Genomic DNA, 121,896 nt, shown 5'->3' on the forward strand with positions numbered 1-121,896 from the left:
AGTGGTAAATGGAAGAGGCAGGACAACAAATCCCACAACGTATGGTCGAGGCATCAGGCAAAGTGATGCAAGCAACGGGAGTCCTTGGACAAAGCGCAGCAAAAGAGGTGGGTGCATGGGAATGCTCCCACACAGCTCAGAGCTGTAGGAGTTTGTAGGTCAAGGGCAAGGAAAGCGGTGCTGTGGCCAGTTAGATATGCAACAGAAGCTGGGTACGGGTTTCATCGCTGGCATAAATGGGAAATTACACAACAGGGGTTATGCTTCCAAACTGTATCTTAAAAATAAATAAATAAATAAATACATAGTATCTACAAGATTTGTTAAAATCCTGCAAATACCCAAGAACTGTGCCTGAGCAGTTGCTGTTAGCATAACCCTTCTACCAGGTGCTGCCTTGCTAAATAATGTTTGCCTGCAGCAGGCTTCACACCCCCCTCACAGCTGCATTTCCCTCCTCCAGAGGAGAAAAGCATTAAGAAAAAAAATCAAACAGCCCTATTCAGTGTAAGAAATTATTGCCCGCAATTAGTTATCACAGGGAAGAAAGGCATTGCCCCTCCAACCCCTGCTCTGCAAGAGCTGTAGGGTCACAATGTTATTTCCCATCCCCACTGAAGCAAAACAGCGGTCACAGCTTTAAGGGGCCAGATAAATAGGTCCGTTTCTACTCGGCCCCAGCTGCCGCCTGTTGCGGCAATAGCCGAGGGCAGCGGAGCCGGGGGAGCGGAGCCCGGGGAGGAGCGGGAGCCAGGGGCGGAGCGCGAACGGCGCTGGCTCGCCTAGCGCTTTTGTCTGCCGGAGGAGAGGATGCGAGCGGGACCGGGACCTGGCCTAGCAGCGGGGGTGCTCGGGGAACCCGCTGCAGGTGCAAGGCTGGGTCCTGTCACCCAAATCCGCTATGGATTTTTTTTGGGGCGGTGGAGTGGGGGAAGGACTCTCTGGCTCTGTGCCAGCGCGGGGCAAGCACCCTTCGCTGGGGTCCGGCAAGGTGGGAGAAATGGGGGGACGGGTAGCAATGGGGAGGGGGGTGATGCTGGGGGGAAGAAGGGAAGGTGTGGAAGGGAAGGGTGGGGACTGAAGGAAACAAGAGGATGCTGGGGGAGGTGAAAGGGGGGCCTTGGGGCTGGAGGAAACAGGAGGATGCTGGGGGAGGTGAAAGGGGGGCCTTGAGGCTGGAGGAAACAGGAGGATGCTGGGGGAGGTGAAAGGGGGGCTGGGGGCTGGAGAGCACAGGAGGATGCTGGGGGATGAAGATGGTGCGGGGGGATGGGGACGGTGCCAGAGGGATGCTGAGGGGATACAGGAAGGATGCTGGGGGGCTTCGGGAGAGGCTGGGGGGTGCAGGTGGAGCTTCGCGAAGGGCTGTGGGTAAGGGGGGCATCAGGAGGATGGTGGGGGAGGATGCAGGTAGGAGGATAATAGGGGCAGGGGTGGCCCGGGGATGCCGCGCGGTCCCGGGGGATGGTGGGGAGAGCCGTGAGGGGAGGCAGCCAGGACCCCGCTCCCCCCGTCCCCGCTCACCTGCCGGGCTCCTGCCCGCGGCGGGACATTGCGGCGGGAGGCGGGAGGCGGGAGCCGCGAGCCGCGCGGTGGGGCCCGGCAGGGAAGCACCGCCCCTGGACGGGGGCGGGCCCGGCCGCCGACACCGCCCCCCCCCGCGCCGAGGTCTTCCCTTCCCCCCGCCCGGGCGCGGAGAGCGGGTGCTGCCGGGCTCGTCTGTGTGGTGCCGCAAGCACGGGTGCGCTGCTTCTGTATGTGTGCCATACCCATGGCTGTATACATCTGGCACGTACACACACGTGTGCAGCATAGGCACTCTGGGTATGCATGTGCTGTATAGGTGTGTCTGTAAACACACTATGTATGTGTACTAGGTACATTACTAATGTACTAGACATATGCTATATAGATACGTAGCTGTGTATGCACATACACGTATTGTGTGTCAATACGCACACCTGTCAATATAGACACAGATATATATTGTATACCTATACCTTCATAAATATATATACAGAACATATTATATAGAGAATAAAATAGAAGTTATTGTGAACATGTGCTGCGTATTTAGTGGCCATGTGTATATGACATCACATACAGTAAAATACCCCACCTCAGCACACACAGTGTGTTTGGCCCCGCCCTCACACCGAGCTGCTGGCCCAGGCGCCAGAGGTGGTCCATGCCGCCGGGAGATGGCAGGTCGTGCCCCAGCTTGGGCACACAGGCTGGCACAGCCACCAGGTCCCTGGCTGGTGCTGTCGGGGAACCCAGGCAACAAACACAGGGCAGGAAGGCGCTGCCTTTGACGGCAGCTGTGCCGCTCCCATTTCCCATGTTAACCCTGCCAGCAGGCCGGGCATGAGGAGTGCCAGTGCCCAGGGCAGCCTTGGCAGCACCTGCCGTCCTCTGCTGGCGGAAAACACCGTCGGCAGCTCCACACGCTGCTGGGAAGTTCAGGGAGAGAAAATGCCAGTTGGTGTATCAGGATCTGCCTCTGAGATGCAGAGTTTCATGTAAAAACCAAAAACAAAAGAGAGACAAAACCCAACCCAAACTGCAGCAGCACGTAAGTAATTTTTTATTTCTTTTAAGAAAGGGAATATAAGCTTCTCCACCAGAAGCATTTTGATAGTGGAATGCTCCTGGAGCATCACAGGTGCTGCATTGTTTTAAAGCTATTTCTCTTATGCCACAAGCTCATCCAGTCCCAGCTGTATCTCAGCACCATCCTTGTGCAAAACCCAAAGCAGGTCCTGGGCACAGGTGGGGTACTGGTGCACCCCTTTTGTGTCTGCCCAGGGCACGCACCAGAAAAAAAGATAAGCTCTATAAACACACATAAGTGTATATGTAAACAGTCTCCAAATGCTGCTCCAGATGCCTTTGAAGGGCGCAGTTCCCACCTCCTGGGTGTACACGAGCTAGATGTGGCAGTAGGACACCCGTGGCACTGCCCCTCTCCTCCAAGCACCCAGCCACAGTCCCCACCTGCCACCGCATCCTACCAGCCCCATGCTGCCAAACAACTCTGGAACATCCATATCCCCAGAAAAAAATGTCTGCAGAACTTGCAGGAACAAGCTATGATGCAAAGGGCTGCAAAGGGCACTCGTAAAACAGTGATTGAGACCCAATCAAATAACAAAGCCTTAATGTTGTTGGAAAAGCGACATAAAAGGTCAGTTTAGGCAGAGATGCAAAGGAGAGAGAAGTCGCTGAAGGAAATCCCCTTGCAAGCAACACCTTACTGCTGGACCAGGCACTGGCAAAACTAGCCTGGAACAAACTAAAGGAGGCGGAAAAAGTTTGCAAAACAATAGCAGGAGTTTGAAAGTGAAAATAAGTGCCCACAATAGGACACAATGTAGAGTAAATAAGAATTAAAAAAAAAAAAAAAGACAAGATGGAAGAGAAATGAGAAATGGAAGATGGCACTGGGATGCAGAGGGTTTGGGCTGGTGATTTTGTCTGTCCTGGCCCCATCCACCCAGTGCTTGCTAAGGGTGCCTGTCCTGAACCATTATTTTCCTGACTTTTCCCAGACATTCTCAGAATTAAATTTAAAAATGTATTCTTGTAATCAACATCCCGATAACTGTGCCAACACAAATTATTTGTAAACTACCCCATGACAGGCTCAGCCCAGCATGCATTGTTTGTAGAGTCGCACAGCAGCTGCATTGCCTGGTCCAAAACACTCAAATTAAGTCTTTTCCTTCAAGGGCCTGATTTACCACCAGCAAATTCCAGCCCAGCTTTGCATCAGCAACCCTTTACCGGTTCAAACTGGAGTCATGCAGTGGTGGTGGTGAAGTGAGGTTTGAATTCAACTTCCCAAAGCATAAATTGTCTTTCTTTCAAGGACAGGGATAGTCATCACTGATAGTGATTTCTGGGTAGCATGAATGGTATTTGATAATCTTGTTCTTCCCACAGAAGGAGAAAGTGGATCTCTTTATCTCACCTCAGACAAGTCCTCACAGGCAGCACCATGGGGTTTTCCTGGCTCACCTCTCCAAGAGGAAGCACATGATTTCCCAGTCACTGATGTCTGCTGAGGGAACCCTTTTCAAGACTCCACAGTGTTCAGGTTGCAGATTCTGAGATGCTTTCAGATTTTTCTGAGGGTGCCAGACACTTTTAACCTCAAAATCAAGCTCTGTTTGAGCTATTCAGGTGAGTACCACGAACACAGCCACCCAGAGCCAATCAGAGCATTCTGACCCTCTTACAACCCCTTCTTGATTGCAGATATATTCCCCAAACCCTCTGTCTGTCCCAGCAATCAGGTGGGGAATGAGCAATGCCACTTCCACTGGAGACTACCCAATTTTATAAATGGGGATAAGTCACATAAACACAGTAAATGTGCAGAATACATGGCATGTAGAAGTTTGTCTGAGGGGTGAGATGAGGCGAAGGGCCACTTCTTTTTTCTCTCTTGGCATATTTGAGCAGGGTTTTCAGAAGTGTGTTTTTCAGCATTGAAGTTGAGAATGACAATTTTTATTATTGTATTATAATAATTATTATGAAAGGTCATTATAAATTATATTCTTGTTATTGTTGTTATTATTTAGACCACTCTACACGTTTACTTTTTGGGTACTACTTGCACAACTACTGTATTTCCCAAAGTACTTACAGAAGACAAGAAGGAAGTATAAAGAAAACTGATGTAAATGCTCCTGAGTTGTCCACTTCGTGGTCCCAGGTATTTTTCTGCCCAAGCCAGCCATGACACACTGAGTCACAAGGCTGCAGGATTTTCAGTGCTTGAGTTTATTCTCACCTCCTCAGTGGTCCCATAATTTTTAAGAAAAGCTTAATCAGCAACCTTGCTTTTTTCGGCTCGCCATGCACCGTCCCAGTACAACAGTACATGCATTCCAGTCATGTATAGGATCATTAAAATGTGTGCAAAGCAAGAGAATTTGTTTGCATGTATTCAGAGAACATCTATTCACATATTCATACATGAATTTGTGAGAGTACCCTGTGCCAAAATCAAATGTGGGCTATGATTGTTAGCTGAGGACAAGACGTTCTACTGCATGGTTAAATCCCCTTTGTCAGGAAAATTAGATCTTTTCATTCAAATGACAATGGAGTCACATACTTCGCATGCAATTCCTTTGCAATTAGCTTAAGCGTGGAATTAGCCATGTTCAAATTACAAGGGCAGCATCTGGTCAGTCTTCCAAAGCCTGGAACTTTTCCTCATTCCTACATGTCCCCTGTGCCCCTACTAACGTGCTTGCCTTGGAACCTCGTCACCAGCTTCGCCTAAGCACTGGCCAGGTCATTATTCATTGTTATGAAATTAGATTTTTGCTCTCCAGCTCTTGCTCCATATTCAAGTTAAACATGCTATTCCTGCAGCTGTGGGACCATTATTTATTGATAGCAGAAGAATTATGTCCTGCCCCTAAAAGGCAGGAATCAATTTTAATACTGTAAGTTCCCAATAGCTACATCTTCCTCCTCAGTACTGTCATGTATCACAGCAAGACATCTTGATTCAAGGTGAAACCATCCCCTAAATATTTTTCAATAGCTTTCTGCTGGTATATTTACTTATCTGGTACCTATGGCTGCATTTCTGCAGGCAATAGGGTCATGGGTTGTTGTATGGCTTCAGCGTTTGGCAAGTGGTCAGGGGTGAGAAGGGAAATGGAGCCCACCAATACTGGAACCAGGGCTGGTGGTCCCAGGCGATGGGCAGGAGGCCTCAGACCTGACACTGAAAAAATGCTGTGGTGCTGTTGTTCCCTATGGCAGCTCTGCTGGCCCAGTGCAGCTGGAGCCCATGCCCCGGACAGAATCCTGTGCCTGCATCCCTCTGAGAGAGAGTAAATAACATGAATTGTGCTTCAGGATCCCCATCCTATCATACCCAGACTCTTACACCAGCTCCTTTCCATTGCAGAACAGGCTGACCAGCCACAGTGTTTACTGCAGAGATGAGGAAAACAGCACCAGGGAAAGGGGGAGATGATGAAGGGGAGGAGGAAGAGGGAGCTCCAGCCTTGTTAAGCCATTGAGATAAGAGGATTAATTAGCATATATGCTTTGCTTGGCAGGTTTGAGTTGGGGGATGCGTGCCCCCGGTTCCCAAACCCCTTTATGCTGCCTCAGCATTGTTTTTGGCTGCCGCTGAACAGAACTGCACCAGCACCAGCATACATCCGTCTGCAGATGGCAACAGCTCCCCGGCCCCAGCAGCAAGAGCAACAGCTCCTTGGGGAGGAAAAGGGCTCATTTCCTTTAATAAATAAATAAATAAATACATGAACAGATAGATAAATGCTTCATTGCGGGGATAAGAGCGTCATGGAGGAGGCAGCACTCAGTTAATGGTAGGAAAGGGCTCACTGGAAAGCTCCTGAGCTCCTACTTCATTGCTCAGGCAGTTCCCAACACATTATCTTGTAAAGCAGAAATATGATATTTGTAGATACAGTTTTGATTCAATTTCCAGCACTTATTTTTTCTGTTACAGAACTTCTCTGGCCACATCCCATACCCTGTGCATCAGACATACAGACACAGCCCCATGTATGCCCTAGCATGTGACAAATCAATCTCACACTTGCTTTTTTGATAGCTGAAGCTTCAGAAAGCTTTATTGATATTTTAATTTTAAATATTTAAGTTAAAAAGCACAATTCCTGGTGACATGACTCTCAAAGTGCTGTGGTGCTATGTCACTCCAGCACTACTGTTAACGTGGGCTTGGGTCTCTGCTCCATCTTCCAGTGAAGCAGATGCTGACGGGCACTTCCCATTTGGAAATAAACCCAGTTGCTTTAAGAGACTTTTTTTGCTATTTTTGTTATTTGGGATTTGATTTTTGCTGAAATAAAAGGCTGTTCTTTGCAGTGACAGCATGCAAGGAGGCATGCAAGGAGAAAGGAGGACTTTGAGCCAGGAAAGGAGAGGAAGGAAACCAGAGGAACTTGCTGGATGCAGCATAAAGGACAGACAAAACCTCTGGCTGAGGCTTGAGGGAGACGGGAAGCATGGTTGAAAGGAAGGTCAGCTGAGCACAGGAGGGAAATGAGAAAGAAAGGAGGAGAAATGAAGTTTTAGCCTCAGACACACATCAGCCTGTTCAGTAAAATCTATATAAAGGGGCACCAAAATATTTGAGAAGGTGGTGGCCAGAAAGTAGGTGTTTCTCCTCTAAATGACACCCAGGGACCTCCATGAGAGGTAACACATCACAGCCACAGCAAATATTCCTGGATTTTGGCTAAAAGAAATACAACCATCATCACCGGGGATGGATCCCAACGCCTCCATCTGCATCCTGCTTTATTTCTGATTTCATAATTGCATACAGGCCTTTGTATAATATACAGGCATTGGCTGGTTTTCATTTCCACTAACTTCTCTGCAGACAGGCTTTTGTCTGGAAGCTGTAAATGAAAACATCACACATATATAACCACTTGTGACACTGTGTCATCACTTGGAGGAGTAATTACAAACAGCCATCTTCTTGTAGCTGAAAAAGCCAGAAATATGTTGCTGGAGTTCCTACTACACAGAAATTGGTGAACACCTGTGTCTCATAATTATGACACCTGTATTTACTGGATATTCATTGTATTTACTCCATTCTTCTCCACGTCATGTCCTCATCCAGGATCCCCAAGAGATGACGAAAACTGCAGGATGCCTCATGCCTTCATTTGCACTGATGCACTTGCTGAGATGCCATGTATGGCACAGGGAGGGATGGGGATGCTCTGAGCTCAGACTCACACATTTTTAATCTCTTTTTTTTATCATATTTAACTTGTAAACAGCCCCACACTGATAGACAGGCACTGCACAAGAACTGTGCACTCTGAGCTTTCCATCTTCATTGAAAAAAACGTATGTGGGGGTGGTGCATGAAAATCTCCATATCCCAAATGATACTCCAGTGCTCCTGAGTCCTCTCTTCTCCTCTACCACTAAATTACCATGCAGCTTAATTTGTTAAAATGATATAATTTCCATTTAGTTGTCAGAAACACTTTAAATTGCTGCTCTTTCAGAATGTTGCCCAGTGTGGTCAGAATTAAGAGCTTTCCATGTGCCATCATCTGAGCAGGTGACAATTCAGGTCTCAGTGCTGCAAAACTGTTGTCATGGGAGGAATCCATAATGAATGGCTTTGCTAAGTGAGGACCAGACCTACAAAACAGGGCCAGAAAAACCTCTTCCTCCACACCAAAATAATTTGAGTTATTCCAGCCTGTGCTGTTGCCATCAAACACATTTTATGCTAAACTCTATTTCCCACTGAAAATCTTGTTTCTTATGTCAGTTTGTGTCCATTTATGAAAAAGTAGGTGTGTGGTGCTGTCTGGGGATAAGGTGATGTGGGAGCATGCTCGCTGCCTGTTCCCAGGGCCAGTTTTCCATCCCAAACCCTTGGCAGGAAAACCTGGGATACAAATAATTTACCTGTGTGTATTTAAACCAAAACCCAAACCAGAAACAGAACAGGAAGCCCTTGGGAATTCCCTGAGCAGGTCCCACACTAACAGGGCTTCAGCTGGCCAGCTGCTGGGCACAACAATAGTTTGAGCTGCCTTGGAAATCATATACAATAAAAGAACAGTTTGGGTTGGAAGGGACCTTAAAGCTCATCCAGTTCCACACCCCCCACCTCCACCACAGGCAGGGACACCTTCCACTAGACCAGGTTGCTCAAAACCCAGTCCAACCTGGCCTTGAACACTGTCAGGGATGGGGATGTTTTCGCAGATGGGAACTGGGATTATCAATGCCATTCAGCAAGTCCAAACGATGAGGCAGCCATTAGCATCACAAAGCAAGACAGCACTGAAAGGTGTTAGGAATTTAGCAATGTTACCAGTTAGATAGCATATCAACAGGAGAGACTCCAAAATAATGGCTCCAAAAAGGCTCTAAATGTGTTAATTATACAACAAATAGATGGGGGAAGGACAATGCCTGTAATACACTAAAATATGTGTTTCCATTTAAAACACTGGCTTTAGTGGTGTCAAGCTTTGCAGAAGGCATTGTGGCACCTATGACAACGGCAATCTATTTCCTATGCCAGCAGATTTAGACATTTGGCTCAGCAGGACCAGGGGGTAACTGCCAGCAGATGGGGATATAGTAAATTCACAGAGTTGTTCTGCATGGCGCTATGGGGGTATCAGAAAAGGCAGTGATGCAGCCTTCCAGTGGAGGACAAGTTGCAGCAAGATCCAGAGCAGTGGTGCCAGGCTGATGATGGCAGGGATGGGACATGCCCTCTTCCAGGTGGTCCTTCGTGCACAGGGACATCTTTCTGACCTGTCTGGTAGATGGGAGGACTCCACTGACCACAGAGGGTATGACTAATAGATCCTATCACACAAAGACTGACAAGGTGCACCTAGACCCACAGCTCCAGGCAGTAGAGGAGAGGTTGACACTAGAGATGGTAAAAACCACCCAAGACTTTTATCCATAACAACCCAACTGCTTTTGAGTCTAATATACTTGTGTTGATTTATTATTATGGAAGCAATGAAAGAAGAAAAAGAAATTTAACTCAGTCCTCAGAGAATTGTCGAGCAATGTAAGCTCTTTCCTATCAGTTAGCCCTGGTGTCTCTTCGCAGAGGCGCTAGTACCCACAGCCCTGGGCTCCACCAGGAGTCACTTCAGTTGTTTTTACTTCTTTTGTTTGTTTGTTTGATTTCTGTGGAACACGGGGGCCCAAGGCCATCTAGCACCCCCAGTCCTGCTCTGCAGCCCCTGCTCCGTCCATGCCTGGGCTTAGCATCCCACACGCTGTTCCCTTCCTGTGCTCTTCACAGCAGTAACCTCAGTACACAGTGTGGAGGGGTTTTCTTCTCTCAACAGCAAAACCATGATACATTTTTCACATTTTCTGTCCTGACTTTCAGAAGTTCAACATCAGCTCACCCAAATGCAACCTGGCTCATAAACCCAGGCTGCACAGAAAGCCAGGGCTGGCTCCACAGTGGGGAGGAAGCAGCAATCTGATATTTTGGCTTGACAGGACCCACACACATTCCCAGATCTGAATATTTGCTCTTTTACATCCAGACCCACCAGTATGTGGGCTGCCGAAAAGGGACCCACTGAAGCCCAGCTGCACGGTGACTAGCAGGACCCCCCAGGCCTGAGAAGTGGATGCAGGGAGGATTACCGGAGCCTTTCCTGTTTGTTGTGCCACCTCCAAGGCCAACAGACTTATTTACAGCATGTAAACACTGCAGTTAAAAATAGCAGGATCAAACCTCCCCCATTTCTTCATTCTTCCCCCGTGGCTGCTACACCCACACTGCTCCCCTCATCCTCAGCATCCTCATACCTCCCTCTTATGCTTTTCCTAAGAGATGCTCACAGGGCTGTGTTGCTTCATGTGGGCAGCACTGGCAGGATGCTACCCTGATGAGCACACAGCCCCTCATTTGCCCCACTGCTATCGCACACCCATCCCTGGCAAACCAGCTGTCAGCTTTTGTTCTTTTTATTTAATTTTTAACAGCCTACTGATCTGCTGGATCGGGCAATGCCCTGACCGGCCGTGTTTGGGGTGGCTGTTTGAATTACCATCAGCAAAAGCCCTCTGGATGCAACACATCACCTGTGCACAGGGCCTCTGAGGAGTCTGGGCAACTGCTGACAAAACTGGGGAGGTAAGCGTTTAATTTAGTAAAAGCACAGCATCTTCAGACAGAGGGGAAGACAGAAGCGAAGGGCAGAGGGTCTTCAGCAGGTCAGTGCTCCCTCCCCACCCCCTGGGGCATTGCCTCAATCTTAGTGACCCCTACATCCTCCATGGCGGTGGATTACATAAAAACTGGGGCTGGCTAAAATTCCAGTGTGGGATGGCAGAAAAGCAGCTAGGATGCAGCCAGGGTGACCCTGCTCAGGATGCGGGAGCTGATGGAGGCGAGGAAGATCCCTGTGCATCCCTGGGTTGTGGGGTGAGCGCCCCTGGCTGCACCCCAGTTGCAAGCAGACAGACATTATTTCACCTCCTGATGCTCAGGGTGAGCTTGGGATGCGCAAAGGCAGCCGGCAAGGGCCTGGCCAACTGGGAACCGCTCTTTCGTGCACTTTCTGACTCATGCGATTCGTGTGGGTGGCAGAAAAACGCTCCGAGAGAAAAAGGAATGGGAAAGAATCCATTGCTATATTTAACCACAAATAATAGGAAGAGGCTGAGCTTTTGGGCTAAGTTGTAAATATCAGTGAGATGAAATCATCTCAGAAATTCATGACTGGATCATGGCAGCCTCCTGAGGAACGGCATGACTAACGTGGAGCGCAGCTCGGAAAAATGTTGCCCCCTGTAAAAAAAAGATTTAAGAAATAGTTTTCTGGTTATTCCAGACCACTGCAGTGATCCTTCCTACTGTGACAAATTGTCCTTTATTGCCTTTTGGTTGTTACTGCTTTTTAATACATTGCAGCATTTATGTGTTCAGCTGCTCATACATCCAGCCGCAGCACTCTGGCAGCCACCGGCCGGTCTCCCAGGAGCCTTACTGCCATCAGGGGGCTTGAAATTAAATGTGTGCTTAAGGATGATGCTGGATCAAGGTTAAAATCCTGGAATCGTTTTTAGAAAGTAATATAATTCTATTCAGAAGGAAAACTGGATCAAATCATCCTCATTACGTGAGCATTATAGGAAGAGATGCTCATTATTTGTAGCACTAAAAGCCTCAGCCAAAACTCACTGCATGAATGGGAGCCTTTCCACAGAGTCAAAGGTTTCAAGTTCTAATTAGAAGGAATTATTGCAAGGGCGAAAGTAGTACAATTCAGTCTTTCTTACGTTTATTTTTAGTAGAAGGAATAAAATAGGATATGTTAACTATGACAGGCTGGGAAACCTGACAAGATACTTGATACCAATATCATTGTCCTGCAATATTTCCACCTTTTGTTTAATTGGAAAAATATGTTTCATTTTGGGAGAACAACCAAACTTGTTAAAAGAAGAACTGACCTAGCCTGGGAAGGCATCAGAGTCATGCAGGAGTGTTTCAGCCTCTCTCACTCACTTTCTCTGTTTCTCAATAGTCTAACAGCAAATATTTGCTGGCAGTAGAGATTTCTGAGCTGTGAGGTAATGCTTTTATATATATATATATATATATGTATATATACACACACACAGACATGCAGAGTCATCTTCTTGGTTTTTAAGTCTTATTGCAGCTGCAGATGTGCTTGAAAAATGTGAAGCCAAAGACCTCAGTTGTGTGTGTTTAACTCAAGCAATGTAGAACTTGCCCTGAGCAGTGCTCTGAGATTGCTGCCAATGAGCCTTTGTAAGGGCTTCTTTAGCAGTTGCTACAGAAATGGTAAGTACATGCTCTTGGTTTCAGCAGACTGCTGTGAAGACATCCCCAGGGATGGTGTGACAGCCGCTGGTGACCCACCTACAGCATCACCACCCAGCACCCTGAAGCACCACCCTCACGATTTAGGGACCAGGGTGAGGAATACTTTGCAGAAGGGCTGCAACAGAGACCAAAACGCAACATGAAGCCTTTGCACATCCTCTAACACAGCAGCAATCTGCTCCATAATTCCTATAAAAGCCTCAACTATTGCAAGGTTGGAGTCTACTAGATATTATAATGTTATTGAAGCTGCAGGGGCTGAGCTTGTTTCTATCTACAGTCCAGATTGCCATCCAAAACCATGCTTCCCTCCATCAATCCATGGGATTATTCCTGCTACCAGATGCTGCTCACCACATGTAAGGCTTTCAGAGTCTTGCCTAGAAAGACAAGCCTCACTTTGTTATGTTTTTTCCACTTAGTTTTCCCATATTTGGCAGAAAACATATAAGAGAAAAGGAAATGCAGATGGGCAGCATCATTATACAAAAAGCATTTCAAGTAGCAGGCTCCTGTGAAGGCAAGTTCAGAGTTACAGAACTGCTAATGGTCACAGGGACTACAAAATAATTCTTTTGCCAGGTCAGCTCCTTGGCACCATTTGAAAGTTCTGAAAGTCAAATATTTCATGATCTTCTGCCCCAATAGGATCAATGTATTTCTGCAGGATCAATAATCGTGCATTCCCTGCAAAACTGGAGAAAATCAACTTCTACAGCTCCTTACCAGAAGCAAGCCGGTGGCTCCACAGTTTACCCAAGACTCCAGGCAGCCACCAAGCTTAAAACTAAAAATCTTAAAAGTAAAAAGAGCAGGTTTTGGGAATGGAACAGGCACAATGGATGCAGTCATTAATGATGATTTATTCATGGTCAGTGACTCCCAGTGCTGCCTTGATGCTCTGTTGTGCCTGGGGGACAGAATAAAGCTCCTCACAGGCCTGGGAATGATCAGAACCAGACCAAGCTGCCATTAAGATCCACACCAGTATCCAGAGGAGGAGGAGGAAGCATGAAATAGGACAACATTTTGGATGGGCAAGATTGTCCTGCCTTCACCTGTGTTTGGGCTGGGTGCAAGGGGAGAAATGCTTCTCCTTTACACATATTCTGCTTTAGCATTTACAAATAAATAAATGAAATATTTGTATATATACTTATATAGAACATACATGTAAAATAAAAGGAAATTCATGCATTTTTCACAACCAAACTTATGCCATCCTTTCTTTCTGGGAAACTAATAGCTGTGACAATGTGTCCTGGCTTTTCAGTTCTCCAACTTTGGGTAGTTACCCAGAAAACTTGTTTCTCTGCTTCCCCCATTGCCCATGGGGTTTTCCCCCCCACCATCACCCTTCCAGCTGCAGACAAGTACTTGAAGCTGCACCTGGCTTTGGCACAGGAACACGATGGGGATTGGAAAACCATGATGCAGAGAGGGGTGGAGGGGAGCATGGAGGTGCTGTGCCACAGTGCCTAGGCCTGGTTTGTAGGTCTCACTCGCAAGCACCGTAACCAGTGTCTTACTTGGGGTTTTCAATACCTAAATAGGCCACAGCTGCAAACAGATAAGTGATAATAGCACACTGTGGATGTGCAATTAAAGAAAAATTATATGTTATAGCAACCTTACCATTTTCAAGACTTCTGACAAACATCTGTGCCATCTCACCTGTAACTTCATTTCTTTTTTGCCAGTGAGAAAGGTCATGACAATTTGGAAAGCATCTTGAACTCCCTACGAGTGATGTTCCTGCTAATAGAAAAAATGCTTTCTGTTACTATTGCACTCCCATCCCTGTCAAAAACACTTTCAGGACGACACACCAGCCTGGCATTCAGAGTCACCTGGAAAAAAGGCAGCTCCATTTGGATCTAACCAGAAGAAACTTCTTAGAGCACATGGGGACTCCTTTGGCACACAGGGCCACTTGCCACACTTCAGTAGCTGATGGCATTGTTTGCCAGAATCTTTCAGAGGTATGGATCAGTATAAAGGTTCAAACTGTTGAACTGGAGTTCTAATACGAATACAATTTATAAATATAAATGTAATTAACTGGTTGTATGCTTGTTTATGACAATTACAAGGTGAATTATGAGGTTCCAGAGCTCCAGAGTCTCCCAGCTGCCTTGATGTGTCAAGCCTGAGCATAGCTCTGAAACACTTGTTTGTGGTAGCAGGCAGAGAGCTGCCTTTGCAACAGACTGCACCGGGGGGGACCCCAGCTCATCACCACACCACCAGCACTGCCCAGCCCACAGCCTCTTCCCTCAGAGGTGGAAAATCATCACATCTGGCCCCACACTCAGCACATCTCACAGGAGCATCTGCTGCCTCCATCCTTGTCTCAAGTGAGTCAGTAAACTCCTCAAGCTCCCCAGCTGGACCATCACCTGCAGGTGGATGCTTACTACCCTGTGTCAAATTCCTGCTCATGGAGGAGCAGAGGCGAGGTTACCCCACAGGTGCTGAGCAGGGGGGCTGCTACGTCCCAGTGTTCACTGCGCCAGTGCGGCTGCTGCTTCCCCAGCAAGGCCAGCTCAGTGGTTCAGCTCCCTGACTGGTGCCAGGGCTCCTGGTGATCCCAGAGTGGCTGCAGCCTTCCTTCATTCTCTCTCACCATTTACCATCCCAGGGAGCTAACAAGCAATCCTACACACCATGCTGACCCACAGCAGAGTGGCCACACTTCCAAAAATCCCCTTTCCTTCATCTCCAATTAGCAGCTGCAGCTGCCTATGGCTTCATTACTCTGAGGTGACACCAGTCACAGAAAAAATTAACCCTGCCTGCCCACTATCCTCACACAGCTGGGCAGAGGACGCTGTCTGTATGTTTCCAAAAGCTGAACCAGCAGTTGACACAGCTCCACTGATGCACCACCCCAATTCTCCCTAACCCAATTCCTTCTTCTTCCTATTGCAGCACCCTTTTCCCTCTGGCCCCAGTTCTCCTCATCTGATGGGGCACAGAAGCGATCCTCAGCCATGTCTGCAGGCTGAGCAACAAAGCCTGGCGCATGCTGGAGTGCCAGCCAAAATGTTCAATTTAATGAGCAATCAACAGGCTTTAATATTTCATAGTGCTCCAATTGCAGAGTTACAGCTTATCAGAAATGTTTAAATGCTGTGCTTTCCTGATGGATAGGTAGGTTTTGCCAAGCACTCTGCTATTTATTCACTATCTTACTTGCCTTTAAAACAATCTCATCAGTTGTTATCAAGAGCCTGGAGTGAATGTGGGCCCAGGCATGGCAGGGAGCTGCTGCTGGAGCTGGTGTTCAGCATCCCCCGTCCTGCTGCCTGCAGGTCAGGATGCATCCCAGAGGCAAAGGGCCAAGGTCCCTACAAGCAGCCCCTTATGTGGGGGAGCAGAGCTGGCACTGCCCTGGCAGGTTGGTCCTAAAGGACCTGGGGCTGGAGCTGTGCTCCTCTGGCATCATCCTCTTGCCTTGGCACTGTGCCTAAAGCTCACCTTTCCCGTGATTCCCAGCTCCCAGGTTCAGGGACAAATGCCCATAAAGTGAGGAAGCATATGCAGAATAAACCTCTAAAGATACAGAAAGAAACTGTGGTTTCTCATTGTTTGCCAGAAGCCCAGCACCATTACCCCCTCCTTCCTTTCAGATTATTTTTATGCAAACTCTGCTCAATGCTGTATCACTTCCGAGAATGTTTTCTTCCCATCTTTGGTCCTGAGCATTGCAAAATCCATAATAAGTACGATAGGCATGAATTACCAAATGTAGGGATAACAGTAGGAGTATTGCTTACAAATACCATCAACAAAATCATTGCAGCTCAAGTAAACAGGACAAAGGAAACAAACACATTACACATGCCAGTCATGTAGGTGGGTTAGCTGATGTGTATCAGATTTGGCATGATCATCTTAGAGGAAACCAAGCAGTAAAGTACTAGTCACTTTTTGCCATGTTCTGTATTAGGAAATTTTTCCATGAAGTAGAGCAGACCTCCCTCTTCTCTCCTGGTTGCCTGAGGAGTTTTGCAATTGAGCTGAGAGTAATCAGCAAACAACACAGCCAAGGGGCTGCAGTTACAGGAGCTGGACGAAGTGATGGCTTGGGTCCTCAGAAGTGTGGACAATGGTCACCACTGGGTGAAACGGGGACCCACTTACCTTGCCAACAGGTGAACAGCTGTGAAACCTTAATGGTAGGAATAAAAACCAACAGAAAGGAAGAGGGAGGAGCTCACTCTTATCTGTGCCTTCTTTACAGAGGCACTAGAGAAACAGCCTGTCGCTGCCTGCTCTGACACTGCAGTTGTCCATTTTAAGTGGCATGTATCTTGCAGGTCCCTTCCTACGAGTCACTAAGGGCTCAGGTACCACTTATCTTCATGTCCCTGGATGCTGCTTACTCCTGCATCCTCAGGTGTAATTCAGCCCCATGTCCTTTGGTACCACTCATCCCTGTGTCCTCATGTACTGCTCATCCCTGCACCCATGGGTTTATCCCACATCCCCGGGTATTGCTCATCCTCATGTCCTCAAGCACAGATTATCCCTAGCCAGGGATCCTGCTGCCAATCGGGGTAGGTAAGTTTTGGCTCAGTGGTAAGTTTTGGGGCACATTTAGCTCGAAGCTCGGGTGGCAGGGACGCCCCGTTGGTGACCCCTCTGGTAGGTGTGGGGCTGCCGAGTCCCACGCCTCCGCGGCGCAGGGACCGAGCCTGGCCCTGTGCCCCGTTCCGCACCGCTGCCGCCGCATTAGTCTATGAACCGCCGCCAAATAGCCCCATCAATTTTTCATCAGGGCTAAAACCCGGCCCTGCGCGGATAAAACGCGGCTCCCGCCGGGCGGGACGCGGGGTGTCAGCCCGCACCCGCGGAGAGCGCCGCTGGCTCCGCGGAAGGTGCGCGCCGCGACCGGACACGGGTTGCGGGGGGCACGGAGGATGACGGGCGGGAGGGGGCCGGTGCCGTGCGGGCGGAATGGCTGCGGCGGGGCCAGGTCAGGGCTGGCGGCGGGGCACGCATGGCTTCCGCAGGCGCGGTGGCTGGCGCGGAGGCTGGCGGCGCTGCTCGTCCTCCTGGCACTAGTGGCCGCCGGTTGCGTTCTCCGCCGCCGCGCCTGCCCCGCGCCCCGCCGCCGCCCCGCACCCGCCCGCAGCAGCCCCTCGCTCGGCCCCGGGCCCTGCCCCGCCGCCCCTCCGGACGCGCTGCCGGACGCGGGGGCTCCCGCCGCCGCGCCGGGGCCGGAGCTGGAGCTGCCGCCGCTGCCCCACTACGAGAAGGTGAAGCACCTGCCCAGCTACGAGGAGGCGCAGCGCTGCCCCCGCCATCCCCTCGGGGCCGGGGATGGGGCCGGGGGCGGCTGCGGCTGAGGCCCCTGCCCGCTGCGGACCCGCGGACGGGACGCTGAGCAGAGAGACACAGAGGTCCCCGCGGGACGGAAAGCTGGCACCACTGGGGGACAGTCAGCGGTTGGTCGCCAGGGGAGATGTGGGTCCAGACACGGCTGTCTCCGGGAGGGACGCATTGGCGTTCCACGGAGGGACACTGTGGACTCCCGGGGAGACGAAATGTTGTCCACCACAGTACGGTCCACGGCAGGATGGCGTGCGGAACACCGGGCTTTGCAGAAGGACATACAGGGGTTCCAGGGCGACAGCCTGCAGGATGCCAAGGCCCACGGAGGGATGGGGGAAACGGATACTCTTGTGGCCAGTGAGACAGCCTGCAAAACCCCAGGGCTCCCCCGAGGGACACACCACAGTCCTGGAGAGAACTGCAGCCGTGGGAGCAGCTCCCGCCCCACCTCCCTGGGAGTGTAGGCTGGGCAGCATGGTGGCCAGAAATCACTGCTTCTGGTCAAAAAGAAGGATAAATCATTAAGTCATCCAGGAGGAAGCTGAACTGGGGACACTGCCTCCAATACAAGGACATCACCTCCACAATGACATCACCTCTGACACAATGACATGTTCTTCATGAGGTGATGGAAACAGTTGCAGTTCATTAGGAACTGAGCAGCCCATCCCCCCTCGCCAGGAACGTGCTGTGGGCATGTGTGTGACTGGAATGCTGGGTTTGCTCACCTGTGGAAGCAGCAGGAGACCATGCATGGGCAGCGGGGTCTGCATGGACACAACTGCATGACATCAGTTTGACAGAGCAATCCCTGCACCCATAGGTGCAAGCATGGGGAAAAGCAAGACTGGGCTTTCCCCTTTGGCATCACTTGGTGGTTGTACGTAGTCTTGCCTTTGTCAGCAAGGCAAATGAAGGAGGGCAACCTCCAAAGCTTGCTAATAAAATATTAGCACCTCCTGATGCTGTGCTCTTTATTTCACTGAGGTGACCTGGGATCACTGCTGCTGTAAGGGAAATGACTGGCCCAACCTAGCACATGGCACACCAGGCCTCGGTGCTGACTGCTGCCAGGTCTCCTGCCCCAAACCCTTCAAGAAACCTGATACCTCACTCCATAAAACAGCTGCCTTACTATGTGGGTTCCAGCTAAAGAGCTCCCAACAAGAGCGAGATACCCCTGCTCCCCTTGCAGGCAAGACTGGTGAATCATTTAGGTGCAAGAGATGCATTTCTCATCCTGCAGAACTGGGGCTTTATATATATGTCAGACACAGATATGGCTGTAGCTATTGATGTTTGCATCTGAATTTTGAAATATTTATTGGTACGGCTTCTAAACATTTCTACAACACAGACAAAATTGCTAAGACAGAAAGATGTTCCCAGATGCTGCATAAAATCTTTGTATCTGGTTGAAGTGGCAACCCTGTTTTTACTGGAAGATGAGTCCTTTTTTATATAGTGCAGGCAATTGAGGCAGCCAAAGGTGGAGGAAGAGGAGGAGGAGGGTCTGAGACAGTTGTAACTCGGAGAATCCAGACCTGATCCTGCCACACTTCCCAATCTGAAGCTTCTTGGGTTATGCTGACATGGGAGCAGTGCTGCATGCAACAAGGGAACCAATATTAGGACCTTCATAAAAATCAGCATTTGATGGGAAGGCTGTTTTTCAATGAAATATGCCACATAATGGGGAAATTCTTTATTTTAAATAGCAACATAGAAATGAAGGACTCACTGCTGTATAGTTCTACTTTAATATTGCATTATTACTATTTTGTCCTCCTTGGGCAGAGTTGTCCTCCCTCTTTTCCCCAGAGAGGAGTTTGTGGAGGGACCAGGGAGAAGGAAAATTTCATTTACACATGGAAAGGACAAGGAAGACTCTCCATGGTTCACTTCTGATCAACTCTTAAGCAGTCTGACTTTGAAAAAGTGTGTTTTCTGTGGGACATTCACTGCCAGAATACACTTTGGGCAGCTGCAGCAGAAAAAGCAACTTTCAGGACTGAAATACGATTTTGAGTAGATAAATCAATAGTTTTTCCTCAATCTCCTTTTTCTATGCCAAAATATTTGGGTCTAGGAGAACATTCTGAGAAAGAAAGACTATGCTGAAAATATGGCCCAGTTTGGTGCTATGCCCTTACTGGGGGATGGCTAACACAGTTTCTAAGAAGTCCAGTTGTCAATGAAAAATATCTTAAATAGAAATCAAAGCATTATCATCTTTGGCCCACGGCACATTGGTCCCTGTGGTCATGTCCAAGCAAGGGGATACCAAAGACTGAGCAAGACTCACCCCTGTACTAAATTACTCAAGGTCAAGTCTGAAGCAATTCCATGGAGAGGTTTGAGCAGTCTGTGCTCATGTCTATCTGCAGACAGTAGTCCTGTCAAGTGCTGGGTGCTTTTTACTGGAAAACTTTAGCAAGACAAATAATAAGCACCAGCAAAGTCATCTTGATCCTTACCAATACCACTGTTGAATTAGCTGGGAGCATCTAACTTAGTCCTTAGTTATCCATTGATTACTGCTTCATGCACAATTACCCTGAGCTTCACCTGAGCTCTCCCTTCCAGACTGGAAACAGTTTGTGCTCAAAGACCTCATAAAATACCTTTCTTTCTTCCTAGCTTGAAATTAGCACTTGGGGTGAAACTGAGGATCTTTCACAGCACATGGAGATGTACATACGAGACCTCTTTTCCCTTTTTTGAAGGCATATCTCAAGGTTTGATTTGAAGACTTGAAGGTTTAATCTCAAAGAAAACCTGAATGCTTATTTAGTATAGAGATTAGATTATTTTCAAAATGCAGGATTCCAACTACCATAGTTATTTCTTTCCATAAAGAAAAAAGTTCTTGCAGACCCTTCACAAAAGACAGAGAAGTAATTAAACATTATATTTTTTGTTCATCCATTTAATCTAATTGTTCCAGGCATCTTGCCTAGCTCTGTGCAGAGAATGAACATATCCCCCTCTTTCCCTGGAGATATCAGACCATCACATTTTCATATGTAGCACTCAGTTCTCAGTAGAAACCTTCACAGCAAGGTAAAGGTACTTGAATTAAAACTATCAGTTTGCATTTCAGTATTTGAAATTTTATAGCTTGGGGCAAATGTTGACTGAATTGGATCAATAAAATATACTTTGGAAATATAGATTTTTACATACAATCAATTTGCAAAAACTTTTCTTCTCCCCAGCTTACCCCCATACCATACAGTGTGAAGTATCAGTGCAGAGGATGCATTAGTACATCAGATTTTAGAGAAAGGCAAAGAGCTGATCCTAGGAGAAGACAGTAGCCAGACACTCAGGATAACTCCTGGGCAGATAATTGTCACGCTCTCTTTATATTAACAAAGGGCTCAGTGCACAACCATCTGCATATGCCACTGATTGCATAAAACCACAAGTGATGTTATAGCTGTCGCAATTCCAATTATATATATATTCAGACGGGCAAGTAGAACACAAATGTATTTACAGAGTCATGAAATAGCTGATACTGGAGCCGCTGAATTAATGTGGCATGGGATATATCTGACGTTACAAAAATAAAGAAATGGAAGTCTCAAGATTTCCATATTTAATATCAATCCCGAAATATAAAAATAAATTGCTTTTTCCCAATTGTCCCTCTATCTCTAGGTGATATAATCAAGAATGACATTTATTTTAGAAAGCTTCTAGCTTTTCCATTATTGGTTATTTATTACTATGACTATTCTGAAGTGAATAAGGCAACTGAAAACAATACAACTTTATCAAGCCAAGTTGGCTTCCTAGGACACCATGCCGTAATGCAAACGAAATTTGTCCCTTTTTAGAGCAGCAGCAAACAGCTAAGTCCTGCTTGGGCTCTTTTGTGCTCACCAAGCAGAACTTTGTATCTTCTTCTATAGTAATATTCATCATTCATATACCCTTAACTTTCAGCTTTTTAAGCAAACTAGTAGAAACGTGTTTCCATGGGTGCTCTTGCAGGTTTTGGTGGGCTCTTTTGTAACCACATGCAGTCACCTGCAGGGTTGGTACCTTACAGGAAATACCAAAATCCAGCATGCTACAAGCTTCCAATCAGGGGGAAAAAGAGAAGGATACCAGGAGAGAAAGGTTTACTCTCCTATGCACAGGACTCTGTGAGTCCAGCTGGATGACGCACAATCCATGAAGGGCAGCACATGCACATGCCTTTGCCAACACTTGGCCACAGTCATCAGGGATTTAACAGCCTGCAGTGCCTATTTTCTCAATTTTTTCCTTCCATGGTTGTTATAACTCTTTCCGAAGTATTTTTGACCTCGCTTTTGTTTCTAGATATATCAACCCTATGTATAATAAACTCCATAAGCTTCTTTTCAATTGATTGTATCAATATTAATTCACAAAGTAAAAAAGAACTTATGCTCTCTGGTGGTTACTAAATAGTTGGCCTTGGGTTTTTTATTGTAAATTCTTACTTCCATGGATGTGCAAGATAAAAACACAGTTGGCAGATCTAATCCCCATAGTCATCAATATAAATCAGCCAATAATTGAAATGGGGTAAAATTATGCCGTGTATCTATTTTGCACTGACACAGAACTTTCTATGTTCTATTTTGAACAGAAATGAATATGCAGATTGGTTAATTTGTATGGAAAACCACTGATTAACATCTGGAATGAAAGTAGGATGAGTCATGAGAGCTTTGGAAAAAATTATGAACAATGGAGTTCTTCCCTGACATTGCAGATGTGTCAAGCCCCCAAAAACATAATTCCTGGAAGAGCAACAATTTGCAATGGTTTATATGTTGGAGGCTTGCATGCTCCAATCACTTAATGAAAGCTCAGAGAGAAATCTCCTAGTTTATTTTAATTTTTAAGAAGCAGTGTCATCACTGTGTGAGTGCTTTTTTTCATGGATCCATCATTAGGCAGACTACACCCATTTCCAAGTATTTTTCCACACCTCAACATTTTATTTAAGGTTTAAAGTCAGAAGGCTGTAGCAGATGTGAGCTCCTTGCAAATGGGCATTAGCTCTTCAATACCACTTCAGCTGAGCCCAGCAGGTAGCACAGATTATCATACAATCCTAAAGTGGTTTGGGTTGGAAGGGACCTTAAAGATCATCTAGCACCAACACCCCTGCCATGGGCAATGACACCTTCCACTACACCAGCTTGCTCAAAGCTGTGCCCAATCTGGCCTTGCACACTGCCAAAGATGGGGCAGCTACAGCTGCTCTGGGCAACCTGTGCCAGTGCCTCATCACCCTCACTGAAAAGAATTTCTTCCTGATGTCTAATGTAAATCTCCCCTCTGTCAGTTTAAAGCCATTCCCCCTTGTCCTATTCCTACATGCCCATGCAAAAAGTCCCTCTCCAAGGAAAGTAATGTAAACCCACTATGTTTGGTTTGTGCCCCTCGACTGAAATGATAAATTCCTTTACAGTTTAGATTTCAAGAAAAAATAACTGGGGGATTTTCATCATTTATAAAACAGACGGCATCATTTTGGCAAGACATTAATCTCAAATTTTGCCAGAATGATGCCCTTCCTCCAGCTACAAGCTTTTAAAGCTTACAGGATTAATCAAGCAGCTTAACCATGACACAAGCAACTCACAGATATGCCATTAAAGATTCTCCCAAATGAGAAGATTCTTCTGGGCTGTACCAAAAGCAGCATGACCAGCAGGTTGAGGGAGGTGATTCTTCCCCTCTACTCCACTGTCATGAGACCCCCCTGTAGTGCTGCATCCAACTGTGGGGCCCCCAACACAAGAAGGAAGTGAATCTGAAGTGAGTCCAGAGGAGGCCAAGAAGATGATCCAAGCGCTGGAGCACCTCTTCTATGGAGACAGGCTGAGAGAGCTAGGGTTATTCAGCCTGGGCAAGGAGAAGGCTCCAGGGACACCTTAAAGAAGCATCCTGGTGCCTGAAGAGGCAGACAAGAAACCTGCCCATGGCAGGGGTGTTGGTGCTAGATGATCTTTAAGGTCCCTTCCAACCCAAACCATTCTATCATGATGATGATGAGTGTGGTATCTTTCCAGGTGCTGGGCTCAGCTGAAGAGGTGGTTTGGTCCTGTTGCCAGCTTGCACAGGTGTGCAGGATGACTACAGGATGACTTCATCTATCGATAAGGGAATAACAGCACTGGGCATCTTAATCAAGTGCCATGACATTTATTAACGTTTATTGGTTTGGGGTTTGAAAACCTTTAGAGTTATGACTCGTCAGCCTTTCCACTGTCTGACTGCATTATGTGCATTAACTTCTTAGAATCCAAAACCAAACTTTGCAACATTGCTAAATACATTACACTCCCACCTGCAGATGGAATAAGTGAGGCAGTGAAAGCCCACAGCAAAGCTGTAATCAAAGCCTGGCACTTGTAACTTCCAGACCCCTTAACTGCTGTCACCTCTTGTCTACCTCAAAGATGCTTCTATGACACAACTTCTGTCCTCTTCTACAAATGGGATATACCCAGCGTTATCTTACACATAGAATCTTTTAGAGATGAACAATTACTTTCCTGAAGTAGAAAATGGTTCTACATATACTGCAAAATAAAGTTTTCATGTCAGGTAATTCAAAACTTCAGTTTTCCAAAGGATAAAATCCCACAGACAAATGAAGACCTCAAAGCCTTACTGCCTTCAATACTAAAACACAAAAAATATTTTTCCTTCTTCCTCTGAACTATCAAAAATATGCAAACTATAAGAAAACTAAGCTAGAGGTAAAAATGAAGAATGTTTCTTTAACCAATTGCATTACCTGGAATAGTTGCAAACCACAGTTAAAAGCATGGTGTAAAGCAAGATTAAAGCTGCAGTTTCAATTTTATTTTATTTTTAAATTTTTCCCCACAAATCCAAGAGGATGTTTCTAGAACAGTCTTTCCACTGTTCTTCATTGCAGTCACCACTAGCAACCATCAGTAACTTCTTACAAGTGTATGGTGGCTGCTAGACTTCATAAATATAGGACTGTCCATAGGGAACAGAAACAACCTCTGCCCATAACCCAGCAGATGAGGGACAATGCATGAAGACTGGGAAGTAAAAATGGGCTTTCTCCAATGCAAGGAAGGGTATGGCTTACCCTAACAGATTATTTAGGTTTGTCCCCCATTACATGGCTAGAATTTAGGGGTGGTGGTGGAATCTGTGTATTTTTACATCATTTCCCAGCCCATATGCAAGGAGAGATAAATGCAATGTTTGCAGAGTTAAAGACAGAAATGCTACCTAATACACACAACATTTTTTTCCCAGTATATTGCTTTCCTAATCAATTGATGGCTTTTAAACACTCAACTTTTACCTCACCTAAAGATACATTTTTCACATTTCCATTTAAATCTCCCTTCTTAAAATCAGGTCAAACTGTGGTCAAGGTCAAATGAAGCACATGAACTACAACACCCATCCTGCTGTGGTAAATTTGAATATATTTGAATAAATGATCCATCACAACAGCATCTAAACCAATTACATTTCAATCATTAATCCATTCTTAAATTAGTTTACGATGCTTTGAATGAAACAGTCAATAATTAAATAGTGCACTATCTATTTTTAAAATAGGTATACTTAAATCATTGAAGAATCCATATTCTTGCACTGGACAATAATGAAAGCAGCAATTGAGCAGCCATTTTATTTACAGCTCTGGAAGGTTTTAAATCAGGGTTTGCAAAAAGAGGCAATATGATATAAGCAGAAGTAGGGTAAAAGTAGTTTTGTCTTACTTTGTGCTTGCTAATACGCCAACCTTACCTGAATACATCAAAGATGGCCCACTAAACAGGTACACAGGCTTTTTGCAGCTTGTTATAAATGTATCCTTCAGGTATTTTTACTTAAATAGATGACATTGAACAAACTATTGAAAACGCCTAAAAACAGGCACAGACAAATGCAATGCAGAACTTTAAAACCCCCAGAGAAACCAGCACAAAATTACCTTGGACTGGACAGATGGTACTTTTCTTGGAATGGCAAGTGCAGTATGTGAAAATGCTGCAACAATTGCAAGTAAGCCACATATGAATATTATCTTCTGAGAATATTCTAAAATTCAGATTTCATAACAAAGGTTGGAACTGAACCAAGTTACCTGCTTATTAGAACCTGATGAAAGAAAGAATAACCAGTACTTGTTTTGCTTTCTATTTAACACACAGATGCTCAGCACGGCACGTAGTTCAGGACTGGACATACGTGGAAATAAAATAGATCTGATCAGTGATAAATACTGTAAGGTCTTTTTTGTGTTTTGGCTTAGGAACTAAACAATCTTTCCCACCACCTACAAATACAGCACCTTTCAACACCACTAAGATATGGAGAACCTGATGTATCACTTTCTGTGAATGACACTAACATAAGCCCGAAGAGCAGTCAGTGTGGCAAGTGTGGCATTCATTCCTGTTTTATCTCAGTCTATGCAATGGTTAGATGTCGCATCAGGCATTTTTAAGAAGCTGAGTGAATTTGCTGCCTTTGCTGTACTTCCAACTGGTTCAAGAGTAAAAGATCAAGACTGAGCTGAAACCCTGACTTTATACTACCACTAGACTAGTCTTCAAAAACTGCTTTTGTTGCATGATGTTGCATCTGAGCCAGGCATCATAAATTTAACATTAGACGCTTGCCATTAGTGATATTTTGAACTCAATTCTGGAACTAGCAAATGCCTTCTGCAAATCAATGGAAGGTGAAGGTGTATACACCAGAATACTGTAGAGCTTCAGATGAGCTATGTCAAAAATGTTGTTTTATTTAGCAGTCAAATAAATCAATGCAGATCACCTAATGCATCATGTATAAGATACATTTTTTAAAAAACCCTTGTTTTTATTAAGAATTTTGTGAACTATGAAAAAAAGTGTCATATAACAATTCACAAGCCAGAAAAAAATTTACAGATATACAGATATTTAACATTTGGATGGCAACATTTGAAAAGATACAATGTCAATTATGAAAAACCTGCTCACATATTTGTAATGCAAAGGGCTTCTGCAAAGAGCATCTAACATATGCAGCCACTTTCACATTTAAATAAAAAATATATCTTGATGAAATAACACAAATGTAAAAACAGTTTTTTTAAATCAAGTGCTTTGGGCAGAAAAAAATAAATAGAAAGCTCTTCTTTATTTGAAATTAATATGATATATGAACCTTAAGGAAGCTCCCAATAACATTGCCAATTATATGTGCTGGACACTACAAAACCAACCAACAATGCTGTTTGTTACTTCAGACAACATTCAAAGTACATTCCATAGTATTTTAAACAATTTATCTCAGAAAATACTGTTTATTGATAGCTTGCTAGTCACAAACCTTAGTTGCTGAAGTAATAAAAATCTTCTATTAAAGAACTTGCTTGTACATACATACTAGCAGAAATATGTAGTACCCCAACTGTGAGTAAAATATTCTTTTGTACTTTATAGGTGCAAGTTGTTTTAATTTTCGACACTTACAGCCTGCTGAATTTGTTTTGGGGGCAATTTCAACAAGTCTTTTCAGAGGTCCCTGAGGTTGCAGAAATAACCAAACTACTCAACTAGGTGTTTAGAAAGGAAAATAGGTATTTAAATTAGAGCCAACCAAGGTTAAATAATTTTAGTGACAATTAAATTTAAAAGCCAGTAAAAGAAAGACAGTCAATTTCCCTTTTATCTCATACATGTATTGTGGACTACAGCATAGCTACTCACTAGAGCTAGGGCATTAGAACATAATACACCCAGCTTATATTGAGACTGTAGTAAGTAACTAATTCTGCCTGCCTTCCAACAGTTAACAATTGATTCTCACTCCTGTTCCGCAGGAAATGTTTGCTGTGGCTTTTTAATGTTTGGAAAAATATGCCAGTACAATATATTTGAGAAGCACTTATGAAGGTGACCAAAAGGACAGTTATTGCTGTACAGTTACACTAGCTCTCACTGCAGGACTGGCTGCTGCTCGTTCTCTTTCTTTAGCAATTTCCATTTCTATTTTGGCTTTGATTTTATTCCAATCAACTTCCAGCTGTAAGAAAAGCAAGTATGCAGAGGTCAACTAACATATATAGAGGTCAAACAGATATATTAACAGGACAATTGTAAGTTAGAATGACAAAGTGATCATACGAATCATATAGTTCTTCCCATGTAAGTGACAACCTATACCAATGGATATTAATGTATGAATGCACAGCTGAGTTCTAACAAACTGAGCTTTCCACCTTAAAATAAAACAAGTTTGACATACTTTAACAAATACTAATACATCTTCTTGTGTCTGGCAAAAAAACCTCCATTAAAATTCAAAAATAACTTCAATCAACTTGCATCTAATTTAAATATGACATCCGTGTCCTGTTACTGAGAATATAGCCCTTTATCAATACTACATGTGGCGGTGTCTTTTGACTGCACCTGAAGTCCACCAAGTAAACTGATAGCATATTACATTAGTTATCTGATATAATAGAAATCAGATTTCTGCTTTAAATTTGTCTTATACATCAATAAATGTTTTAGCTGTATCTTGACATTTCTCCAGCTGCAGCAAATTGTAATCTTCTGGCTGTATTATATTTCAGTGAAACTTTAGACAATCGATATAATACAATATCTGTAGTACAGTGGGGTACAACAGAAGCTCTTCTTTCCAAAAATGCTTGACAAGAATGGATCATAGTGCATTTGATGACTACAAAATATACCCAAAAACTGGGCAACAATGTAGTTGCAAAATTCAGTTTCATTGCTGGAGACTTAAGACTTTCAAAGACGGGATGGGAAAAGAATTTCACCTGCTGCACAGGGAATTTTCAGAGTAGTTGTCACACTGCTAACTAAGTAATGAAATAAAAGGGAAGATTCTCTATGAGGAAAGATGTAACTGCAATCCCCACATTCTCATGTGAAAAGGTCAATTCAGGATGCATTTACTAGGTCCAGATGCTTTGGATCTGATGACTGAAATCTTTATGGCACTCTAAAAATTAATGTGTTTGCTTTAACAGAAGTCACACAGATGCTGAACATACCACATATAGGGCTAATCTTGCCATCCAGCCCCAAGAGCTACTTGCCAGTGAAGCCAACAACCCCTGCCAGTGATGTCTAGCCAATGCCAAGATATGGATTCTCAGTATATAAATTACACTCATAATACTTCATATATAAAGATGTGAGATATAACAATGAAGCACATTGTTTAGATTCTGTATCTGATTGCAGGTCAGTGCTTTCAGCTACAGTATAGAAATGAGGTTAAAACTCCTTACTTGAGCCTCAAATAACTTTAAGTGGTGCAAGGAAATCTGAGACCTCTCTTTTTCCCTGAGAAGGAACAGCAGCACCAAATCTTTTCTCTTCAATGCCCTTCACATTTCCTACTGCCTTTGCTATACCAGTCTGACAGGCTGCATTAAGAATTTAGTTACCACTGTAGCCAAGAGCCTTAAAATCCACCTCATTAAACAGGTCACCTCCTAGTTTCAGATCCAGACAACAAGACCTCCTAGAACATAGATCCAGGAGCATTCTGCAGTTCAAGACCAAGTTTCAAGACTGAGTGTGAGATGAAACAAGCTCCACTGCTCACAATTTGTCACTGACAAGGTGTTATTGCTATGGAGACCTTCCAGAAACTACAGCTTTCTTGAAGATTTCAAGATAAGACAGTATTATCTACAAAGTCTCTTTCAGAAGCATCAGTGGATTAACATTATTTTTTCTCAATATTGGATTTAAACTATGTAGAAGACATACTTCCATCATAGCAGTCGAAACTGGTGCATAGTAAGAGTGCTTGCAATCTGTTTTGCAATTTTCCTGTTTTTTCTAGGTAAAGCACTGCAGAATGGTTCATTACAGGGCTAGATATTGCACAGACTTTTATTCTTGTTTAGGAAATGAAACATCCTTGGACTTGCTAAAATCTAATGACTTACATTAGACATTAAGCTTTATTGAAAGTGTAATAGGCACTGTCCAATTAAATGATCTCAGCTAACAGCTCTGATGTATTTCTTCATTCATCAGCTGGATGCAAAGATCTGAGACAGTCAAAGTACACATCTCTCTTCATTAGCTTCACCCTAAGAACACTTAGCAACAGAGCAAGGGGAAGAGCAGGAAGGATGTAAGGGCTGCCCAATGGAATTGCTGTCTAAGGTGCACATGTGGATGCCTCTCATAAAGGAAATGTGCAGATGTACTTGAGCGGAATCTAAGCTACTTCTATCATATGAAGTGTTAAGATCTGTCCTCAGTATTTAAGATCTGTGAAAAGCTAGTAAATGAAAATGACCTATTGATCATAGAATCATAGAATAGTTAGGGTTGGAAAGGACCTTAAGATCATCCAGTTCCAACTCCCCTGCCATGGGCAGGTACACCTCACACTGTATCACCCAAGGATTCATCTAACCTGGCCTTGAACACTGCCAGGGATGGAGCATTCACTACCTCCCTGGGCAACCCATTCCGGTGCCTTGCCACCCTTACAGTAAAAAACTTCCTCCTTATTTCCAATCTAAACCTCCCCTGTTTAAGTTTTAACCCGTTACTCCTTGTCCTGTCACTACAGTCCCTAATGAAGAGTCCTCCCCATCATCCCTATAGGCCCCCTTCAGATACTGGAAGGCTGTTATGAGGTCTCCACGCAGCCTTCTCTTCTCCAGGCTGAACAGCCCCAACTTTCTCAGCCTGTCTTCATATGGGAGGTGCTCCAGTCCCCTGATCATCCTCATGGCCCTCCTCTGGACTTGTTCTAACAGTTCCATGTCCTTTTTATGTTGAGGACACCAGAACTGCACACAATACTCCAAGTGAGATCTCACAAGAGCAGAGTAGAGGGGCAGGATCACCTCCTTTGACCTGCTGGTCACGCTTCTTTTGATGCAGCCCAGGATACGGTTGGCTTTCTGGGCTGCAAGTGCACACTGAAGCCAGCTCATGTTTATTTTCTCATCGACCATTGGAGATGGTTTCCAGAGGTTGAAATTGTATATTTAGCTTTTTATCATACTTGGCAGAACAATTCATAGTTCACTCTTAATATATATATATATGGATATCTTCAAAGTTTGTCATTGCTACTATCCATAAAAATACATTAAAATGCTGAATACGTTTTAGACGTACACATTCAACCTGTCTGTCTACCTCCCTGTTCACAGGAAACAACTATGCAACTATTTATGTAATTCTTGCCGTATACTAAATATATACATGCCATATTTGTGCCTTCAAATAAAATACATGCACAACTAATGCTAGCCAAGTAGCCACACATCAAGCTATGGACTTGTACTCAGATGTAAATCTTAAGATTTGTGCCCACATTTGAATGAAGAAAAAAAAAAATATCAGAGCTATTTCCCCCACTGGCCCACCCCCGCTACAAAGAACAGACTGACCTCAAGCTGTGACAATAATTCTGAGGAATACTTACACCTTCTGCATATTGCAAAAATCTTTTGTTTGTTTCTTTTCTACCAAAGTCCTCCAGAAACTTTTGTCGATAAGCCAGGACTGTGTCAACATGTGTCTTGTGCTTTACTGCTAGTTCTAGGGCCCTGGAATAAAACAGAAATGGGCTTGTCAGGCTATATAAATGCTCTGGCAAAACTACCATCACCATGGTTTTGCAAACCAATACGCTGAAAAGCATTTGAGCTGCAGGCAAAGATTCCTAATCTATAGTGTCAAGTAGTTTTACATTAGTATCAGTCACAGGAGGTTAATAAAAGTAGCCAGTGAAGGAGACCATCTATGATACATACAATGAAAAATAGCTAGCAACTATTTCTGTTGACAACCTCATCATATCATTAGAATTTGACAATAGGAGTCTTTTTAGTTCAAGAAAATAAACCGGAATGGTTAGAGTTCAGCACTCTCAATATAAAGGGGCAAAAGTAAGAATTTTTAATAACTTCATTACAGTCAGGAATTGCTTCTGAATAGTCATAGTACATATCTATGGTGTGTGCTACACAGCATTTACAAATATTCAGTAAGCAGTACAGAGTAGTTATTGGACTAGTATAATTGATCATTCTCCCATCTGCTTTGTTATCAGTGGCATAAGGAATACTAGGTGTGAGGCATTCCTGCCCATGACAGGGGGGTTGGAACCAGATGATCTCATGGTCCTTTCCAACTCAAACCATTCTGTGATTCATTCTATGATTCTGTGATTGATGTATACAGTTTTTAGATTATGCATATTAGGCAACATAATAAAAAACCAGTTATACAGGAGAAAAAAACCCACAAATTTTTGTCCACAAAGATAAAAAGATAGCAGAGAAATTAGTAGTAAATGGCCTCAGAAGATTCTGTTAGAAAATGTGGGGTTTTGTTTAAAGGAGAAATTCCTACTTTGCTTTTTCAGGCCTAATTCATACTTCATCCACCTACACAGTGCTGGGAGTCTGAATAGCCACATATCTATTTTTAGCAACAAGACATTTCAAAATAGCCTTAATTCTCTGAGGGTCACATACAGTTTGAGGTATCACTAAAGACTTTTCTGTGTTAACAATAATAAAAAAGCAAAATGTTATTTAAAAATACTTCCAAGTATGCTTTGGACTTTAATCACAGAATACTCATATCTTCTAAATATGACAGAAAGTTACTTCATTGGTTATTATCAGCATATGATTTAATTAAATCTTTTTACAGCTCTGGGCAATTACAGATAAAAAATTAGTCAGCTAAGCATCTGCAATAAAGCCAGTGTCTTGAATAACTTACAGTTACCTCAGTAAGACTGCTTATAAACATACTATGTTTGAAGAAATACTACCTATCCCAATTGTAAAGATTAATGTTGACTTGAATAGCTTGATAAATAAGGCCTGTCTGAAGAAGCAGGGTTTCAGCTTCTTGGCTGTTTCCACTGAAGAGCAGCATATGAGCCATCCTGGATTCTTTTGATGGCAGATCTTTGATGGAATTGATATACTGAACTTTGTCAATCTGTTAATAAGAGGTACAATAATGTAATAAAGGAAAATAATTATTAAAAGTAGATTTACAACAATTTAACTGGAAATAAATAAGTCAATTTTCTTACCTCACCAATTGATGCATAGGCGATTTCTGCTGTAGCCATCTCTTTGTTGGCAAATGCCATAGCTGCTAAACATGTCCACATAGTTTGATCCTGGAATTTTAACAGAAATGCAACTCCTAAAACTTAAAATATTTATTTCTGTGCTAAAAATAACTTCTCACAGGGAAGTATATGAGTCCTGAAAATAATATATATATGTTTTATGTTATATAAAATATTATAACATACATAAAATTTTAACATACATAACATAAACATACATAAAATTTATAACATACAGAAATATATATATTTTGCATTATATAATATTTTATTATATTTTAATGTTCATGTATAACAATACGACATTTCTCAGTGTGACATTTTCGGCATTTTTTGGTCTAAGCCTCTGATTAGAAACTCACTATTTAGTTACTTCTCAGAACTCCTTCGTTACAAAAGCATTGATGTTGTGAGCAGCTGAGATTGACAGTGTGGCTAAATGAATCCCTAGCTTTTAGCACCTCAGCCAGTAATGAACTCTTGTATAGTATCACTTTATCACATCATCAGTTTCTATCACTACTTGTAGAACTATGCTGGAAACCAAAACACTGGTTGTAGTTAGAAAAATTATTTTAACCTCGCTAACCATGGATGCTGATAATAACTTATCATAAACATACTACAAATGAAAGAGAAAAGAAAATAATTACTTAATGGTAGAACAATTAACCTGATGAGGCTGTAAGAGCTTCAAAAGTTCTGTCTCCTTTGCTATTTTCAGTACATTTTATATTTAGAATTAAGAATTACAAAAAATCAGTAGTAATAATAATATCACAACCTTGTTATGGTCAATAACAAATTTGAAAATAAACACTTTGCAATGTGAATTGGTTTTTAGAGGCAGCATAGGATTACTATTGATTTAAATCAGAATACACAGCTATATTGAGTATGGTCTAAAAACATACTCCCATGCCCTGTCTCATAATCACTTTTGCATGAAACGAAACTGGTAAGACCCACTGAAGCTAATGACATACAGTAATTTAGCCCAATGCTGTGGTTTCACTATCACTGCCTCTGCCTGTGCTCCTTCTCTGGCTATGTATTCCTACTCTTTACCATGATTCAGGGTAAGATAAATCTTCCTGCTGGTAGCCTATAATTAGGGATAACTAATGTTGTACAGAGATGCTCATAAATAGCATCTCTCATTTATGATGCTCATAAAACCACTATGTTTCTCTTCCCACTTCCATATTATTTAGAAAATAAGGTAGTAAAATGCTGAAAGTTCAGCCTGACAAATTTTCTAGAAATTTTTCACTAGCAAGTCTTGCTATTCTCTCTTTCCTCAGATGGTCTGTTTTCTTGTTACTTTTTGGAAATACTTTGAACTGTATATTGCCACCTGATACAGATATTTTATTTTTAAAGATGATGCATTTAGATAACTCAAAAAACTTAACATAATGCTGTAGCTGAAATTTGAAATCCCAGTACCCACTGCCCAATACTGGAATAAAAACCTATTTTGAGTATCACTCAAAATAAGTCATTATACAACCCAAGTTATTGGGATCTGTATTGATTTAATAATGCAAATACAAAAATACATGACATACACATTTAAGGTTATGATAATCACATGAAAGTGCTAAGCTCTTTTCTAGAAGTAAAAAGGGGAAAGGAAGCAGGGTTGTGGGGGGATTTTTTTTGCCTGTTTAAAAGACTGCCAGACTCACCTCATCTGTTGCTGTTGCCTAGATACATACAAAAGCAAGCAAAAGAAAACAAAACAAAACCAAGTGAAATAAAAATATGAAAAAATACAAGGTAACTGTGGAGATGCAGATAATTTTTAATCAGTTATATTAAAGCCTAGTCCTGAAAATCTAAGCTTATTACTAACTTCTCTGTGTACCTGTGTTCAATCCATCTGACTCTGTTGTGAATTAAAATAAGAACTTTTATTATGTATAGCAAAAATTGCAAAATTGTTTATATTACGTAAATATGTAAAAGATGATTTTTCATCACCAATCCCCAAATAATCAGCAACAGAGCACAAGAATGGAGATGAGATGTAACATCTGATATGCAATTATCATTATTAAATACTGGAAAACAAATATTACAGCGAAATTACATCTGAACATTCCAAAGAATTAGAATTACCTCCGCAAAGCGACACAGTCTAACAGCATCTTCCCATTTAGAACTGCTAACATATTCATGAAGAATTGCAGGATAAGGTGAAATATTAAGGTGTGTAAGTGAACCATCTGATCTTCTAATTGTTACTAGATTTCCTATAAAATGTACAATCTGCGGATTTTTGCTAAATTCACTGGGTAGAGAAAGAAAGGTAAGTTAATATTCACTTCTTTCTTACTGAAAATACTATTAAGAATTTAAAGAAATCTTTCTTTCAAAATAACAATATGATTATACTTCATTTTCAGAGTATATAAGAATCTAACTACCTAGTTATTTAACAGTTCAATCCAACAGGCAGTTATAACATTCTCTAAAAATAAAATTATAATTAATCACATTCAATGGCTGTAAGGCAAACTGGGTATACATGAAAAAATTTTCATATACATTTTTCAGTAAAAAATATTTGGTCTCTCATCACTCTTAAGAGGATATAATTAATTCAAGGTAGTCTTCATGAAGGATTTCACAATGCATACAGGCTGAAGTAAACACGTAAAGTAAACATGCTGAACTGGAAATAGTATCATCTGTGACCCAGTATCTCAATACTTTTAATTTCCAACAGATACTTTAAACAGATCTTTTCTATTTTTTATACAAACTACTAAAGCAATATTTCATGAGACATGATTATTTTTGCTTTTGCATCAAGATGTTATTGTACTCTTAAACTGTGCCTCATCTTTTCAACTCCAAACTTTATGATATTCCCTATAAAACACTTTTCCCTCATTTGCTAATCAAAAGTAGTAATATAAAAAGAATTTTAAAAGTTGCACATACTACTATTACTTTGATCACAAAGGATATATTACCTTGCCTCATTTTCATACAGAGTTTTTGGCAAAAGATCTTTATCTACATAGACTGTGTTGGGGTAGTACCAGACTGTAAAACGGGTATCTTGAATCCCACAAAGAATGTTGGATGTGTCATTCCAAGCCAAAGTTTGAACCATCGTACCTTAAAGATAACAGAATAATATGTATTTCCACACAAAAATTCAAAACAAAGGGACACTTCTTGTATAGTAGTAAAAGTATAATCATTGATTGGTTTCAGTTCCTTTTATAAGGACAGTTTTTCACCACCTAGTTTGTAAGGTAACCTCTTACAAACCTTCAGCCAAATTCACTTTCTGAAAGTTCTTTTCATAATAAAGTTTTTTGCACTTAATTGTAAGACTTGAAATAAAAAGTAACTCAATGGTCAGACTGCACCTTCGCACATACTGGATCACACACCTGTTTACGGCATTTCATCTTTTTATTAAAAATATTATGAATTTCAGAGTTCTGCATTTGCAAGAAAAATGACTGAATGATTCTGTATTGAATAATTGTGAGGAATACATCCTTCTCCCATATCCTTTCAGCTGCTTGCTCTGGAATGCAACAACCAGTACTTTACACATAACTGATATAAAAATTATCAGGATTTAGATAAAATGTACTAAAGTGGTTTCTATCGCTATCTTATGAAAGCCACAGGACTATTTCTAATGTTTCTTTAAGTCAAATGTCATTATTAAAATCAGAATTTTGTCTCCTTTACTAAATAAAAATCTATTTTTCTGACAGCTTGTACTTAAACATTATTTTGAATTTTTCTTACCTATTTTGACAATCTTCTGTTCTTTTCCAAACCGTTTAACTGAAGTAATGTAAAGATCTCTGTTCTTATCAATAAAAGCTATTTTCCTTTCACTTGTAAGTCCTTTCTGGTCTAAAGCTATCTCTACAATTTCTGTCTGAAAAGGAAAAAGAAAATATCTGAGTTTTAGTTGGAATATTTGTATCACAGCAAGCATGTGACATACAAAGAAATTAATGCTTTACTAAAAACCAAGGCACAAAACTCTTGAAAAACTGGACCATGAAGACACTGTGTCTTCTCTGCTTGTATAAGGCATTCTGTAAATTGAATTTCATGTAGATTAAACCAAAACTGCAACAGAGTTAGCAGTTTAGGAATTTACTACAGAACTACAGAAATACAGGTGGCATTCTCAAAGCAAAAGCTGCCTAAAAGATGCTTCCTCTCTTACAAAAACGCTGACTAATTTTGTTTTTTTTTGTATAGCAGGGGAGTGAAGAAAAGTAAAATGCAGTTCAGGCAATAATTTTTATTTTAAGTAAAATCTGTAAAAGCTCGGACTGAAGAAGAGACGTCCCTGATGTTCTTTTCTTCAGTATTGACAACAGGTCAGCACTGATAAAAGTTGGAGTACATGCAAAGGCAATTCAGTTGATCAGTTTTAGTGCATAACAAAACAATTTACCTGTAGTTTCAAACTCTTATGTGCACAGGAAACACGCCAGTAACTGAACACAACTTATAGTATGTCCCTTTGTACATCAATGCTGCATGAAGAATCTGATTTTTGTTATAAGAGTCAGTTAGAGTTGTCAAGTTCCTTCCTATTCAGACTGTAAACCTTTAATAGCTTATTAGACCCATTACTGGGGAAACCCACTATTGATTCTTAATTTCAAAATATAATTAAAAAGACACAATGTATCCTTCATCTTACCTTATGGGTTAGAGGCTTTCCATCACCCAATGGCTTTCCAGATAAAGCTTCAAATATGTAGATAACTGAAGAAAAAAAAACAACTATGGTTGATTAGTTAAAAGCAATAGTTCTTAATAGATTTTTTCAAGCAGTTCTTTTCCTTTATAGAGCACCATTTACCGCAAGTGTGTGCTAGATTTACCAGTGACTTTCATACTCTGGTGAAAAAAGAATCTTTAGGGAAAATGTAACCACCATAGTCTGCTGAGCTTGGGGACAGTCTCATTTTGCAATCAGACTGATCTGAGAAAATCCTCAAATATTAATTTCAGAGCATAGATAGCCACTGAAATACAACATTATGGGCTGAAAGAATTGAGAAAACTAAGGTTTTACTTCCTGTCACAGCTCAAATGGTTATTTACAGAAATGACACTAAGTTCTATCTGATGCAAGTCTTTACTCTGCATTCTGAATAAATTAATGTTACCAAGGCTGACAGATTTACTCAAGCTTAACTCACACCTTTGATAAGCATGTAAGTTTAGGAAGCAATACCATTGACTGATACATTTTCCTACAGGAATTAGAATCAAATATATAGAAAGATGTCCTTTGAACTACTGAGAAAAACATTCTTTAGAAGAATTCTGTATTTTGTTAATAATTGCAATATTTTTTTTTTTAATTCAGTGACCCCTAGGCATATTTTCTTCCAGGGCAGTTTAGGATTTCTGCTTGTCATTAATACATTTATAACTGGCTTCCTCAAAAAGTATCTGCTTTACCTAGGTATACTTGAATTTTATTATTTTGATTTTACATTTGTTTCACTCTTTCCCTGTCCCACCCTCAGAAAAAAAATCTTCTCAACACCCCCAAAACCATCATCATCTGTATTTCTGGGATATCCAGTGAAGACTCAAATTTGCAACTTGTCTAAAAATAGTTTCTGTTTCAGTCTATATGTATACATACACACTCGTGTGATGCACACACATCCATACAACATACTATATATATAGTCTGTGAATAATACACACACAAATTCAGACAGATGTAGGTATCTAAGCCTAGAGAAAACAGTAACATTATGAGGACCATCAGCTGTAACTTAAAGCACATGATTCCACATTAGTTCCTAGAAAACACTGATGCGACAGAAACATTTCAGCTGTTCAATAATGCTTCTCACCTGTAGTTTCAACACATTACCTGTAAGTATACAATATAGGATGAATATACACCATCATTCCAAAGGATGGCAATGTTAACATGTTAATGCTGCTGTGCGTCTTTCACCAGGATGCAGGATGTTTGTTTGAGGTCAAAAAAACCCCAAAGAAACCAACAAAACCCAACAAACCTGTAAAAGCAGGTGTTCAGAAAGCACTGGTTGAGTTTGCAGAGGAAGAAAAGAAAGGGTTTTGCACAGGTGTTGGTCTTGGCAGCAGGCTAAATATACGAAAGAAAACTAGTTGTTCCTGAGAAGTGTTATTTTTCTCACTTTCATGCATGGTTCCCTGCATGAAATTTATTTTGATCTAATTATACAAGACAATTTTGCTGCTACTATACTAGCTGTACAAAGTAAGATTAAAAGTATTTTAAAGAAAACCACTGTACCTAATTGACAAGTAAAATTTTTCATTAATCTACAATGTTTATTAAGGTATTTCAGAAAATAAGTTCGGTGTTAGGTTTTGTTTTGGGTTTTGTTTTGGTGTGGTCCCACCCCTCCCCCAAATCTGGAAAAACTCCACATCACTTTACAATCATTTAGAACCTAAATATATCTCTTTTTAAAATGTATAAATTAAAGATATAAACAAAGGGCATTCTCTTCAGAGAAAGAGAACAACTACTGCATGTCTTCAAACACATGTTCTGCCATCATGGAATAACCACTCGCAGGGTCACCAGACCTCTTTTGAGAACAGGCTCACCTCCCTCTTCAGCTTCATTAGAGACTGAAGGGCTGTAAGCACGGAGGTACCAGTTTTGGGGCTTTTTTAATAAAAGAGGAAGAATATACAGGTAACAACACACAAAGTGTGTGAAGCACAGCAAGTCTTACATCTCCCTGTTTCAACAGTAAATTAGCCTGTAGAGAGCTCCACGCCACAATGCATAAACTGCTTACTGTATCAAACTGAGCTATTATAGATACTTCTATAATGCAGCCAAATGTTGGCCTTTTTAGCCATCAGCGCTCTTGTAGTAAGTGTGGGTAAAACCCTTCCCAAATCTTCGTTCGCGAAGTCATGCCATGATGATGCAGCACATTATGCCCTCAAAATAGGGCAAAGGAAAAAAATGCTTCTGCTGGAGTGAGTTGAAAAGAATAAACAGGCATAGATAAGCCACGGTTTCCTTTGCCAAGAATCTTTTTTCCCGTGTGCTGGCATATTATAAGGTATTTTATCACCATTAGTGGGGCTCACATCTAAAAAAACCCAAAACCCCACCCCTACTCTTTGGCCTGATGGAAGTTGCCATCAACAGGATCATTTGGAGAGCTCATCTGGGAAACATAGCCAGAAATCCTGCCTCTCTAAATCACAGGCTTGGTGAAGATTAGCCTGCATATAAAACCAGCTGATGTGATTTTTTTTAGAACACTCACAGGAATGGTTGGAAGATAGAGATGCTTTTCAGTCTGTTCAGGAAAATGGGCAGGAGAAAGGGGCAAGCGAGTGAGTTTATCATCACAATCTTAAATATGCATGCACATAGACAGCAGTTAACGTGGATTAATTTTCTCTATAAACTTAATTTATTTAAAATACTATTGTTTTTATTCTGACTGCCTAAAGGTGTCTATATAACAATAAAACAAAGTCTCTGTATTATGTGTATTAAGTAATATACATACACACACTTGTGTAATATAGACACAGAGTAAAACAAGATCAGAAATACAATACAATTTATCACTTAACCTTCTTTTGTAAACTATTGCGCTTTTTTGCTCAGTAATATACACTGAAATATGTTTTTGCTGATTAAAATCCATTCTAGTTATTACACAGCTTTTATGTCTTGGTGCTTGAGAATATTATTTTTCTGAAGTAATTTTCTTTAATAAAATACACATTACAGTTACATTACTATTTCTAAACAATGATTTTAAAAATACATACTGCCTTTAAAAATTATTAAGAATAAAAGTAAGTATCCACACACAGAAGATAAGGATATACAAGAAAAAAAATTAAAGTTGTATGGAATAGCAAAAATGCTTTGTAATATGGAAGTGAGAAAAAACCCACCTTATTTTTCACTTGCCTGGGGAGGAATATTTTAACGGATTGTCAGAAAGGTTTTATTCATTCACCAAGTAGTTTACCTTGCAGGTTAAATGCTGAGAAAACAACTATGTAATCAGTGCTAAAGGACTAGCTCCCTGCCAGGGATCTTCTTTTGTACTTCACACTCAAAGGTTTTTCTCTATAGCAAAAAGTAGATAAATATGGCAGGTCTTTGCTGCAAAACAAAGTATTCTAAAATTCTGAATGTTTAAAATCCAATCATTAAGTCTAGGATAGCAGTTATAGATAGACAGTAGATTGAGTTAGTGTCAGTTGGAACCACAGGCAGGAAGTTTTCACTGTTTCACTCTGCAATAACAGCACCTCCTGCAAACAGTTGTTCCCACCAGTATCCCCTTACTGGCCGTATCGTAGGAGAAATGTAGCTATAGATAGCACTGCTGCCATGCACTGTCATATCTGTACAGCCTATAAATGGCACAGTTACGGAGTCAAAAGTCATAGTGGTTTTCGAGCAACGGAAGCATCTGTCTCTTCCAGACACTTAAAATTTAAATCGTTGCACTAGCAAACCTACACATTTGCCTCAAGGCATAGAGAAAAGGGAAAAAGCTGACTGACAAAAAGATATTCCTGTACCACTTATTAATGCCAAAACTTACCTGAAGCTCATTTGGCCATGTTGTGTTTTAGAATTACAGGCTTCTGATGCCAAAACACAAAATTCAAGAACAAAAATATTCAAGAACACAGCACTGAGACAGAACATTGCAGACTCCTAACCATGGTCATATCAGCTGCATATATAATTTCCGTGCTGTAAAAATACAGCCCCCCAAAAAGCTAAAGAACATCTGAAAACTAAAATTAATCACAATTACTGTATTGGAAGTTTCTAAGAGCAGGAGTCAAGCAGAAAAACTTGAAGTACTTCTTTTGAAAATCACATCAGAGAGCGAAAACCTTCTTTTCAAGAACTTACTGCAAACATTTCACTGTTCTTTGATGCATTACACACAACTGGAAATTCACAGACATATCAATCTTCCTCTTTTAAGTTTTTTAATCACTGTTAAGCAAGACTCATAATTTTAATTCATTTTTATAACTACTATCTTTAATTTATATCACAGATAAATTGTTTATGCTCCATGCTTTTTTTCCAGCATTACTATGCTAAGTAAAGTTACATGCGAAGATGCTGAAAATCTCATACTGAATTATTAGCAAACATGAAACTATCAGAACAGAGAACTTACCCTTTTCATCAGCTTTGTCTTTTACTGCTAGAGTGTCATTACTCAGAGATACTGTCTGGGCATTTAAAATGTCTGTTCTCATTCCTGGATATTTTGGAGAGGAAATTAATCTTCCTTCATATGAATATAAATAAAGTCCTCCACCATCTACAAGGAGAAAATGCCTACAAATAAAATCCCACCAAAAAAGTAAATCAGAGGAGCATGATGACAGTTTCAACAAGCAGAAGGCAACTGTCTAATATCCTGCAACTACTTTGAGTTAAAACACAACTTCTAAGCCTTACATTTCAAACCTGATATACTAAAAGCTTTTTATGGAAGATTTCTGTTTTAATGTGAACACGGTCTTTCTCCATGAGAAATACTTACTATCTGGAATCACTGTGATTTTATCTGTTACAGGTATTATATAATTTAAATCTTCTAACTCCTGATGACAAAGCATAAAGCTGCAGACAGTACTCCCCATACATCACCCCATGAGACAACACCCTGTATATATATGTGAGAAACAACTTTAATGGTTACAGCTAACTTTGAAATAGTATTACCTATATTATTTTCTTTAGTATGTCTACATTATAATGTAAAGCAAATAGAAGACACTTTTAACGAACCACTGTCTGTACATGTAACTGTTGAGGTTGACTGATTTCACCAAAACCACGGCTTCAATTCTGTGGATCACCTGCACTGCTGAAGAATATGTGCCAGTTTTTCACAATTTACTTTTAACTGGCAGTGTAAAATTCCAAATCTAGAAACTGATCTTCAAAATCCTGTCCACTTGTTTACCTTTCTCCACTGCAATATTTCTGCAGGCTAGGACATAAGTGCTTGACTCAAAAATGCAGTGGGCATTGTGCTGCAATTTGCTGAAATAGTTGTCCAACAGTATTTGTCCATGAGAATTGATACTATAACAAAAACTCCAGATTTTTTACTTCTGCTCCTATTCTTAGTGCTTTGAAAGACTTTCTACAAAAGCACACCTAAAGATCTCTTTGACAAATGCCTTCCAGGAATTACAGATTAAAGTTTTCTTAAACTGAGAAAAAATAGTAATTTCTTGCAAATATAAAAACAAGTAAGAAAAAATATTTTTTCTTTTTATCTGGCATACTTGTCATGTTTTTAATGAAAACTGAAGACAAAAGATAATTTATATAAAATATGTTCCAGCTAAAAATGTAGTACAGAACATAACCCCCCCCGATGTTAGCACAATGTCAGAAAATATACTTTCTTCTGTAAATGAGAATATAAACATACATAACATATGGAAGATTCATTACCAACATCACAGACCTATGGCAAATATACCAGCTCAGCCTTCACATGCTACTTAAAAACACTGTATACTTTTCATCTATTTCTAGTATTTCAATATGTGCTTATGTTATAGAGCAAAGTTTGAGGAAACACACGTGCACAATAGAGAGCATTACAATAATTCGGCTACCTTTCTGCTTGTAGAATCAAACTAACTGTTCTTTCCTTCAGGTCAAAGATCAGTGGTGTATTCCAGTTCTTTACACTGAAAAAATAAACTCATCATTCATTAAGACATATTATTGAAAAAACAACGTCGAATTTGCTAAGTAAAACATACACATTTTAATCATCTAACATTCCTAAAAAGGGAGGTCTTCAAAAGGAATATAACATTTGGGAAGCCAAGTAACGCTGACAGCTATGCAGTATGATCCAGTAACACTTCCGCTTTCATGTTTGCATCCCTTCACACTACCAGCAGCTAACCTAGAAGTCTTAGTAAGCCACAAAATCATACTTACAAATGTGGTTTTTAAATATTTCTGAATTGTGGTTCAACTCTTTTACAGTCATCTGGAGGTAAGGAAAAAGCCCCTCTCCTCTGCGCCCTATTACAGGCTGTGTTATTGTTTAGCATGAGTCATGACACTGAAGAGGTAAATGCCTTTAGGAGTAAAGTTTAAATATCAGCATATGAAACAGTATCATGTTCTTAAAACATGATGCAGGACTGAATCCTTCCTTTTCTGTCCCAAAATAATTGCATGCCAGAAGCAATATTGAAAAAAAGGAGTCCCTAGATGGAGGCACAGATACATCCAGCCGCTATTCCTGCTGCCTCTACATGAAAAGAAATGCTGCCAGATTTTTGAAGCCAAATGAACAGGCAGTGATAGCACCAGCAAGAAGCTGAAAGGATGACTGCATGAGTGCAACTATATTCTAATACAACACAGTTTGATGTAGACAATGCTAGGTTCCATAGAATATCTCAATGAGTAAAAATTAAAAAGTTTACTACTGTACTCTAAATAATGTTTCTGCTACTCCTTACAACTGTTAAACTTAAGACAGCTTCATGAATTTATTTTACTTACGAAAACACGTAACACTGAAGAGAAGTTGAAACAACCAAATGCCCATAGTTCAAAGAGGCCTTAATAACTCTGTCACGAAATTCCAATAGATCTACTGCATCATTAATGACATTGTGCACCTAATAAAAAGAAAATTGTGGCTGAATAAAATGACAATAACTGAAATGAAAACTAACTAGTGAAATGCCATTTTCTGTCTTATTAAAAGTACATGCTGGTACTACTATGCCATTAGCAGAACATATCTATGTAGGAACAGCCACTTTCACAGCAGTGGTGAAAACTCAATGGTCCTATAAACTGAATAAACAATGAAGAGCTAGATGGAGTTCCTTAAAAGAAAGCAGTAATTAACATGTATTTGGAATACATAAGGTATAAGCAGAATACGACATATGCGGTTGAGAAAACCATCTGAGGATCAGGGAAGTGTGAAAAATCCCATTTTAAGACTCAGTGTTCAGTTGCTGACTATCTAAATATCTGAAATATAATTTCAGTGATCCCATCAAAACAATTCAGCAAGATCCAAGATTTGGATAGATACATTGTCTAGATGTTGAGTAACTCTAGCACATATTTTAATGGTACCGCAGCACTCTTAAGTATGGGAAATTTAGGAGATGGCCTTAGTGAACAGGCTGTGCCTTTGGCATTACTGTGAAAACTTACTCAATGTTTCAAGAAAGTCACAGTCTGCCTGTAATTGACAAAGTTTTTTTGAGCTCAAAGATTTTAGGCAGCTGAACTCTAAGGAGATACGGTATGACAGGGAGGTTCGTTGGTTGTTTATTTGGGGTTTATTTTGTTGGGTTTGTGGTTGGAGTTTTTTTAAGATGTCACCATTCTGAAGGTGTTAGCTTCTTTTCCATTTTCTCCATTATGCAACCAACTGCAAAACAAGGACTGAACTCAGTTATTATGAAAACCTAGAAACTCTTTCCAAAGACATATTAATTGCTATGTCCGCTGCAGCAGTATGTCCATAACTAACTTAGCTATTATAGTACATACAGAAATGCATAATGAACAATTTTGTAGGCAGTATTTTCCTACATTATTTTTATTTATAAACACTTATTATAAAATAATAAAATAAAAAATTAGTCCTGAATAAGGGTCAGCTATACTTCCTCAATTGTTTGCATATTCAGACACCCTGGAGATTATTCACAGAGCCCATCTCTTGCAAGTCGATGTCTGGGAATGAAAGAAGAAATATGAATTTATACCTGCTAATTTGTCTTCTGTGTTCCCAGACACTGACTCATGTTAACCCACCCACTGGACCAAATTGCAATACAGCATTTCTGTTGTTACAACTTTTTCCAGTTACATATTCAAGATTAAAAGAATTGAGACCCAAAAGAACATTTAATGGCCTAATTAGGAATTTAAGAACTTGACTAGGGTATTTAAAATATTGGCCAAGTATCCAATACCAAATGTGTAATCTGGAAAATTTGTAAGAATGGAAATCTTATATTATCCCCGTGTTCAGAGAGTGAATGTTGTGAGTCAGTGTCTGGGAACACAGAGGGTGAATTAGAAGGTAAAAATTCATATTTTTGTATTAATTCCCAGATATTTGGTAACCTAAATGTGGATTCAGGCCAAGATTTTTCAAAAGAAGAATCCTAAACTTAAGCTCCAGAAACCACATGTAGGGGATTGTTTCATTTCCAGCAGTGCTGAGACCTGGCAGCTCCCACTAAGGTCAATGCCTATTGCTCAGTACTCAGCTGGAAGCACCATGCAGGTACCTGATGTATATTATATGATACATGACAAATTTCTGTAGTTTTGAAGGATCTGATTCTAGGCTGTAATACAGTATGTGGTGCAGAAAAGCACATTACAACTCTTTACAGTTACAGTCAGCAACCAAATTTATCTGGAAATGCCTTAAGATAGCAACACTCATAGCAACATAGCTCATTAGCAACAGGTATACTCTAAACCTTACGAAAGTATTAGCTACCACAAAATGCATCAATGCCTCAAACAGCTCATGAATTCAGATTAAGTAAAGTAAGCTACTCTGTATTATCCACACCTAATTATCCAGCTTCATCTTTGCTGACAGTTACTGTAATACTATTTAATATGATGCTTTGTGTTTGGCCAATGTATTTGTATTGTTTTCAGCATAAACATCTTCATTACACTTGAAATGTTCTCTCTTGTAAGTGGCCTCTCGCAACTAATTTCACATGCTCTTCAAATAAGCTTTGTGTTTTTACTAGAGGATAAAGTACTTCTGAGTTATGTAACCCTGGTCCATCTGGTGGTATGGTTTGGTTTACATGGATCTGAACTTCTGTACAACTGATAATTAATTATACCATTTGCTAAATCTGGCCATTATATGATCTTACATGCTTTCAGTCATATAAACATAGGGAAAAAAAAAGCATAATGTTATGTCAAGGATTAAAAATAGCAATTTTGTATTAAAAAAAACTTTAGAAAGCAAATAATGAGAATGCACAGCTCTGAACTGTAAAGATTACCTCCATGGTTCTCCTCTTAATTAAAGTTATTTCAAAGTTCTTCCACTCCCAGCGCTGCTCCACAACATGGGCAAAAATGACATGTCCATTACCACATGCGCCGGCTAGTTGAGTGCCATCAATAGACCAAGCAATATTATATATGCTGCCAGTGTTTGGTTTCTCTAAAGTGTAAGACCACTTGCAGAAAAAGAGAAAAGAAATGTTAATGCTTTTAGTACTTTCTGGAAATGATTCATTGTAATAAATAGATTTGCAGGTTTACTTTTTTTTAAGAAATGTCAATGAACTAACTTTTTACTATTGCTTGACAAAAGAAACATCTTAAGCCAGACTGTTAACAAACAGAGATACAAAAAGGAAAGCCATCAGGTATGGCAGAAATTAAAAATGTCACAATGCCTAAAGTACATTAACTAGAAGTTATCGAGTCACAATCACAGAATCACAGAATCCCGAGGGTTAGGAGGGACCTCGAAAGATCATCTAGTCCAACCCGCCTGCAAGAGCAGGGTAACCTAGAGTACATCACACAGGAACTTGTCCAGACGGGCCTTGAATATCTCCAATGTAGGAGACTCCACAACCCCCCTGGGCAATCTGTTCCAGTGCTCTGTCACTCTCACAGTAAAGAAGTTCTTCCTGATGTTAACGTGGAACCTCCTATGCTCCAGTTTACACCCATTGCCCCTTGTCCTGTCACTGGATATCACTGAAAAAACCTAGCTCCATCATCCTGACACCCACCCTTTACATATTTGTAAACATTGATGAGGTCACCCCTCAGTCTCCTCCAAGCTAAAGAGACCCAGCTCCCTCAGCCTCTCCTCAGAAGGGAGGTGTTCCACTCCCTTCATTATCTTTGTGGCTCTGTGCTGGACTCTTTCAAGCAATTGCCTGTCCTTCTTGAACTGAGAGGCCCAGAACTGGATGCAATATTCCAGATGCGGCCTCACCAAGGCAGAGCAGAGGGGGAGGAGAACCTCTCTTGCCCTACTAACCACACCCTTTCTAATGCACCCTAGGATGCCATTTGCCTTCTTGGCCACAAGGGCACACTGCTGGCTCATGGTCATCCTCCTATCCACCAGGACCCCCAGGTCCCTTTCCCCTTCACTCCATTCCAGCAGGTCAACCCCCAACCTGTACTGGTACATGGGGTTGTTCTTCCCCAGATGCAAGACTCTACACTTGCCCTTGTTGAATTTCATCAAGTTTCTCCCTGCCCAACTCTCCAGCCTGTCCAGGTCTCACTGAATGGCAGCACAGCCTTCTGGTGTGTCAGCCACTCCTCCCAGTTTAGTGTCATCAGCAATACATTGAAAGTGAACCTATTATAAATCTAGACTATCAATACATAAAAATTAAGCAAATGTACTTAGAACCATTTATACTGGTTACACAAGTGCAAGGGGCTATGGTCATAAGTGTAATGCATTCAGTTTATGCTGCAGTAACAGCAGTTCCTGAATACAAAAGGAGCAAGGCCTGGGCAAAATCAGACTACTTAAACAAGGTACTCCTATCCCAGAATACAGAGAATTGCAAAGCTCTTGTGTTGTTTCTCTGTGCTTCCAACATAAGTGAATTGGTGGATTAGGAAAGCTCTGAAAGCAATGCCTTAATACTGTTCTCTTCCTAACTTAAAAAAGCAGCTTGATACCTTGCCTTTTTCTCTAGTCTATGTTGTTGTACAGGGGAAGGATGTATTAAAAATTTTCAGCTGCTGTGCTTTCTATAAAACAACAGATTGAAACAATACTGCAATGAAAGTAGCAACACTGGGTCTAGCTCTGGAGAGAGCTAGAAACGATAGTTCTGTGCACTGCATTCATCTTAGACTACTTCAGAGGGGCTCACAGAGAAGTATCACAGTTTAATGTTGTGGAGGAATATGTCAAATAACTTCATTTCAGAATCCTATTATCAAGGCAAGCATTGTACCTACTTTCCTATGCAGCGACAAATTCAAATAGTAGACAAAACTTTCTGTATTGTACATTTGCTAACTGGATTGTGCAAGGTGGAAAGGCTTGCTTGGACCTAAATAACACATTTCTGCGTACTATGGCCAGTATCTTCTTTCATCTTCTACTACTGGTTTACATCATCTACAGCTATTCAAACATGCTTATCACTTTGGTTTGCTGCATTTTAAATGGAGGCCCAAAATTGTTTGGCTAGGAGGAAGATGTGAAAGCAGCAGTTACAAACCCTGCAAATCAGTAGGGATTCAGGGACCAGGAGACAGGCAGCTAGCCAGCCTCTGGCAAAGGATACCAGAGATTACACAGCAGTTTATGAATTGTGGGCTGGCACATACAAGATGCTTTTAATAAAAATAACTAAGGAGCTTTATACTCTCTAGCAACAGCTTGCAAGTTGCATCTAACATTTTAATTCCTTGTCTGCCTCTACCCAGGATGCACTGCCCCACATCCTGCCCACGCAGCAATATGGAATTGCCTGTTCCAGTGCAATGAGGATGGCAAAGGCAGAGGAGGACCATTAATGAAGTAGCATATGATTTCTTAACCTTTGACATCCTCTCATATTTTCAAGCTGCTACCATTGCAAAGAATAAAATTATAAATCCCCCAGCACAAAGAACAAGAGGTATTAAACTGAGCATTTGCTTTTTTCCTTCTGATCTATGGCATGAATGTAGTTACAACAGAAGCTTCCATTTATACTAAATCTAATTTTATTCCTTTTTAATATCTGAATTTCTTTCAGCAAAGAACTTTATTCCTAAATTCCTCCAGCCTTATATATGAGACTTCCCTACATTTTATTTGGATACTTATTAATACACTCTTGTAAAAAACTGGAAGTATTTTCAGACCATAATATACGTCTATCAAAACTAGAAATATTTTCTGACCAAGACACTTGTTTTCTTTTTCTTGTATATGAGAAATACAGTTCATACAAACCATCCCGAATCTCCAAACAACTGTTTTCCTGACCATGGTTAACAACAAATTAAATAACCTTTTCAAGGACTTTTAGGAAGGCATTAAATCAGGTTTTAAAACAAGAAGCAACACTCAACTCCTACCTCCTCAGAGCTATGTAATATAGTATTTAAAAAAAACCTTTTAGCAGTTGAAGAACTACCTGTACATACAAATACATGTGAAATCTTCAAATCAAGTCAGTAAGAAAAAACATGACTTAAGTTAAATGTAGACATCGGATTCTCATGACTTTTGGATACATGATATTATACTAAAGGGGAGACAGTTGGAAGAAAATGTTCACCTAATGTATCTAACACATTTCATATTCTGATTTCTTTTGCAGTACACATAAAACCCAAGAAACAGCAAGTCTCTCAGACAAAGTCTTCATTATATCAGAATTACAGTAAAATAAAGGTGTCGGATTTAAACGTTTAATAGCAAGGAAACACAATGGGATGAAATTCAACCTTCCAGTTGTGCTAATGATTTGCAGAATACTATATAAGATGACCTCCTGCATAAAGGCTCTTTTACTGCCTGCTCGTGTAAGGGAGAGTGAAAGACAATGTCAGCACTGACTGAGCTTCCAATTTCAAGCACTCAATTTTAAGGCTTCAGCTTCCATGCCTCTTGGCTGACAGACATGCAATTCCCTGTCTATATGATCTGCAGTTGGGGAAGGCAATTGCAGTTTTTGGAGAAAAGGCCACAACTTAATTCTTCTGTCTCAATGGCCTGAATTCTATATGAAACATTCTATAGTAATTAGAAGCACACTATTTAATTGTCTGACATCCTTACATGGCAAATGAGTAAGCTCTTGAGGCTATAGAATAAATGACAGTAACAAGCACACTCAGAGAATACTCTATAAATGTCCTGCATTTGAGAGAGAGTTTTCACAGCTGGCCAGATGTGATCTGTCTGAGAACAGTTTCAAGCAGTACTATTTCAAAACTGAATATTGGGATCCTCCCAAAAAGATAAGGCTGTTTCTAAGGTCATTTCCCTTAGATCAAGAATCTACCCATCAGTCAGAATAAAGGGGCATCAAGCCATCAACTAAGAACCAGTTTAAGAAGCTTAAAGAATATGGCTTTGGTGCTGCTACTTTGTGACAGCAAATACACTGCAGCTCTGAGAGAATACATTTCCAAAACTACTTTTTTAAACCAGAAGTCTTTTTTCCAGGTACTTGAAATACCCTGTAAAATGCTTCCAGATTACAACCTTTTCTTTTTTTTTAATATATAAAGCAATTAAAGTCTTATTTTCCAGTTATTTCTGAAAGCTCTCAGTATAATTCAGACCACTCCAATGATTCATATTCTCTGCAGATGTCCGGTACATTTATCATATACACAAGATGGTGTAATAAAAATCATTTAGCTCTCCATTTATAAGACAGAACAATTAAAAAAAAAGTATCTGTTATGTATTTCCTAGATACACTGAGTTTAAAAAGAAAATGAAAAAAAGAGTATGAATATGACTGCATGAATGACTGTATTAATGTTGTTGTACCATTAATTGCAATATTATACTGTGGTATTACTGTTTGGCTTATACTTTTCCTCCATCATAATTATTTTTTATTTAATTCAACAAAAAACGAGAACAAAACTAGTAGTTATAAAAGTTTCATTATATTAAATAAATACATAAATGCAATAACTTAAGCTTCCCTTTCCCGATTGCACAATGTAGTAAAAAAGATTAAGTACTATGGTCATTGAATACTGTCTGACTTCCATAAATAGAAACTGAGCAGCCTTTTGAGATGTTGGTGAAATTATTTCAATGAGCAGATTCGGAGAACTCTGTGTCCCAGGAACAAGGACAGTCTTTTTCACATCCACAATACTGATGCTCCAAGACCCAGTACAAAAGATCTAGTTAGTTATTTCTGGACTGAATGAAGTAAATTAAAAATGGTTATCCCATAATCGTTTTGAAAAGATACATAGTGAAGATGGAGTATTTTCCTGTATTTTAAATTGTAAGAGTAATACTGATGTCAGTGGTGCAAAGGACACTGGCTCATCTCTGTTTCAGCTCCATATGTGGAGTTTTGAACAGGGAATACTGACATAAACTGAGATAAAGCTGATACTGCTGAACCTCCCCATGATGTCAGAATCTACATAGCATACCTAACCCACTGACTTTAAAAATAATCTGTGGCTATTATTTTGCCTTTTTTATGAAAAGAAAATGTGCAATCTCCCCTACAATCCATTCCAGGAATCAAAGTGCAGAATGAAAGCTCCATCCGTAGCAGTGTTCAAGGCCAGGTTGGATGAAGCCTTGGGTGATATGGTTTAGTGTGAGGTGTCCCTGCCCATGGCAAGGAGGTTGGAACTAGATGATCTTAAGGTCCTTTCCAACTCCAACTATTCTATGATTCTATGGACTAATAGCAAATACATGCTTCTCTTCTTTTATATCCCAGCTGATATAAACCATGATGATTATGCTAGAACCAGCCTCTCATCCAAGGCCAACACAGAAAGGTTCAGGTCCTCTGAAACTAAGGACCTCTACTCTTTTTTTATTTTTCTTTTTTAATTCTTTTTTCTTCTCTCTCTCCAGCGAAGGGTCAGTTTTCCTTGTGTCCCACAGGGCATTTCACATTAGTACAGAGACAGCTGGCTTGTGAAAATATATTATAGTCAGAATGTCCATTAAAAGCTGGCAATAAACTCTCACTACATCTGAGTGACGAACTGACACTTCAGTGCAAACTGCCGAGGAACTTCTCATCAAAAAATGACTATTAATTCTCTGATGCAATGGAAGGCAAATTGAATCTTACAAGATCTAAAAATATCAATTATACAAAGCAAATAAATACTTACTTTCGTTAGAAACACCAGAATATGCACACATATCTGGAGCTAGCTTGTGGGAAATATATATGTACGTATGCCTATATACATACCCATCCTTTCCCCTGAACCCCTGCCAAAATTTTACTAAGTATAATAAGTAATTTACAAGATAAGACTTACTAGGCTTTCAATTCCTACCCCACAGGATTCCACAAAATACTCTACAAACCAGAGACAATACATCTAACAGGAAGTAAGGAAATCCAGTGCTACATGTGAATATAGGGCAGATTACCTGAAGAGGAGAAACTATCCTTGACACAACTACTGAAGTATAGAACTATGAAGGATTCCTGTTGCTGCCTTAAGACTTGACACCAGTAATTAATGTGAATTATATCAAGAACTAAGCCACAGCCTCCATGTAAGGTACCAAGCTGTGTATTAGAAAAACAAAGCAAAACAGAAAATATCTAAAATTCTCCAGAAATCCAAGCACATACTTACAATTATTAGACCAAAGAGCTAAAAACAGTATGATAAACTGTCACATATTTTTTTTAACCTGAGACAATGAAACATTGATGAGTTCTTTAAATACATTATTACTTCCATAGATGTCCACATTTTCATTTCCTTCCAGAAGTTACATTAACCAATTCCAATAAATTAAAACATGCCAACTTGGATAGAATTGGTCAACAACATAACTCCATGGGAAACCTACTTGTAATGTTTATTCTTTTACTGAGCTACAAAGAATTCAGGATCATGACTAACAAAGGTAGATGAAATAGAGACTGCACAGAAAAAAAAAATCTCACTTATTTTTGTTACATTGCCAAATGCATATTTCTGTGAAAAAGACTAAAACTAAACACAATGGGATCAAAGCTCATTGTAACTCAATAGAAAACAGATTTGCTTGGGGTTTCATAGTACTCTAGTTTAGGGCAATTCAGCACTATCAGGATAATACAAAAACACATGCACTGCATATATACACTTTTAAAACCTTGCTCTTTCGCATTTGTATAATATCTAACATTATTTTAAAGGACAAATTTTATATTAGTTACACAATTTACTGTCCTAAATAAAAATCACAGCTTTAATGCTACACACTTAAATTATTTTCAAAGCTCCTCTATAGATACCTGCTACATAGTAGTTTCAAAATTCTTAGATGCTTTTTTTCCCTCATCTGTCAATAGTTTTTAAAAAATAAGGAAGAAAGGACAAATACTGCTAACTATCTAACATATAACATACCTATGTTAAATATGTCAACTATATTAACTATAGTTAACCATGACCAACCCTGGACATCAAACTAATGTAATCAACTTTCATTAAGTTCAAGTCTGCATCTTTTTGAGAAAAAGCTGAACAGAAACATGTTACCACAGAATTCACTATTTTTTAGGCATAGCACCATACTCACACTTGTTTTAAATGGGTGGCAGAATGTTTTATTTTCCACAGATATTAAGCAATATTCCATAAGTTTTATTAAGTTTCCCAAATGTTTTTTTACAGAATTTCTAGTAAAATTAGATATTTAAATATTAAGTATTAGATATTCCGTGGCTTGCTATGGAACAGCCATGGAATATAAAAAGCCATGTATAACAAAATCCGTCAAATCTGCAAACTACCAGTCTAGTAAAATGCTCACAATTCATTGTGCAGTAAAAGAGAAAATTTGTAGAATGTGCATAATCATTTAAAAACATAAATTTACAGATTTATGCACAGAATTGCTTTCACTACAAAGCATTTGCAAAGCCTAGTAATGAAATCAAGATAGAAGTAAATCAAAGAACAAAATTTAGCAGTCAAACACAAATTTATGAAAACAGATTGTAGAAAAAAAATCACCAGACAAAAAAAATGTTCAACAAGAAATGCACAATTTATTTGGAAAATAACAACTTCCAAAAATCAAATCAAACTGATCAATCCCCATTAAGGGTAAATAAATTATTAACAGAATAAAATTTAAAAGGCCTCCTCAATGCATTTGGTGTTATTAAAAATTAAATTTGATCTTCATATTTTTTGCTGGCAATTCTAAAAGGGTTAATTTCACCAGTGTTTAAAGTTTTTTATCAATTATCCTTTTACAATCTCCAAGGCACTGGAAAAGCAACCTGTCTTTGGAGCAGATGGGTATGGTCCATTTTCTAAGATACTTATATGGGAGTGGAATGGGCAAGGAGGAGTCAGTGAATTTCAGTCATTCTTACCATCTCTTACTCTCTAAATATTTTGACCTGATCAGTAATGTCAAGGGAAGCATGCAGAGCCACAGGAAATAGCTTACATAAATGAACTTCTTAAGCACTGCATCCAATCCAAGTGATTAGATTCTGAAAAGCTGTGAACATCAGGAAGGCTTAAGTCTATTCATTAATCCATCCAGCTTTACATTTCAATATATATATATACATTAATCATAGCTATCTCTGCAGGATTTATGATCATGGGCACTAAAGCAGTTAATGAATTTCAACATTAAATATATTTTGTTTGATATTCTGTAGAACAGGCATAATTATTTTATCTACATAAAATTAGAGCAAAAGTGATTTTTAAACAAATAAATAAAATTTCTAAAAGTTACTGTTAGATTTGTAGGGGATTTTTTTAACGTGAAGCTGCTATAACCAAGTACCCAGGTAGAAAGAAAAGGAGAAAAGAACATAAACTAACAGAATTTAATTTAATTATGCTCCCAAATTGAACACATATGCTAGAGAAGAGTTAATGATATATGTATATATTGCCTGATGGCTCCCTGAGGAGCAATTTGCCAATACAGTTCCATTACATCAGACATAATAAAAATGTCTATGTTGACCAGTAAAAGCCAGGTCTGGTTCTCTTCAAACTCCATCATTCTGGTGGTATGTGAATCATTCATTCTTTCCCCTCAATACTAGCAAAGCTACTTCTTTAGCAACTATTTACATTCAATGGCAGGAAAGAAATTTAATGAAACATCATGACTTTTAAAGATAATAAATTATCATTGGTAGCTGCTAAACAGACAAAAGCATCTGGCACTAGCTACTGTATGTGTCTTTCTTTAAAGTTGAGTAATAAACCAGGTAAAAGAACACTTAATTTTATGAAAAAATAAATCTATCTGCATTAACATTTTCAAAGTCCACAAGCCTGTTCAATATTCAATGCTGATTAAAGAATTACTGATTTTCAGCTATCAGGAGTTGGAAAAATATTTACAGTAAATCATATTGCATAATAACTAGCAAGAAAAACAGGCCCTGGGGATTAGAAAGACAAGCTATATGCTACAAAACACCATAAATGACAGCAAAAAACCCCACAAGCCTGGTATTTTTCTTCCTTTTCCACTGCACCTTGAATGTGCAGTCTTAGCCACATTTAAGCAGAAGTCTCTACTGAGTGCAAAATGCAATTTAAATTGGTAGCCTTGCCCATACAAGAGTGTTATTTATTTCAGTTTACACTTGCTGATACAGCACACTGATCCCAGTACTTGGAAAGGAGAAAGTGCTTGTAGAAGAAGAAGGCATGGTTTAAAAGGCTCTTTTAAGAAAATACTAATGCTAGTCTGATTTTTTAAACCAATGTATGTTACATAATGTTTTCCAACACAGATGCAATTATCCTGATAGAAATTTACACAAATATACTTCATTTGGCTTCATGAGCTGAAATATGGTATGTGCATATAAATACTCATACAACAGCATATTTACCCCAGGAGATGGAAATGTGACAGTCAAGGTAGATTACTTTTTTAATTACATAATAAGCGGAGTTAAGTGGCATATTGAAATTGAGAAAAATCTTCCAATTCACCTTGCCTAGGAACAAAAGCATTGAGGAAATCCTAAAGGACCCTCCCAAAGAAAAGCAGCAGGTGTATTAGCAGGTGCACCAAGCTAGTAAAGATGGATGAAAATATCCCACAATCAGTGCCTAACATTAACCCAGCCAGAAGAATGCCAGGGAGAGGAAGAGGTGTCTCCACTGGTGATGCAGCCATTTAACAATCATCTATCTCAGTGTTCACTCTCTAACAGCTGAGGCACAACTGCAAAATATTTATGACTGCACACAAAGAGACAATTTATCCATTTTCTTCTGCAAAGAGAAAAAGTATCCAATTTTGAACAAAACCAATGCAAACAAATCTAACAGTAAGATATATCTTATTTAAAAGTATAATTTCAATGATGAAAAACATCTGAGGATGGAAACTGCAATCTTCTCTCCAGTGTTATATCAAAGAGACAGAAAATACCTTCTTTACTTCATTATTTTTTATATGTATTTCAGAATCTTTTTTACCTATGTGAGTAGTAATTCAACCTTTTGCATAAGTTCATGCTTTAGGCTCCAATTTTATTCACTGCTTTATTCTTCTAACTTCTTAGCGTGATGGTTAGACACGGGTAACAAAAATGTCCTTAACATAAAGACATTAAAAATGCAGATATTAAAATAAACCAACTTTTAAAAAAAATCTGAAAAATAATACTTTCCAAAAGAAAATTGTATTCAAGTACTTTTGTTTTCAAGAATATTATAATAAAATTTTACTTATACAGACAAAGTAGCATAGGATTTTTTCTACGCAAGTAAGAGGAAAAGGCACAAAAAATAGAAGCAACCTCCATTTCTAATTTAATGCCTAGGTTACACTTACTCTGTCAGTGAAGATCAGTGAAACCAGAATCAGCATAGGAATCACAGAATCATAGAATAGTTAGGGTTGGAAAGGATCTTAAGATCATCTAGTTCAATGACTCAGAAGTCTTTTCCTGAACACCTTTTCTCACGTAATTTTTACAGGCTCTTCTTCACTAATGTAAAAATACTTGAAACACATAGTCCAGGTTCATGCTAAGGAGAATCATGACTGCATGTCGAAAAACATCACAGCAAATACTGTTCTCCCAGTGTAAGCCAAACAGCAACAAAGACAAGAAGAGATAGAAAATGGGACAATAAAAGTTCCAAACCAGCAAGGTTCTATGCAGAACAAGGCTGAACCACAAGAAATTCCCCAGAGACAATCAGGTCAATCTGTGATCTGGGCGAATTTAGAGTATTAATGAAGGTAGATAAAACAGTGTTAAATTAATTTTAACTAAAAAAAAAAAAAGAGAGAGAAAAAAAGAGAGAAGATGATAAGAAAAACTAAAGGAGATACCTTTGGAGCCTTTCTTCTCTCTAGCAGTAATAGAGGTATAGTAATAGAGACACACAGATGGGAGGATTAAAGTATGCCTTTAGCTGGAAAACCTGGGCTCTGTCTAGCCAATCCAGAAGTAGCGTGAATGTTCTCCAAGATCTTCTTTTATACTCCTCCTTTAGCCTTGTCATTTTTAATGCTTAACAACTGCATTTGGTGATCTCCTCATGAGATGCGCTTATCAACTTAGTATTTTTTAAGGAATACATCTAAATAATAAAAGCACAGGACATTGTTCTTCTGCCTCCATTTTAAAGATAGGCTACTGTTACAGGCTCCTTGCTTTTCATGGTTAATAACTGCATTTTATGATTGCCTTACATGACATGCTTGTAAACTCTTTTGTGTTGTAAGGAAAAAAGCTAAAAAATTCACAGAAAAAGTTAATGTCCTGACGAGCAAAATGTTATAAAAATTTTTTATCCAAACCAAAACATATTGAGAAGTGCAGCTAAGCATATCAAGGCAATACTTAGATGCACACAGCAGAAAGGTGCCGGAAGTCATGACTAGTTTTTGCTAATAAAAATACCCACCTGTCCACATAAATCAGGAATATTCACTGTGTTATCAATAAATTTGTACAATTCCATGTCTGCTGTTTCTCAGTGTTGTTACTTACCCCAGTTTTACCACATAGACGCAAAGTATGAAAAGACCCCACAGCAAATAATTCTCCATCCACAGCCCAGGCAACAGATGTTATAGGATACTCATGGGGCTGGGAGCTGTACAACAGGCGTCCATAACTGTCCCAAACCTTAAAAAAAAACAAACAAAAAAAACCACATACATATATATGAACACAGCTTGTGTGTATTTTTCATTATTCTAGAGCTATTACTTTCCCTCTTGATCATAGAAATTGCAGAAATACACTAAGTTATTCCACTGCCTTTTAGTGGAACTAGAAAAAACTGTTTTACAATTTTATTAGAGTTTTATACAAAAACTGCATTATAGTTCACATTTCATTACATGCTGTTTCTAATCAATTTGGTTTGTTTAATGCAATAGACTTCACTTTCTTGCTATGTCAAATATTGTTATTTTGTATAAAATATTTTGAACTAATGGATTTTATTTATTGCAAATTACTGTAAGTCTGTAAAATAACCACATTTATTCTATTTGCACTCATTTCCCAACACTTGTAACTCTGCAAATTTCCAGATCAAGGTTTTCTCACTGATTGAAATCAACAGAATACCAGGAAGCCAGCTCACAGACTGAAGTAATTTGATTTTAACACTTTGATAATTTTTTTTTAATTTCTTCATTGTGTATGTTTTTATCACAGCCATTTCACATTTAGAGAATGCTAGAACCAATATACAACTATTAAGTTCCTACTTAAGGTAAGAAATATAGTATATGCTTTCTATTTTGGATACAGAACATCCCAACCAAAAAATTTCCTAAGGGATTCACTAATAACCCTGTAATAGGAAACAGTAGCTCTATCTCCTCTAATTTTGTATGTCATTACCTTTTTCAGTATATGTCATAGCTTATACTATTTCAAGTAATCATTTTTATATTTCTGCATGATTTCCTTCTGGAGTTTGTTTCACTTGCATTTTACTCCATTTTCATTCTGCCATATTAAAAAAAAAATTAAAAACCTGATTTTATGTTACTAGACAGAGTGAGATGTAGTAACTTAGGGTAACAAGTTTTTTCTTGAAAACTGAAAGAATTCTTATTTAATTTTGAACTTCCAAGTACTATTAAAACTAGAAAATGGCAGAATACCCAGTAATTTTTTTTGTCATTTAGTTTCCTAAAAAGTTAAACAGTACTCACCTTATATTTACAATCTTCACCTGCAGAAAGGATAAGATCATTAACTGAGTTCCAGTCAGTTTTTAAAATAAGTCCATCATGGGCTTTCCACTGAAATGGAAAAAAATAAACATAAATGCAATAATTCTGATAACTTCTACTTTTAATATGTATCATACATCATTCACTAGCATTCATACATTCAGATGTAGATCAGAGTTTCCCATAATACAAATGCACAGACGTCATCTCTTCTGCAGAAAAATACATTAAATAGAGCCTGGACATGGCAGAATGAAAGCATAACAATCTGCACTAAAAGCACGTTCCAAACAATTGCTTCTGTATCTTTCTACCTTTTCTTAACAAATAAAAAGGGAAAGGCTTCTGTATCTTTTCGCTTTTGCTTCATTTACAAAAATAGAAATGTTTAATCATACACCTGAAGAATACCCACAGAGTTTTTTGGTTTTGTTTTTTTTTTTTTTTTTAAGAAATGGGCAACCTCTTTATTCTGAAAAGAACCCAAACCAGAACTAAAAGAGGGATTTGGGGGATAAGCAGTACTTGTGGAAGACTTTGGTACAAACACTTTATGTTTGCTAAAAATCTAAATAACTGAGAAAAGCTTTAACATGGCTGCATGAAACAACCCTAATGTATTAATGATACCTGCAAAACTTTAGCATTTGGCTGAAGAGGTTTAATAATCAACTGCTTCCCTGAAGTATAGAGAATTTTTCCAGAATCAGGTCCCCAGGCTACTGAATACACTGGTCTTCCTGTAGAAACACAGAAAAAAACATTTCTTATGACTTACCTGATCAAATTATGTAGAGCTTGCTATTGCCACTTCAAATGGGTTATTCAAAATCATACACCAAAAAATTCAGAAGTGGGAGAACATCAAACTAGGGACAACTATCTGCCCTCTCCACTTCCTCTGACCGCACTTATGGCTGTGTTTGCTGGTTCACTTCAGGTTTTAGACAGCCACAGGAACAGCAGTAAGAAAAAGCTGCAACACAGAAGGACAAGTCTAAAGACTTACACTGCACACCCTCCCAGTGTTCCTCAAGGAAATACAAATACACAGAGTGAAGCCCTGGCAAATTCACCTGAATGAACCATCAAACACTTGCCACTTTCAATGAGGCCACACTAAATTTAACTCTGAACATATCAAACCTTATCAAAACAAATAATGAATTGATGGCTTGTCCAATACATCTGGGTTACTGAAAACATGCATGACTTTATTACTGCTGCAGCCATCTCTTTTTCTCATAATGCATTTTTTCTATGCATCACTTAAGAAACATGATTTCAAGGTCTATGCCAGCAGATTCTGACTACATTTACTACTTGTTTCTTCATTTCATGCTCTCTCTAAAACTCTCTGGAAGAATTAAAATTACCTAATTTCTTCTTCAGTCAGTCTTCATAACTAGATAATTCTGTTTATTTCACTTCACTGAACCTCTTGTATATGCTCCCAATTGTTTTTGTTTCCCCACTCTTAAAAAGACCCCAAATGATCATTTTATTCCAAGCTACAGCTGGGCAAAATAAGAGGACATTGTCCTTCTCACCTCAACTTCAATCTTTCAGGTGCCTCTTTCACACCTTGATGTGCTGATCCCCATCTCATGGTTAACCAGCCCACTGCAAAGATTTGAGCTGCCCTTTCCATTTGTACAATTTTCTCTATTGTATCAAAGAAAGCCTTGTGTGGACAGTTCCTTCTAAGGTCTATCTGTCATTCAGTATTAATATGTTAACCCTTCCTAACTGATCAGTGAACAAAGTCAGTTTTCAATTCCAAGCTGTCAAATCTTCTGATCTTCTCTCTTGCTGTTTACTTTATTGACACTTCCTACAAATACCTACAAAACCATTCCATGTTTACCTTGATATCCTTGAAAAATTGTTTGCCAGAAAACCTACAATGCAATTAAATCCAATGCTGGGACCACTAACTGTGATGCTGAGCAATACCTAATTTAAAACCAGCAAATGTCTGTACCACAAGTAAGCCCAGGAAGCAAGGCAGATGGCCCAGCACGCCACCACCTATCATATTAATGTTGTGGTTCTACTACTACATCTTTCCCAAAACTTACTACATATTGCCATTTACTATTCTAATCTGTAAAACTTTTAATATGCAAACAATTTTACACAACTCCAGAAAATGAACATTCATTTTATATCATATATTCATAAGATATATTTATGTAATACAAATATATAATCTTTTCTACCTAATCTTTTATATCTGATGCAATTTTATTCACAACTGTCATTCAAGTGATACAGAAAATCAGCATGACAACAGTTATCTTCATATTTGCAACAGACATGAAAAAATAGCTATTTTCACCTACAATGATGAGACTGAACACAAATGTGAGTAAAAAAAGCTTTGTACTGCACCTACATTATTCTTCATAAGCTGTTAAGGCTTCATTATAAAGCCTCTAACATAATACATGTTTTTGTTTTGATGCACATAAAAAAGCCCAAAAGTCCCATACACAAGCAACTTACAAAACCAGTGACAACAAATAAAACTAGAAAGAGTGGCCCACAAATTTCACAGATTTTTCCCCAATTAACTGGAAACACTTCAGCAGATTGAGAATTCCAGAATGCATATCTAGAACAAAGCTGACTGTTCCATTTTAAAATCCTGTCATGTTGCAGTTTTCAAATTACCTTTTTTGAAAATAGAGGAAAAGTGAAAAATTACATGGAAAAACAACAAAAAAAACAGACTTGCCAACTATGCAAATATTCTCCATAATACTTGACAGGATTAGTCTCCCCTGAAGAAGAATAATCAAAGTATTACAGTACTTGATTCCTTGCAAATAAAATAAAGTAAGAGCATGTCCAAACATTTGTTTCTATCACAGCAAAAGCCCTGCAGCAACGGACAGCAAGTTTCAGCACAGCCTCAACATTACAGTGCATATAAAACTGCATGGAGGCAGACTGTGCACAACCCTATCACACAATTCTCTTCATTTTTCGTAAAATGTGCTTCCATACCTTCTGAAATAGAAAAAGAAAACTTATTTCAGGCTTCTGGTCTTCTCCATGAGCTTTAATATTCTCAATTACGGAGCTGACGCCTTTAAAGATTCAATTGTCTAAACACAAGTACATAAGTGATGCAGTGCACCTGGGATACACTAAGATAACATGTGGAGCTTACAGATAAGACATGGGACCTGAAGGAGAACCATCTCTTTACAGATTAGATATGGAGGTTAGGAAATGAACCTTAACTAGTACATCAACACAACTGAACTGTACCCTGAAAGCTGTGTTTGAGAACTAAAAAACCTCAGGAAGAGCAACTAGTACAATCTAAATGTTTGCATTTGACAATTTTATAATTTTAGTAGAGGAAAATGGAAATATGCTCTCTGAGATACACACTTCCTAGGCACTCATGCACATTTCAACTGTTAAGTATCAAATTGATCAAATGAATGAAAACTGATCAAATAAATTTTTAACGTATCTTTAATTTATAGTAATAGCCCTCCCTCCCCAACCAAAGGCTTAAGAAATGGTCTTGCAAGGCAAAATTGGCACAATTTGCATAATAAGTTCCATTTCAAAAAATGACTCAGGAATATCTTTTTATGAGAATATTTTGATGAGATTTAGATACTTAAGTGATTGAGCTGCTATATCAACCATCCTAAAACAATCTAATACCTTAACTACTTAAGTCTCTGAATTTTCTCTCTGAACAAAAAACTGTCTTCATTACAGCAAATCAGTTCATCACATCAAACTTCATTAGATCTTCCAAGTAGTCAAATTCTAAACTGAGAGCTGGTCTCATTGCTCCTGAACATCTTTATACTTCATGTATTTTCTTTTAGGAAGGCATTTATTTTATGTTACTCAGAAATACAGAATGATGTATTTTTTTTTAACTCATCAACCATTATAGGAGACAACTCAGAGAAACATACAACGTATATTAAGTAAAACTGGCATTAGTTATTTTCCTACTGGCAGCATTTTATGACATGAATTCTGTCACCAGCTGTATAGAAATTCTAAACAAATTAATTTCTGTCCTGCTCTAATGCTGATTTAACAATCAGAAGACTTTTATATTTAAACCAAATGTTTAACTTTTTTATGATGGCTGACTACTTAACCACAATTTCCAGGGCTTAACAGCAGGAGCTAAGTTAACTCATTTCCTTCTGCACTTAACAAGAACTTGGTTGGGAAAAGACTGCCAACACATTGCATTTCTGTGGAAAGAAAAATTCAGCAGAACAGACAAACTGCAGTGAATTGCATTGATGATAAACAGCTTCAGAAAAAAATACTTTTTGAGAAAAGAAGTGAGAAGAGCAGAAAAGGTGAGATCTGAGGAAGGAATCTCAGCATGAAGCATACAGGATGGGCTGCTTCATGTCTCTGTGGTCTATTACCAGATGTTAATCCCCAGTGAACCATTCCCACGGTCAGTGCATACAGCACAGAAAGAGCTAGGGTTGAGGGCAGGAGTGATAGAGCAGTTACTCTGACACTTACTGCCACAACAGATGCTTCAGTAATTACAACAGTAAGTCTGTGTGAGACTTTTTACTTTCACAGGACTTGAAACAGTAAGTCAAACAACTTTCACTCACTCTGTGGCAACACAAAAAAACCATAAGAGCTGCATTTGGAATACAGTTGTCCCTTATAAAACAAGTTCCACTTCACAATAAACATGTTATAATTAAATAGTTTAAATTGCAACTGTTGTGATTTTGTTTCCATTAACCAAAAAAAGGCAACCTATACACCAATCATCCACATTAATCTTTGGTGCTTTCTCAGCATACTAGTCACTGGAAACTCATCAGAAAGTCAGCAGGGCAAAAAGAGAAGTATTCAAATAAGGTATGGTTTTAAGAGGACTGAATGAAAAGTGCAATTTTAAAGAAATCACCTGAAGAACTAGAAATCCATTGGAAGTAAACTGGTAAAATGTGTGGCATGGAAACAATAGTTCTGTGGATGATACTTAGGGTGGACCCATAAGGTCTACCTACTTGCTCACCCTGAAGATTCTCAGATCATGGAGTAAGAGTAGTTACCAGCAAAACTGTCAGCTTCACTAGCAGGACAGGCTAAAGAAATGGGAGGGTTAGAGAGACACTTGTTTGCAAACTTTCAGCAGTAACAATTTTAGACAGACCTTTCAAGACAGGCTGTGCAACTGTGGACTCAGCACTGGTCCTTCCAAACAGATGTTTGGTCTGAGAAGGACTCAGTGCAGGTGGCCCTCTGTGCCATGACAGACTTCACCTCAAACACTTTTAGTGTCAGGATCTGCAAAGCACTATCAAAATTTCTGCTGGTAGAGCCATCTTTTCTTTCAAATGTGGACTTTCAATACTTCATACATCCTATTCTTCATAATTCTGTGGATTTCTCCAAAGGAACACAAAGATGCTAAGCACAGCGTCATGCTGCAGTGTATGCATCACAGAACGCACAGAGAAATACTGCTTTAAGCATAAACACATGGCTTCCCAATATATACCAAAAAGATCCATGAAAAAAAACCCAAACCCCACTTCAGCAAAACATCAGCGTGTCATGCCTGCTGGAAGTCCAAAGGACTGCTAACTACAGCATTTTTAAAAAATAAAGTTTCAGTTTAAGAGAAAGGAGGAACAAAAGGAAGAATATTAAGATAATCTAAGGACGAAGAAGAGATCAGGCTCAAAGAACACAGAACAGCAGCAAGACAGTACAGCTTGAGGCTGAAAGCAGTAGAAGTTATGAAGTCACACTAACTATTCTGTTCCATTGGCACGATGGAAGGACACGTGGCCAGAGTGCTCCATATAATTATTGCAAAGGCTAAAAAAGGGAAAAATATATGTTCATGGTTTTGTAGTGAATAAAAATCCAAAGACAGAAAAAGCATGTGGACCATCATCTGAAGATAAGAGCCTGAAAATTTATTTCTAATACAAAGAGTGGAATGAGTAGAAAGAATGTAAGCAACAGTAATCCTTTCATTTCCTAAGGAGATGATGAAGCGAAAAATTAGCTCAAACATGATATACGTCTCTTAAACAATGCAACAATGGCTGCAGAATCCTACCTTGATCCCAGGTATGTCAGCAGATCCCACAGAAATGTCTGTGGGAATACAGTCCTACAGATTTAATGTTTAAAGGGTTTCTGAGTCTCACAGGATATTATCTTAAAAGACAAATATGAGAAGACAATTTTCCCATGGGGACCCAGCTGTACTTTTACAATATAGCAGAAACTCTAAGAAATCAATGAAAATTCAGCTTGCATATTTCAAACTACAACATTTGTCTTACTTTACAAGCATCATCAAACCTCAAATAAGAGAGTAGGCATAACACCCCCTTGAAACATACCAACTGAGAAATAGTGAAGGAAGAGCGTGTGCTTCAACTTTTTTTTTCAAAAATTACAGTTCAGTTGGCTTATCTTTTTACATTTTAAGCATTAAAAAAACATCACATCTGAATATGAACTTCCTCAACAGAATTGAAATACATTTTACATTCACTCCTGTGGTTAAAATGCCTTCAACAGGTTGAAAGAATTTAGATAATTTGTTTTAGAAACAGATAAGGGTCTGACATTTAACCCAACCCAGGTGCATGTGGTTTCTTAAAAAATGTCAAAAGGCCACATGATCTCAATGTATGAAGTATGAAAAACAAAATCTAGCTGACTATCTCCACTGAAATAGCACAAGAATGATAGAAATTGTGATTATAAAAATAGCATGTTAAAAGTAACAAATGTCACTTCTATAAATACATACTTGCAGCTTACATTGTTGTACTTCACAATAAAGGGATTTTAAATTTACTTAAATAACTGAAATGCTCTAGTGTACATAAAACTGTAGTTTTAACCAAGATTGAGGTAAGGGCTCCATGGCCCCAGAACAAAGAATCTGAGCACAGGAATCTTCACTTCAGTAGGTCTATCTACACATACTAAATTACAGTTACTGGGTTAACTAGGAAGATGAACCAAGGGCTGTTAAGAGTTTTGAACTTCAGAGGAATTAGCCTACATGCACTTTGCATTTTTCAAGCATTCTTGCAACGCTTTTTTAAATAACTTTTTTCAGTTTCAACATAAGAGTCTGTAGCTTGGTGTTAAGAACTAAATTTTTTTACTTTTAATTCTTTTGTCTCTCCAGAATCCTTAGGGTGGAACTGAAACTACTGTCTAAAAATGTCGTAATAATACTTCTAATTTGAAGATTTTATTTAGTTTTTTTTCTGGAGAGGCATCTCATTAAAAATCCTGTTTCCCCCTTTATTCAACTATGATTTACATTTCATTTTAGTTAAGCATATCTAGGCCTTAAGATCCTTAAACAAACCATTACTGCCAGATTTAGGGTCTGTGATTTAATAATATTTTATAATGCCCTAAATTAAAAACTTCTGATGGTACTTTAAAAAAACATGAACTTACCTTGCTGAGCTAAAGTAGATCTCAGCATTCCACTTTTAGACCAGATTTTCACTTGGCCATCTTCACCAACTGTAAAGTTATCACAGAAACTATCAGCTTAAATGCAATAGTAAGTCTAACAAACAACACTTGTTTAAAGAAGTCCAGGTCTTCTTATGGGTCAATATTGTTTATGTATTCTTCCCAACATGCAACTACACAATATATTAAGGAAAAAATATTTCAGACTGTTCTTCTGCTATTATCAACAAGACTCTTCCTCTCTTGAAAATCCCTATAGTCTTCTTATCCAAAGCTGTTCCTGGGAAGAGAAAGCGGCTCACTCCAAATATCTCAAGTTCTGTACTTTCTATTCAGCATTGCTAGTACTTTTCATGTATTTACAGTTCAATGGCCGTGAGGCTGATTAAGTGAGTCTCTGAGGAGACAGAAAAGTGTAGGAACAGATTTTATGTATTAAGCTGGAGGCTTCACAGTTGATGAATGGTGAAACTGAAGATAACTGAAGGCTCCGTTTGGAAAGCTTAAGTTTTATAACATAATTGCACGTTTCCAAGAAGCTCAGTTTACTTATTAGAGATTAAGTTCATATACACTATGCAGCTTAGTTATTTATCCATAGAGAACACAGATTTCCTAGTGTGCTATCATATTTGGAACATATGGCTCTGGGCCTTCATTAGGCCTCCCAGATTCAAATAATGAGACAGAAGACACACCTAGGCACTTAATACCATTCTTTCATTCAAAGGTAATTTACTTACCAAGTTTTAGGTTTTTATATCTGATTTATGTAGCTTTTAAATGTTTAAAAACTGCTGAAAAATTAAGAACAAAACAAAAAACAAATCAAACACAAAAAACACAACAAAAAAACCCTTATTTGTGCATATTTGATACTGTTAAAATACAGCAATAAAGAATATTTTAGCTGATATGGTATCATCAACAATTCACTCCTTCTCAAAGTACGGCTGCAGTATGAGAGTAGTTGATCTTCTCAGACTGAACTGTTTGGGTATGGTGATGAATTCCCATATTCCCCGTCAGTGTCATGCAGTCTTTAAATAAATAAATAAATAAATCTGTCTTTAGAAAGAGCAATATTTCTATCCCTCTGGGATTTCAGAGGGACATGCCAGGCAGAGTTCCTTGAAGCAGCATTTTAGAGTCAGACCAAGTCTGGAAACAAGCAGATCCAAAATTATCTTCGGTACTTATGGACTGACTTGGAATTTGTCCAAAGAAATCAACTGTGCTAGATCAACAGGAGGCTGCAGGGAATTCTGACACCAACAGAAATCTCATAAAGGAGACATCTATCATAGGAAGTTCAATTAGCTACCCCTTGATACTTCCAGATAGGAGTTTTTGACAAAAATGCAAAAGGCAACTAAAAACCGAAAGATTTGGAACAGAAAGATGTGTAGAGATGCAGACACACACTGGGAGATCACTCTCCCAGCCTTGATAAGAGAGTTGAGACTGTGGCTGGATCTACATCACTCCTAATGATTAAGAAATAGAAACACAGGAACCTTCAAGATGTTCACAAGGCCTTGGTAAACGTTACTAGCTTAAAAATACCCAGGTGTCATATGCAGGGATATCAACATAATTTTTATAACAGATAGAAAAAAATAATCAAATATTCGCCTTTATAAAGTACAGAAGATCCATGAAACATCTAAGCACTCCGACATATCAAACATTTACTTCCAAGTAAATAGGATAACACCTAATGAGTAGAAGCACTAAATAAGATGTTTTTACTAGATCTTTTAATGACAATATTAATTCTATTAATTAAAGCATTACTCTAAACCAGAATTAATCAAATACAGCAAAATTAACTTCTATTAAACACAATGATAATAATCCCAGTGGTCATGAAGACATAGTAGTTTACTATACCTAACTTCATTTATATTGTTGATTTTGCATTTCCATTTCCCCTTCCTCAAAAGAATTTCAAGCTAGACTGTTTTATTCATTCAAATTGACTATAAACACAACATAAACCTTGACATTTTAGACTGCATCTTCTAAACATGTGTCAAGGGTTAAATTATTTTTCAAAAACATTCTATTTTCTTTATCCCATAGAATAAAGTACTTGCATTCTACAGTCAATCAATAGCATTTTCATAATTTTTCTTTAATACTGTACTTTTGTGCCCTTATATTTCTTCACAGCATGTCAATTTTATGTATCTGTAAAAAAACACCCAAACAAAAGGTTTTCTTTTGAAAGAGTTCTTCCATGATTTTAGTTTTCAAAACGCTTCAGCACTTTGAGAATGCTTACCTGTAACCAGCGCTGTTCCTTCATAATTCCATCTTCCTGCAAGTACAGCTCCACAGTGTGCATCTACGCTCTTCTCTATTCTTCCTAACTTGGAAATCAAGTGGAACTTCCCTAAACAAGTTCAAGATAGAAATAGTATTATCTAATTTTGTGACTCTATGGCTGTAATGGTGTTGATCTTCTGTTAAAAATACACACATAAAACAAGACAAGAAACTAACAACAAGAAAAACAAAACAAAAACCAACAAAAGAGGCAATTATATTGTTCACAGCTATGATTATCCCAAACACATGAGCTCTTGCAGAAGAACTACTTGTAAACTAGTAAAGGGGTATTTTTGTGGTTTTTTTTATTGTGTTTTTTTGGGTTGTGGGGTTTTTTTTTCTTTATATATAATCTTTGTTTTGCCTATTCTTCTGTCTTTCTAAAGTTTGCATTTGCCTCTGGGGACATAACTGCCTGGTGTTATTTCACTATCTGAAAGCTAACAGAGATGTATACACTGCAGTCAAGGAGAGTCCTTGTGTGGTTTTTGGTGGGGCTTTTTGGTGGGGTTTTTTTGGGTGGCGGTGGGTTTTTTGTTTGTTTTTTTGGTTCCTCCCCTCACTTTTTTTGGGGGGGTTGTTTTTTTTAAGATCTGAAAAATTACTCAACAACAAAAGGTTAATGGAAAGCTAGAACAATCTGATCATCAGTGAGTGCGCTGCTCTGAGGAGTATTACTGCTTGCATTATGGAGCTGTTATGGAAATTCACAGAAGCCAAAAACAAAGCTATTAATGATTTCAACAGAAGCATGAGGAAGTCTTTCTTTCCCAATGAGGGATGTTGCCTAAATCCAGGAAGATCAAATTTAAACTGGACCAAAGAGCAGACAACAGAGGACTTGGAAACATGAGGCAGAACAAAAGCATGGCTTAGAACAGTTTCATGATACAAATTAACTACTTTAAACCCAAAATTAATTTAGAATTATCTAATCTGCCAGACAGTGAGACACTACAAGCAATTTCCAGCCTGACCAGAACTCTGAGCTAAACAGTACACAGATATCTTACACTGTGTGCAAATGCCCCATCACTTAAGATGGGATAATTTTTCCATTAATAACATCCTGCTTGCGAATATGAATTACAAAACAGGCCATACATGATGAGCCAGAACTGGAAACTAAATACCTGACTATTTCAGTAAAGGATGACATTACCAAGACCAATATGTATTGAGGTGGTAACAGAGTTAACTGAACTGCATAGACAATAAAACCACATGATATCACCACACTAAAGGCACATTCAAAACATAGCCAAGATGGCAAAATTCAGGTTGCCTGCATTGTCAGAAGCCTGACACAACTTTTATTGTGTTCTGGTTTCCCATGTTTTATTTTGCACTTCAATTTAAAAACAAACCAAAAACAAGTAACAACAGAACAACCAACCCCAATAACAAAAAAAAAAAACACAAACATAAAACCAAAGGCAGACTAAAGCCAAAGAAAAATAATTCTTTAAAATAACCATAAAACATCAATCAGGGCTCTGCATCCTATTATTCAAATTAATGCAATCACAAATTTTCTTCATTTTACTTTTAAGTACATAAACAAAAAGGCACAATCATCCACAAATCTTGGCCAATGCAAGATTTCTAAGCAAAAGATTTTTAACATTGAAGAAAAAGAATAGTCTGTATAATTTTTTAACATTTAAATGTTAATTTGTTTAATTTGAATTTTTTAACATTTAAATGTTAATTTGTTTAATTTGAACAGACTATTTAAATATCATACGTAAGTACAGATTTTTGCTTTTATCACTTATATTCATATGTACCAGAGTACTCTGAACTGCTCTTTAATCCCATTTTTAATAAATTCACAGAACTAACACTAAGGCCAGTTCTTGCTCATTCAGTTAAATTTTATTTTCCTAAAATTTTCAGTATTGGTAATCTTCATGTAATGCATTGTGTTAGAATCATAAAATACATTTTATATATTTAATACGTCAGTAATCTTACAGAATATCTCTCAGATCTGAGATGTTTATTTTTTATGCACAAACAGTAACTGGATTCACACTAAATGCTCTTTTCTCTAATTAAATTGTCAAAACATCCTTTTCCGCTTTTATAATAATACATTGAAAAACATGTTTTATTTTCTGATCACTTGTCTTTTCGATACATAGAGTATGTATTCAATCCATAGCCAAGACATTTTTCATTGTAGAATACTTACACCTAATCTGATCATAGGACTATGAATATTGTCATGCCACCACCTGCAGTATTCATCATTATGTGGCTAAGCTCTTCATAGCCATTATGAACAGTTCACTAATTTCCCTTGAAAAGAAAAAGAGCTTCGCAAATCAGGAGCTTACATACACAGAATCTAACTCAAACGTGTACATCACCTTTCAGTATCCAATCTGAAACATTCAGATTAAGGATACAAAGAATTCCACAGCATTTTATATATTGACACAATAGCTTTCACTGACCTAGGGATAATCCATGAGACCTCAGATACTTCTGGAAGCAAACCCCTCAACACATAAGAGAAAAAATAAAGTAAAATGAAAGAACAGACAGCTGGCAAGCAACTGAATACTTCAGTTAGGTCACATTATCAGGAAAACAATGGGCCATGTCACAGAGTACAGGATATCAACTCCTGTTGTACAGGGAAACATTCAAATCATTTACTAATCTTTTGCATCTTTTATCACTCCACAAACTCTTACTTCTTTCACAAGGCATCTTTCAAATAGTGAACTGTAGCCTAGCAGGAAAGAATAGAGTTTCATATAAAAGCAGGTCCACCTAAGGCACGAACATAGAATTCATCTGGAAAAAATGTGATCATGTATTTAAAAACTGTATCATAATACTTAGGCAGCACAGGGCCAAATCAAGTTTTCATGGATATCATCTTTGCTTTTCCAACATATGGATTTACAACTGGTGACAGCCAAATTATGTGACTTGTTAGATACTGCTTTTTTCATTACATTCACACATAGAGGTTGCTCCAAAAGCAACTTTTCAGTGGATTTCTCTGCCTTCAACTTAACATTGAGGCAGAATGAGAGTAGAGGCATTCAAATTACAACTTAATGCCTTATAAACAATTAAAGAAAGGGAAAATTTTAGCTGTATGCCTGGAGCAAACAAAAATTATTCGACTTAAACTTTCTTTACATCTCAGATTTGTAAAATACTGTTTGGTTGGTTGTTTTTTTTTTTTTTTTTTTTTTTTACTTATTAAATACTGAAGCCAGAAGCTGTCCTTAATCTCAAAGTGACTCTCCAGTTTTGGAAGAATTTCAAGTGGGAGATTAGCAGACTATTCAAATACAGAATATAAAACATGTATGTTTTGTCCATTACTTTTCATAGACTCTTAAATGCTGACCTAATGTAAAATTATCAATAACAAAATGTTGAAAAGATAGGTCTATTCACTTACAATTTGTGCTTAATAAGTAGTTTGAAGCTGACCATATTCTTTATTTTTGTAAAAAAGCAGCAACAGGATCAATGTAAGTAGGAAGCAAAAGAACAATATCCCACAAGAGATGCAATTCAAAAGAAGACCCCAGAGGACTAAATTTACATTTGCTCTAATTTCACAAACATCTGGAGCTCAACCAGGAATTAATGCAACCCTGTAAAGACATTATACTCCTTTTCCATTGGATTCAGCAAGTTTCCAGAAATCCTTATCACAGAGATGAATTAGCTGTTGCAGGAAAACTGCAGGCTTGACACGTAAGGCATATTATGTAAGTAATAGTTAGACATAAATTTAAAAGTAAGGTTTTTAAAAAATAGCAATTAAGTAACAAAACTTGTTCATGCACTTTTACAATGCAATAATTCACTTGCATATGCAAAGAAAAAATAACCAACCCAAAAACCAACCACAAATTTGTATGAGATAAATCCCCTTTACTGAAAGTGCTAGGTTATACTAGGAAATAAAAACTTGGGAATTTTCTACATTGCATTTTTATCTCAATTTTTGCTTTGACAAATTAGGTTAACACTGGTCAGTATTTTGATTTCACTAAAAAAAAAAAAACAAACCACCAAACAAAACCCCAGGAAAAAAAAAACAAAACCAAAAAAACCCAACAGTTTTCTTTTTTTTTTTTTTTTGCAAATATGTCTCAAAACAGTTTTCCGGAAACTGAATATTCAGGATGAATTTACCCATCAATGCAAAGAGCTTATCCCTTAGTTTTGACAACAGTTAACTAGGTAAAAAATCCCTACAAGAGAGAAGATACTAGCTTGTGCAAGACATGACTTGGGTTTTGTGATCAGTGAATTAATGAAGGCAAAAAATAAGTCATTCCATCAGTAAATGCAAACCAAATCAACTTTGGCTGCTGGCCTCCCTACTACCTTCAAAGGAACCACACTGAATGTTTCTCTTCAGTGAGGGCAAGCATACCAACCCCTCCCTGTGTGAAATGTCTGTCTGCATGCAGCCCCTGTCACAGCTGCCCCCTCCAGTAGGCATTTTTCCATCACATCACTGCCTCTTTCCACAAAACCCACCACGAAGCATCAACATTACTGATTACCTGGCATCCAGTGCCCCTACGACACCTATCACGGAAGCCTCATTTTCTTAGGGAACAGAACTTTAAGGAAAAAAGTTTCTTCATCCAGCTTTGTTTACATTTACACTCTAAAAACATATAAACAAATGGGGATTTAGTCTGTTCACTTAACCAGAAATGACACCCCATCTTTCTTCTGCAATATCCCATGTTACATTTGTACCACTGAGCACCTACTGCTCTGTAACAACCATAAAACATTTGGATTTAATAGTACTTCATCCAGCAAAGCTCACTTCTGATTAGACTGCACTATGCTAGCAAAATAGCAGTATTCAAATTAAGGACGGGAATAGCAGTAAAGGCCTCAGATGTCCAGAAGTAATGCAAGGGCTGAATACAAATTCAACTCACTGAACTGATACAAAATTATCTAACCACCGATCATCAGACTGGCTTGAAGAACTAAAGAATGTGTTACCTTGGGAAAGTGGCAGCTAGTGGACTGCAGACTTTGATCAGACAATACCTATCCCAGCTACACCACCATTCAGATGATAAGCCTTACAGATGTGATGAGAACATGACAACTTGAAGGGCCTACATTTGTAAAAAGAAAAAGAAAACAAACAAAAAATCCCAACAAAACCAACCAACCAAAAAGAAAAAAAAGAAACCACCCCCAAAACCTCAAAACAAACACTGCAATAAATTTGGCAAAGTTAGCCAAAACAGTTTATGCTGCATGCAATCAAGAAACAATTCACTAAAACAAAGTGGAATTAAGCTGAATTAAGCTGATCTAGAAAAGCTGAACAATGATAGACTCTCAAGTGCAGATCAATTCTAACAGAGAAGTAACTACATAGTCACTTACATGTTTCACAGAATTTTTTTCTCTTTTTTTTTCTTTTTTTTACTGTTATGAGGAGACAGCATTTTTCCTGACCTTCCTCTCACTACATCTTGTAGCTAAAATCTTTATGAAGTACTTCAACATTAGCTAGAATCCTAGGATGGTAAGTTTAGGTTAGACAAAAAAAAAGTTTGTTAGAAGTTATAAGCAAACGAACACAAAAGTCTTACTGAGGAAAATGCAGATCAGTACTAAGGCACTAGTTTAGAATTTGTTGGTCGTGTAAAACTAAAGTCTTGAATGGCCAAGAAAACCCACATAAAGCTAAGCTCCAAAAACTTTAAATCTCTGCCACAGACTTATGTCACTTAAAGTAATGCAACTTCTACTACTTAATTGCAAAGTTCCTAATACATCCTGGAAAAGATTCTACGCCTATCTATTAATGAATCTTTATTCCTAAACTGTAGCTCTCCATTGCAGTTTCACTTAATCCATTTAACAGTAAACATTCATCCCCCCTGACATTACACTTAGAAACTGATATCTTACCTAAATTTGCACTGGGTTCACATCTAGACTAAAGTACTTCCAAATATACAGCTCCTGCAATGTGCTACTTTTTGAATGCATCTGAAAAAAAAATAAATCAACCTACAACCTCTCTAAATACATTTCTGAATATGATTGATTTTCCTTACATATCTTAGTGATATTAAAAAAGGTCACCCACCAGAATTTTAAGGTTTTTTTTTTTTCCCTGTGTAGTAGTAGCCCTTACATTTTTGCTCACTCCCCTGTCAGAGCATTATTCAAGCAGAACACTAAATGTTAGCATACAATTTTGATAACACTGGAAAACTGACAGAATAAATTAACAGAAGACCTGACTCACTACAGTTGCTCTTTGCCTGCTATTTGCACATGCAATTTAAAACTTTACAGAACCAGGGTATTAGAAATACAAATGTGAAAACTGAAAAAGAAAGGAGGATTTAAGAGCACCGGTTGACCTATTGAAAACCTTCTGCCCCATGTTTATCACTGAAGGAAAAAGTATATAAATTCTGTAGAAATCAGCTAATATTGATCCTTGACTGACTTTCTGAAGAATATCTTCTTTTAGGCAAACTCTGCCCCCATCCCACAGCATAATACTATAATGCATGCAAATATTAACTGATGCAAATGCCTTTCAGCTTTCACAAAAGCTTCCACTTCCACCTTAAAAGCTCTAAAAGCAATACTTCATTACACCCAGATGCCTAAAATGCATAGTAAAGTTCAGCACCAAGTACTGCAAAAATTACTTGGTTCCCTCCCTGTGTGTACCTACAAAACAATAGGGAGCCAACCTTCAGGCACTGACCAAAAGAACTCCTGCTTTTGTTTTTGTCAGTTTGATTCATTTATTCCTTGGAAAGTAATAAATACCTTAAAGAATTCTTGGCCTCCACTCAGTGAACTGAACTATCCTGATTTTTAAGTGCAAGTATTGCCAAAAGTTAGAGAAATCACAAAAATTTCCTGCAAGGAATGAATTTCCTTTATCTTTTTCAATACATATATATATTTAAATATAACTCTCTGTTAAAATTTGGAATGTAATTTTTAATATATTGAAATAACTCCATCCATATGGAAAACCATGCCAGACACAACAGCTAGAGACTGCTACTGCTCAGTAACAAACCTTCTGTTCCCCGCCAAGCTCACTGTGAAGCTAGTCAAGAGCTTCCATTTAGCTCCCCTCAACAAAAAAAAAAACAAAAAAATAACAAAAATACATACCCGCAAATTCAAGATCCTGGCCAAAACATGGGCAAAAGTTAGCTGGAAATTCTCCACTAATCCCATTAAAACTATCAATAGGTCCCTGTGAAAGCTATCAACCAGTCACAGGCAGATGGCCATTATTATCCTGATGTGGAAATACTCTACAATTGACCATGACCTGGTCAGCCTGAAAGAGCTGGCAGAGATTTAGAGCAACATATTGCTTTAAGTTCACCAAAACTCCCATCACTACCATTTCGATAGAAGTATTACTCAAACACCAAGATCTCTGATCCCTGACAAAAGAGTATAAACTATGTTTAGTATGTTTTATATTTTGTAGCACATAATTAGCTCCAGACAATTTAACTTACTCTGAAACCTCCAACAGCATTATCAACCCAATAAAACAAAGGTATAAAAAATTAGGATCAGTGTAAAGACTGTCCAACTTCTGCAAGCAACTCATGCAGCTCTTCCAAGTCCCCTGTACCCCAAGATCTTCTATGTTATGCATGAAAGTATCAGCAATCATTCACAAACTAACACACTAAGGCAATCAGCAAGTTCTTGCAAGTGGACTGTCAATCAGGCACTCTGAGGCTACATCAGGGACTTGTTCCTTAGCAGAGCTTTTGCCCCAACATAATTTTTATAACAAGGTCAATGTAAGCCAACACATTTCATAAGGGATCAAACTGGTAGATTTTATAGGTTCAGGAAGAAAGGTTCATCTGAACTACAGTGTTTCCACATGGTAAATTATTTGTAACAGGAATAAAAAGTGGGGGAGGAGGGGCATTAGGAAAATTTATTTTTAACATTATTTTTCACATTATGTTCAAATAAAGAATTAGATCAAAAAGAGGAGGCTCCAAATGTGGCAGTTTTTTTGGGTTTTTTTGTTAAGAGGGGAAAAAACACCCAAAAAACAAAAGGGAAAACATGCACTTTTCTGTGTTCCTGATGGCATGGAACATAATCACCATTACAGTAATAAGGAGATGAACTCTGACCGTAACAGTATGGACTTGGACTGCTTCATAATTAATATAAACCAGTAATAAAACCAGTTATTAAGATTTCTTCACTTAACTACGGACAGGAATATATCTGCTTCCATGCAGGAATAAAAATTTAACAATGCGCAATTCGGGTAAAATCAATTCCTAGTCCCTTTGGGGAGGAAGAAAAAAACCCAAACAATCATTAAATCTTATTCCAACTCCCTTCCACAAAACCGAATCCATACACTGGAATACAGCAGCTACTATACTGGATCATATAGCTCAGTATTAGTACACTAGTATATTGAACAAATAGCAGCTAAATCTACACACACACACATATATATATATATATATATATATACACATCTGCTAGTACAGGGGGCATATGTACTGGTCTTACTGTATTACTGAAAACAATCATAACTAGATGCTTTGGAGGGATATTCAAGACTCTTGCTCTTGAAATATGGCCAAGAAATTGCCTACATTGATATTAAACGTCATGGTTAAGCCAGTTCAGTCACTTGGTCATAAGTTTTCGTAACTACAGCTGCTCTGGTATCTATGTAGACATGCAGTGCAGACATATTTAAAGCTACTGGTTTGTGAAATTGAAAAACAAATGATAGAAATTGATGTTACATTAAAAATGACTTATCTGCTGACAGAGGTATGTTTGATAAGGCTGTATTAGAGAAAATTACAGTAATATAACGCATTAAAATCAAAGCAGCTATTACTTTTACACCAGTACAACTGGTGCATAGGTATTTGAAGTTGCTTTATTGCAAATTATTTAACTACAAATAACTTTTCATGTATTTGAGTAACATAAGAACAAAATGGTATGAAATTATAAATATTTTAAATTGACTTACCATCAGAGCTTGTTAGAACAAAGCTCTCAGCATGGGACTGCTTCTCCCCACCTATGCTTCTGGGAAACCAGTGAAGATCTATGGGATAAATGTCATCTGGAAGTTTCACTAACCGAGTAGTCTCACTGGTTAAAAGGTTCCATTTCATTATTTGGTGATCATCACTGCAGGAATACAGTTCATCAGCTGTAGTCCATCCCACACAGCTCACTAATTCTTTATGTTTAATTTAATTAAGGAAATCTGAATATTTTTATTATTAAAAATAAGTTCATAAAGTATCTCATGTAGGCTATACAAAACGGACGGAATGGTACTGGAAAGTTCTTTCGATAAGATTACATGGAATGTTTGATATTTAAAATATGATTCTTCATTCTTCTTTGTTCTTTGGTGTCAAGAAAAGAGCTGGTAGACACTCAGCAAAAATAAAGCTAACTATAATATAAAAAATAACTCTTATTATGATACAAACTTATCGAAACACAGCTGAAATGTTGGGTTATAACTCTAGAATGGTCTTAGTGCACAATGAATGTGCAAAACACCCAACTATAATTCATATGTGTCAGTTTGTTAACATCACATCATATATAATTGACACATCTGATTAATTAGTAGGAAAATTATAATTCTGTTTACATCTGCTACATGCATGCCTATTACAAGGAAGCAGATATATCAATATTCCTGTCTGGGAAATATTTTAACTTATCACTACAAAAAAAGAAGGGAAAGAAAATCTTGAAAATTTCTAGCAAAACATTGATAGTTTCTAAAGGGAAGGTATTACGTTAGGAGTGTTCAACAGCTCTTCAAATGTTGCTTTTAAAGGCTGCACTGAATGGCAAGGTAAAGAAAAGAACAAAATATAAAGCCACCTGCACTTCACAAATATTGTACTATTACACCTATGATAAAGAAATCCTTTCTGGAAAAGTCTATTCAGAACTAACATGCTGTTCTATGGTTTGTTCTGAGACAAAGGATATGTTTGGGTTCCTTTAAAAGTGAAATCTTCAGTCGCATTTCAGTTGTAGAGCGCCAAAAAAAAGAGATGTAAATATAACTGCAATAAAATAAAGCAAACATATATAATGTAGCCAAAAATAAAAAGGAACATACCAACACCAAAATTAAGTATTATTACATTAGTACTGTAGAAAATTAAGCATCAAAACAGACCTGAGTTTAAAAGGAATTGTTTGTACAGTACCTAACTGTATATTTATCTGATTGCTTGGTATAAACACATTAGATAAAATCCAAGTGATGCTAGGAACTTGTTGCTGAAACGTTACAGGTTGATACACTGAAGTTCTCTTGTGCCGATATACAGCCGTGAAGGTAAGTAGCAAGGGAAAATTATTATTTTCCTTTCAAAGACAAGACCAAAATTTTATTATAATTTTTGAAAACGGTTTCAACACTGTGAACCTGAAGAGCCGAATGGCCACCCTTACGGTGCACAGCTCACCCGCTGTCATCACAGCTACATCCATCATAACCCCTCTTAGAATGTATTACATACAACTCCGCCACAAGTCCACAGGCAGGTTAGCTGAAGGCATTCACTGGCAGTTTTAAAACAGACAGAGCCATAACGAGGAGTTACTCTGATACGGTGCACTTGGCTCGGCTTCTCCCGGCCTCAGAGTCCGGCGGTCTCCCGGTCGCAGACGGCAGCCCCACGCCGCCTCCTCCTCTCAGATGTTTCCCCTCCGGAGCGGCCGAAGGAGGAGATGAGAATCAGGGACGGCGGCAGGAGATTGAGCAAGAGCGGGGAGGAGCGGAGGGAAAGGGAGACGGCAGAACGCAGAGATGGCGGGCAGCTGGCGGAGCAAGAGCTTGCTGCCTAGTGGGCGGCTACGAGGAAACCGCAGGTCTTCCAGCCTCATCTGCGTCCCCACACCCAAGGCACAGCCCCTTGCCACCACACAGCCGGCAAAGCCTGCTCCCCGGCCGTGCCGGCATCCCTTTTCCCCCAAAATTTCCATCTTCTCAAACAGCTAATCTGCTCACATCGCGCTTTTTTTCAGGCGAGAACCAGTGTCCGTTCCTTCAGGGCCGTCCGGAGTCAGGGGTCGGGACTCCCCCGCCCTTATCTCGCCGCCCAGAGCAATCTCTCCTCTCTTCCCAGTCCAGCCCTCTTCCCACGCTGAGCAGGGGGTCACGGCTCCGGACCCTCTCGCCCACTGCGGCAGTGAGTCAGACCTGCCGCCCACCAGCCTCCCCCGACGGCAATGGGAAGAGGCCCACCGCCGCTCCCCCAGCCCGTCTTTACCTGAGCCGGCAGCGAGAGGGAGAGCACAGAGCGGCGAGGACCGCTGAGGTAGCAGCCGGCTCCTGAGCCCCAGCAGCTTTTGCACTAATCCCGCCTTCCTCTCCGTCCCGCGATGCCACAAGAGTGCCCAGGCCAAGGCGGCGGCTACCCGCTCCCCCCACAGCCAAGCGGCCCCGTCTCCATGGCTACTTCCCGCGAGACTTCCTCTTCCTTCCACCGCGTCCACCGCCACCTCACGGGCCTTTCCCGACCAGGTGACAGGGCTCGGTGTCGTCAGCGCAACGCCCGTTAACTCATAAGGCTTTGAACCCGCCGCGTCCCCATAATTTTCAACTATTTTTTTTATTATTAGTTAACTTTTTTGAACTTACTTATTTCAGTAACAGCACCGCCACGCCGCCGCTCTGCCCCACCACCTCACCGCTCGTTGCCGAGCAACCAGGCGCCGCCCACTGACCTACTTCTAAAATTAAACCCTTTCCACGCGGGGTGCGTGGGCCTGTTGTCACCTTCGGCCTCGAGTCTCCCTGCTCCGTTCCCCGCAAGAAACGAGCCGCTCTCCGCGGTGAAGGGGGTTTATTTTACTTTATTCATCCCGCTTAGCCCATCCGCGCAGTAACGGAAAACAAGATGGCGGGAGAGCGGGGCTTTTTTCCTCCTTTCAAACCCGCGGGAGGCCGGCCCCCTCCCTTCCCAGCATGCCCCGCGCTTTTCTAACGAATTTCGGTTCGAGTTCGCCGTTTGGGCGCCATTTTCGAGTGTGGAAGCCGCCGAGCCGCGGTAGGAGCCGGACTCGGCCGCGCTGGCACAGCCTGCAGCCTCGCTGGGGCTGGGAGGCGCCAGCCCTCGAAGGTACCAGCTGCGCGAGATATACTCGGCGTGTAGGGCTTCGGGCAGGAGCGCCGGCAGTTCGCCTGAGGGCAGGTGGAGTTGGGGGGCTTCATCCGCTGTAAGCAGGGTGGCGGAGACGTCTTCAGGGCGCTTCTCTGAGTAGGGGGTGCTGTGGGGGAGAGCAGGGGGGCGGCTGGGTCTGCCCAGCGCCTAATTTTTTCATCTTTTCTCCTCGCCCTGAGGGAGCGAAAGGTGGTGGCACTCTCAATCTGGGCCCGGGCAGTGGGGTGGGGGTTGCTTCTCCGAGTGCTTTTTCTCCCGAGGGTCTTGGGCTGCTCAGTGGCCGGTCGGTCCCCACATCGGCGGGGCACGGTACCTGGCGTATCCGTTCTGGCTGGTTTCGGCAGACGGGTTTGAGGAGGGGGGACGAGAAGGGTCTTCTGCAGCCCGTGGGAGAGATTTCCGGGTTTCCCGCTGTGGCCTTATGGACCTTGAGGGACCGTGAATCAGAGACCCATTTCGGATGGGGAAGTACAGGAGTACGTTTCGGCGGCAGTGAGGCCCGATTTTAATCTGTTTACGAAGCAGGGACCCTTCTATAAATAGGTCTGCCTGCTCCTTTTATGCTTGAAGCATTAGAGAAAAACTAAGAAAGCCCGTGGCAATTTGAAAATGACCGCGATAAGCCTGCAGTTGGACTTCTTTAATTAACGAATGGACTAAAAAAAAACCTGAAAACTTTTCGTAGACATGGGTTATCGGTATTAAATTTAAGCGATTGTTAATAAGGAAGTCTTTCTGTCCGTCTCTGACTCTCTTTCACCATCTCCGTAACAAAAAAGGCACTTGGCACTAGATCGTCGAGAGATGCTTTAACAAACACCTTTGAGCTGCCGTGGGGGAGGGGCTGGGCACGAATTTGTTAAATTTGTTAAGAGTATGAGGCAGCTAATTTATCGCGATTTAAAAGCTGAGGTCGAGTAGTTATGCTTGTTCATTCTGCTGAAGTATTCTCGGGGGGAAGGGTTGGTAAGGTAAATAGGTCTATATTGCACAATTCTGTTGGAGTGGAGCAGTTTTGGAAAAAAAAAAAATCTGGTACTTTGGGAGGCTGTAATTGTCCGAGACAGCCATTGCGGAACACTTCTTAACAGGGGCATAGACTCAAATTGCCTTAAAATGAGTTCTTTCTCTCATTTTCCCCCTCCCCCATTGTCCCAAATGAAGGACTCTCATGAGAGTGTGGGCTGGGGGTAGGTCTGAAAACGTCAAATGATTGGCACCAATTGTAAGATGACTTTCTAACCACGTCAGTTTTTTATCTTGTGAGAAGTAAACTTTCTCATGTCTGTTTTTCTGCGAACTAACTTCGCCACTTGCTACAATTTAAACTCTTTGGAGAGAGTTTCACTCCTACAGTCGTCTGTCTTCTCATCGGCTGCTTTCTATTTATACTTTCTGGGAGCTGTGCTTAAGTGCCAGCTGATGAACTTTTGTAATGTTTCGTTCTTCATCAGTTAACTTTAACATCACAACTAGATTAAGGTACTTTGTTTTGCTTTCTCTGTTAAATGTTAATTGCTAGCAGTAGTGATTGTGTTATATTTTGTGAAATGAGTGTGTTGATTTAAACTGTTTGAGTCAAGTCTTTGTTATAATTATGCAGGTCTTTTTGTTTATCGATATATATAGAAAGTATGTAGTCAACATGGACTATTGAAAGTAAAATGTGTGTCAGGTCTGAAATGCGTGTGTGAAGAGTGCTTCTAGAAGAGTATGAGCATATGGCTACTCAGTTTGTTATTTTGTGAATGTGTCTTTAACTCTTTTGCCCCCAGCATCACGGTTGCTTTCTCTGAGCATGGAACACGGCTGTATGATGTTTCAGTAGGTAGATTGATGCTGTTCCTGTAGATTAGGGTTGGTGTGTTGTTTTGGGAGGGGTGATGTAACTTAAAGTATATCAGTATGAGGCAAATCTTGAGGTTTTTGTTGCAAATTTGGATTTTTGTCTTCAAAATACCTCTAGTCTTTAATTTCTAAATTAGTCCAACATCTGGGCAAATATGTAGGTATATTCTTTAGGGAATTGTCATTCAATGCTTAGATCACGGGGTTTTCTTATTTATGTTAGCAAAGGAGATAGATCCCTTCAGTAATCTGCTTGCTTGGAGTGGAACAGCCAACAGAGATCATGCCAAGCAAGAGCACCAAACCCTCTACAGCAGCCCATCAGAAAGGCAGAGAGCCCTTAGAGGAGTCCATCAGTGATATGGAAGTGGAAGACGAAGGCAGCAGAAAGCTTGGCGAAGTACCTCCACCAGGTAGGTTTGAATATTGTGGTTCTGATGATGTGTAAACTTGCTGATAGTGCTGTTAAGCAACAAGGTTCAGCTGAATCTGCCAACTCTTCCAGATAGGGTTTGCTCTTTTCTTTTAGAAAGGAATGTTGAAAGCCTTGACTCCTGGCAAGTTTTAACTGCTTTTAAACTGTTAAAGAGGGCTTGCAAAGAGTTAAAGTGTTTGGACCAGTGATTTAGTACAAGTGCAAAAGCCATTTGCAGACTTTCTCCTAATAAAGCCTATCTTATATTCCTGATCTGTAATATTGTCCTTAAGTTTGTGGTACAACAGCAGGATTTTAAAAATTTATATGCAGCCAAATGGTATGGGATTTCTTGGAATGGAATAAATGTCAAGTTTATTTACTTAACTCTTAAAATGATTTGACTTTCTTTTTCATGAAGCAGTGTATTTTCTTGGGTTTCCTGAATTGAGTTTTTCCTGAAAATGTCTGGAAAAACAGCACTGCGTGTCTTTTTAGGTAACCAGATGTGCAATTATTAAAGCAATGTATTTGACAAATAGAATAATATGTTGAAACTGGTGGCAAAACCTACTGTCTCTTTGAAGAAAAAGTTGCTAGTGACTGTTGAAATGCTGCTTTGCTTACAACTAGCTGATATCCAGGGGGCTAGTTTGTTTTCGTAACAAACTTCCTGTCTTTGCAGAGTAGTTGTGCTGTCATTACAGTTTTCAGAGCATTGTGCAGCGATCCCCAAATCTTGCAGAGTAACTTGTGAGCATGCTTGAAATGTGGCTTTGCACTTATTAATTAGAAAGACTTTGCCTGTTTCAGATTTGTAGGCTTATTGTGACTGTTGTAGCTATTGTAATTGCAGAGTGCCTATTAAAGTGTGTTAGAATAAGAATTACATAATGAAAGAACAAACCCACTAGTGCATCGATGGGACATCTTAAGTGTCTTTTTTTAAAGACTCTGTTCATGGAAAGAAGAATTTCAATTCTGTTTAGCTCACTTTAGTAGTTACAGGCAGAAGTATAGGTTTGGTTCATATAGAAATACTGTTTGCTTTTCCAGTTGAACATTTTAAAAGGTGCGTAGTCATTGAAAGCTTACAGTATTTTTTTTCTTCCTTTCTGTTTGTTTTTGATGATTTTTAGCAGTGTCAAGCGAGGTGGTTGATAATCAAAGTTTAGAAGAGATTCTGGGTAGCATCCCTCCTCCCCCACCTCCAGTAGTGACCAATGAAGCTGGCGCTCCTCGTCTTATGATAACTCATATTGTAAACCAGAACTTCAAATCCTATGCAGGGGAGCAAACTTTGGGACCTTTTCATAAGGTATCTGTCTTTTGCCTTAAGCATTTTTTTAAATGAAGGTAAGACTTAACTCTGTGTTAGTATTCCTTTCTGTATTTTCATGTAAGCTTGCCTCAAAATACCTGAAAAAATATTGAAGTTTTAGAGTTACTTATATAGTGATATCCTAAATTTTCATCATGGGACAATAAAGAAGACTGTTAAGTGCAACTTTGTGATATTGTACAATTTTAAATTGTCCGTAAGCTTTAAAAAAGCAGAATTTCTCTTTATTTCGTTTACTGGAGAACTTTTAGGGGTGTGTTTTGAAGACTGAGAATATTTTTTAATGCCCACAAGAGACTTACGTGGCTAATCATGAAACTTTTCTTGCAAACATGCTTGCTAAATGCAGTATTGCTTTGAGTTAACAAGTTAAATTTTAGAAAGCTGAGTTGAGGTGTGGGGGTTTTTTATTAAATAAGTTGTGCTGCTTTACCTTTGGCAGTAAAAACTAAGCTATCAAATAGTCTGCAGTTTAATGTGCTAAGAATAGTTGTATTTTGAACTGTTCATAAATTAAATGGGTGATGTACAATGGCCAGGATCTATTTTTCTTTCAATATTACTTTTCCCCTTTTATTATGCAGCGTTTTTCATGTATTATTGGGCCAAATGGTAGTGGAAAATCCAATATCATTGATTCGATGCTTTTTGTGTTTGGGTATCGAGCACAAAAAATCAGATCAAAAAAACTCTCTGTGCTGATCCATAATTCTGATGAACATAAAGATATCCAGAGTTGTTCTGTGGAAATCCACTTCCAGAAGATCATTGACAAGGTATGTATGCTTCTATGCAGAACAGTGGAGACTTTTTTTCTTTAAGTATTTGAAAGTTTTTAGCATTTGGTTATTTCAGTTTGAGTTAGGGAAAACTTCATAGCATGATTAGCTTACTTTGGGGATATAAAACATAAAATCTAAGTTAATTTGCTTTAAAAATTCCTCTCTTGAGTAGTTCAGCTCTTAAAATATTAGGGACTTTTTAAAATGTTTTCTGCAAGACTAATATCTAGTACATGGGTTTTTACAGCTATTTAGAAAAATTTAATAATAATTTTAAGAAGTAATTTTCAAGTTGTTCTCTCATTTACCTCAAGTAAATAAAAGTGATTTCTGAAATTAGTAGGACCTCTACAAATTCATAAGTCTATGTTTGGAAATGTTATATATTCTTAAATTTATAATGTGAGCATATGTATATTAAGAAATAAAACCTATTTAAGCAAAACTTTTCAAACCAATTAGAAACTAATTTAGGTTATCTAAATTTAGAAAAATATAATGAATCTGAAACTTTTATTTACACTTTATACACTTTTAATTTTTAAACAGATTTTTCATGGACCTACATCCTACCACTATTTTTTTTTGAACATGATATTTTCTTTGAATTAAATAAAGTGTTGGCAAATTAAAAAAATATTTTGCTTGCAACTTCAATGTATTGATAAATACTTGTGGACATTTTTATTGATTTATTGCAATTAGAGCGCATAAAATTTATTTATCTTTATTTAAATTTAAATGTTGTGCACACATTCTAGCTGAAGTATCAACTGTTGAGCTTGGGATCAGTCAAAATAGTGGGAAATGTACACTGAAATTTCAAAAATTATGTTGATAAATTGGCAATATATGCAGCCTATGAAGGAATTGTTTTAAAAGACAGATACAATTTTCTTTGACTTGATCCACATATACCCATACCTTTTGCTTGTATTTATAATAATCAGATTCCAAAATTGTAATTTTTTTTGCAGTGGATTTTGTTAATATCTAGAAGCTAAATTTATGATCTAAAAAACTTCTTCATATTCTAGATACCAACTTAATTATGCTCTTGGGGGTTAATCTGGGAAAGTGGTAACTCAGTATAAACCTTTACAAGAAACATACTTTATAGTACCAGCTTTATTTTAGTTGCTTTGTAGGCAAGTGTAAATTTATTTTGAAGCTGATGATGTCATATTTGTCACATCTGTAATGTTTTACTTTTTTATCTTTGACACTTTCTCTTTAGAGCTGCTCAGCTAAAAGTAATTCCTTTTCCTAGCACCATAAAAGAGGAGTTTAAAATGCAAACAGCAGCTAAGTCATTCAAGACTCCCTAATCTAGAATTTAGAGAATAGAATAGCACAGCCAGCTTAAATTTGTAGCAGGCCTTTTCCTTTGTGATTTGAAACAGTGGTAAAGGGAATAAATTAAGTATTTTCAGAGCAATAGGTTGTATTAGAGGTGAGAAAAGCATAATATGAAGGCCATTCAGTTTAAATTATTTGGGCTATTTTTTTTTTGTCTGGCTCTCAAATTTTTTTCTCAAAAAAATTTTTTTTTTGAGATTTGCAGCTCTAAGACAGTTCCTGCTTCTACTAGACCTGAGAGTGCAATTGACTTAAAACCCTAGCATGATAAAATTTCTGTGCTTAATTGTGAAATACAAGGTAAACCTGTGATACAGTAATTGTTTTTCTGGCTTTTGTTTTTCCTCAAAACAGGAAGGAGATGATTATGAAGTCATTCCTAACAGCAAATTTTGTGTATCTAGAACTGCCTATAGAGATAATTCTTCAGTCTACCACATCAATGGAAAGAAAACGACATTCAGAGATGTTGGTATTCTTCTTCGAAGCCATGGAATTGATCTGGACCATAACAGATTCTTAATTTTACAGGTTGGTGTATGAATAAAACTAATCTTAAATACAGCTGTTTTCCCAGTTATAGTTGTAAAAAATACCATCTATGTTTTCAGTCTTGCACTTGAGGCCTTAAAGTACTCTAGCAGCACATCATGGTTTGCATGCTCTAATTAAGATGCGAATCATTATTTGCTGCTTTAGAAATTTAAGGAAGAGAAACAGTTGAAGATATTAATATAAATTTTTCTATTAACAAATTTGTGTTCCTGACATGTGGATGAATAGAAGAGCTGTCATACTTGTTCCGCCCTAGCAGCACGTAAATATTGGTGTAGTAAAATAAACCTTAAACCCCAATATTATTGTGCTGCTTAAGCGTGGCAGAGGTTCAGCAACTTGTTTATGATGTAGCTAAAAGTGTAGCAATATTAACTTAAATCTTAATGATTCTACTATTATTTATGGCTCTTGCATATATACATGGTTTTACTGGAGAAGTATGTATATAAAAATCAGATGTGCATAAAAATTTGAGTGCAAGAAGAAACATGTGAAGTGTACTTATTGTTTACACTTGTTTAACAGTTGTAGAGAACTCTTAGGAATGGCAGGTTTATAGGCAATTCAAGCTATGTTTTTAAAAGCTACAGTTTACCATCCATACTGTAAAAATCATCTTAGAATTTGTCAATATCATTTATATTCATGTTTGACCTTAAAGTTTTAAGGCTTGCTGACATCTGTTTGCTGTTTAAAAAACTGGTTGAAGAGAACTATGCTTCTTTTTTCTTTTAATTTTTTAAATAATAAAGCAGAATTTTGCTGTGTGACAAACAATTACTTAAAAAGTAAACTGAGTTGAAGTACTTAATGGAAGTATTTAAATATTAATTCAGTTGAGTAACTATATCTGTGATTACCTGTAATTATTTCACTACTAACAGGTCAGAAATCTACTCTGAAGGTTCATAGCCTAGAAAATTAATGAGCAGTGGGAGCCTTCCAAGGTCTGAAATTTTTCAATAGAGTTTATTTTTGTCCTGTTTCTGTCAAAGGAGCTTCCAGTTCCCCTCTAAAAAAAAATAAATTCTAGCTAGGTCGCTGTGCTTGCTTCACTTCCTCAAGCCTTTTTGTGCAGTCCTTTTTTACAGTTACACCCACAAAAAGAGATTATATGTTTTTTAGTCTTCTGCCAATTAATTATTTCCTCCAACACTTTATTCACATATTTTCTGTTTCAAGGTGGAATGAGAAGTACCTCCAACAAAATAACTGTAGGAAATACACTTTTTGTTCTGAAATACCATGATGGCAAAGTTTCTGAAAGGGAGAGAATGTAGAGTCAAAGATGAAGCTGGGTAGAAATTATGGTAAGGAGATATGTAAAGCTTAGAGAGCATCCCCTTTTACCAATGGGAAGGGAAAATATGGAAAGGAGTATTGCTAAGCTTTATTTTTACCACAGATGTGATTTGTTTTCTTCTCCCATTGATTACCTCCCAGGAAGTTATCATTGAGGAGAGCATACCTTTTCCTAGAAACTTGAGCTTCATGCTTCCACTTGTACAATAAAAAATAGGGGAGAGGTATAACCAGTAAATATTAAGCCATAAAGCAATGGTCACCCCTGCTGGTTTTTTATTCTTTTTTTTTTTAATTTTGTTAGACTCTGTGCAGAGGAAACTGTACAGAGATTTTCTGTCTGTCTTTCTGACCAAGGCAAGGTCCTTTCTCTTTGCACATAAGGTTTTGTGCCTTTTTAAGGTGAAATCTACTGACTTGGTGATTTGAAGTTGAGTTCTGTCCAGTTAGGAAATGTAGCAATGTTTTCTGCATAATGACAGCAAAACTTGAAAATCCAAATACTAAAAATTGTAGTTAGAAGAAAATGAGACCATGTCAGAAGGCTTGTCCTATCACAAGGATGACCCTTTCTTCTGTAATGTCTTTCAAATTAAGTTATTTAAAATTGGAGGAAACTGTTTTTTTTAGTTTTTACTCTTGTTACAGCTAAACTAAAATAGGCTCTGCTAAGTGATTTCTCATTTAAAATAAGTTATAAATCTCTTTGATTTTGTCTATGCCGATAGGGTGTCATTAAGATATTTCACTTGTACTATACAATTTTCTGGGCAAAAATTAAGTTTTATCAAATGCTGGTTCCAGTATATGACTATTCACTAGTTAGTACTAAAGAAAAAGTTGTAGAACATACCCTTTACATGTAATAACAAAATTGTAGCATATTTAGCATTATTCAATGGAAAATATTTGCTTTTTAGAATACTACTTTATTTCTTTTATTTTTTTGTTTCTTCTCCCCTCTTCATCCCTTATTTTGCAGGTTTTTTTCTGACATAGCAGATTTTGATGCCTTTTCAGGATAAAATTTTAAAGCTTAGGCCCACCTAACGTTGGGTAGAGCATGGTACAAGTATTTCTGCTGATGCTGTACTGAAAATATTAAAATGCAACTGCTGATGACTTGTGTGTAATGTTAGAAAAAGCACCTGTGGAAGAACAGAGCATGTAAGAATGAGTAGCATTAGGAGTATTACAAATTTTGTGCCTGAACTAGGTATTTGAAAAAAGTCTTGTTTAAAAATGGTTGTGGTTATAATGGGGTATTGCCAACATTTAGCAGTTTGTCACTTTTGTGATTCTTAAGTTTTAATTCTACATAGTGTATATTTTTAATAAGTTTGTTAACATGCTTTTAGTAGATTAGAAATAGACAACATTTTTAATCAGCTTGCCATGGCCTGAAACTGCAACAGGAAAAAACACATCTTGTCACTTGAAGTATACTAAGCACTGTGGTAAAATCTAGCATCTCACTGCTGCTTTTTTGTCTTCCACACCTTCAGTATGCTGAATATATGTAAAGAGCAACAAATAAAATGACATAGCTTTTTCCTCAAAAGACTTGCTTGGAACATCAGTGTACATATATGGAAAACTTGTGTGGGTTCTGTACTCTGACCAGGCTGGGCAGAACTCTGATGTAAGTATGTTTGCTGTTGCTCAGTAGTGACTTGGTGAACAGGTTAATCTTGAAGCCAGAAAAAAATCTCAGCCTCTTTATCCTGGCTGGTTTGCTTCTAAGGAATTGTTAAATAGATGGGGAGCACTTGAAGGAATGTCGGTTTCGAATATAGCAGTGTAGGCTTGTCTGGGGAGCAAAGCAAAACTGGCTGTGGACAGCAACCATTAACATCTGCTGAAATTGGCTTCTGCAGTCTTTCAAGGTAAGAGAAGTACAGTCAGTACAGTCTTTTTAAAGGGAAAGTGGAGTTTTATAGTGATTTTGTAAATCAATATTACAGAAATGATAAATGGCACAAGGCTTTGAATTATTTGTGTATGAAAAGACAGTATTATGGGAGCAGACTTCTCTCAGTTGATTTCCATTTAGTTTAAAGCTACTTTCTTTCAAACAACTTGAAGCTGATTTAAGTAACTGTTGTACTAATTACAGTAGTACTTCACTTACCTGTATTTGATAGACTTAATTAAAATATTCTTATGTAATTGTAAGCAAGTATTAGCAACTACAGTGATTTTATATGCATGTATTTTTGTAACAGATAGGAATGGCATTTTGCAATGTAGTAAGTCCTATCCTATGGCAAGATTATGTTGCCAGAAAGGAAATTTGGTCAAGTTTTTCACCTGCTGCTTTGTGGAAATAATGTAGGAGACGCTCTTCCAGCGTATTGGAGAGGAAATGAGAGAGGCAAATTTTCTTCTCACTTTGAGATAAGCCAGAAGCTCCCAGTTGTTGAGGTCTGCTTTCCTAATGAGGCACACCAACATTTGAGCTAATGTGCCGAGTGGAGCACAAGATGAAAAGCTCTACTGGGATTATAATTGGTGATCTGTGCTGCCAACGTAAGTGGTAAAGAGAGGTTTGTTCTAGAAAATTCAAGGACAGCTGAGCTGAAGTTGTAAGAAGACTTAAAGCAAGTGTGATAGTATAATTAAGTAAAACCAGATTCTTTGAATAAAGTATTATGTAAAAATAGAAGCCTCACTGGTTCATGGAGTACAGTATCAATTTCACTGTTTAAATATTATGCTTTACACTGAAGTGAACACTAGGCAGTGCAAGGTATGCTAATATGTCTATGTGCAGTGTCAATATGAAATCTCTTGCCATACCAGAAAACTTCTGTTGGCAATTCATATTATTTTTATTTAGTTAATTGCAACAAAACATTGTAACCACTGTTTATTAAGTTTTATTCAGAGAAAAAAGGAAACATGGAAAGTGAAGAAAAGCACATTTCTGGGGGCCAATATGTAAATGAGAGTGATATATTAAATAGCTTCATAAGAACATACCAATAGTCTTAAATCAAACATTGTAGGTTGAGTTTGACAATAACTGACTTAGATTCCAAAGAGACTCTAGATTTGCAATCTATTTGTATTCTTGTATTAAACACAAGAATGTCCTTAAAGCTTCTAAAATTAGACAGATGTGCAAACAGCTTGACAAAGGCTACTTTTAAATTATTTCCAGAATGCAGAATAGTAGTTTTGTGTGAACAACTGTATGTTGTATAACAGGCTAGTTCTAAGTTTTTCCTCATCTTTGGACAGTAGTGGCCTTGTAGATTTGTGTATGTGAATTTAATTTGACTTTCTTATTTCCCACCTAGCTTGTAACACTTTTCTTAGAAGGCAGAGCATGAAGTTGAGTATTTGATATTTTCTCCCCTCCTGTATATTTGCCATCTGGTAAAATTAGAGGGTAGAAATGAGATATGACTGCAAGCACTAAATGATCGCAGCAATAACATGGAACTAGGGGGAGGGGAGAAGAGAAAAGAAAAACAAACCAAAACCAAAGCCCACCACAAAAAATCCAAACAAAAAGACAACCAAAACCTGAACAGAATTATATTACAGTTATATTTCCAGAAGAATCAGAAGGCTACATGCATATTGATTACCTGTGTATGAAGCTTCCATGGCCTATGTATGCAGAATTAGAATTCACAGTCAAAACTCTACATGAAGAGGGGGAGTATAGGCACATTGTTGAAATGAAATGAGGAAACAGAATATACATAAATTTAGCAGTTTTTTGCCATTCCTTACTATATTCATAGTTAAGAAGTGAGAGCTATCATTGTGTGCCCTGTAATTTTGACTCATCTAGCTGGCTAGTGAAATATTTGCAAAATGTATTGTCCTCATTCCTCTTGCTCTGGGAGGAACACTTCACCATTTGAAAGAATTAAAGTACAGCTGTGTTCCATAAAAGTGTAAAAATTCTAAGCTTTGTGATTGTTATTAAGAGAAATGCCAGGTCAGTTTTTTCTAGCTTTCTATATTAAAAAGTTAAAAATTGAAATTGGGTTATAATTTGGGTTGATCAAGTTTGATTTTCTTCAGTGGAACAAATACTAAGAGGTTTTGTGTAGGTTACTGTAATCCTCCACAAAATTTTGAGTTAGCGGTGCCCATCACAGCTGCAAGTACTGATTTTTTTCAGCATTCTGGACATGCTGGCTGTGATCAACTGTTTGCTTCAGTTCAGTGCTTAAAGGACAAGTTCTGTTTATCACCTGTTGCATATAAAGAAAACCCTATTCCTTCAAAGTTGTGTGGTTGGAATTTTTCTAATCACTCCAATAGTTGTTTTTTTTTTTTTGAGGGGGGGAGGAGGGGAACAAATCTTCATGCTTGAACAATTTTAATAAACTTAACATGCTTACATTGATTTGCTTTTAATGCATGCATATGTAATAAAATAGTCACACACATCACAAGACTGATAGTCTTGATGCTTGACAAAGTTAAATGATGTTCTGACTGCTGTCTACATTTGCATATTACCTTTATGAAAATGAAATTATGTCATATCATAAAGTTGTAAACTAATTTAATCAGTTAATCCAGTAAGCAGATTGAATGTAAATATTGATAGTATTATACAAGATTGTTGTAATTGTGCTGTAACAGGTGCTGTGCTTGGGATTACAGGAAACCCATCTGTCACCCAAAGATTTTGTTTTCAGTAACAAAACTTTCTTTAATGGGAGCTTAAAAAACCTTAAAAACATGTTACCAAATGTATACTGCAGTTACAGTGAAACTACTAAAATACTGTTCTGAATTTTAAAAGAAGCTGTGTTTGCCTTAAAAAAACAAATATTATAGTCACAATTATCATATCTAAAATTTTATGATAGTTCAGTATCGAACAAAAAAAATCAACCAGAACCCCAGCCAAAGATTTCTCTCAGAGTACCTCCGCACTTATGTTCCAAGGCATAAATGAGAATTTGGGCAGGTTGTAGTAGCTAGGCTTGTTCTACATTTTTTATTACTCCAACTGCTGGTAGAAAAAGAATTATGTAATGAAGCTATCATCTGGTATTGATGCAGAACCACAGCTAGGTAGATTTGACATCTAGGTGTGAGGTTAAATCCAAATGCTAAAACTTATTATGAGAGGACACTACCCAGGCTATTACAAGAGGTGCTTCCTATTTGCAATAGCTTCCTTTGTTCAACTGGAAATAAGTTGCCTTTCCTCCTGCCAGCACCTCAAAGGTGGGGAAATGTAAACAAATGAAAAGGTTGTATAAAGGGTCTGTCAAATTTTTAAAAATCTGTGATTTTTATTTTTTTTATTTTTTAAGCTTGGACTTGTTTGATAAAACACACTGAAGTTCCACAAAGGGTCTGAAAGATTTCTTCTGTTCTACTTGCAATAGTTGAAGTGGGGAAACTAAGATAAATAAGTTGTCCTACTCTGCAAGGTATTGCCTCACTAAGTTTCTCAGCCACATCTAAAGACATGGAAGTTTTTGTCTCTGTGTATAATATTTCATCTCTTGGGTGGTATTTTCTCTAAAACTCTTCCTCATGATTAAAACAATGTAATTTTCACTTCAGTTAGATGCTAAATTACTCCACTCTTCAATTTGGCTTGTGTTGAAGAACTCCACTAACAAATCCCCTTCAAAAACTAAAACACAACAGCTGCAACAGAAAATTCTCTTCAAAAACCACCCAGAGTACCGGTATTCCTCACTTCCCGCCCCAGGCGCAGCACATTTCCATCTACTGGATTCCAACCTACAAAATTCCTTTGTTACAATCTTATATTTTAATGTGCCTGTGCCTTACTGTGCATCTGAAGCATTGTTGATGTGTGGGTTTTAACACTCAAAAATTAGTCTGGTTTGTTAGGTAGTACAGGATTTTGCTAATCTGTTTTTCAGTATTTTTTTTTTTTTATTTTAAAGCTTCATATTAAGTCACCAGAAATGAAGTGACAACCCGAAATCCTGGAAAATGTATTTTTACCTACTTGCAGCCATAATAATTCTGTAGAATGCTAATGAAGTTGATCTGCAAGTGTATTAACAATTTAGTTGACAAAATTAATTATATTGGAAGACACTGTCTTCAGTAGAATTTTTTTCCCTAATTTTCAGGGGTGAGAAAAGGGGACATATTGGTAAGCAAACATTTTTGTCTATAGGTTCTCCAGAAACAGCTAGTTGTAATGCAGGCAAGTTTTTGCAAATAAAAAAAGTATTGTTTGTTTCTTTATGAAGAGTTTGAAGGTTGCTGTCAATGAGCTTTTAATGTCAAAAGTTTTTTGCTAGCCCTGTCTTGTTTCATACAAGGATTTTAAAATGGAATCTGATGGCTGTATTCTGAAACTCTGCAATTCCAGTGCCAGCGCTATCACAGACTGAACTAATATTGTGCACAGAATGAATTACCAATGACTAGAGTTTATAACTGGTTGAAGCTGGGTAATGTCAGTATTGGGATTAGCAAGTTATGCTATTCAGAGTTTTCCTAGTTTTGGAATTAATGATTCAGTTCACAGACCCTCTCTTAGAGATGGAAAGGAAGATTGCTGGAACATAATGCTACTGTCTGCCAAGAGCAACAAACAGGAGTTACATGCAGAAGTGTAAAGTAGTATCTGGTATCAAGATTAAAAGTTGCAGAAAGGCAACTTACTGAGTAGGTCAAAATTTTCCTTTAATGAGCAGTTTGATAACCTTGTTTAAAATTCAAATCTTTATATGTCAGAAAACACTGGATAAACTCAGATTAAAAGCTTTCCTTTGTGAGAGGATTAGCTGTTTAAAGAAACAAATTGTAATTTTAGAGAAAATAGTAGTTTGTAGAAATGAGGTAATAGTTTAGGGGCTTTATTTTGCCACCTTGTGAGGCCTACACAGCAGGTGAAATTCTTGCGTGTCACAAGTTTGCTCTGGAGAGCAGCAGTTTAGGGACTGTAGTGGTAGGACAAGGGGTAACAGAAACATGAGAAGTTTAGATTGGGTATAAGGAGGAAGTTCTTTACTGTGAGGGTGGTGAGGCACTGGAATGGATTGCTCAAGGAAGTTGTGAATGCTCCATCCGTGCTGGTGTTCAAGGCTGGTTTGGACAGAGCCTTGGGTGACCTGGTTTAGTGTGAAGTGTCCCTGCCCATGGCAGGGGGGTTGGAACTTGATGATCTTAAGGTCCTTTCCAGCCTTAACTATTCTATGATTATATTTAAGCTGCCTGCATTGTAGGAGATGTGCTAGTCCTAATATGTGTTTTGTTCCAACAATGAGTGCAGAACAGTATGCATGCAATAGAGATTGAAATTTGATTAATTCTGCAATAATAAGCATCTCGCATTAAATCTACAGCATTCTTAAATACTTCAAGGATGCAAGTGTTACTGCAATGCACATAACTTGGAGTACAGGGAACCTTGACTTGGCAGCCTCACAACCTTAAGACAGTGATAAAAGGTGCTGGTGATGTCACCACTTCTGTTAATTCTTCAGGTGTCTTTCTGGACATACCTCTGCAGCATCTGTGTGGGGTTGAGCGAAGCAGGCATAGCAAGTCCAGGTGCTCCTGGACTGCATGTTGTGTGCTGCCGGTTCATCCAGTGCTTTGCTGACCCTAGGTCTCCTCAAGTGGGGTGTTGATTTCACATAGTTAATTTTATGATGAGCAAGTCTTACACTAGTTTTTGACAGCTTTTACAATTTACTTTAAAGTTTCTGCTCTAATTTAGAATAGAAAATTTTAGAAAATATCTTGAACATTATGTCACTGAAATAATTTTCAGCTGTGAAAAGGAAGGCAGAATCTCTTGCTTCCAAACTCCTTGAAGTTACTTTTTATACTTTTTACTTGAGGAAATAGCTTTCAAAGGAGACTGGCACTTGCCCTTGGTTTTGTAACTGTGTAGCCTACTGTCAAGCAAGGTTTCTCATTATATAAGCTAACTTTGTTGCTTAGAAATTTCTCCCCGTATAAACCTGTGTTCTCTATTCAAATGTAGTAAAAATTGTTTTCTGATAACTAAACTGAGGCATTCTTTAGAAACTGTTATTTAGATGTCTGTTCATTATACAGTATTTGAGTTGACTACCTCTGTTACCAGTGACATGCCAGCAGCTTGTGATAACTTCAGTCTGATGCAGAAGACTTCACACACAATACAGAAACTGAAACTGGGTTTATAATTCCATTTAGAGTTCTTGCCATGAATGTAGAGCCTTCCCAAAATACTCCGTGGATATTTGTTATGTTTTCATACAGTGATTACTTTTGTGGGTGTTTTGTTCTTTGTTAGCTGTCTGCCAGTGTCACAAGTGCCTTAATGTTGACATCCATTTTGATTGTCTTCAGCTGAACAGAGGATTTATTTCTTTTTTGTTCTAGTTTTGCACATTAGTCCCCCTCATGATTTCATGCCTGTGAAGTGCAGGAAGATAACTGAGGGCAGTAATTAAAGAGATTTCCTGGTGGTCCATTCCAAGACTTTGTAAATTTAGGTGTGACAGCCATATTTAGCATACCCAAGCATACTTGCTTTTCAACAAATGTCTGCCTGCTGCCTTCTTAGTTTCACTTTCAGAAGAGCTGTCTGTATTTTGAGAGATCTTTCACTAGATAAATGGGCAAGGTTGTATTGTTGGGGCTTGGGCTGGGTTTTTTTTTGTTGGGTTTTTTTTACATAATTCAAATAGTGGGTCAAGTAATAAGCACTGCTAAAATGTTAAGGGAACAGTTATGCTGACTATGAACTTTTAACAGAATGCAGAGTTAAAATGTGATTATTTCTCACCTTTCTCCCCCTGCTAATCATTGTCATGATTACTTGAAAGAAGAGAAGGTACAAGCTTTTTTGGTCTCCTTTATCAATAAAAGTAGCTGGAAACAGTTTTGTTTCTTAGCATGTTAACCATAGGGATGGGCTAAAAAGATTTCCTAATATATTGACTTGGTAAATAATATAGATATTAAATAATATTTAATATTCCTGTTATTCAATTATTACTTGTAGTTGCTAAGTATTTTCATTTTTACCCTTGATAAGAAAAGAATACAAGAATTTAAGTAGGTAGTCTGTCTACATCTCTTCACATAAGAATAATATAAAATTCTAAAATTGCTTGCCTATTTTGAATTAGGAATATTAAACTGCCAATTGCCAGCCTGACGAGTTAAATTCATGTGAATTATCTTAACAGTACTCGATTCACTTCAACTTTTCAAAATGTTATTTAATTTGTGGCCTAAACTGCAATCACTAGTAATTCCTGGTCAGATGATGAGGTATTTATTGTCAAGTGCAAGGTCCTATGCCTGTGTCAGAGCAATCCCAGGCACAGCTACAGGTTGGGCAGAGAAGAGATTCAGAGCAGCCCTGTGGAGAGGGACTTGGGGGTGTTGGCTGATGAGGAAATGAACATAAGCCGGCTTCAGTGTGCATTCGTAGCCCAGAAAGCCAACCATATCCTGGGCTGCATCAAAAGAAGCATGACCAGCAGGTCAAAGGAGGCAATCCTGCCCCTCTGCTCTTGTGAGACCTCACCTTGAGTATTGTGTGGAGTTCTGGTGTCTTCAACATAAAAAGGACATGGAACTGTTAGAACAAGTCCAGAGGAGGGCCACGAGGATGATCAGGGGACTGGAGCACCTCCCATATGAAGACAGGCTGAGAAAGTTGGGGCTGTTCAGCCTGGAGAAGAGAAGGCTGCGTGGAGACCTCATAACAGCCTTCCAGTATCTGAAGGGGGCCTATAGGGATGATGGGGAGGGCTCTTCATTAGGGACTGTAGTGATAGGACAAGGGGTAACGGGTTAAAACTTAAACAGGGGAATATAAGGAAGTTCTTTACTGTGAGGGTGGTGAGGCACTTGAATGGGTTGCCCAGGGAAGTTGTGAATGCTCCATCCCTGGCATTGTTCAAGGCCAGGTTGGACAGAGCCTTGGGTGACATGGTTTAGTGTGAGGTATCTCAGCAGATTTACCATGTAAACAGACAATCAGATAACCAAACCCCTGACTTCTTAATTTATGAGGTTATAGAGCTAGATACAATTGGATTAAATGTCAATAATTATATACTACATCATTAAATGTATTGCAGTTATATTCCATTACATTAGTGAGCTATGGAGAACCCTCACAACTGCGTAATCATCTTTCTTAGATGGTTATGACTTAAAAGATGGCTAATAATACTTAGGTAGATTGTAAAACAAAAAAAATAAAGTTGACTTGCACTCCTTGTTTGTCTATAATTCCTGTGGTCTTGTTAAATCCAGGGCAGTTTTGTGGTTTACAGCAGCACCTAACTTAAGGGATAGATGTGAGGTATAGGAAGTTCTTAAACTTGATGCTCACCACATGAATTAAATATATTTTCTGTGATTGTTTTATTTCTTGAATGTAAACAGAGGAAAGGCTTTAATGCAGGGATAAATAAAATGGAGACTTTCTGGTAAATCCACAGAAATTTAGGAGGTTACATAGTTTCCTACCCAGAAGCAATGTCTTGCTGACAGGTGGCTTTTGGTAGAGAAGTCGTACTTTCAGGCGAGGGAGCAAATGTGCAATGGGAATTGTACATAATACAACTTCAGTTATTAGAAAACTAACTGGCTTTTTGAGATATGTAAGCAATAGAACTGGGTTGTGTTGGGGTTGGGGTTTTTTTTGTCTTGTCAGAACTGCTGACACGTTTTTAGGAACAGTAATTACCAGAAAATAGCAGCTTAGATGCATTGAACATCTGAAGTGTTAATTAAAGAAAGGAAAAAAGAAACCCAAACAAAACCATCCTCCATGTTTTACTCTAACAAAGGAATTATGTTCAAGAAGACCTGTCTTAATATATTACTAGGTTTTACTCTGAAAAATCTGCAAAATTAAACTTTTTCTCTTCTGCTCAGCTGAATGGTATTTGCTAATTGGAAGAAAAACGTAGGGCCACTAGGTGTCATTGTGCACTGAGAATGTGGAACAAAATCCCCTTGGCAAAAATTATAACAACTGCCTTTGCTAATGGGACCTTATCCTCATCTTTCTTAGCTGGTTATAGGCCTGATTTGCAACGGTTGCATAGAAATCCTGCCCTTTGACTTCTGTGACTTTCTGATTTTCCAGAGATCTCATTAGTTACCACTCCTTCTATATGTTCTTGGGAAGTTCTTCCTTATCCATACTTTTGTAGAGACTTGGCTGTCACCTCAACTTCAACAATGAAAAATGATAAATCATAGAATCATAGAATAGTTAGGGTTGGAAAGAAGCTTAAGATCATCTAGTTCTAACCCCCCTGCCATGGGCAGGGACACCTCACCCTAAACCATATCACCCAAGCCTTCATCCAACCTGGCCTTGAACACTGCCAGGGATGGAGCATTCACAACCTCCCCAGGCAACCCATTTCAGTACCTCACCACCCTAACAGTAAAGAATTTCTTCCTTATATCCAATCTAAACCTCTGCTGTTTAAGTTTCAATCCATTAACCCTTGTCCTATTACTACAGTCCCTAACGAATAGTCCCTCACCAGCAACCCTGTAGGCCCCCTTCAGATATTGGAAGGCTGCTAAGAGGTCTCCATGCAGCCTTCTCCAGACTGAACAGCTCCAACTTTCTCAGCCTGTCTTCATATGGGAGGTGCTCCAGTCCCCTGATCATCCTCATGGCCCTCCTCTGGACTTGTTCTAACAGTTCCATGTCCTTTTTATGTTGAAGACACCAGAACTCCACACAATACTCAAGGTGAGGTCTCACAAGAGCAGAGGGGCAGGATTGCCTCCTTTGACCTGCTGGTCATGCTTCTTTTGATGCAGCCCAGGATATGGTTGGCTTTCTGGGCTGAGAGCGCACACTGAAGCTGGCTCATGTTCATTTTCTCATTGACCAGCACCCTCAAGTCCTTCTCTGCAGGGCTGCACTGAATTTCCTTTTTGCCCAACCTGTAGCTGTGCCTGGGATTGCTCTGACCCAGGTGTAGGACCTTGCACTTGGCATGGTTAAACTTCATGAGGTTGGCATCAGCCCACCTCACAAGCATGTCAGGGTCCCTGTGGATGGCATTCCTTCTCTCCAGCGTATCAACTGAACCACACAGCTTGGTGTCATCGGCAAACTTGCTGAGGGCTCATTCAATCCCACTGTCCATGAATAAAACCAATTAATATTTTCACTCTGGATCTAGACTTAGGCATTTTTTACATACGTAGGTCAGATACTGGAATATAATTCTGATCTTGTCAGTTATAAAACTAAATTTGATTTAGTTTTTAATCCATTTTTGTTTCATGTGTTTAATGGTACTCTGGTACTGGTACTCTGCGCTACTATTTGTTATATGAATAAGTTGTCTTTTCTCATGTACCTAAGTATCTAGGTTTTTGAAATGTGAATACTTTTTACTCTATATTCTTTAATTTCTACAGGATCTACTCTTGCACCAGGTAGAATTTTAATATGTATATATTCAGTTTCATGTCTTTGTCTTGATGTATGTGTAATTTACAAAATCTGTATTTTGAAACATGTAGTTCTACTCTGTCTTAAGTATAAAATATTGATAATAGATTTTTTTTGTTGTTGGCTAATGATAGCATCAGTAACATAAACAGTCCTTGTCATTGTCTTGGTTTAATTTTGCCTAATTCTTATTTAGGAAAAAAATGTTACTATTTGCCTTAATAATTCAAAGTTAATGCTGTACATAAAGGAAAATTAAACTAAGGAAGCCTAATACTGAAAGAATGTCCTTTTTCCAACAAGGAGGTCTTGGTTATATGAATTGCAAGTCCAGTTCATCCACAAGACATGATATTGTGGACCTTCTGTTTCCTAAAGAGAATCCTTCAGTGATGTTAATCTTCATTAAGACGCCTTAAGACTGTTGGGTGCTACGTGACTTAGAGGGCATGCTTTATTCTCTTCTTTTTCTAAGGTTGGGGAAATGCTTTTCTGAATCTTTAGTGAAATGAAGCAATGTTTAGATCTGAATGTTGGCTTTAGAATTGATGCACATCACCACCATGCACTCCTTGGAGGAAATTTCCATTAACTTTGATCTTTGTTTTCCCGAATATATTGCCACTCTGAATAGTCAAGTTTTGACTACTGCATTATTTTGTCCTTTTTTGTATAATGCTGGAATATGGACATATCCCTGCTTTCCAAAGATGTTTGTGTTTATTTAGAATACTATCTCTGCTCCCAGCGAAAAAAAAAAAAAAGAAAAGCAAAAGGGGTGGGGGGAGACAAATCAAACTTCTTTTTTCCAAGGGGGAAGTTGAACAAATCGCCATGATGAAACCAAAAGGCCAGACTGAACATGATGAAGGCATGCTTGAATATTTAGAAGACTTAATAGGATCTGCACGACTAAAAGAACCTATCCAAGTTCTGTGTCGCAGAATAGAGAATTTAAATGAACAGAGAGGGGAAAAGGTGAGGCTCAAAATTTTGTTTTGGTTATTGTTTGTTTTGGTTTGTTTGTTTTATGTTTGGGGGTTTGCTTGGAACAGAGGATTTTACCTGCTGAATATTCTTTGATCATAATCTGCATGCATTAAATGCTGCTCAGACTTAATAGAGAAAGATATTGTCATTATCTGAATATATTGAGATAGAGGGGTTTTTCTGCCTGATTCCTGTTACTGAATAGCTAATAGGAGAAGTATCAGGAAAACTTTCCAGAGAAGTTTTCTGCCTGATTCCTATTGCTGAACAGCAAATAGAAGAAATAGCAGGAAAACTTTCCATATGCTAAGATGAGAGGAAGAGGGAGGCAGAGCAGTGTTGAGTTGTTGCACACACCAGCTATATGAGAAGGCATAAAACATTAGTTGTGAGTTTAGCTATGTAGAACCTGCTTGCAGTACATTTTACTTATGCGTTCAGTTCTAAAAGTGCTAAATAATATTAAAGTTCTTCTTGCTTGCTGTGTCCTTGGTAAATCCTAGTATGTTGCAGACATATTTTTTTTAAAGGCTGGGAAAGAAAAACAGAACTTTCAAGTGCAGAAATTAACTTAAAAGGGGCTAGTCAGAAGATTGAAATACAGGCAGTCCATATATGTTATTTTCTATATGTAGCTTCTCTCTCTCACCTGTGTTTCTCTTGGCTCGCCAGAGCTGTTTCTGGCATCTGTAGGATCTTTTTATTAGTTTTAAATTCCTGTCTGAATTGCTCTAAAATGACAGTCTCTGCTGTGGAAGTTGTGATCTGTGATTTCAGAAAAACTTCCAGTGTTAAACTGTCTTGTAGAGTTGTTGAACCACATCTCCAGAGGACAGGTGCTACAAAGAGTCTCAGATTTTTCTCCTCAGGGTTTGTTCTTCTGTAGTATTAGCAGTAAAGTCTGCTCTGACTCTTTGTTTTGTCTAGTTAAACAGAGTTAAAATGGTGGAAAAAGAAAAGGATGCCTTGGAAGCAGACAAGAATAAAGCCATAGAATTTCTTTGTCTGGAAAACAGAATGTTTAAAGAAAAGAGTCGGATCTGTCAATACTACATGTAAGTAATTCTCTAAAGTTTTGATTTGGCTTTATTGTGGTAGCAGTGGTCTTAAACTCTGCCTCCTTATCTCTAAGTAGAAGTATTTTGTATTTCTTAAAAAATATATCAGTCCTTCAGAATTAGTTGAATAGCATGTGGCTGGTGATTTTGTTTCAAATTTTGAAGTTAAAAAATTTAAATTAGACATAATTTTCACAAAAATCTTTTTTTTAAAAAACAGAACACCACCACTAAAAAAAAAAGTAATGCTTGCCAGCTTTTAACAAAATAAAGTAGTCTGGCAAATTAATCTCTTACAGCTTTATACTTGAATTGAGAAAGTCGATCAGTTAAGGACTATTTTAATTTGAAGTGTCTAAATAGATTTCCTTGCTGGTTTGTGCTGAATTGGCAAGGTTATTGAGTGACAACATCAAGGTTTAATTCTTTACATAATTGTTTTGTTTACATGTAAGATTGGAAATATACACCCATTATTAATGTCAGCTTTATGGAAAAAAGTGGAGGTTTGGGTTTTGTAGTTGGATTTTTTGTTTGCTTTTTCCCTAGTCATGACCTAAAGAAACGAATAAATGATATGGAAATGCAGAAAGAAAAAATTAACGAAGAAACAAAAGAAGTTAATGAGAAGAGCAAGAAACTTGGAGATGAAATGAAAACCAAGACTAAAAGTTTGAAAGAACTTGAAAAGTAAGTACTTTAGGTATAGATTTGTAAACTGAGAGTACTGTATTTTACACATTTTGCATATGTGGTGGTAAGAGTTTGCAGGATTTTCAGGGAAAGGTGTGTCGGCTTTATTGCAGGGGCCAGAACACTGGAGAAAGCAGAAGTATACAGCAGCTGTATGGGAAGGTGACCAAACTCAGAGCACAGCTGTGTTTCTGGTAGTTCTTCCATCAGAAATTTCAATTATCTGATGAACAGTCACTTATTGTATATCTAAACATTCCATGGTATAGATTAAATGATCTCTTGCACAAAAATAAGTAAATAAAAAAATCTCATTGGTTTGCAGGTTTTGTAGTTACTTCTCTTGCAGAAATCTGGGTAATGCAATAAGAAAATGTCTGATATTTGAATGGATTTTTAAAGTACATTCTTTTATATATTGACTGCAAAAGCAATGAAATATTGTTTTAGCTTTTTAGATATACCTCCATAATGTTTAGGCCCATGGATGTTGGGTATTTTTATCTGGTTTCCTTATGAATCTTTTATGCATCAATTGTGTTTCCCTAAAATTGATTTGTCTTGGTCCTAATTTCCAGTCCAACTGCAATATTGATCTTCTCATCCTCTAAGATTGTGGTAAGTTATTTGTGAGAGGTGAATTATAAATTTTACCAAGGAAAAAATAAAATTTCTGAAAATGGATTTAATATTGCATTGTTACTTCATCTTTTTCTGATGAAACTTAACTTACCTGGGAAAATAGTGTGAATATAGTAAGTATACTGGTTTTTACAAAAATTGAGTAATTGGTTTAAATTCTATATGCTTGCTTACTAAGCCAAGCTCAACTGACATTTTTATAGGTTATGGAATAGATGATTCTTTCTTTTTATTTTTCCCCTTTAGAAAACGTGATAAAATAACAACGTTCATAGAGAAAAAAAAAGAAGAATTTACTCAGTGGGATTTGCAGGATGTTAAAGTAAGGGAAAATCTAAAACATGCCAAGAGCAAGACTAAAAAATTGGAGAAGCAAATTCAGAAGGAAAAAGAAAAGGTAATGTGAACTGCAACCTGATTTGCCTAAACAAATGTAATTGGCTGCTCTAGATGAGAATGTTTTTGTGCATCTGGAAGAAAACAGCAGAGGACACCAATTGCATTTTGTATAACAAAGAAGATGGAAAAATATATTTTCATATACTTATCTTTTTCAGTCAGATACTTTGTCATTTAAATCAGCCAGTGATCTTGTTTGCATTATTCTCCCTTAAGGCATTCCCAATTGCACATCTGTGGGAGATGGGATCCAGTGGTACCAGGCTGTTAATCTGCCTAAAGTCAAAAGGTTTTTGTGGCTTCTCGGCTTAGCTGGGAGGTCTCACGGCTCCAAAGCATCTTTTTGTCATGTTTGCTCAGATTCCAGAAATTTGCATATTCTCAAGAGTAACTACTTTTTCAAAACTTCTTTTTTTCCCCTGCTTTCCTAGTTAATTTAGTTAATTTAACAGATACGTTTCACCAAATTAGTTGTTGCCAGCTGTTACAGATCTTAAATTGCTCATTGGATAAAGAGATCAATTTGGATCAATATTTAGGAATTAAGCCCCACTGTGATTCCTTGATTCAGTTCTCACATGTAAAGCTTTCTTTAAAGTGTGTTCTTTCACTGCTATGGCTTTTGTCTCTGGTTGTCCTTCCTTGCACAGGTGGCAGAACTTAAAAAAGTACCTGCCGATAGTGAAAAATCTATCAGCGAAACAATGTCTAAGAAAGAGCTTCTTGAAAAGAGAAAAGAGGAAGAAGAATTAAAACTCAAGCAGCTTATAGACAGCCTTAAGCAAGAAACACAAGGACTTCAGACAGAAAAAGAGGTTTGAACTGCTTTGACTTAGTGCACTTGCTGTCTTAACTGATGTATAGCTTTTACACATGAATGAAATGATCACAAGACGGTTTAAAAATGCTTTTTTACGTGACAAATGTGCTGTTTCATGTGTTAGTTCAGTGGAGCCTAACTGGGAAATTTGTTTTGAATTGATAATCAGAGCTAAGTCATTCTCATTAAGTTTCTCGCTTTCTAGAGGAATCATTTGTCATCAAATATGTTATTTGTGTATGCATGTTAAATAATTTTACACTTCCATAACTTGAACACACTTTATTTTTCTCCCATCAAAAGTATTTAAACCAATGTGTTACTTCAATAAATGAACAGATTTTGAAATTGTTTGTTCTGAGCCTCTCAAAAAAGCTGGGATCTGTCTTTGAATTAATGGACAGCTACTATAACACTTGGTTATTGTTGATAGTAGCTGTTCAATCACTAAGCACCTGCAGGCTAGATATTTATCTTGTAACTTGGAGGATTGTTTTCTGTAGTTGAAAACATGGTTTCATAGAATCATAGAATGTTTTGGGTTGGAAGGGAACTTAAGATCATTTGGTTCCAAAACTCCCTGCCGTGGGCAGGAACACCTTCCACTAGGGCAGCTTGCTCCAAGCCCCATCCAGCCTGACCTTGAGCACTTCCAGGGATGGGGCAGTCAGAGCTTCTCTGGGCAACCTGTTCCAGGGCCTCACCACCCTCTGAAGAATTTTTCCCCATTTGATCTGTAATTTAGCACAATGCGTAGGGCTTCTTCCAAATTTAAATTGAGAAAATTATCAAAGTTTATATGGAAATGTTCCATGACAATTCCCTGGTGATGTTTATGAGAAATGTCTTATTTAATTTCCATACAGAATATGTTAATAAATTAAGAAATACTTGTTCTTCTAGATAGCATAACTGTTTTCCTCTGATAGAAGAGCTTGTAAAAGAACACACCCATTTCCACTCTTTGTTTCATACAGTTTGATTAATGTAAGAAATCCTACAGTCATCTGGTTTTAGTAGTAACATTGTCCATTTTTGCAGAGCAAAGAGGAGGAGCTTATGGAGTTTATGAAAACAGTGAATGAAGTCCGTTCAAAGAGGGATGTTGCCCAGTCAGAACTTGAAATCTATCTTGCCCGTCATAATACTGCTGTGTCTCAGTTAAATCAGGCAAAGGAGGCTTTGACGACTGTTTCAGAAACTCTTAAGGAAAGGAAAGCTGCTATCAAAGAGATAAGTGTAAAATTACCCCAAGCTGAACAGGAGTTGAAAGAGGTGAGACTTGACTTCTGTATGTAATTTCCTTACCGCACAATGTTGCAGCACACAAATCAAAATTCCACTCTTCTTTTTAGCAATAATCATGGTGAAAATAAAAGAAAAACTGTGCCACAAAGTAACACTTTAAAACTATATTCTAATACTTGGTTAACCTGTGGAGTATTTGGATTCAAACTTATTTTTGGTTAATCAAATATTATCAGGAAGCACTGAAATTAAATCCTACATATCCCTATCTATAATGATGAGACAAGTTAAAATAAATGACTCTGTTTCTGAGCCTTCCTCTAATTTCCCTTCTTGCTCCTCTCATTCGCCACAGGAAAAAAAAAATACTACTACCTTGTCCTAAGCCTGATTTGTGAGTTCATAAGCTGTCATATTTGTATCAAAGTGTACTAAATACTAGCAGAAGTATATCCAAATACCAGCCATTCTTCTGATAAATGTTTGCTACTTCTGCTTTTCAGTGGCTCTTTCATTGCCTACACAATCATGAATTTAAGACTCCATGAATAATTTTTGTGATTTTGAAGATAATATCCTTTTTCTTTCTTAATTATTAGAAAGAAAATGAGCTTGAGAAACTAAGAAGAGAAGAAGAAAGTGCTAAGAATCTTGTTCAAAACCTGCGTCATAAAGTAGAAGAAGCCAAAAGTTCTTTAGCAATGAGTCGCAGTCGAGGAAGAGTGCTTGATGCTCTGCTTCAGCATAAGAAAAATGGAAATATTCCTGGACTATATGGAAGACTGGTAGATGTTAAAGGCTATTATACTTTAAAGTCTTAAACAGTATAGAAATAGAACAGTAACAGAGTATTAAGTAGAATTCCTCACTTTTCTGGTGCTATGAATTTGAAGAGCAGAATATTGCAAATGCCATGGGTGTGCTATAAAATTAAATGAAATTAAATAAAATAAAATAAAGTAAAATTGAGGTTCCTCTACTCAGCACTAAATAAAGGCAATGGCTATGAGAAAATTTTTTTCCAAGATGGTGGACATCCCTGTACCCATTTTCCAGATCAGCACAGAACCCCATGCAGAAGTATAGGACTTGCTGGGTCCTACCAGACTGACCAATGATAGAACCATCCACAGCACACATTAAATGATCTTGTTAGGCCAGATAAAATATAAAATGTATATACATATAAAATGTAACATTTGTCTGCAGAAAATAAGTGAATGCTACTACACTGCTCCACCAGAAGCACTGCTTTTGAAGCTGAGTATATGAATTTCTACTATGGGAACAAGTCCATTAGGAATGCATAAATAGCAGCGTGCAGGAGGAGATGGGTGTGGTATTATTTTACAAATTCCAATCAAGGCTTCTTTCCCCCCAGAAAAACCCCAATTAGTTTGTTTTCTTTCTCTTTTCTGTGAAATTTTGTGATTTATTTCATGATACCAAGAGAAAACATTAATGCTCACCAGTGTACTTCTGTGTCTCCCTCCTGACCCCCAATTATTAGGGAGATTTGGGAGCTATCAATGAGAAATATGATGTTGCTATTTCATCATCTTGTGGTGCCTTAGACAACATTGTCGTCGATACAGTTGATACTGCACAGGCATGTGTGAATTTCTTGAAGGCAAAAAGAATTGGAGTTGCCACATTTATAGCCCTGGACAAAGTAAGTACCAGTACTTCAGCAGGACAAACTGATGATTTATCCTGATGTCACAGTGTTAATACTGTATGTATAATGTCTTAATGTTTAAAAATATGTGTTATATAGTAACATGCTGTGTATATATATATTGCTGCAGAGAAGCTAAAATATAAAATGCTTTAATAGGCTGTTCTACAAATGTGTTGTAGAACATTCTATAGCAAATGGGGATGTTTAGAGAGAATCACAAGGCTTTTTAAATACCTGTAGTAGGTGTACAACAAATGTTTGGCATGTCTTGTAGAAGGAAGCTTTACTGTTAATTGCAGTACAATTGCATTTGTTTTAAAGCCTTAATGTGCCTTAGAATAATGAAATTACCTAAATTTATTCCCAGGAATCTCTCATTCATTTATTTACTTTTTTGATGTAGATGGCTGTATGGGAAAAAAATATTCAGAAAATCCCCACTCCGGAAAACGTTCCTCGGTTGTTTGATCTGGTGAAAGCAGTCGATGAGAAGCTTCGCCCAGCTTTTTACTTTGCATTACGTGATACTTTAGTAGCCAATGACTTGGAAGAAGCTTCCAGAATAGCATTTCAAAAAGACAAAAGATGGAGGGTGGTAACACTTCAAGGACAAATCATTGAACAGTCAGGTATTTAAGTGCGAATTTGCAATTATATTTTCAGGTTTTTGCAGGTGCTATCTAAACACAATAAGCTTGATAACTTCTTTTCATCTGTTCTACTTCAGGAACCATGACTGGTGGTGGGGCTAAAGTAATGAAGGGTAGAATGGGTTCTTCAGTCGTAATGGTTGTTTCAGAAGAAGAGGTTAGTACATAATCTTAATTCTGTCCAGCTACAGCAAATTTTCAGGGTTTTATTCCACTTTATTTCTGTGTTTTATGTGATCATAGTCTATTTTCTGTTGAGCAGGTGAATGAGGTTTTGCTTTACCAGGCAAATGATCATACCTTATTTTTGTGTAGGTCAATAAAATGGAATGTCAACTGCAGAAGGATTTTAAAAGAGCAGTACAGTGTGAAGAAGAGAAATTACAACTTGAAGAAGCCATAAGCAAACTGCAACAAGGTGTTCGGGAAATGAAAAACAATTTAGAAAAGTATTCAGCAAGTATAAAGGTGAACAAGTTTCTTATTAAGGCAGTGTCTGGTTTCTCCATCAATGTGCAGGGGGATGACTTAGCCTCTGCTTAACATCATCCTTGTTAGTGTCAAGAGCCTCTGAAATACAGGATTCCAACACAGTTGTGTTTTTTCTGCAGAATTTACCTGAACAAGAAATTCATCTGAAAACCCACATTAAGGAACTTGAAGCCAATGTAACTGCTACTGCGCCGGACAAAACCAAACAGAACAAATTGGAAAAAGTCCTTAATGATTATAAAAAAGGTACATTTTGTGGAGAAGGGATTAAAGATAAAAATCATAGTCATATTCTTTCACTAAACCAGGAATGAATGGTTACAGCTTTGTTCTTTCAGTCTGCCAGTTGGAACTCCTCTTCTTCAAAGGGAGAGGTAAAAAGTGTCTCGAGATTATAGAGAGTGAGGCCCTTTAGATATTTATGGCTGTGTTACAGACAGATTTGTAGGAAACTGAGTTTAATTGGGGGAAGAATTGTTAATGTGGAGGTAATGATACTAAAGTCAGATAAAAGCTTTTGCCATGCTCTGACTGGCCTGTTATGTGATTAATATGAATATCCTGTAATCTGCTGTGGGCACAATGTACCCCCATTCTTGTGAAAGGTGTTGACCCTGAGAACTGGAATAACAGCTACTCTGAAGAAAGTGGTAGTTTAGGAAAGTAAACCTGACAGTTTATTTGAATTTCTTGCTCAGGGAGTAATATGAGCCCAGTAAGACACAATTCCCTTCCCCCACAATTCTGCTTTGATAGCATTTTAGGAAAGAGAAGATACACACACTGCTGTGGATTCCCTCTATGCCTCTTGGGAACAGTATAACATCAAAAGAGTATGAATGCTTTACTTCCTCAATAATGCTAAGGTTTGATGTTATAAATATCTTCTCTAACATTTCTACTAAGTAGTGGAGAGACACAAACCTATCTTCTCCTCTGGAGAGACCTGCCTGTCTCTGCTTTACCCCTTCTGTCCCTGAAAGGAAATTGTAAATCTGTAGCAAACTCAATGGGGGATTTTTTTTGTTTTGCCCTTAGAATGGTAAGGTGCTGCAGCATTCAGTTTGTGAAAGCTGTTCGACTTACTAAAATGTTTTTGTTCTGTTTTAAATATAAGCTAAATAGACAAACTTTCAAAGTAGATTAGGCTATTCAATGTGTAGTAACTGTACAGTAACAGTAGCTGCTGAGCAACAGTTAGCAGCCAGTTCTTAGAGCTTAACCTTGGAGCATCTTCCCATTAAATAAATGCCAAGAATGAGCTTCTTATGTGCTATCTTATCTGTTTAAATTCTCTATACACAGTAAGTAATCCAACTTAAATTTTTGGTTTGCACTAAAAAGCGCTTTCACAGTATCACAGAGTCAGGAAGGTGCACTTCTCAATATATTTATACAGCATAGCTTTTTATCACTTAAAACTTACTGTGCTGCAGTAGTTTGGTGTTCATAGAGACAGCTCAACAACCTTAACTCTTAATCAACAGATTACGACTGCGCTGCTGAGAAAGCTGGTGAAATAGAAAGTGAAGTTAAACGATTACATAACCTCATAATTGATACCAATAATCAGAAACTTAAACCTCATCAAGACAAACTTAACAAGATCAACAAAGAAATAGACGGATGTTTTTCAGCTATTACTAAAGCCCAGGTAGCAATCAAGACTGCGAACAGGTATGGTGTATGTCAGTGGGCTCAGCTGCTTTAGGCTGCAACTGTGACTGGTTCCTGCCCGATTACATTTTGACATTTGGGGGGGGGGGGGGATTGGTCAGGCCAGGGGAGACGGCTTTCCCCTCTTTATGGCAGGAGGAAAAGAGGGGTTAGAAGGTAATCATATTTTTTCTCTAAACTGATTTACCTCAGGGTTAGACTGGTTCTTAATTAAGAACCATAATCTTTGTGAATTAGTGTATGTTACAGACCTAGAAAGCTTAGTGAAACCTGACCAGGGAAGAGACATGTCAGCCTTCAAATAGCCATATATGTTGGCATTGGTACCCATGAGATATTTCCTTGCTTTAAGGACTCTCCATAGCTAAAAATCCTGTGATCTTAACATCTTTATTTCCAGTCACATCTTAATACCAAATACTGCTTATCTCAAGGAGGTAAAGGGAAATAAAATGCTGTAGTTTTTAATAGGGAGCTTAAAAATTAATATTTAATTGTTAATTTTCTGCTAATATTTGCCTATCACTAAAATGCAACATTTCAGGATAAAGATTCAAATTAGCACTTAATTACCGTGCAACGGAGCACTTCAAATCTGAAGGGACTCAATCTATTATAAGGCATGTCAGGAAATAAGATGCGATACACTTTTTATATGAGCTTAACATAATAATAATGAATACTTAGAACAAATGTCAAACTGCCTCAGAAAGAATAAATGAAGTGATTTAGTGAGGCTTCCTTGCTGCATGCTTTAGGAAGGCAACTTTGGTTTTTCTTGGATATCTAGTGAGTATGAGTTCGTGGATAAATGAGCACTTCCTATTTGGTTGTCAGTAAGTTACTGAACATGCTTCATAGGTAAGATTGTGTCTCTATATTATCTTATGTCATATTTGCACTCACATGAGGAATACAAACCTCTACACATGCAGAAACGTGAAAAAATCTGAAAATGCTCTTCTTCACATGGAGAAAGAATTGGAAAACAATGAGAAAGAAATTAAAGACTTCATGAAAGAAATGACTGAACTGGAAGCCAAAGCTTCTGAGGTTATGAATGACTGCAAGGAAGCCGAAGTAAGTGTCATGTTAATTTGGTGTATTCCTTCATAGAGGATGCAGCATGTGAAATCAGTTTTAGATAGAACAATTCTGGTACAATAACTACTAAGGCCTGATGTTGGTCAGACTTCATCCTCAGACATTCCAGGCATGCCTAGCCAAGGGGCTGTGTTACCTGATAGTACCTGCATGTACTTGAAAAAAATTACCCTGCTGTTTAAGCCCCAGACTTGACAGTGCTGGCCTAAAGTATCTCTTTTTCTCAGTTACCCTACTACTCATCCTCCAAAAATTCCCACGGGGATAAAATGTCAAAGAATGTTATTTTCTGTATCCTGCAATATATTGTGAGCATTCACACAAAGTTAGAAATTTTGTTTAATCAAAATTGACTGTTAAATACAGATGATGAGGGAAGAAAAATTGCATGGACCAGTCCTAGTAAGCAGTCTGGTCTTCAGGTAAAGTCAGGATGATGAGTTATATCCTTATTAGATCCTAGTTATATTCTTCTATTCTGTTCTTATGCAAATGTATAGTAGCAGAATGACATTCCATGATGGTCAGGAAATGGGAATTATGGGGTTTGGGGTTTTTTGGTTGTTTGTTTTTCGGTTTTGGGGGTTTGTTGGTTTTTTTTGTCTGTCTGGGTTTTTATACTTACCTGGAAATATATCTTGATTTTCTGAAGCTAAAAAATAAATGAATGAAACCAAGTTTCCCAAAGAAATTATTTGGTTTAAAACTTGCTTAAGAATAGATGATTTTTTTCTTTCCCCCAGCCATGTGGTACTTCAGTTTGCATCCAGACTTATGAAACAGTGAAAACAACCAGGATGGCTGAAATTCTTCCAAATAAAGCTGTTTCTTTGAGACTGCCTGTCTCTAAAACTGCCTTTTAGCTAAAAACATCACAGTGTAGGACTTGTTTGACCCAGGTCTGGAAACAAAATATAAACTGCAGCATATTTTCAGTCCTTTGAGATTCAGTGACCAGGTTATTCTAAATACAAGAATATATTATTTATGTCAATACTTTGGATTATGGAGAGTAAGTTCTGTGAATAATATCATGAAAGCAAACCTGTCACCTGTGAAAAGGGGTAACATTTTTGTAGGCAACTGTTTAATGTGCTTTTTCGGTCATTTCTGTTTAGGAAGAGTTGCCAGGACTTCAGGAGGAGTATAACGATTTACTCCAGGGGATTAGAAACATTCAGGATGAGGAACATGCACTTCAAAAGGAAGCTCTTAATATTAAGCTGAAAATGGAACAAATTCAGAGTCATATTTCTGCACACCAGTCAAAGATAAAATACTGGCAAAAAGAGGTAAGGAAATAATTCAGTTCCAAAAACTAGAACTGTGAGTTCGCAAAGGATTAATATGTTAACGTTTAGTTAGAAAACAGATAATTTGTGAGAAAATTCATATTCAGCTCACAGTTTGTGTTTATGCTATGAGGAAAAGAACAGTAAAAAGGATAACCTTTCAGTCTTTCTTTGATCTACATGCAAGGTTATAGATGAGTTGTGAATTCAATAGTTTAGCTTCTAGCTTTTCAAGTTTATTAATTCATGAAAGAACAGTAGAATAATTAGAACTGACACAACACTATCTATGAGTAATTAAGAGCAATGAGGGCAAAATAAGTAGGCCATAAATGGCAACCAGGAGAATTTTTGTGTCTTCATATCCTCTCTGTGAATACTTAAAAAGGTTTCAAAAGGGTAGGCATCCTCACAGATGAGAGAAGCAAAGTGGAGTAAGGTGCTGATAACTAAACTACAAGTTATGCATAAGTGTACTCAGTGCTGTGTCCACTAATTTGTTCTTTACTAAATGGCAAGACCTTTTCCTTGAAAGCATTTTGCCTTAAATTTGTAGTCTTATTTGGTATATCAAATTGCCTTTCCCCACTTATACATAACTGGGCCTGTAGGAATTCCTTGGGGCCAGGAAGAAATTCTCCTTCTCATATTGCTGCTTGAACCAGCTCACGGGATAAATTGGAGCCAGTGGGAGCAAGAACTGCTGACTCCAGTCCTAGAATACCTAGCTTCTCAGACTCAGGGTAGCATGCAAGCAGCACTGCTGGCAGCCTTCCTGCAGGCAAGCACACAGACAGCTTTGCACAGAGCTTCTTGCAGTCACATCCATTCTCATAGCTCTCATTGAGATGAACAAGCTGGTTCTAAGCACTGCCCGATGCGTGGTGTGTTAGTTTCACAAGTGTGATCAGCTGTTGGGAAGGGCTTTAAATCTGGAAATAGTTCTGCACAGAATCCTGATATTTTCTGGCCCATGGGCTGGTGGAGTACAAAGTCAGTAGAAGGCAACACTGATTTGGTTTTCCTGATCTACAGAAAACAACAAAAATGAGATGTGTGCCCAGGGAGGTATGCTTGGAGAGAAGGCTAGTTAGATGCCTGGAGCTCATAAAGCTACCTTTTTATTATATATTCTTTCTGCTTCATATTTAAACTTCTAATAGCGGTAGGGATCTAGGCCAGCAGATGATCTTGCAAATCACAGTGCCCTTTATACCCTTGTTAACCTGAGGGTAACAGGGGCAGCTACCTGGCAAGCAAAGCTGTTGTCAGAAACCTTTCAGTCTTGAACACACAAAGTTTTGAGTGTGTCATTGTTAAAAGTTGTGGCACCTGCAGGGGTAATTTTCCTCTTTATCTGCTACTACTCCTATTTCATAGAAATCTCTTCTGTAAGAATGATGTATGTAATTCTCAGGATCAGAATTAAGAGCATAAAAGGAAATCAGTTGTCTTTTTCACATCTCATTTTAAAGGGGTTTATGTGAGGAATCTTTGAATGTTTTGAGATTGGAAGCTTCAGTATGTTATATAACATAGTATATAACACAGAAAATGTTTATTTTAGGAATGTGTTCATGTGATAATGAATGTGATCTTTAAAGATTTCTAGTAACTGGGTTTGAATTTTAGATGTCAAATTTATCACTGCACTCCATAGAAGATAAACCACCTGAAGAACTTCCAGTACTAAGTCAAGAAGAGCTGGAGGCTCTCAAGGATCCCAATGTTATCACTAATCAAATAGCTCTCCTGGAAGCCCAATGTAATGAAATGAAACCCAACCTTGGTGCTATTGCAGAATACAAGAAGAAGGTAAGATTAATTACTGCCATGCAGTCATGGGATTCATCGTTTCAATATTGTACTGCCTGTTTGTGCAGTTGGTACACCCCTCACTGAAGGTAAGTGCTGCGCCTGGAGCTTTGTTGTTATCCAGTACTAGGATCTGTTAGAGAATCAGTATCTTTGCTTTTAAACTATGGTGGTAACTGTCCAGTTGTGTGTTTTTCTATCGGTGACTGTTCAAACAGGTTCTGCAGTTATAAAAATGCACTTGCTATTGCCTACAGGCATACCAGGAAATGTTGATCCTATTCTTCTTAATTTCCTTTCTTTTGGAAACTGATATGGAACACCTGAATTTTATCTCTCTGAGTATTTAACTTGCCCTTAGCCATGTCAAAGTTGTCTCTAGGAGCTTATTTATGCCTTCTATATTTGGTGCCATCAATGTCAGATGAAGACAACTTTCTCCTGTGAAAGTTCATAGACTCATAGAATGGTTTGGGTTGGAAGGGACCTAAAAGATCATCCAGTTCCAACCCCTCTGCCATAGGCAGCAACACCTTCCACTAGACCAGGTGGGGCAAAGCCCCATCCAACCTGGCCTTGAACACTTAGGTTATTTAGTTTATTTAGAAGTCAAGAAGAAAGTTGACAGTCTACAGACACACAACATCACACACTAGGAATTTTTTCTCCTTACAATGCTCACTTCAATCATATTGGACTATTCAACAGATTAAATATTTTCTTATTTTAACATGGGTTTTCCACCAGCAACATAGAGAGTAGAAAAAAGGAAAAAAAGAGATAGTTTGGTTTGTTCTTATGTTTTCAAAGTGGGTAACCATTCTGGGGAAAAATGAATTTTCAATGGTAGGAAAAACAGGTTTAAAATTGAAATTAAGGAGACATTTTCCTGTACTTTTTTTTTCTGTGTTTTCTTTTTCTACAGGAAGATCTGTACTTGAAACATGTGGCTGAACTGGATGACATTACCAATGAGAGAGACAACTTCCGACAAGCTTTTGAAGATCTCCGGAAACAAAGACTAAATGAGTTTATGGCAGGATTTAATGTGATAACAAATAAACTGAAGGAGAACTACCAGATGCTTACACTGGGAGGGGATGCAGAGTTAGAACTTGTGGACAGTCTGGATCCCTTCTCCGAGGGAATCATGTTTAGGTTTGTCAAAATATGTTGTAGTATTGCTCTAATTCTTAATTGTTGTATTCCTTTTTTTAGCAGTCTGCTTTTTTATTTTTCACTGATACCAGCTAACCAAGAGAGGTGCTGGCAAGGTGCTGACTAAAGCCACAGCTTCTTAGCACTGAGATCCATTTCTCCTGGAGAAATTAGTAACTAACAGCAGTTACAAAGTAATTTGAAGGAATTTCTGAGTTTCTTAATTTGCAACTTGTTTCATTCTGCCTAGGAACTTGTGTCAATCATAGTGGTAACTACAGATTATTCTGTCATAAATGCTCCTAGGATTACATTAATCACATACATTAATAAGAGCAGAATAGCACTTTCAAAAGTTAAATAGCAGTTCCTTCAGTTCTTATAGCTCCTGCAGAATACAGCCATGTGTTTGAGTTCCAGAAAACACTGGCTGACCACGTCACTCTGCATATACCCAGGGAGTTACTCTTCAGGGAAGAGAACTAATGCACTTTACTTCATCTCCGCTGCAAAGGACTGAGAGTACCAAGCTGTTCATCCATTGTTTTAGTCAAGCTTCTTTATGCATCTGTGTCTTCCAAGAATTCCGTCCCATCTCATGACTTGCTTTTCACCACAACATACTTATAACTTACAAATTCTTGATTTGTTTCAGCGTTCGGCCTCCCAAGAAAAGTTGGAAGAAGATATTTAACCTATCGGGAGGAGAGAAGACCCTTAGTTCACTGGCTTTAGTTTTTGCTCTCCACCATTATAAGCCAACGCCACTCTATTTTATGGATGAAATTGACGCAGCTCTTGACTTCAAAAATGTATCCATTGTAGCGTTTTACATATATGTAAGTATTTAATGATAACTGCTGTATTATAATTTTTCTCAGATATTTTCTTCTCTGCCAGGGAAAATGAAATGGTAGCACAGTTAAGGCCAGATTAGAAAATCTGGAATAACAGAGCATTAAGCGGAAATGATGTGCTAAGCATATTTCCAGAATGGTTCTTAAGAATGCTGCTTTCTACATGATTTTTTTTCTAAGCTGCTCAGTCTGACGCTTTCCTGAAATGAGGTGACTTGTTAGAGGATTTACATATTTTTTCCTTCTAAATCCTGTTTCAAAGCTGCCTAAAGAATGCTGGAATTTACCAAAGGTGCCACATTTCCATACATTTTTGCTGCCATTGCTTCCTCTTTAAAATGAACATGCTTTCCGTAAAGTCACCAGCTGTAATCAGCTGAGAACAGAGTAACTTGTTTGCCTCTTACTAACATGTTTGTGCATCCAATCTCATTATTTCATTCTTGGGAGCAGCCAAGGTTCCTGGGTTCTATACTTCCATTTCATTAATATGAGCTGTTTCCCACAGGCTTCTTAGATCTTTGCCTTTGTTAGTGTCTTGGGTTTTTTCTTTCATGCTTTTAAAAATTTTGTCGTTACTATATTAAGTGAGGAAAACATTTATATTACTGCAGTTCCAGTTGCTAATTTAAACTTATAATTTTCAGAATTCTTCGAAGTATAATCACCAGTTTTGGGAATGCCCTAAAAGTGACAAAGATTATGATCCATACTTGAAATTAGTGAAGCACTTTGAAAATGCCTGCCTGCAGCTGTAGTTTTAAACTTTCCTTCCACAATGTCTGTATTTTTACAAAGGAGGGTGATTTGGTAGAGCAAAGTGATTTCAACTGCAGCGTAGGCTAGCACTTCAATTTAATACTTATTATAGTTTAGCTGTTAAATGAAAATCATGGCTTACTACAGAGCTGTAGCTGGTATCTTGTACACAGCCAGAGCCAAAGGCATCATACTTTGCCTTGCTTCTTCTGCCTAATGTTCTTAAGATTTCCACAAGGCTTGGAGGCCTGGTGAACTTCCAGTGATGGTGCTAGATTCTTAAAGTTGGCTTTATTTCTAAAGTACCACAGATTTAGATATTTTACCTATTGTTGTTCCACCTCAGGATCACAACACTAGCATTTTTCAAGGCTTGTCCTCATTATCAAAGGGCTTGCTTTCCCCCGGTCTCAGTTCATGGAAATAGGTTTGGTTTCTTTTTCATCTCTAAAGCAGCCCTTGCTGTAACAATTCTGGTAATACTTGCCTTCTTGCGGAATTCACGTTAAAACCATGCTGAATACCACCTCCGGAAAGAAATTATGCACATTACACTGAATTCGCTCAAGCAGGTGAAGGTAAAAGGAAACAAATTCTGAAGTACATCACAGCCTTACACTGATTGCCATGCTAGGAGCATGCTGTGCACGGGCAGAAAACAGAGCAGAAACTGTCACCATCACAATTAATTGAGTGACGCGCTTGTAGCTATGTATTCCTTAGTTCCTAAGACATGAACATAGGGATCAAACAGGAATGGAGTTTTGAAAAACTATGGGTTGACACAAGCAAATTCTGTTTCAGGAGCAAACAAAAAATGCACAGTTCATCGTCATCTCCCTGCGGAACAACATGTTTGAGATCGCAGACAGATTAATTGGAATTTATAAGACTCATAATACGACGAAAAGCGTGGCAATGAACCCAAAAGTTATTGCAGCTAAAGGACTGGGTGAACTGAAGGCTGTTGGGTCCGATATAACTCAAACATAGAGTGCAATTGCATTCTCATTGCTGTTGTTTTATGTAATATACTTTTTCTTTTGAAATTAATTCTATTCTATATTTGAGCTTTCTAATCAGCCTCAATAAATTTGATTTTTTTTAATTATGAAGTTTATATATTATAATTTTATATTTTCTGTTTTAGTGAGTTCATAAAATTATTTCCTAAATTATGTATTCAAATGCATCTTAATACTCCAGGTACAGGTTTTATGTTGATGGTTGGGTTCCACATTTGGTTTTAAATGCCTTTTTTCTACGTGTTTATTAAAGAAATTGCTTGTAAATGTCCTGAGTGTCCTGTAACATTTTATGGTATCAGTTCCAGTAAGTCAGGTCAGTATATGTATCATTTACATGTGTATAAGTCATATGTCCTGCTTCATGGTTTGGGGAACAGCCAGTTGTAGCCATCTTGTAGTGACTTGGTTCAGTTTAGGAAGATGCTCTTCTGTTACTTTACTTTCCTCTTCCCTACTGCAGGCCACGGCATGTGCTTGGGATGAAGTATTGGGGGGGGATTGTGGTTTTTTGTGTTTCGTGTTTGGTTTGGGGTGGTTTTGGGGGGAGAAAGGGGAGGTGTTGTTCTGAGTTTTTTGTGGGTTGTTGGGGTTTTTTTTTATACTTTTAGAACTGACATTGTGTGGTTTACTCCAAACCCCAGGCCAGTGTGGCACACTTGTGCTGAGGCTTCTCCCTGAACTAGGAGTATCTGCCCCATGTTGGTGTGCTTCCTGAGGTGGGGAATTATGCAGAACTGATGCAAACCCAGGGATGGGACAGCCTCAACCTAGCCCCAGAGGCCTAGCCAACAGGGAGCAGATCTGGAACAGGGGAGGGGGTCCTACTGGAATAATTAGCTATAATGTGTACATATATGCTTTCCATGTAATGTTCAACATTAAGATTTATCAAATTATTATACATGGATAAAGCCTAAATTATCACCTTAGCAGGAGGTGACCAGGCTGTTGCATTTGGGCAGTGTTCACAAACTGCAGCAAGTCACACACATGATATTTGATGAGAAAAATGGGCATGCAGCCCACATTGCTTCTGCAGTCCCCCTCCAACTGTGCAGTTTTGGCTTTCCTGTCTCAGGATGAAGCTAGTAAGTGTTGCAGTGCAGCTTCAGGACCAGCAGATGGGCAAGACCAGGCAAGAACAAAGGGGAATGGATCAAAAAGCAGCTCTTTCAAAGAGCAGCAGCACAGTAACAACCCCGTACAAGTAGAAAGAAACTGCATCCCAGGTTTGAAGGGCACAAACCCCTCACGCCTCAATTAAAACACAGTAAAAAGATTTGATTTTCTCAATAATTAAGTTTGTCTCTCTCTGAAACTCAGGACAGGACAGACCAGAGCTTGGCTGTGCAATGCGCAATGCTTAGCAGGCTAGGCTTAGAGGAAAATGAGCTGCTGCACCGGGACTTGCAGAAAACCGGGTGAAATGGGCCTGTGGTGGGCACAGTGAGTGACTGTGCAATCCACAGTGGGATGCACAGAGTGGGGACTCACTGTCAAAAATAAAAAAGGGTCACTGATAGACTGTTGCTGAACATTCCTGTGTAAGCAGGACT

General features: G+C 38.5%; 3 protein-coding genes across 15 annotated transcripts in view; 1 reads left to right on the forward strand and 2 right to left on the reverse strand.

The window, feature by feature from the left end:
* LOC101873939 (caspase recruitment domain-containing protein 8-like) overlaps nucleotides 1-1,607 on the reverse strand; it is an 11,901-nt gene extending 10,294 nt beyond the window's left edge. For 2 of the 3 annotated variants that reach the window (XM_031042714.2, XM_034064285.1), the window contains exon 1: nucleotides 1-930. This exon is cut by the window's left edge. Coding sequence is in view for 1 of the 3 variants with exons in the window: in XM_034064286.1 (XP_033920177.1) it covers nucleotides 1,525-1,553 (29 nt within the window). In the remaining 2 variants the exon portion in view is untranslated. Of the gene's footprint in view, nucleotides 931-1,524 lie in introns of those variants that run through there. The other variant, XM_034064286.1, reaches the window with a different exon arrangement.
* Nucleotides 1,608-19,050: 17,443 nt separating this feature from the next.
* IFT80 (intraflagellar transport 80) lies at nucleotides 19,051-81,617 on the reverse strand. 8 transcript variants are annotated; one of them, XM_031042676.2, is made up of 20 exons: nucleotides 81,428-81,617; nucleotides 79,765-79,841; nucleotides 78,773-78,994; nucleotides 69,674-69,784; nucleotides 67,366-67,434; nucleotides 60,523-60,632; nucleotides 59,872-59,961; nucleotides 58,688-58,825; nucleotides 47,018-47,197; nucleotides 44,505-44,623; nucleotides 43,595-43,669; nucleotides 42,130-42,293; nucleotides 37,617-37,681; nucleotides 36,698-36,833; nucleotides 35,899-36,046; nucleotides 35,039-35,210; nucleotides 32,873-32,962; nucleotides 32,603-32,775; nucleotides 31,241-31,364; nucleotides 19,051-19,356 (listed from the first exon to the last, which is right to left on the reverse strand). In XM_031042676.2, exons 2-20 carry the CDS (start codon nucleotides 79,799-79,801, stop codon nucleotides 19,210-19,212), a joined length of 2,370 nt encoding a protein of 789 aa, XP_030898536.1. In that variant the 5' UTR covers nucleotides 79,802-79,841; nucleotides 81,428-81,617; the 3' UTR covers nucleotides 19,051-19,209. The 8 variants fall into 8 exon arrangements, 6 of the variants coding, with proteins under 6 accessions (XP_030898536.1, XP_030898535.1, XP_030898537.1 ...); XM_031042675.1 differs by lacking the exon at nucleotides 81,428-81,617 and adding an exon at nucleotides 81,057-81,207; XM_031042677.2 differs by lacking the exon at nucleotides 81,428-81,617 and adding an exon at nucleotides 80,388-80,980.
* A 148-nt stretch (nucleotides 81,618-81,765) lies between these two features.
* SMC4 (structural maintenance of chromosomes 4) lies at nucleotides 81,766-120,607 on the forward strand. 4 transcript variants are annotated; one of them, XM_005141958.4, is made up of 24 exons: nucleotides 81,766-81,908; nucleotides 84,022-84,211; nucleotides 85,353-85,531; nucleotides 86,140-86,331; nucleotides 88,051-88,227; nucleotides 102,791-102,955; nucleotides 103,895-104,022; nucleotides 104,575-104,715; nucleotides 105,607-105,757; nucleotides 106,410-106,574; nucleotides 107,621-107,854; nucleotides 108,427-108,612; nucleotides 109,338-109,499; nucleotides 109,912-110,137; nucleotides 110,236-110,315; nucleotides 110,474-110,626; nucleotides 110,770-110,896; nucleotides 112,138-112,327; nucleotides 113,263-113,407; nucleotides 114,550-114,723; nucleotides 116,356-116,538; nucleotides 117,464-117,696; nucleotides 118,352-118,535; nucleotides 120,117-120,607. In XM_005141958.4, exons 2-24 carry the CDS (start codon nucleotides 84,082-84,084, stop codon nucleotides 120,303-120,305), a joined length of 3,894 nt encoding a protein of 1,297 aa, XP_005142015.1. In that variant the 5' UTR covers nucleotides 81,766-81,908; nucleotides 84,022-84,081; the 3' UTR covers nucleotides 120,306-120,607. The 4 variants fall into 4 exon arrangements, with proteins under 4 accessions (XP_005142015.1, XP_030898532.1, XP_030898531.1 ...); XM_031042671.1 differs by lacking the exon at nucleotides 81,766-81,908 and adding an exon at nucleotides 83,257-83,432; XM_031042672.2 differs by lacking the exons at nucleotides 86,140-86,331; nucleotides 88,051-88,227 and having other exon boundaries at nucleotides 81,769-81,908; nucleotides 85,353-85,366.
* Nucleotides 120,608-121,896: the final 1,289 nt, after the last annotated feature.

The sequence above is a fragment of the Melopsittacus undulatus genome, chromosome 6, assembly GCF_012275295.1.
Source record: "Melopsittacus undulatus isolate bMelUnd1 chromosome 6, bMelUnd1.mat.Z, whole genome shotgun sequence".
Taxonomy (NCBI): Eukaryota; Metazoa; Chordata; class Aves; order Psittaciformes; family Psittaculidae; genus Melopsittacus; species Melopsittacus undulatus.

Excerpts from the sequence above, each read along its gene's own strand:
- IFT80 (XM_031042676.2), bottom strand. The coding sequence starts at position 79,801 with ATGCGACTGAAGATTTCACTTTTAAAGGAACCCAAAC. Across the intron at positions 78,995-79,764 it reads ACTTTTAAAGGAACCCAAAC|ATAAAGAATTAGTGAGCTGT; the intron begins ATATCCTTTGTC and ends ATTAAATTAAAC. Across the intron at positions 31,365-32,602 it reads AATCTTTACAATTGGGATAG|GGCCCTAGAACTAGCAGTAA; the intron begins GTAGTATTTCTT and ends GTTTTATTCCAG.
- SMC4 (XM_005141958.4), top strand. The coding sequence starts at position 84,082 with ATGCCAAGCAAGAGCACCAAACCCTCTACAGCAGCCCATCAGAAAGGC. Across the intron at positions 85,532-86,139 it reads CTTTGGGACCTTTTCATAAG|CGTTTTTCATGTATTATTGG; the intron begins GTATCTGTCTTT and ends TTTATTATGCAG. Across the intron at positions 110,138-110,235 it reads ACAAATCATTGAACAGTCAG|GAACCATGACTGGTGGTGGG; the intron begins GTATTTAAGTGC and ends GTTCTACTTCAG.